Here is a 138,502-nt window from a genome sequence, read left to right on the forward strand (position 1 = left end):
TCAGCTGCTCTGCGAGGTCCACTGCATCTGCGTGTTCCAGACGTCCCCACGGGATGCTGCGGCCATCTGTGGACGCATCCCGGAGCTTGTGGCGAAAGCGCTTCAGCTGCTCCTGGCTTAGGTCCTCCAGTGCAGCCAGAAGCAGCTCACGGGCTAAAGCCACGTGGGGCTCCAGGCTGGGGATGAGAGGGCTGGTCACATGCATTGTCCCCAGGCTGTCTGCTGCCCTCCTGGGTGTTTGGTGCTGACCAGGGGCAGCTATCGTGATGCACCAAGGTCTTACAGAACAAACCTGGATTAGGGTAAGGTCTAGGAATCCACTGGGATGGGGTGATGCCTGTTTGTTCTCTCTTTGGGGTATCATGGTGTTCCAAGGCTTTACCTCAGACCCTTCACTACGTTTTCTGACCATTACTTATCTTCCCCCCTCTCTCTTTTCCTCTCTCTTTCCCTCCCTCTTATCTGGGTAGGCCTGGTAAACTCAAGATGGGGTCTCTTGGCTACCCTGTTTTTGCCTTTCTCTTTCTTCTGGGAGCCAGGAGCATAGTTCCTTAGCAAGGGGCAGACAGCCTAGGCTATTCTTGAACTTTCTACAAAGGCCTTTTCTAGGAACAGGCCCAATAAATGCCCTATGGGGGCATAGGATAGGCTTAGGAAAGGGGGTGTAAAGCCATGGGGAATGACCAGGACCAGGGAGGGCCCCAGAACGGATGTCAGCCCACTCCTAGTAATCACTGTGGGAGCTGGACTCACCTGGAGCAGGAGGCCCCTGTCTCCTCCATGGAGATTCAGTTCTTGGGTTTAGCACTCAGAGGCAGGGATCAGGGAGGTGACCTTTCCCAGGCTGACTTGGCCAAGTCCTGGTGGTGGAGTTGTTTAGCCCCATCCATTCCCATCCATTCCAGCTGGCCCTGAGTTGTTGGTTCAGTCACTATACTTTCAAGCTCAGGTTCTGTGGAAACTCCACACCCTTACCTTTAAATGTGGAGTATATGACCTTTGGCTTCCTTCTACTGTTATTCTCTTCCAGTTAACAGTGGGGCGTGGTATCCAGCTTGGCTGTGAACAAACTAACTGGTCACTCAGAGCTAATGGCTTGGCTGCCTTAGAATCAGGTCTCAGGGCTGGCAAATATGGCCTAGTGGCAAGAGTGCTTGCCTCGTATACATGAAGCCCTGGGTTCAATTCCCCAACACCACATATATAGAAAATGGCCAGAAGTGGTGCTGTGGCTCAAGTGGCAGAGTGCTAGCCTTGAGCACAAAGAAGCCAGGGACAGGGCTCAGGCCCTGAGTCCAAGGCCCAGGACTGGCCAAAAAAAAAAAAAAAAAAAAGATTCAGGTCTCAGCTAAGTCCTTAGCTGGGCTAAGTTCTGCAGCCAAGAAGAGGAAAAGTTCCCAGGGTACAAAAATGCCAAGAGTAAAGGAGGAATTGTGTGCAGGGTATTGGGAAAGAAAGGCATGCAGAAGAACTGGGATAGGATGAGCTCTGCAACTTCCCGCATCTGGCCCAAGCAGGCTGATGGGTGGGAGTTAGTCTATGAGTGGTGTTTGTGATGCTCCCCCTCCCTTAAGGCCCCAAGTGATTTTGTAGTAGTGTGGGCCCCCATTGCCTATGTGGAATGGCTGTATAGGGGCATGTGACTTCAGGGACACAACATTGTGTTGGTGTGACTGTATCTGTCCTAGGCTGATCAACAACTTCCAGAGATAACAGGTCAGAATCCCTGGAAGCTGGGGATGTCCCCTCCAAAACCAGAAGGGACCTTGTAGCTGTGACTAAATCTAGGAACTTGAGATGGAAGAGAGTTCTGGATTACCTAAGTGGACCCCAAATGTTCTAAGTGCCAGAAGATGGAGGCAGGGGGAGACTTGAATCGGGACATGGCAATGTGACATGGCTTTGATGATGGAGGAGGGGCTACAGGCCGAGAAACACGGAAGCTGGAAGTGTAGTAGAACAGGCCAAGGGAGAGATTTTCCTCGAAGCCTTAGGATAGAGTACAGCTGAGACAGTTTTTGGATTTCAGCCCAGCGAAACTGAATTTGGACTTCTGGCCTCCAAACTGAGAGAAGAAATGTGTTACTTAAGCCTCCACATTTGTCCTGGTTGTTACTGAGCAACAGGAAATGTAACTCAGTGGACCATCCTCTCTGGCCACAGGGTGCTCAATTCTCAATCCTGCTTCAATCAGGAGAGTCCTGGGTGAAGCCCTGGGTTCAATTCCTCAGCACCACATAAATAGAAAAGGCCAGAAGTGGCGCTGTGGCCCAAGTGGTAGAGTGCAAAAGGAAGCCAGGGACAGTGCTCAGACCCTGAGTTCAAGCATCAGGACTGGAAAAAAAACAACAACAACAAAAAACAATGTCAACAGGAGAGTCCTAGGAATCTGTCTATAGCCATGGTACACCCAGAGACAGAACCCAGAGATGGCCCATTTCTCCGGGTGAATGTTTTTTCTAATACAAATGAACCCCACCTTTCTCTGAGGGGGGCTCAGGCTGTGAAAGATGTGGCTCTCACTCAGTCCCACTTGCACCTGACCTTAGGCTTCATGCTGTGACTTTTCAGAATTCTGCATGGAGATGCCCTGTGGTAAGCCCTTGTCTTCCCAGTGCCACAGGACCCCGAGGGCTTGAGCATATCTCCTATGAATAGGAGGAAGGTGCTACACAGGACTCCACTTGGGGGGAAAGTGGCAGGAAAGCTCTCCAAAGGACCTTTATGACTATCAACATACTATCAAGAGCCCCCGGGGCCCATGGACCATGTATGGAAGCAGCCTCACTTGGGCAGATGCAGACGCAAGGCAAGGCATAGCTGTATCCAGCAAAGGGTGGAGGGACTCCTTGGAGTGGGAGTCCTGGGCACAAGCCCCAAACATATGTGGCCTGAGGCAAGAGGCTGACCTTGGCACCAGTGTGGATCTTGAACACATGAGGATAGTGAACTCCATGGGTACCTGGTCACAGAGGGAAGGGTGTCCATCTGGGGCCCCAGTCCTCTTGACATGTTGGCCTTGAACTTAGCTTTTTTGACGGACTGGGATTCTACAAAGTGAAGCAACAACCCTGAGACCAAATATACTCTCCAGTGTGGTGAGCATCACTAGGCGCCTAGGCCAGAGCCTCTCCTGGAGATGCTAGGGTACCTCTTACTGCCCCCTGTTGAGCCCAAGTCTCATCTGACACTCTCCCACACATTCACTCACTCCTCCAGGTGCAAACAGGACCCACACAAGCCTAGCTATGTTGCTCAATGAGCATCTAATTTTCTCTACAAACTCTTACAAACAAATGCTCTGTCTGTCTTCTGTTGTTTAAGGTAGAAGATTTGAAGTCAGATTACCAGAGATCTAGTCCTGGAGGTACTACCTAGTAGTTGTGTGGCTTGGACAAGTCACTTAACTTCTTTGTCCCCTCATTTTCCCATCTGTAAAATGAAACTGGGTGAGAGTTTTGCAGCTGGAGTGCACACAGCTGGTATGCCCTGGGCGTTTGCTGTCCTCAGCCCACTGTCACTGGAGAGCTGCAGACCCCCACTGCACAGTTTTTCAAAAGTTGTGTACCCTTGATCAGGAATGGACTCTAAACCCACCTCAGGTCTGATTCTTCCTCACCCCTCCATGACCTTTTCTATGAAATGTTCCTTCCCCATTGTGGGAGGGACTAAGATGGAGGTGCCAAGGCCAAGGACCAGCTGTGCTGGCTCCTGGACTTTCTGCTGTGGTGATGGGCTGGGCTGAGAGGCCTATGAGCTGGGAACACCAAGGTTGCAACAGCTTTCCTGTCCAACTAGAGGGACCTTGCCTCAAGTAGATTTAGTGCCCCACAAGCTCTTACTATTGGTTGATAATAGCCTCATAAAGTGGGTTGATAACAGAAACTTACTTTTCTGGGGTCTGTGGACACAGGTGGGGCGAGAGGAGGCTGGGAACAGAGGAGGAAATAAAATAAGTAATGCTGAGGGCTGGGGGTGGAGGGGTGTGAGCAGACAGGCTCGGGGAAGGGGGAAGGAAAGGGAGAGATGCCAGTCTGGGGCTAAGAATATGGCCTAGTGGAAGAGTGCTTGCCTCGTATACAGGAAGCCCTGGGTTTGATTCCCAGCACCATATATGTGGAAAAAGCCAGGAATGGCACTGTGGCTCAAATGGTAGAGTGCTAGCTTTGAGCAAAAAGAAGCCAGAGACAGTGCTCAGGGCCACAGCTGCTTAAGAGGCGAGGGGAACCTTTAGAGGACTTTGAAAACTGAAAGAACAGAGTCATAAAGTTTTATCAGGATCACAACCATTGCCAATCCTTGCCACACTCAGAGAGCAGGGGCCTGCCGGGCCCACCTCCACTTGGCCTGGGCTGAATAGAACCCTGAACCCTCTTCAAGGTTAAAATTAATCATTATCCCCAGTGTGGCACCCTCTACTAGCGCAGGAGGCATCCTCCTCTTGACTCTTGGCCAGGGGTCCAAGGATAAGCTCCTCCCTCAAAGGAGGATGGATTTGAAGCTTCTGGGGTCAGGTGCCACCTGCTTCTCTCATCAGAGTATCACCTTGAAAGAGTTCTGGGCCAGTCCTCTCATATCCAGGGCCAAGGGTGGGAGCAACAGCCTGGAGACACCCAAAGCAAAATGGTCTTCACAGCACCCAGAGCCTTCCTTGGAGGAGATTGCTCAGGAAGCTCTGTTACCCTGTAAGGGTATACTGGCTGCTGAGGCCATGGAGTGGTACCTTTGTTGCACTGGGAACCCCTTTCATGGCATGGGTTTACCCTCTTCCTCCGGGCCTCCTCTGGGCCATGGGGCCCAGGGACCCTGTCACCCATTCCTTGGGCTCCCAAGAGCCCAGCATCCCCCTCCCATCCCAGAAAGGCACACTGCTTGCTGCTTGTAATGAAGGATAGCTGTCCCTGCCAGCAGGCACCCTACTCCCCACTCTCCTGGCCTGTAGGTCCTTCACATGCATCTCTGGTGAGTATGCTGCCCACGTCCATCAGGCTGCACTTCTATCCCCGTCCTCTGCTTGCATCTCACCTCCTGGAAGCCTTTGACCACCTACTCAAAACCCTGGTGGCCCACATTACTCTTTTTAAGCACCTGCTCAGTGAGCAGCTGGACTGACTCTTGGCTTGGTCACTCATTGACCATCCTGTAACCCAGGCCATGCTCCTGGCCTACTTGGGCCTGAGCTTCATCTTCTGTGAGTGGGCAGTTCCTATTTTCTTAGGCAGTTGTGAGTTTGAATAATGAAACACTAAGGTTGTACCTGAATGAGTCTCGACTTTCTACCTCACACTATATTAATCAACTCAGATTAACTCAAAATGGACCAAAGACACATATCCAATAGCTAAATCTATAAAGCTCCTAATAAAAAAATTTTGTGATCTGCAACTTGACAATGAATTATTGGATATGGAATTCAAAGCATGAACTACAAAAGAAAAAAGATAAAGATAAAACTGTATTTCAGCAGGATTTTTTTTTTTTTGGCCAGTCCTGGGGCTTGAACTCAGGGCCTGAGCACTGTCCCTGGCTTCTTTTTTCTCAAGGTTAGCACTGTACCACTTGAGCCACAGTGCCACTCCTGGTTTTTTCTACATATGTGGTACTGAGGAATCGAACCCAAGGCTTCATGAATACGAGATGAGCACTTTACCATTAGACCATATTCCCAGCCCCATATTTCACCAGGATTAAGACCTTTTGTGCACCAAAAGATACTGTCAAGAGACTAGAAAAACAAGCATGGAATGGGAAAATATTTGTAAGTCATGTATTGATAAGGGATTTATATCTAGATTATAGAAAAAGCCCCTAAAACACAATAACAAAATACCCAAGCAACCAACTTTAAAAATAGATGAAAGGATTTTTGTGAGGAGATGAAGACTGACATGGAGCAGCAGTAGGTGTCTCAACACAGACCTGCAAGTCGGAGGCGCTTCTCTCTTCTTCCTGGTTAAAAATCATTGGAAACATTTATGGAACTTGGCTTATGTTAGATTTCTTTATTTATGTTAGATTTCTTTAACCTTTGGCTACATTTTTTTTAGCTTTGTGAGGAGCCAGATTATCATTCAATGCAATATCTAGCAGCGTCAGTGAGACAGAGCCTCACTCCGTGAACTGCTATGTGTCCATAGCAGGTGCTGGGAATCCCAGCACCTTGAGGTCAAGGAATCTGATGTGGAGATGCAGCTGATGCACACACTGGTGGAGGACTGATGTGGAGGCAATCTTCTCAAAGGAGGTCACAATTATGGTTTCTCTGTTCACAAGGGCTTTGCTTTGTCCAGCATGTTAGTGAGAGATGTGTCCGGTATGCTGTCACAGAAGAGCATGGCAGAATGATTTCTACCCAGGTTTAGATAATCTTGCACCAGAGCCCAAAGTGGACCAAGAATGAACTAAGGATGTTGGGCTCCTCACTTGACTTGGACCACATCTTTGAACAGGACTGTTAGGACAGGATACTCTGTTACCCAGAGTGCTGTCCGCCTCCTCCGGCTCCTGATTGAGCCCTAGCATCCTCTAAACCCCAGGCAGCATCAGGAAACACCCATGTAGAGACAAAAGTGCTTTGCATCTAAGAGTGGATGTGGGATCCTCTCCCAAGTCTGGAAAGCTGAAAGAAGAAGACAGGCCATTAAGAAGGAACTGACATCAATAAAACACAAAGTGGATTCTACTGAGAAGTAGAGGAACACTGAAAAGGAAGAAAACAAAACAGTAGAGATTACAAACAATCAATCAGAAGAGGAGCTTCAGATGAGACAAATGTGAAGCTGGAGTCAAGGGGGTGGTCAGGCCTGGGGGAGAGGGACTCTGGGATGACAATGGTAATGAAGATGGGTTAGTCAAGGATGATGAAAAAGAGGGTAAAAAGAAGAGGATAGCGGAGACTGCACCAATGACAAGGATGATACATTGTGTGGTTTAGAGCTCTTATCTCATTGTTTCTCTAGCTGGGTGCTTGTATAGGACAAAACTTTGAGCAGATCCTGTCTGCCAGTATCTTCAGCACACAATTATTGCTCTCCTGATCTTGTCTTTCTCATGTTCTTTATTCATATTTCCCTGTGTCTCACTCCATTTTCATTCCTTTAATGCTCCTTGTAGTTTTGTTAAGTCTTATCTTGTAAGTTTCACCCTTTTTATTTGACACCTTTTTCTGTCTTAACAATAAAAGGAATTAATGATCTTAAATAAATAAATACAAACAGACAAAAGTCTTGGCATTTCCCCTAAGAAGATGCCTAAATGATCAATAGCACACATGAAAATATGTCCAACATCATTAGCCATTAAGAAATGTAAAATAATCAGAGGACTGGTAGCTCACCCTGCAATCCTAGCTTTTCAGGAAGTTGAGATCTGAGGATTTTGGTTCAAAGCCAACCTGGGGAAGGAAAGTCTGGGAGACTCTTCAACTAATCACCCAAAAGCCAAAAGCAGAGCTGAGGCCTAAGTGGTAGAACACTAGCTTTGAGCAAAAAAAGCTAAGGGAGAGCATCCAGGCCTTGAGTTCAAGATCAAGGACTGGCACAAAAGTAAAGTGAGGTAGTATTTCACACATACTAGGATGGCTGCTGTTAAAAAAAACAAACAAACTACAAGCTGGGTCCTTGAGGCTCACACCTGCAACCTTAGCTATGAAAGAGACAAAGTCAGCCTGGCTAGGAAAATCTGCTAGACTCCACCTCCAAAATCACCAGCAGAAAGTAAGGCTGATGTGGCTCAAGAGATGGAGACCATCCAAGCAAACAAAGTCAAGTAAGACTGAGGGCGCTGAATTTCCATTCAGTGGGGAGGAGTTGCTGGAGAAGAAAGGGAAGGAGGAGGAGGGGAAGGTGGCAGACGGGGAGAGGAGGAGGAGTTGTTCATGCTCATAACCCTAACTACTCTGGAGGCAGAGATTGGGAGAACAGGAAGATTATTTGTCAAGGCAAACTTTAGCAAAAAGTGAGGCTTCACCTCAACAAAAAAGTGGGGTACACCTATTATGCCAGCAATGTAGGAAGTTTAGGTAGGAGAATGGGGGTTTGTGGCCAACCAGGACAAATATAGCATGAGATTCTATCTGAAAAATAACTAAAGCAAAAAGAGCTGGAGGCTCAAATGGTAGAGCCAAATACAGAGCCCTGAGTTCAAACCCCAGGATCACCAAGAGCAAACCAGAGTTAGAAAAGGGAAATGATGGTGGACTCTCCTGCTCTACTGTGGAAAAAATAATGTAGGCCCAGTGGAAGAGTTTGTTAGTTCTTCCTAAGACCAAAAGAAAATACAAACTCAGATACAGAGAGGGGGATAGACAGAGATGGCTTGACACCAGCACAGGTTTACTGGGGGAAACCTATGGAGGGGAGCTTCACTCTTTCTTACAGTCTGGCTCCAAGAACACAACAGTTTTCTGGTGGGATTGGTGTGAAAGTGACTAATGGCAAGTCACAGATAATGTGGGAACTAGGTCTTAGCTGGAGAAAGGAGAAAGGAGAGAGTACATTGGGTGTCAGTTCTGGTAAAAAGCCCTGGTCTATTGCCAGTCAAATGTTAGTTGGTCAAGGACAGAGGGTGAGGTAGGAGTGGTGGTAACTCAAGGCACCGATCTGGGGGCCTCAAGATAAAGACACCTGGCTATTTGGACTAATGCCCATGGTAGCCAAAATATGAAAAAACCCAAGTATCCATCAACTAGTGAATGAATATTGTTCAGCCACAAGAAAGAAGGAAATTCTGACACATGTTCACAGGACAGGACAAGCCTTGAGTGCATTGTACTAAGTGAAATAATCCAGGCATGGAGAACAAATGCTGTGTGAATCTACTTACAGAAGTACACAGAATAGGAAAATTCAACATGACAGGAAGTAGGTACAGGTCAGAGGGCCAGGTGTGTGTGTGTGTGTGTGTGTGTGTGTGCGCGCGCGCGTGCGAGTGTGCATGTGTGCATGCGTGCGAGTGTGCATGTGTGTGCATGTATCCATTTGGTGATTGTTGCATCCTTATTTTTCAGTGAAATATGTTTTATTATAAAATGGGAAACGCCGAGGTGATATAAAGGACACAGTTCTCGGTCCCATGGGATTACCAAGGAATGGGCCTCCCCACTTGCTGGGTGGAAAATACTCTGAGGAGCCACATGGCCAGGGTCCACCTCCTGCCCCAACAGGTTCAGCAGCAGCTCCCATGCTCAAGGCCGGAGTGAGGGAACAGAGGTAGAGCACATTTCCAGAAATGACCCTCAAGGCATCTTTCTTTGCACACTGTGCTCCTCTGAGCTCAGAGAAGACCTAATTCTATGATTCTGACACTGTTTAAAGAGGTTTGTGCAGCTTAAGAAAAGGCAAAATGAATTATGTAAACATGCCTATGCTTCAACATTAAGTCATCTTAATATAAAAGTCAAAGGAGTTATTACCTCCAGTAACTATAATTCTGTTAAGGTGGAGATGCTGACGCACTACACCTCACATGAATCACACTATCTTAACAGTGAATGGAAAAAAATAGGAACACATAGAAATTTTTGAAACCTGAAATTGGTCATATTTTTCCAGAGAAGAGAGAACCCAAATCTATATTCTGATTGCCATTCAACTTTTGTACATATATTGTTATCATACTTTTCTCACATGATTCCAAATCCAGGCACTTCAGTGTCAATCAAGTTGGCATTTAAAACTCAGACTTACAACAGTTTTAAAACCCTTCCACCTGAATTGTTCATTTTAATACACAGACTTCCAAGATAACTAACACAATCTGGACTATGTTATTGCACATCACAACGAAGTGCTCAGTTTTGGTAAAAGGCACTTGTACTATAACTTTATTTCTGTTTATTGTCAAAGTGAAATACAGAGGGGTTACAGTTTCATATGTAGGGCAGTGAGTACATTTCTTGTTCAACTTGTTACCTACTCCCTGATTTTTCCTCCACCTCCCCCCTTCCCCTCCCTCCCCATGAATTGCACAGTTGGTTTACACCAAATGGTTTTATGAGGATTGCTTTTGGAATCATTTGTCTTTTTATTCTTTGTCTCTTGATTTTGGTATTTCCTTTTCCTTCCCTAGTTCTAATACACATTTATACAGTATATTAACTTGAATTAATTCACATAGTTTCCAGTTTTTTCCCCATTCAAAGTTTTCTGATGGGGATTTTTTTTCCAGCTATTTTAAGCCTGGTCATGGGTATGGGAATATGGCCTAGTAGTAAAGTGCTCGTCTTGTATACATGAAGCCCTGGGTTCGATTCCTCAGCACCACATATATAGAAAAAGTCAGAAGTGGCACTGTGGCTCAAATGGCAGAGTGCTAGCCTTGAGCAAAAAGAAGCCAGGTACAGTGTTCAGGCCCTGAGTTCAAGCCTCAGGACTGGCAAAAAAACAAAATCAAACAAAAAAATCTGGTCATAATTTCCTTATTGTAATCCACCAGTACTGGAAATGCTACATCTTTGAATAAAAAGAATGTTTTTTCCACTCAAAATCTTCTTCAAAGTTATCAGAAGTTGGCTTAGCTGTTGTTCCATTGGGAATTCTTTTTGAGGCTGTATATTTTATTCTTTTGGTTGAATATTCAAATATTACCATGAATTCTTCAACTCATCATCAGATTCATCTATTAAGGACATGAAGGTATATCTTTGATTATTTGCTGATAGCTTCCACAAAAGCATTATATTGGGAATAAATGAAAAAACACACAAAAGCTCCAAAATGTACCACCAGCCCAGAGTTCAATTCAATCTGATTGACATTTTGCAGTTCTAAATTTCTTGGTTGTCGCCATCATAAGCACTATAGAAGCAAGCACAACAAAGATGAAGGTATTTATAAAGTATCTATCTAATAAAGATTTCACTGTGCTCTTTCTTAGCCTTAGGGAGAATATTCTGTTTGTTCACAGATGTAGCTTTTCCAGGATTGGTGGATTCAGATGAGAAAATTATGATAAGATCTGAAATAGCTGAAAAATATTCTCTTCAGAAAAGATAATATGATTAGAAACTGTGTTAATAAAAATAAATCTTTCTGGGCTGGGTGGCTTAGTAGTAGAGTGCTTGTCTAGCATACATGAAGCCCTCAGTACCACATAAACAGAGAAAGCCAGAAGTGGTGCGTGTTTCAAGTGGTAGAGTGCTAGCCTTCAGCAAGAGAAGCTCAGGGACAGCGCCTAGTCCCTAAGTTTAAGCCCCAGGACTGGCCAAAAGAATCTTTCTATATCTCTATCTATCTCTATGTATGTGTATAATGTTTTTTGGAAAACTTGATCTCAGTGTAGTTAACTATAGTTTTCCTAAATACCAAAGGTCCTGATTTGTCATTGACCATTTTGGTACGGAGCCCAAGCTCAGGGATGGTACACACGGCTGCTGGAATCCAGCACAGGAGACACAGGGCTGCGAGGTCCTTGTCAGGAGGTGGCGAGACCACAGGGCAGGAGGTTGCATAATACAGTCATTGCCACCGAACTGTACACTTAATGACAATATATGAGGGAAGAGAGACAAATATCCCAAATAAAAGAATTACAAGTAAATTATGGAGATATTCTTCATGCACAGAGGTATATAGCACAACCTCACATTCCTCAGGTGTGGGCTGTGTGTAATGAACTAACTTTTCAAAATGTATAACATGGAAAGGAGAGAGATCTGATAGACATACGTTGGCCAAGTGTTCAGGGTCAGCATTGGCAGTCCTAACACTCACAAATCACACTGACATTGGGGACCCTAGTTAGGTGACAGAGGACATTTGACCCTAGTTTTCCTCTCCCCACTACAACCCAGTATAACAATGAATAAAACAGTAGACACATTTTACAGAGGGCAAACTATCAACACAGTTGGCCAGTGCTGCTCACAACTCCTGCACTTCCACGACTGGACACAGGGTGGTGGTCTGTGCCCATGGGTGTCCACTCAGGCCTCCAGGGGGTCCTGTGGACTGAGGTGACCTTGCAGTTTTGCAAGAAGGTGTGCAGTGTGGTGGGTCACTGTCCTGCTCCCAGCATTAGGGATCAGCCAAGGCAGCCTCACAGGTGTAGGTGAGCTGAGTGTGCTTGAAGGAGAAAGGAGAGGACTTGGTCAGCAGGGCCACTCTGTTCACCAGACACTGGGATAAGTCAGGAAGGGCTGGTCCTGAGCCTTTTATAGTTCTTAGTTACTCCTGACTGCTACTATCTGAGCCATACTCTTGACTCCATCATTTCCCATTAGTAAAAGGCAGACCTGAGGGCAGAGGTCCCAGGCCCGGGGTGAGAGAGGGAGAGACTTTGGTGCCCACTGCCTCACAGGTTTGCTTTGAGCAAGCATGCTGACAAGGGTCCAACACTCTGCTGCAGGTCAGAGGCCAGAGAGCTTTATGAATGAGGTAGTAAGGGACATGTTGTGCACTAAAATTTCTGGAAGGTCAGAGAAGTTGGGAGGCCTAGGGGTAGGGTAGGATAGGGGTTGAAGGCCTGAAATGATGTGGTCATCTGGGCATGAGGGGAGACTGTGAAGTATTTCTCTTGGTGGTGGATCCTCCTTGTGTGGCCCTTCCAGTCTAGACCTTGCAGGGGCTCTTCCCACCAAGGCTGAACTGGGAGCTTGTTTGGAAGCCTGAGGAGGAGGAGGACAGTAGGCCATTTCTATTCTACAGGGTGAGGACAGAGTTGGAGGCCTCCTAGAGAGGCAGGCCTGGGGAGTGGCAGGCAGTAGGTCTTAGCTCTCTCCACTGCTCACTGAGAGTTTCTCTGAATAAACTGCTCAGGTGCACAGTCTTATCCAAAACTGGACCCCAAGGTTATAATTAAAGGTTCAGGCGGAAGGGATTATTACAGAGGTGGGGCCAATAAAGAGCCCCCCACAGCCTGAAGCAAGTCAGAGAGCCTGACCTACTGGAGATAACATTGAGATGTCCTTCCTCCTCCCCTGCTCCCCGCCCCCATAAGACTTCGGGGTGGAGAAGCTGGGGGAATGAGAAGGAGTATTGCTCTCAGGAAAAGTGGTTTCCAGGAAGAAGGTTAAGTGAGGTCATGTTCATAGTGGGATATATTCACATAATCAATTCATCATTTATAAACAAACTGGTAAAGGCACAATCATCCTCAATAAGAGTGGTAACGTTGGCCATATAGAGGACCCCCATCCTGAAACTGGGACCACATCAATATGGTGTGGAAACATTTGTGGCTATGGCTTTTGTCACTATCATGTCAGTTTCTTGGGGAATTCTGTTTTTGTTGTTTGTTTTTGGTGGTGGTTCTGGGGTTTGAGCTTGCTATGCAGGTACTCTACCATTTGAGCCATGCCCCCTGCTATTTGTGCTTTTAGTTATTTTTTTCAGGTAGGTTCTCATGCTTTTGCTTAGGCTGCCCTCAGATTGACATACTCCTACAGCCTCTCATGTAGCTGGTATTACAGGTGTGGCCACTCTCTACCCTACCTGATTTGTTGAGACAGGTATTACTATTCTTTTCTCTGGGCTGTTCTCAAAAACTCTGATTCTGTCTCTGATGCCTGAGTAGCTGGAATTATAAGGATAAGCCACCAATCCTGGCCCTATTTTGAGTCATTCTAATGGTGGATACCATCCCTATAAGTTTCTCTTATGTCTGGCTTAACTTTGTATCCCTCAAATCTAGCATGTGGCATACCATGTATACTTGACCCATCTTTATACATACCCGTCCAGTTGCCTATTCATCCCACCTATCCATCCATCCACTTACCTACCTCTACTTACTCCATCCATCCATTCACCCACCAACAACCCAACCTTCCAACATTGAAAATTTCACTAAGCCTCCTCTAGGTCCCAAAGATTTAGTGGTAAACACACCCTCATGGGGTTCTACTCTAGTGAGGGGAGCACACAATATACCAAAATACGTCTGAAACATTATTTAAACAAGGCTCAATGATCTGAATAAATGCATGAGAACATGAGGAAAAGGCTACCTAGGAAAAGGCACTGGTATGGGAGGGAATGGACTCTGTGGCACAAGTCTGGTGGCCAGATCTCTCAGGATTTGGGGATTCTGGAGAACGAAGTTTGTGAAGCCTGTTGGAGGGAATGGAGCAGAGGCATTGATGATCTGATTTAATTCCTGTTCAAGGACTGTCTGGCCTACAGGTTCTGGAGCTATAATAAAGATATTGAGGTTGGATAGGGTTGCGACATGGTGCTGTTGGTGAGATGAATGTGGGGTGTGAGCTCTAGAGAGAATGGAAGCTGCTGCTCAGACATGTGGGGCTGAAAAGGAAGGGGCACTGGAGGACTGACCATGAGGTAGGGATAGAGGTTAGGAGTTAGTAGATTCCCAGAGATCACGTCTGATAAGGCACAGCTGGTCCAGAGCCTGAGAAGGTAGGGGAGAAGGTGGGTGGAGAATAGGGTGTCTGGGGCCATTAGATGTCAGGAAGGGGATAGATGAAGTGGGAGGAGATGAGGGCTGGAGATGGTGCTTGATGCGGGGGAGGAGGAGGAGGGGGGAGTGGTGGTAAAGGAGGAAGCACAGATAGGCCCACAGGAAGGTTAGGGGGGTCTACATTGAGGGAAGCATGAGACAGTCTCCCAGAGATAAGAAAACTTAGGAGAGTCTGGGGGAATGCCAGAGCCCACACAGTAGCCGGTATGACAGGGCTGGATGGCTCTAGCATGTTTAGCCCTGGTGATTTGACCAGGGGACAGGACCTGCGTTTGTAAGAGACAATTCAAAAGATGCCTTTTCTAGGCCTGTGAATTAACTAAAAGCATAAACCAACTAAAATTAACTTGGCTGTCCCACTTTGCATCTGTGCTCTTTACTCTGAACCTTCATGAAGTTATCTTATAATTACCTTAGGATCCAGAAAGAACAAATTTCGCTGATAATCACCTTGAGGCAAGAGACAAACTGCCTGGCCCCCACCACCCAGACAGGCAATGCCTTGTCATGAAGAAAACCACCAAAATCTACAGACCATCTGCTAGGCCTCCAGAGACAAAGACTTGAGCTAATGGTCAACTGGGCTGTAAGGACTGTTGTAATTATTTCATACTTTTCAGTTTCCACTTCTATTTAACAGGAGTACAATGTATATACCTCTGAAGATGTTGGAAGATGTACTGAAATGTTACTTTCCCATGGCTACAATGTAATAAATCTCCTTTCTCTTTCACCATGTAGTTATTTCCTGTTAGGGTCAAGTAGCCAGACCTAACATGAGATTTCCGGAGTTTGGGCTTAGAGTCAGGTGTGGCTTCTGCCCACCGGAACTCATCAAGTATCTGCTGAGTTCCATTCCCTTTGTCCTGCAGTACAAGTGGAAGCCCACCAGAGGCAGATGGCTGTCTGGTGGGATAACCATGCAATGTGCCAAGCAGGCTCCTGGGACCACAACTGGTAGTGATCTGAGAAGGGGAAGGCTGCAGGTGGGCCAGGCATTCTACCTTGAAGAAACGTAGTGTAAGGCAGCTCTGTGGTAGTATAGTAGTATGGCTGACACTTTACTTTTTTTTTTTTGCCAGTCCTGGGGCTTGGACTCAGGGCCTGAGCATTGTCCCTGGCTTCTTTTTTTTGCTCAAGGCTAGCACTCTGCCACTTGAGCCACAGCGCCACTTCTGGTCGTTTTCTGTATATGTGGTACTGAGGAATCGAACCCAGGGCTTCATGTATACGAGACAAGCACTCTTCCACTAGGCCACATTCCCAGCCCCGTAAGGTTTACTTTTAATCTTGCCACCTTCTCCTCTTACATAGACTGCTTCATTGTTGAGGTCTTTGTTCACAATGAAGTGAACACCCTTTCCAGAAGAGGCTTGAGGTCCCTCAGGCAGTCTTCCCAGCAGGTATCCTTGCGACAGGAAGGGCTGGCTGCAGCTTCCTCCTCCAGCTACCTGGCTGAATGCAGGGAAGAGCCCTTCAGGACGATGCTAAGGTTGTCCCCAGTACTTCAGTTACTGCAGGTGATTTCCAAGGCCCATGTCTCTGCCATACCCGCCAGAACTCCCACTGTCCCTATAGTAAGTGTCCTCCAAGGCAGCAGTAGGCCTTCTTGAGGACTGGGCCCATTTCCTGGGTTTGGGGTTAACAGGAAAGTCCAAGAAGAGGTGACTTTGGTGTTCGGTGTCAGTGCCATGGCTGGAGAGGGATCCAGATGCCATTGCTTGCAGACTAGGTAACTCAAAGGGTCATAAAATGTAGAGTTGGCCTCTCCTTTCTCAGATCTCTGATATCTGGGCACAACCTGCTGTGATACAGAGGTAGAGTGGGGAGCAGTGGTCAGAGGACATAGAGCTGGGGGGTGGGGAGGAGAAGTGTCACAACTCTTTTTCAAAATACTGAAGTGGGGGTTGCAGAGCTCAGAGGGGGTATATAGCTGAGGAAGTGTAGAGCTCAGAATGACACAATAGAGCCAGTGTACACAGACTGGGAGATAAAGAGCTTAAAGGACAGAGAGCTGGTAGGGTATGAAACTCAGAGGGACACAGAGCTGAGAGAGCAAGATTTCATAGAACACAGGAGGCAGCACTGGGTGTGTGTTCAGAGCTGTGGGTGGGTGGCAGCACAAGTGGATATAGTTTTCTTGAGGAGGGCAAGGGCAGCTCACAGCTCAAAAGCAGTACAGAATCAGAGGTGGACAGTGTTGTTTCAGTCTCACCACTTGTTAAGGAAAGAGTGGGTTGCTTGGCGGGTCAGAGAACACAGGTAAAGACCCAAACAGTAACTAAACTGGTGGAGCTCAGGATTGTGCTGTCTTTATCTTATCAATAAAACAAAATCCAGAAGGTCATGTGCTCAAGATGTTGTAGTGAAGAATGAATCCAGACTAAGGTTCCTGTTCTAGGCCAAATCTGCTCTCAAATTCTAGGGATTAAACAGAAGACTAGTCTCTAGCTGGTGACCTAATTCAGCCTCAGAAGACCCTTTTCAGGAGGGAACTTCAGATGATTGTGCCTGGTTCTGAGTTTGGTTCCCCAAGTTCAGAAGTCACGCAGCACAGGAAGTCAGACCTTGTCCTCCCTGGCTTCTGAACAGAACTGTTCCAGAGATCTACCTGTTTACCTCAAAGGAACTTAGTTGCTATGCCATCCTGCATTGCACCCCAGCATACAGCCAGATAATGGAAAGTGAGGGCACACTTATGGCCTGCTGGCAGCCAGCTAGAATCTTGAGTCCTGGAGCCCAAGGCTATTCCTCCTACAAGGGACAGAGGCTAGGAAGCTGGCTAACACTGACAAGTGGAAGGCAGATGGCGACAACAGCTGGCTCATACCAGAAAAGGAGGCAGGGGCAGCCCTATCTAGCTGTGGAGGCTGCTGACACTGAGCTCCACATTGCAGGACTTTGTGGATTAGGACAGTCAAATTTCCTCTGGAAGTCAGGCTGGAAGCTTCTAATGGCCCAGGGGACTCATGTGTGCCTTTCTCTGTCAGGAACAAGCTGCTGGGATCTTGACCTTTTTTAGCTTCCTGATTCCTGCAGGCTGGGTCTTATCTCGCTTGGAAAGCTATAAGAAAGGCTCCACTAGCATGAAGGCTCTGCAGCCACACTGCACACAGCCCTCAGATTACAATAAACCCCTTCTCCCTATTGTTCACATTGATTCTTGTTTTTCCCTCTCAGCCTGGGTAGCCTGTGGACACACAACCCTTGCTCATGTCAACAGGGCACAATGGGATGCAAAAAGCCTGCTTGGAGGAGGCAAAGGTGACTAGGGTGTGATTGCCTGGACCTGTGAAGGCATGGAGTGGGCTGAAGAAAGAAGGGGATACTAACTATAGTGTCAGTACAATAAAGACAGGACTTGTTTCTTAGGTAACCGAGTACAGGGCTCTGCCCCAATTGCATGTGCGGTAATAAGAGAGGAGGTAGAATGAAGCCCTGAGCCCCTCTAGTTCTAGGGCAGGTTATCTTTAGGTACAGGGTTAGCCTGGAAGCTAACCCCAAGAAGAGAACTGTAGGCAGGACAAAGCAAAGGCATTTATTATCAGAACTTTTTTTTTTTTTGAGTTGTACTGGTAAAGATCAGGTAGGCAAGGGTGAAAAATACCAATTCCCATCTTGTCCTTTCTCATCACCTGAGCCCTGAAGGACCCTTCCACCACCCAGGCTACAGACCCACCTCACAAAGAGCCTTTGCCTGTGGCTGGGTCTGAATCAATGATGACACTCTGCTTTTAGAGGACCAGCAGGACCCCAGCCCCCAGTGCAACTGAACAGATAATATTCTCTGCTGCAAGTTTCATGGGCCACGGAAATGCCTCCTTGGGTGATGCAGGGCTGAAGCTTAGGGGGCCTAGGTGAGGATGTCCTGAGCCTGGTGCTCCACCAGCATCTCCATACTCTTCACATCAGTGCACCACAGCTCCAGCCGGTCCTTCATCCCTGTGATCTGAAGGCAAATCAGGACCACATCGTGTGTCAGGACATGTGCGGGTCACAGGCAACACAGGACAATCTTAAGTCTCCAGATCACTCTTGGGGCAGTGGTAAGAATGTCAGAGCTGGGGGTAGGGTTATGTGTGATATGATCACCCTTGTGATTCTTATCGCAAGGACATTATTAAAGAAAACAGGTACGAACAGAGGAAATCCGCAGGATTGAATTTCCAGCAAACATGAGTAAGAAGGATTTGAGCTCAAATCACAAAACCAGGAACACATTTGATCTAAGTACCAATTTTGAGATTACAAAGTATCATCAACACAACTGGCATGCTGTCATTCTAAGCTTCTAAATGCAGTGCTCAAACCCTAGGCACATTAAACTGACTTCCTAAAGTAGTAATCCCATCTCTAAACCTCATGTTGAACAGAGTGGGCTCCTTTTCCCTCCTTCCTAGATGGCTTGTGTCCACATGAGGCTAAGACTGTACAAGTACAGCCTCACCCTACAAAGGTGGAGAGATGTAGTCACCTCACCTGCTGTAGATCCAGCACTCGGGGCTGCACCCAGGTCATGTGCACCCGTTTGTCCACTTCATCAATGCTGCCTCTCACCAGCCCCACTGAGAGTGCCTTCATCACCAGCAACTCCACCTGTGTGAGGGCCTGTTTGAGAAACTCTGGGCACCCACAATACTGCTTCTGCTGTCGGGGGGACATGCAGGGGCACAGTGCTCACAGAGGTCACCACTTCTGCCTGGAAGATGCACATTCAGAGCTGCCTGAGCTCTTGAATAACCCAATTCAAGAACTGTACCTCATTCACTGTGATTTTAGCACTTTTGGCAATTTCTTCAAAAGTAAGCTGTCGGTGGTTGGCAGGCCGTGTGAAAGTCATCTGAAAAAAAAACAACTCAGCTATTGAAAACAATTGTTTTCAAATAAAAATGGTCAGACAACTGATTAGTAAGGATTTTTTTTGTCAAAACTTATTCTGAAAACAGATCACCTTCTAAGTATCCCACATACTGAAGTTTTCCTAATTGATGTAATGTGTTTTACTATGAACAAGGTATGTGTTTTACTATAAAGAAACACCAGTCAGGAAAGGTGGGAGGGGCCTTCAAGATCCAGATAGCCAGATAGTAGCCTAGACACATGGGCAGATTGCTTCCTGGGTGCTTCTTACCTCCATCAGGCACAACAACTGGATCTTCCTCAGAAGCTGGGCTTCATTGGCTGCTAAATCAGGCTGTGAAATGCAAAAAGACAGATGATATCTCTCGTGTTTGGGCCGGTCCGGGTGAGTGTGTATGTGTATGCATGCGCGAGCTGGTCCTGGGGCTTGAACTCAGGGCTTGGGCACTGTCCCTGAGCTTCCTTTGCTCAAGACTAGCACTCTACCAATTGAGCCATAGTGCCACTGCTGGCTTCTTGGATAGCTTAATGGAAATTAGAGTCTCACAGACTTTCCTCCCTGGGCTAGCTTTGAATTGTGATCCTCGTCCTCACATTTCAGCCTCCTGAGCAGCTAGGATTACAGGCATGAGCCACCAGTGCTAGGCTTAACCTAGGCTTTATAATGGTAGATTGAACAAAAAGAAACTGGGCAAATCCAAAATTTTATACTGTGGGTTGGTAAGATTCATTGACAGCTCCAAGTATCAATAACTTCCTTTAATGCAAGAAATAAGAGAGACTCTTATGAGCTGTTACTACAAACAAGGACTTTGTGAAACAAGATTTGTACCGATATCACAAACAGTGCCAGGCACCTCCAGCCTCCTGTGGCGTAGGCACCTCTATGAAAGGACTTGTCCTGTGTTCCTAGAGGCTCTGAGTGGCACTGCCTATCTATCAGCATGGTGCAGAACTCCTCTGAGGAGCCCCTGAGTTCTGGAACTTGTGCTGAATCAAATAACAAGTGACTGGTTTATAATGGAAAATCATATTCTAATACGAACTAGCACTCTTTTGTGAGGACTGTATAATCTCCCCTGCCAAGAGACCAAAAGGCTATTAGGTAAAGCACAGTAGTTGATTACTTAATTCAAATGTGTAATAACATCCTCTGCAGCAGGCAGTGGTTTGCAACTATAATCCTAGCCCTTTGGAGACTGAGGTGGGAGGACTGCCTGATTTACAAGTCAGCCTGAAAAACATAGTGAGATCCCATTTCAAAACAAGGAACAAAAATGAAAATATAGCCTTATACTCTCCCAAGGGCAGTCTCAGCAGGAGCATTTCCACCATAGTCATCGGTATAATGACCTTATTCTCCCCATAAACTGCTATAGGTAGTCAGTTGCTGTTTTTTTCCTCAGGGTGGGGTAGGGTGGGGGTGGCTACTGAGGTTTGAACTTAGCCTTATGTTTGCTACACAGGTTGTCTACCACCTATACCATACTCCCAACCTTTTGCTTTCTTTACTCTTCAGGTATGGGGACATCAGAGATGGATACATTGACACATCCACTCATCCATGGGCCTCAGACAGTAATCATCCTTCACAGGGCTTTCTGCACAGCTGGAGGCTTGTAACATGAAGACTGGCTTATTGAGATGGAATCTTGCTAACTTTTTTGCCTGGGCTGACCTCAAGCTATGATCTTACTATCTTTACTTCCGAAGTAGTTGGGATTATAGGTCTGAGCTACTGAACTCAGCTTTTTTTTTTGAAGCCAAGGTCTTCTAATGTTGCTCAAGCCAGTTTCCAAGTGTGAGGCTCAAGTGATTGTCTGCAGCTGGGACTATAGGCATGTGTCACTCTGCCAGCATTCTGAGTGCACAGTTTTGCAGAGTAGCCAGTACATAGACTACAGTTAAAGGCTGACTAAGTCTGGTACCTCTTGCCTTCTCAGGGACCCTTCACTCATACCCATTCTGCTTCATTATATATGAATCTTGCAAGTTTAAACATTTAGGAAATGAAAGTTTCAGGAAAATACATAATCAAGAATACAACCACAATTCCAATTACAGTTAACATTTCAGTAATTTTGCCACTAGTAATTTCATTAAAAAAGGCTTGGCTTATCACTAAGCAGTTCTTTCTAACTCCTACAACCACCAAGGCTCTTTGTGTGCTCACCCATTTTGTGGTCCCTGCTGCACTGCATTCCTGGAGAATGACTTCACCCTCCTTCCACATTCTCCTCTCTTTCTCAACACTAACCAACTGCCTGCTTATGTTGCTGCACAACCATGTTTACTCAGATTAGCAAACATACTAAGCATTTGATATTCCTATACTATTCCATATATGTTTCCCCTGGAAGCCTTGGTAACACCCTTTCATCCAGCACTGAAAGAGGTGTTAGTTCTGTTCTTCTAGTCCAAAGGTCAGTTCTTCCCTCAGGTGGTTGACACCTTTTCACCTGCGTCTTCAGTGCAGATCAGTGTGTACTGATCTTTTACATACCTTCTACTCTTTCTTTAGGGTTAAGCAGCAGTGACCATCTAATGCCTTGTTCTATGAGAATAAGACCTGTAGTGCTACTGTCTCCTCTATGCCCAGGCCCCATGGGTGCTAGGCATGTGTAGGGAAAAGGCTGGGTGAATACTTGTTGAGTAAGTGGACAAATATGGGAAAAAACAAGGGCCAGTGGCATATGGGATTTACCTGCTGACCCCAGGCAGTCTTAAGTGTCTGGAACCTGTCTACATCGCCGCTGTTGAAGGCATAAAGGGTATCAATCAGCCATTGCCGGTCAGTGGTCCTCAGTGACTCCAGCACAGGGTGCATGAGCTGTGGAGATGAGATATCAGCTGGCAGAAGTCAGCTTCCCCCTCCCCTGCTCCATCAAGGATTCTGTACCAGGTCAACTTACAAGTTCTCCAAAGTTAAAAACTCCCTCGCCGAGAAGTCCCGCGAGCCCCAGAGTGAAGGCTCTCTCCTGCTGCTCTGACACTATGACAATGACATACCAATCACATCCAAGTCCTGTTTGGCTTTGAAAAGCCAAAAAAGTAACAAAACATAACACAAGTAACAGAAGCCAGTCTTGGTACGAGTATGCCATCCAGCCTCTTCCTAAAGTGTTGAGTCAATCTGGGTCACAGTAGGAATCACATATAAATGAGGAGTTTTATGGATGGAGCATTCAGGTCATTCATTTATTATTTTTTCCTAAATGCAGGTAAATTTGTTCAACATTCAGTTTGTACTCCCTGGTAACGAGTTTCTTAGAACCATCCCTGTCCTGCTATGGAGAATAAAAGTGCCACTCAACTGTCCTCATGTCACCTCAGTCTACATTTCTTCAGACTAGAATGAGCCAGCTTCCTGTTCCCTTGACATCAAGCCCTTTATTCTCTGGGCAGCAGTATTGCTTTTCCAGAATATTTTTCTTGATCTGCAAAGCTGCATTAGCATGTTTTAGAGTTGCTGGCCCTTTAGCTTCACTAGCTTATTTTGAGATGTACCTAGACTATGCTGTTCTTTTTTTTGTGTGGGGGTGGGTGGGCTTGAACTCAGGGCCTTGGTGCTATCTTTGAGCTTCTTTTACTCAAGGCTAACACCACCCCTTGAGCCACAACTTCACTTCTGGCCTTCTAGGTAGTTTTAGTGGAGATAAGAGTCTTACCGACTTTCCTGACTGCCTGGTTTTGAACTGCGATTCTTAGAGTACAGGCACGAGCTACATACTTCCTATTCTTTCCCAAAGCTCTGGACAACTTTCTTTCTGCTTGTCAGATCCTTGAAAGACTCTAATCCAAAGCTTCACTTTCAGAAGCTCTCAGCTCTATGGAACCTCATGGGACCTCCATCTTGCAGGAGGTCAGGAGGTCCTTGTATCACATACTATACTTCCTGTAAGACCTCTGACTTAGGTAACAGTATGGACCTGGAGAAGAATGAAGGGATTAATAGGACTTAGTCTTGCTGTCATCCAAATGAAATACTGGAGACCAATATGATGCACAAGCATGTATAATCTTTCTACCTTTTGGTCAGAGGATGAACCTACCTGAATTAAGCTGAACCTACTTCCTCTAGCACCTCATAACTGCTGTGCTCAGCAATATGCTCCTGTGTGACATGCACTGTAAAGGATTTGTTACCTGGTAGATCTTTGATGTCAACGCAGCCCAGAAACCGCAGAGCATCCTTATAGTAGGATGCATGGTTTCCAATTGTTTGGTAGTATTTACTGGAAAGGTCATAGAAACGACTGTGAACGGATGTCACACCAGGGAGGCTGCTGAGCATCTCTTCGACATCTTCAATTGTCTCCTGTACACAGGGAGTATAATTGTCTTCCAACTTAAAGATCCAAAAATAACAAAACCAAAAAGCGTATACTACAAAGTGGGGCAATGATAAATGTGACATTAGAAAACCTCCAATAAATTTGCAAGAGTTCAATAATGTAAAAATATCAAGGAATAAAGGCAGGGACCATTAGGAGTTTGGGGGCTCACATGCCTCATACTGATATTTCTCTAGAAACATACTTGGGAGACTGTTCACATACATTGGAAACTAGGCCTAGAAATAATAAGTATGTATAGAAGCAACTTATAGGATACCATATTTAGAAGTTGTGAAATAATACATGGTAAAAAGAAAGCTTGGGTAAAAGCTGCCTACATTTATACATGATGGCTCTCAAACCAGAAGAGACTATGAGCTACACACATCTGCCTGGATAAGGAAGAGGCATTGAGAGGTCCCACTGAGGAGGAGCATGGGTCGAGAGCACAGTGGTCTTACTGCATAGGCTGCTCTGCTCCTGAGCGGGCTGGAACACAAGGGTGCCCTGTTACAGAATTCCTTAGTGTCTTACAGTGGCTATGTGTCTTAAATAAAAACAGTCTAACAAGTATGCCCAAGAGCCAGTACTAGGAAACAATAAATAAAAGACTTTTTTTAAAAAAAAAAAAAGGGAAAAATCCTACCCAACCATCTTATTTTCATTAATATCATGGTTACCAAAAAACAAAAACCAAACCAAACCAAACCAAAATACATGCAGTCTCTGGTTAATAAAATGGACTGATTAGCCAGGCACCTATAATCCTATGAATCAGTAGGCTGAGATCTGAGGATCAGGGTTCAAAGCCAGCTTGGGCAGGAAAGTCTGTAAGACTTTTATCTCGAATTAAACATCAAAGAACCTGGAGTGGAGCTGTGGCTCAAGTGGTAGTGCAAAAAAGCTCAGGGACAGTGCCCAGGCCCTGAGTTCAAGTCTTAGGACTAGTCCCCCTGCCCCCAAAAGGACTAACTATGTACTTTGGTCTCACTGTTAACTGTAATCTACGCTTGTCCCTCAAGCTCAACAAAGACAAAAGAAAGACAAGGCAGGAAACTTCAACAACAGTTCTTGAGGCAGAAAGAGGATGGAGGAGCACATGACCTGCCAGAACTGAGGAGGCTGCACCTGGCCAGCAAGAGCCCAGGAACTTCACCCAGCCAAGGCAAAGTGCAGATCTGATAGAATGGGACAGCTGTGGTCACACTGGCAGTGTTCTTTTGTTTAAGGGTAACAGCCTTCCCATAAACAACTCACTATTATGTATACACACAGACACACGATTAGGCAAAAGTGGCAAAATTTAGTCACTGGGGAATGTGGATTAGAAACATGAGGCTTAGCTGGGAATATGGCCTAGTGGCAAGAGTGCTTGCTTTATATACATGAAGCCCTGGGTTCAATTCCCTAGCACCACATATATAGAAAATGGCCAGAAGTGGCGCTGTGGCTCAAGTGGCAGAGTGCTAGCCTTGAGCAAAGAGAAGCCAAGGACAGTGCTCAGGCCCTGAGTCCAAGGCCCAGGACTGGAAAAAAAAAAAAAAAAAAAAAAAAAAGAAACATGAGGCTTAGCCCAGTTCAGGTCCTAGATACTCAGGAAGCTGAGATCTGAGGATTAAAGTTCAAAGCTAGTCTGAGCAGAAAAGTCTGAGACTCTTATCTATAATTAACCACCAAAAAGGCAGAAGTGATGCTATGACTCAAGTAGTAGAGCACCAGCCTTAAGCAAAGAAGCTAAGGGAGAGCACCCAACCCCAGAATTCAAAACCTAGTAGCAGCACAAAAAAGAAAGAAAGAAAAAGAAATATGAGTCTCTGCTATATTGCACCTTAAAAAAAAAAAACTTTTAAATCAACAGTTAAAGAGGAAGGGAAGTTTTTTTTTTTTTTAGTTTTAAACCACATAAATTGGTATTATGGTAATCTTACCTTTGTAGCCTGTAAGTCCCCAATGTTTAGTTTTAAGGCTCCAATCGCTGTTTTACACAGGATCACCGCCTCATCACTACTTTTTACCTAACAGTATCAAAAAACAAGAGAACCTCAGAGATGGGAGCAGCAAACTCACAAAGTAAGCCACTAACTGGGTCACTGATTTGACTTTCATGCCAGATTTAAGACTTCTAAAAATGAACAGAAATTACAAGTTACATTTATTTCCAAAAGTGCTGTTAAAACTTTACATTCACCTTCTCACGAGTCTTTTCCAGAAAAGTAAGAGCCACGTTAGGATCTAGAAGAGAAAAGAACAAAGTCAGGCTCACCAACAGCAGAGTTTCTTTTCTACCAGCCAATACACCTTTATGCTGGCAGGATAATCTTTAGGGTTAGACCAGAAGGTATAATAAAAATGTAACCCAGTCTAATTTTTTTTTCTCTCTTTCTTTCCTTGGAGGTATGAAGGATTGAGCTCAGGGCTTCATGATTGTCAGGCAGGTACTACTCTACCACTTGAGCCAACCTCCAGATCTTTTGGCTTTAGGTTATTTTTCAAGTAAGGTCTTGGACCTTTGCCTGGGGTTGTTTTGATGAGATAAATCCTATCTCATTAAATTTTTACTGGAACCATAATCCTTCAAATCCAACTACCCAATCTAGTAGTGTAAGTGTGTGCCAGTGAGGTTTTTTTTGTTGTTGTTGTTGTTTTTTGTTTGAGTGCTGGTCTTGGGGTTAAACTCAAGAGTCTCAGTGTTGTCCTGAGTTTTTTTGCTCAAGGCTAGCGCATTACCACTTGAACTACAGCTCTATTTCTGGCCCTTTTGGTATTTAACTAGAGATAAATCTCCAGACTTTTCTGCCCGGCTAACTTCAAACCACTACCTTCAGCTTTGAACTGCAACCCTCAGCTTACAGGCATGAGCTACCGGTGCCTGGCTTTTTTTTTTTGGCCAGTCCTGGGCCTTGGACTCAAGGCCTGAGCACTGTCCCTGGCTTCTTTTTGCTCAAGGCTAGTAGCACTCTGCCACTTGAGCCACAGTGCCACTTCTGGCCATTTTCTGTATATGTGATGCTGAGGAATTGAACCCAGGGCTTCATGTATAGGACGCAAGCACTCTTGCCGCTAGGCCATATTCCCAGCCCCTGGCTTTTCTTTTTTTAAGACAAGGTTTTACTACATAGCCTAGGCTATATTTGCACTTGTGATTCACCTACCTTAGCCTCCAAAATACAAGGATTCAGAGTGTGCACTCCCCCAGCCAATCTGATACTTTCTATCAAATTACATTTCCATTCAATTAAAAGCATATTTCTAAATCATTTTAACTGCCATTTGATCTGTTCTACTATGAAACAAAATGAGGCTTACCAGTCATCTGTCTAACCACGTGAAGGATTATTTCTACCAGGGACAAAGGGTTCACCCTGAAATAAAAACCAATAGCTTTTGAGTGTCAAAAAAAAAAAAAATCAATGTATCTATCTTCAGAGTAAAAAACTAATAAATGAGTTTTTACCTGTGTTCAAATTCACTAATGAAATTTTCATAAAGCTGTGAAACCAAAACAGGAAGAGTAAGTACAGGATGTCTTTCATTCTGCAAAATCAGATGTCAAACCATTATTTTTAGTTAAAGAAGCTGCACTGGTGTTATCAGTTCCTAAATTTGTAAACCATAGTGCCCATCATACAAAGCAGCCGAGGAGATGGCAGACATGAACAGATTGCACTAGTTTCTGAAGGGCAAAGTAGAAGGTGCTGGGGATTAGACTCGTCTCTAGGCCAGGATGAACTAGAATAAAACTAGGGACAGAGAAAAACACAAGAGAGAACACTGAGACTACTGGAAGCCAGAAGTCTGGGAGACAATGGAATAGAGTGTTGCTGAGGATACAAAGACATGCCAATAAGTTGGACCAGGCATGATCACATGTGGGCTGGGCACAGAGAAGGCAGGTTGACAGTGACCTCTGGGCTTGTGGCTAGGTAACTGGGGAAAGGAGTGTCCATGATGGGCAAAGAAGGGAGAGGAAACCTCCAGATAACTTCAACTTTGAAGAGAGTGTGAAGTTTCTCTGGAATATGAAAGCAGCAAGATGGAAATATCCCTATGTCAGTTATTTACATTTGGCATACAATCACCTAAATAAAATACAATCATCAATCTCCTGACAAGGGATTATTCCTCAGAAAGTTTGTGGATATCTCCTGAAATTGATGGAGTACATAAAGAAAAAAAAAAAAGGAATTCAAAATTACTTCTAGTGACTGTATTAATGAATACTTATTTATTTCTTTATTGTCAAAGTGATGTACAGGGGGGTTACAGTTTCATACGTAAGGCATTGTGTACATTTCTTATCCAACTTACCTCCTCCCTCATTCCCCCTCCACTACTCCCCCTCTTAACAACTTTTGAAGGTCCACTTATCTACAAAAAAGTAAACTCAAATCTGCTGGGTGTCATATTACTACATGAGGGCTGGGGAAACACTTTGCCATGTATAGAAAAAATAATTCAAAAATAAGAATGCAAAGGATAACAATTGTGAGTTATACTTCACTATGCTGTAGAACCTTGGGATACTTGTCTTAATGATCATTTTCCCATATAATTCAGAATGCAATGGTCAGCAAAATCTTTATGCTTACAGATGATTGCAAGTTCTTTTGGGTAGTAGAGTGCCAAAGTTATGGATATAAACCATAAAAAGAAAGTTTCCAGATTTAAGAGGTGGAGAGGTAAAGTGGTAAGCTTCATTATGTGCTATGTAAAATAATGCATTAAGTGTTGGTGGCTCACACCTGTAATCCTAGCTATTTAGTAGGCTAAGCTCTGAGGACTGAGGTTCAAAGCCAGCTCAGATTTTGAACCTCAAAGTCCATGAGACTCTCCTCTCCAACTAACTAGAAGTGCAAGTGTGGTTCAATTGCTAGAGCACTAGCCTTGAGCAAAAAAGCCAAGAGAAAGCACAAGACTTTGAGTTCAAGCCCCAGTACTGGCACATATACTCACACAAGCAAATAAATAAAATAATATATTCTAGAAAAATAATTCAAGTTACAATAATAGGTGAACTATTAGTAGAAATCTTTGATTCATTCAAAATCAGAGACTGATGTCAGAGAAGATCTCAAAAAGCTTATGAGGAGCAAAGGTATAGAGATCTGTCAGGGGATTCAGGGAAAGCTGGAAAGTTTTTTTCCTTTCCTGTTGACAAATCCTTAATCTATTACAAAGGCAGCATATTATTCTGTTGCTCCTTCAACCCTACTACCCTCAAGCTTCTACAGAACTAAAGTCAGAAGTGTTTGCACAGGAGAATGGTAAGGAAGGGGAGCAAGGGAGTGAGAATTATCTAAAAGGTTCCTAAGGCAATTTTTCTATCATCCTCTATCTTGAACTTTCTATTCCTCTGAACACTTTCCCTGAGGTAAAATACAATAGCAACTAAAAAAAAAGCCAGACAAAGTGGTGCAGGCCTGTAATCTCAGTTCTTGAGAAGCCTAAGGTAGGAGGATCAAAGTTCAACACTAGCCTGGCCTATGTGAAACTGAAAGAAATCTGTGAATGAAGATACCTAGAGTTTTATTTCATTAATCTATATCTATCTAGCTTCTTTGTATGTGTACTAGTCCTTGGGCCTTAATAAACTCGGGGCTTGGGCATTGTCCCTGAGCTTTTTTATTCAAGGCTAGTGCTCTACCACTTGAGCCACAACTCTACCTCCAGCTTTTAGTTTATTGGAGATAAGAGTCCCACAGATTTTCCTACATGGGTTGGCTTTGAACTGTAAATCTCAGATCTCAACCTCCTGAGTAGCTAAGATTACAGGTATGAGACACTAGTGCCTGGCCTTTTTTTTTTTAAAGTGCTAGTCCTGGGTATTGAAGTCAGGGCCTGGGTGCTGTCCTTGAGCTTTTATGCTCAAGACTAGTGCTCTACCACTTGAGCCATAGCCTCACTTCCAGCTTTTCTGGTGCTTTATTGGAGACAAGGTTCTCATGGACTTTCCTGCCTGGGCTGGCTTCAAACTATGATCTTCAGATCTCAGCCTCCTGAGTAGCTAGGATTACAGGCATGAGCCACCAGAGCCTGGCAATCTGGATTTTTTAAAAAAAAGACAGTTCTCACTTATTGCCTTGGTCCTTGAACTTAAGATCCTTTTGACTGAGTCTCCTGAGTAGCTGAGGTTATGTGCCATTTTGCTGTGTTTCTTTTGTTTAGGTGGTACTAAGGATGAAAGACAGGGCTGCATGATAGCTAGGCATAAACTGCAACTCAGCCTCATCCCCAATTATGTCTAGAATCATAGAAACAAGAATGGTAGGTTTCTTTTCTTTTGGTGATACTGGGGTTTGAACTCAGGGTCTTGTGAATATGAAGCAAACACTCTACCAATTGACCACACCCTAAGCCCTTTTTCACTAGTTATTTTTCAGACAGGGTCGACCACTGTTTGCCTGGGTTGGCCTCAAACAGTAATTCTCCGCCTATAACTACCATGCTGCTGGCATTAGAGCTGTGAGCCACCATGGTCAGCTGAGAGAATGTCTGCATCTGAAAACTCTTCTGTAATTTATACTCTTATATCTGCTTCTACAGAAAAAAAAGAACAAAAAAAGAATTAAAAGTAGTAGCTATTCCCCAACGTTATAAAAATATATAGAGAGTACTTACAACAGTCCCTGGCATAAAGTGATTTGATTTCTCATTGTGATCATCGCAAAGCATATCTATCACTTTAAAAAGTCCTTGAACATATTCATATAATCTGACTTAGCATGATAAATTATTTACCTTAATGAGACCATCTCCTTGGGCAAAGCACGGGTCTTGCACAAAATCAAGCACCTGAAGTGTCAGCTGATGCCACAACCTGAAAAACATTATGTCCTTTACAGCTGTAAACTAACATGAAGCCACAAATATCTTCAACCTTGACAGTCCTAGCAAACAAATACTAACCAGTTTCTTTATTCTTTATAGAGCACAGTGTAAAGAATGCTAAGGCTCTGCTACTAATGGTTATGTTACCTTGAGTTCACTTATCCTAAGTCTCAGTTTTCCCAGCTATGAAATGGAAAACATCTTTCTAGACTTCAAAGAGTTATTGTCTCAGCTGGAAACAATGTTGAAATTATGCAGCTCAATACTGAAATCCAAGTTCTCCTACTTAGCCAAGTATCTCAGGAGAGGCAAGAAAACAGCATCAGTTTTCTCATCTGCGGATGAAGGATGAAGTAAGCTAAAATATAAAATCTCTAAGACAGTGACATAGCACATTTCACATAAGATAATATTTAATATGCAGGTCAAATGCTTTGAAAAAATATACCTACTATTTGTCAAACACTAAGAACTGCTAATATCAGAAGCCTGCTCAATATTATTAAAACATGTTGTGGATATTTGGGGGAAAGGCTCTATGTTAAATGTCCATGGTCAGCAGCAAGGTTACTATAGGAGTTGTTTCTTCACAGGGCAGCTCTATCCCAATGCTATTTATTTACTTATTTGATGGGTGGGCTGTAATGGGGATTCATGAGCTAAAACCACAGGCCAGGCATGACCCCCTTCACTGGGACCAGAAGGAAGAGGAGTTCAGAAGCCTCACCCAGTCCTCCGGGCTGGAAAGCAACGACTCCTGGACTCCTCAATGATGGGATATCACTAAGCTCCCTGTCGCCCCTCTTTCTCTGGGGTCCCGACCTTTCAGTTCCTCATTCCCTCCAGCCCGCTCGTCCCCTTTCCCACGACCCCTCCTCGGGTCGCCTGCACTCAGGTCCCAGCGTTCCCAGGCTTAGTCCCGGCCGCCGGCCCTCGGTCGTGCCCGGCGCCGGGTCCCTCGGGTTCCGTGCTCACTTCTTTGTGTAGAGCTCTTCTAGTCGGTGCCACACGGCGGCCTGCCCAGGCCCGGAGCTCTGGCTCTGCTGCAGAAAGCCCGGCACGTCCTTCATGGTGGCAGGAAACTCTCGGGGTCCAGACACAGCCGAGACGGCGGCGCGGCGGGGACGGCGGCCGGAAGTGCTCATTCACTCCCGGAAGCGCTCCTCTCAGCGTCGCGTGGCGCGTGGCATGCTGGGAGCACACATCCACGGGCGGCGCGCCGGTTGTCAGGGTAACTTCCCCCCGCCCCCAGCTCCTGGGTCTGCTTCGGGCAAAATTCTCCCCAGTTCCTGCACACCCGTTAGTGCTCTTGGGGGTTTAAAATGTACAGGCGGGGCTGGGAATATGGCAAGAGTGCTGGCCTCATATACATGAAGCCCTGGGTTCGGTTCCCCAGCACCACATATACAGAAAATGGCCAGAAGGGCGCTGTGGCTCAAGTGGCAGAGTGCTAGCCTGGAGCATGGAGAAGCCAGGGACAGTGCTCAGGTCCCGAGTCCACGCCCCAGGACTGGCAAAAAGAAAAAAACAAAGACTCTGTGGCCGCAGCCTAGAGCCCTGAGGCACTCTGTGTGGGGCTGGTACTCGTCCCTTCCCACGCGAGGACTAGTGATGTAAGCCGTCTGAAAGCATCGCTTATCACCATCTTAGTTGGAAGAAGGTGCAGCTTCTAGGGTTGGCCTCCAGTGCTAAAGGTCCGCTGTCAATGGGCCGGGAGGGACTAGAGAGAGTGCGGGCCCGGCCGAGCCCCCCGGGGGCGGGGCCTAGTGCGGTCCACACGTGACGCCCCCGGGGGCGGGCCCTGCGTCCAGGCTGCAGGTGACGCCCCGAGGGCGGGCCCGCCTGGAAGCACGTGACCCGCCGCGCGCTGACGCACCCTGGAAAATCATGGCGCTGCGGGGTCAGCGGGCGCTCCTCGCGCTCCGATTGTGGGGCCTGGGAGGTGAGCGAGTCGGGCCCGGCCTGGGAAGTGTGAGGTACCGGTACTGTTCGCGGGGTTTACGGGGCGGGCAGCGTCCATGAGTGCGGGGCTGGAAGCAGTTGTGACGGCGAGAACTTGCCCGGTGCGTGCCTCCTAGGAGCTCCGTAGTGAAATCTTCATACTAGCCTCTGGAACTCCAGTGTATGTTTCATAGTTTATTTCACCATTTCCCTGCCCAAGTAGTTTATGATTTCTGGTTATTACAAATAGTGCTGTGGTGAATTCTGAGTAGACTGCTGAGTCTACTAAAGTTTAACGTTTTAATTGTTCTCCATAAAAGTCGTGCAGCTAAGACTGCCCCCAGCAAGCATCACTCTCTTCTGCACAATAATTGCACTTAATTTTTTCCCCCCGACTGACCTGTCCTTGACTCCAAGGCAGCTGTGTGCTGCAGATACACAGAGGAAAGAATGACTGGCCCCCTAACCAGAACAGGAAAGCAGACTTTAAATGAAAGCCAGCGATTTCTCCCTGGGGTTCATTTGGGGGTGCTATTTGACCTTGACCTTGATTGACCCTGGTAGGTTTGGGAATTCTCGGGTGGAGAAAGGGCTTTTTGAGGAATGTGCTGGATGAGAAAGTGCTATTTGGGAACTCTAGGGTTTAGGCATACACAGACAGGGAGGTGTTTTGTTTGGCTGAAACAAAGATTCAGAAGAGCAAGTAAAGGGGTTTAAATCTGCCACTGGAATGGTATGTACAGTACTGTAAGGATTCCACAGGATGCTAATAGTACAGAGAGCTTAGGGCTAGGGTGGCTGGATGTAAAGTAGATTGATGTGTGCAAATACTTCATACAAAAGACAAAAGAGAAAACACTATTAGGATCATCCTCAAGAACATAGATTCTGAATTGTCCTCCTATGTCTAAAGATGTACCTTTAGCATCTTCTGACATCCATGCATGACAAACAAAGGAAATACTCTTAGTTGCCTGTTTGTATGTCTTTAGCTTTCAATTCATTTATTTGAGGAGGGTGTCATAATTTTTTTCACTTCAGAAGGGAGAGATCTCTGTAATGTAGAGAGAAACACTGCCAAAGAGTCATCAAGGGACATCTGATGAAAGAGTAGACCAGTGGTTGCCAGCCCTTAGGTTATAAGAAAGATGCTCATGGCCCAACTCAAGGCAGGTTGCCAGGGTAATGGAGAGGCGTTGCACTTAATTAGATGTTAAGAGGGCCCAGGAGTCAAGCTCCAGGGTAGACCCAGGAAGTCTTCCAGAAAGAGCTGCATAAAGCAGCATTATCTGTTTTTCTGGCTGCAGACCTCAGTGGGGGTATTTTCAAGGTCTGCCATAGACTATTAATTGTATTTTTTTTTGTTTTCTTCTGTTAACTCTCCCAGATGTTGAGATTCTAAGGCCTTGTTAAAGCCTGTGACTTATTTGCTGTGTGTTATGTGCTCTTTTCCTCTCTAAGATGAATTTCAAACTCCAAACGTTGGTTCCTGGTTTCTGAAGGTGTCCCAAGAATCCCAGAGCCACGCAGGGAGAGCCCTGAGCTGTGGTATACACACTGCCTTGCCTGCTTTCTGACTTTGGCTGCTGAGTTGTGGCAACTACCCCTATTCAGTGGCAGTTGTAGCAGTCTAAACTTGGAACTGTCAGGTGTGGATGTTTCTTTCTGGAATAGTCACCAGAGCCTAGCTTTCCTCCCAATAATACATAAGTATGAAAGTTTTAATTTCCTTCAAATGTCACTGTATATCTGTCATATCCTGTGTACATTAATGTTCTCAGCTGAGAACATTCCCCTAGGCCCATAAGTGGTTTTGGCCTTGGTGTGAACTGTGGTATGCTTTTCATATTTAATTTCCATAATCCCCATTAACCAGTCTTTTTGCCCCCAAGTAAATTTTGATTTCTGATCCAAGACTGCTCTCTGCTAGTAGTTGTCTGTGGTGAGAAAAGTAGTTATTTTAGGGAGTCTGGGAAAAGTGACCATTCTATTATTATTATTTTTTTTTTTTTTTGGCCAGTCCTGGGCCTTGGACTCAGGGCCTGAGCACTGTCCCTGGCTTCTTCCCGCTCAAGGCTAGCACTCTGCCACTTGAGCCACAGCGCCGCTTCTGGCTGTTTTCTGTATATGTGGTGCTGGGGAATCGAACCTAGGGCCTCGTGTATCCGAGGCAGGCACTCTTGCCACTAGGCTATATCCCCAGCCCCATGAAAAGTGACCATTCTAGATGATGGAAAGGGTAGAATTACATGCATTCTTGCTAGCTTGAGACTGAGTGTTGTCTGCTGCCTTTCTGCTTTGCTCTTGCTGTCAGTGCTACAGGTGGAAGAAGGTCCATATCTCTTTCTGTGGGTGCTTCAGGCCTCTTTGGAAGTGGAGGCAACCACGAGAAGGAGAAGCTTTCCCTTCAGGATATTGCTGAGATGATTCGTGCCAGAGCCTGCCAGAGAGTCGTGGCCATGGTTGGGGCTGGCATTAGCACACCCAGTGGCATTCCAGACTTCAGGTACACTCAGTCCCCAGTGACATTGATGCCACTTCTCCACTCTTCTGAAGGTTTAGACCTCTTCCTTTTATCCCACAGATCTCCTGGGAGCGGCCTTTACAGCAACCTCCAGCAATACAACATCCCATATCCTGAGGCCATTTTTGAACTTGAATTTTTCTTTCACAACCCCAAGCCCTTTTTCACTTTGGCCAAGGAGCTGTACCCTGGGAACTATAGGCCCAATGTCACTCACTACTTCCTCCGACTGCTCCATGACAAGGGTCTGCTCCTGCGGCTCTATACACAAAACATCGATGGGCTTGAGAGAGGTGAGCCCTCCATCCCCCCTTGAACATTCTATGCCTGTTTTCAGGTAGGGCTGGGGCCTAGTGCTTATACCTCATCCTTGACATTGTTTAAAGCTAGCTGTATATGCCTTTGCATTCTCCCAGTGTCCAAACTACTATTGGGAGCCTCCCTTTTCCCACATAATTACTGGGCTGTAAGTTTGGGGAAGAACTAAAATTGACATTGTCTTATGAATCTAGTGTGATGATCTCCTTTTTGTCTTTTAAGAAATATGTTAGCCACCTGGCTCATGCCTGTAATCCTCACTACTCAGGAGGCTGAGATCTGAGGATTGAGTTTGAAGCCAGCTTGGGCAGGAAAGTCTGTGAGACTCTTAACTCTATTTAACCATGAAAAAGCCAGACATAGAGCTGTGGCCCAAGTGGTAGAATGCTAGCTTTGAGCAAAAAAAAAGTGCTCAAGCCCTGAGTTCAAGCCCCCAGACTGGCACAAAAAAAGAAAGAAAAGAAATATGCAAAAAAAAAAAAAAAGAGAGAAATATGTCAAGTAACCAGAAGTAAAGAGAACATTGCAAGGAACCCTCATGTCTTCTCCCTAAGTTTTCATTACTGACAACACATCAATCCTTGTTTGTCTGTGTTCTTCCTGAATTTCATTCATACCCCCTGCCCCTGATTTAATTTAGAAACAACCTGCAAATCAGTGGGCATCTTTGCAAGATATACTTTAAAACATAGATCATCACAGTTATTTAAAGCAACTGTTATCACACAAAAGAATCGCCTTCTATTCAGTGTTGTCTAGGTCAGTCTGTGATGATTTCTTGGTGAAATTGCTTGTCACAGCAGTGATGCACAGGGTGTGCTTGCCAGGCTAGTTGTCTTAGGGAAGCATTGTTAGGGTCTTGCCCAAGGTGCATTAGTACTGGTGCATTAGTGAGCAGCAGCTGCTCTGCTAATTTGCAGAAGTGCTGTCATCTGAGTGCTGTGCCAGGAGTACACTTCCTGTGAGAAGGAACCACAGAGGCCTTAGTGCTTGCCTCATGGAGCCATCTCTTCTCACAAGGAGCATCAGAGCAGACTTTGGAGGAAAGTGGATTTTCCTGACTAATGCTTTAGCACTGCAGTTAGGACATTGGTGGGAAGCTGCTTGCAGGTCCCTGCCTCAAGCCCTTCAGAACTAAACAGCAATAACATACTTTTTGAGAGAAATCTCCATCTCTTCCCTTTCTATTTTTGCTTAGAGACAAAGTCTTGCTTTGTTTGTCCAGGCTGATCTGGGACTCTTGCCTTAGACTCGTGAGTCCTGGTATCAGAGGTGTGCATCACTATACCTGGCTGAGAAGTTACTTTTTGGTCTATTCATTAGCCATTCAGTTTGCTTGAAATGTAGGCTTGCTGAGCCCAAACTTGTACTTGCACAGCTGTCTCAGAGCCTGTTAACACTGAACTTTGGTTTCAATTTCAGTATCTGGCATCCCTGCGGGAAAGCTGGTTGAAGCTCATGGAACTTTCGCCTCAGCTACCTGCATAGTCTGTCGAAGGTCCTTCCCAGGGGAGAACTGCTGGGTGAGTTTTTCTACTGATGAGGCTCCCTTCTTCATTTCTTTTTTCTTTTTCTTTTTTTTCCTTTTTTTTTTTCTTTTTTTGGCCAGTCCTGGGGCTTGGACTCAGGGCCTGAGCACTGTTCCTGGCTTCTTTTTGCTTAAGGCTAGCACCCTGTCACTTGAGCCACAGCACCACTTCTGGCCATTTTATATATATGTGGTGCTGGGGAACTCGAACCCAGGGCTTCATGTATGTGAGGCAAGCACTCTCGCCATATTCCCAGCCCCCCTTCTTCATTTCTTGAGGGGTGCTGTGAAAGTGGTAAGTGCTATGCTAAAAATGTGTATTGCTAGTACCAGTGATTTATTGCTGTCATCCTCGCAACTCAGGAGCCTGAGATCTGTGATTTGAAGCTAGTCTAGGCAGGAAAGTCTATGAGACTCTTACCTCCAATTAACCACCAAAGAGCTAGAAGTGGAGGTGTGGTTGAAGTGGTAGAATGCTAGCCTTGAGCAGAAAGGCTCAGACACAGTACAAATCCTGAATTCTGGCCTCAGGCCTCACCACCACCACCACCACCACCCCCCCCCCCAAGAAAAAAAACAAACCCAAAAAAGTGTTGTGTTGAGAGGAGAATAGAACAACAATAATTAAACATATATATGTATTTGTTTGGTACTGAGACTTGAACTCAGTGGCTGGTCACTGTTTGCTTAGCTTTTTTGCTAAAGGCTGGCACTTTACAATTTGAGCTACCTCCACTTTCAGCTTTTAGGTGGTTAATATGAAATACAAGTCTCAGATTCTTTCCTGCCCAAGCTGGCTTCTAACCATGGCCCCCAGATCTCAGCCTCCTGCGTAGCTAGGATTATAAGCTTGAGCCCCTGGCTCCTGGCTTTATTTTTTATTCAGAAAAGTACCACATGCTTTTAAAAAACTAAGGCAGGGCTGGGGCTATAGGTCAGTGGTAGAGAACTTTCCAGGTTTGCCTAAGTCCCTGGGTGTGCTTTCCAGCACCAAGTTGCATGGTGGGAAGATCAAAATTGGAAACAAAAACTGAGAATACAGAAATATTCAAGGAAAGTGAATTTCCCCTTAACCAGTCCCTCCTGCTTGCCTTTAACAATTTGCTGTATAATGTTTGAGGCCTTTAAAGAAAAATGGAAGTGTGTGTGTACATAGACATACACACTGTCTGTGCACACACACACATCTACACATTAACATTTTTCAGTGATGAGATCTTAACCTTCTGTGATCACTTTTCTTTGCAAAGTTTGCAGTAAATACCTATGACTACCCTTATGTATTTAGGATGGATTCCTTAAAGTAGGATATTAGGATAGAGTGGAAAACTCTTAAATAAAACTCAGAAATAATAATATGATTTTTTGTTGAGGGGAAATTCATAAAACAACTGTTTTAAACTATCCATTCATTGGTACTTTGTACGTTTGCAATGTGTGCAATGATCACCTCTGTCAAGTTCCAAGACACCCCCAAAGAAACATTAATTAGTCACCCCTTTTTTTACCCACAGTCCTTGGCAGTCTTCATCCTCTGTGTTAATTTCTGTAGCTTTCTCTGTTCTGGATATTTTATATAAATGGACTCATACAGTGTATGGCCTTTTGTGACTGGTTTCTTTCACTTGGCATAATATTTGAGTGTTACATTCAGTTGTAGCTTGTGTCAGTATTCCATTCCTTTTTATGGCTAAATAAAATCCCACTGCTGTATGGACTGCAATTCATACATTAATATATATTTGGGTTTTTGTTTCTTTTTACCCTTCTGAATAGTTCTGCTATGCAAGTATATTTGAATATATTCGAATTCCTGCCTTTAGTTTTTTGGGGAATATACCTAGAGTTGGATTGCTACATTGTAAGGTTGTTCTGTGTTTAACTTTTTGTTTTGTTTCTGGTAGGACTAGGGTTTGAACTCAGGGTCTTATGCTTATTAGGTAGGCGCTCTACCACTTAAGCAATTTTTTGCTTTAGTTATTTTTCAGGTAGGCCTAGTCTCATGTTTACCTGGACCAGCCTCAAACTTTGATCTTCCTACGTATGGCCTGCTTCTCTTGTAGTTGAGATACAGGTATACATCACCTTTGGTTCATTGATTTAAGATGAGGGTCTTGCTAGCGTTTTGCCTGGACTGGCTTCAAATCTTGATCCTCCTGAGCTCTACCTCCTGGGGTAGTTGGAATTATAGTCATCTTGCCTTTATCTCTCTCTCTCTCTCTCTCTCTCTCTCTCGGTCTCTCTGTGTGTATTACCACATTGTTTTTCCTAGTAACTATCATTTTACATTTCTACCTAGTATACATCCTGGAGGTCAGTAATTTGGCAATTTCTGGCAGTTTTTCCATAGCCTTGCCAACACATTTTTTTTTTTTTTTTTGGTGGTGCTGAAAATCCAAACTAGGGCCTTGCTCAATTTAGGCAAATGCATGCTTTACCATCAAGGCACACTCCTAGTCCTGTGTCCATTTCTTTGTTGCCTTTTCTTTTTTTTTTTTTTTGCCAGTCCTGGGCCTTGGACTAAGGGCCTGAGCACTGTCCCTGGCTTCTTTTTGCTCAAGGCTAGCACTCTGCCACTTGAGCCACAGAGCCACTTCTGGCCATTTTCTATATATATGGTGCTGGGGAAATCGAACCCAGGGCTTCATGTAGATGAGGCAAGCACTCTTGCCACTATGCCATATTCCCAGCCCCTGTTGCCTTTGTTGTTGTTGTTGTCAGTCCTAGGACTTGAACTCTGCGCTTGGGCTCTGTCCCTGAGCTCTTCAGCTCAAGACTAGCGCTCTACTACTTAAGGCACAGTGCCACTTCTGGTTTTCTGGTGGTTACTTGGAGATTAGAGTCTTATGGACTTTCCTGCCTGTGCCGGATTTGAACCATGATCCTCAGATCTCAGCCTCCTGAGTAGCTAGGATTGCAGGTGTGAGCCACTAGCGCCTGCCTTCTTTGTTGCCTTTTTGAGAAAAGGTCTTACTGTGTAGTCCATGTTGGCCAAGAACTTAAGATCCTTGATGGTACCTATTTTCCCTCTTTTCCTCTGTGTGTGTGTGTGTATGTGTGTGTGTGTGTGTGTGTGTGTGTGTGTGTGTGCAAGGCTGGTGCTCCACCACTTAATCCACACCTCCCAGTTTTTTGCTACTTAATTGGAAATGAGTCTCACAGATACGTTTGTCTGGGCTGGCTTCAAGCTGCAACACTTAGATTTTTGTTGTTGTTGTTGGATTATGGTGATCCTAATGGGTAAAAAGTAGGGTGCCTATGTTGGTTTTGATGTACATTTCCTCAGTGACTAATGATAATGATCATCTGGCTATGGCTCACTTATTACTTGTCTAAATAGAGATGGAGATACCTTGTTATTTAGTTTGAGTTAAAGGTCTTTGTGCATGCTAGAAACTAGATCCTTATCAGATATATGACTTGCAAATATGTTTCTTTTATTGTATAAGTTGGTTGCCTTTTTTACTTGCTTTATAATTTTATTTCTTTGCAGTGCCTAGGAGTTAACCCCATTGTTAATGGCTTTTGATATACAAAGGTTTATTTTTTCTTATTGTTTATGCTTTTGGTATCATATCCACAAATAAGATTGCTAATTTTATGTTCATAAAGCTTTATCCCTGTTTTCTTCTAAGAGTTTTGTAGTTTTCAGCTCTTGAATTTAGGTCTTTGATCTATTTTGAGTTAATTTTTATATAGTACAAATTAGAGGTCCAACCTCATTTTATTGCATGTGGATATCGAACAGCATTTTACTTGTCTATTGACCCTTAGTATATCTTTGAAGAATGCTTTTCCAAATCTTATGTCCATTTTTATGTTTTGTTGAGTTTCAGGCTTTAAAAAAAAATCTTCTGTAAACTAGAACATTGTCATATAGATGATCTGTTACTATTTTCATTCCCTCCAAGAATTGCCTTTTACACTGTTGATACTGTCTGTTACACACAGAGGTTTAACGTTTCAGTGTATTCCAGAGTATTTTGCTTTGGTTACTTGCTTTTGATATTGTAGAGAAGAAGTCATTACCAAAAAGCTGCAAAGCCTTTTTCCATGTTTTCTTCTGAGTGTTTTTTTTTCTCTTAACATTTTAGCTCTTTCATTGAGATTATTGATCTATTTTGAGTTAATTTTGTATATGGCATATATATTCCTATGTGGTATATATGGTCCAACTTATTGCGGAGATAAATCAACCTGGTTGAGAATAAGCTAGGCTTATTATTTGGGGCTTCTAGAGACACACATCTCAAGCAGTCTTGAGAATATATCATCCAGTGGTGGCTATTTTCTTACCTTATTTTGCTAAGAGCTTGTTAGTGTCATGTCCTATCTTTCCAGAATTATGACTATGTAGAGGTTGGACTGTGTCATAACCCAGGGGTGGATGGGTTCTGGAAGCCTCACATTGGTGCCATTCACAAGGTCAGCATGTGTCACGGCATGGACAGACAGTTTTGTCCATAGTCCAGCTGTAGACAGACCTGGCTATTTACTAGGCTAGTTCTTTCACTTAATGGCACACAAATAGTGTTGCTCAATTTTGAGTTTTTTCCATGACAAACTTCATTCCCCCTTCCCCCCACATGTATGTCTAGTTCTAGCACCACTTACTGGTGAAAGGATCCTTTACCACACCAAATAGTCTTGATACCCTTAAAAATAGATCCTTGACCGGTATGAAAGGATTTATTTCTAGGTTCTCTATTTTGTTCCACTGGTCAATATATCTATCTGTCTTTATGCCAGTAACACACTGCTCTGGTTACCCTAGCCTATAGAGAATTTCAAAATCAGAAAGTGTGAATTTTAGGATGTTTTTGTTAGCTGTTACCATAACAATTATCTGAGATAATGAGCTTTTTTTTTTTTTTTTTTCTTTGCCAGTCCTGGGGCTTGGACTCAGGGCCTGAGCCCTGTCCCTGGTTCCTTTTTGCTCAAGGCTAGCACTCTGCCACTTGAGCCACAGAGCCATTTCTGGCCATTTTCTATATATGTGGTGCTGAGGAATTGAACCTAGGGCTTCATGTATATGAGGCAAGCACTCTTGCCACTAGGCCATATTCCCAGCCCCAGATATTGAGCTTTTACAAGGAGAAAGTATACATCTTGGCTCATACTTTCAGAGGTTCTTCTCCTCGATCTACTTACCGGCCCTGTTGCTTTGGGCTTGTGGCAGTGAAGCAATATATAGGATGATGAGACATGTGGTAAAACAACATTGCTTGAGCTGGGGTCCCACTATTTGTCCTCTTTAAGGGCTTGCTCATAAAGACCTCAGACCTCCTACTAGGCCCTACTGGCCCAGGCTCATGTGCTACCACTTGATCACTATTCTACTTCCAGCTTTTTTTGTGGGTTAATTGGTGATACATGTCTTGGATTTGTCTGCCCATGCTGGCTTTGAACCTCAGTGCTCAGAGCTCAGAGAGCTCACCCTTCTGAGTAGCAAGGATTATAGATGTGAACTGCTGGCACCCAACTAGGCACAACTCTTAACAGTTTCATCACCTTCAGCAGTACCCATAGGGACCAAGGCCCTCCACACGTGACCTTTGAGGAACACTTGTCAAAACCATAGGAATGGATAAAGTATTTTCCCCCCCAGTGGACTTGGAGTTTTACACTCAAGATTGAGTAGAAAATATAGACAACTCCTATATACTCCTTGCCCCATACATGCAACAGCCTCCCCTCTCTCAAATTCTCCAATAGAGTGGGGTGTGCTCTGAACCTATGTTGACACATCATTATCACCCAGAGTAAAAACTACATTAGGGCTCATGCTTGATGATGTGTAGTCTGTGGGTTTGAACAGATGTGTAATGATGTATATCCACCATTATATGATAGTAGCATACAGAGTAGTTTCATTGTCCTAAAAATCTTCTGTACTCTACCTGTTTATGCCTCCTGCCCCTCACCATCCTGTCAGCCAGTTGTTTATTTTTTTCTTGCCAGTCCTGGTGTTGAACTCAGGGCCTGAGCACTGTTCCTGGTTTCTTTTTTTCAAGACTAGCACTCTATCACTTGAGCCACAAAACCACTTCTGGCTTTTTCTATATATGTGGTGCTGAGGAATCAAACCCAGGGCTTCATGTATGTGAGGCAAGCATTTTATCACTAGGCCATATTTCCAGCCCGTTTTTTTTTTTTTTAACTGCCTCCAGGTTTTACCTTTTCCAGAATGTCATAGAGTTGGAATCATATATAGTATGTGTTAGGAAAATGGAGGAGAAAAGAACAGGCTGGACTCCATCTCAACAGGTGAGGACTGTTTATTATAGCAGTGAGATGCAAGCAGCCTTTCCATGGGATGAAGGTTGTGTGAGGAGTTGGAGTTGGGGTCAGGCTTATATTGGTCTTAATGAGGAAAACAAAATTAAAAACATGCTGTGGTCTCTTGGGGGCCAAGGCGAGGCCCAGAATGAAATGCTCTGCCTGGGGTGAGGGAACTTTCAGCTAGGCCTAGGTTAGAATGACCTGCCTGTGGCTAAGCATGTGAACATGCCCCTGGTGGTTTGCTTGATTTGGGGAAATACATACAGCAGGGGTCAAGCCTTTATATTCAGTCTCTACATAGACAGGCAACTTGGACTAAGGCTAAAAGGGGAGGTTTAAGAAAGGATTGATGGTCATCCTTCTTAAGCTACTTCCTGCTGATGAGGGGTGACATTTAGCTGTTGGTTTCAGTAAGGTTGTGTGGTGGCCAGGGCTCCTCTTTATCCAGTGTCTTTTTTTTTTTTTTTTGCCAGTCTTGGGGCTTGAACTCAGGGCCTGAGCACTGTCCTTGGCTTCTTTTTGCTCAAGGCTAGCACTCTGCCACTTGAGCCATAGCGCCACTTCTGACCTTTTTCTATGTGGTGCTGAGGAATCGAACCCAGGGCTTCGTGTATACAAGGCAAGCACTCTTGCCAATAGGCCATATTCCCAGCCCCTCCACTGTCTCTTTTGTCCATGTCCATGGACATGAAGAACTTGGTCATGGGCTAGGAATGTGGCTTAGTGGTAGATTGCTTGCTTAGCATGCATGAAGCTCTGGGTTCAATTCCTCAGTACCACATATGCAGAAAAAGCCGTAAGTGGCGCTGTGGCTCAAGGGGTAGAGTGCTAGCCTTGAGCAAAAGAAGTTCAGGGACAGTGCCTACGCCCTGAGTTCAAGCCCATGACTGGCACTGAAAACAAAAACAAAAAATCCCAACAAACTTGATCATCCATTGGGATGTGAATGTTTACACGTGTTCCTGGAGGAAATTAGAAAGACATTTGACAACACAGGGGCCTACAAACATTGCCAGTATGATCAGGATAGTTGGGCCCACAAATGGCAGAAGGAAGGGTGGAAAAATAAAAAATTGGATGACTTGGCCTCCTGTCTCCTGTGTTCCAGGTGGTCCTGCAGTTTGTGGGTCATGTCTTTGACTACTCCTGCCTGACTAACACAGGTGACTGGGTAGGGGAGAGCATGGTAGACTGGTTAAGAACAACTAGTGAGAAGCTGGGGCTGTATTGGATTGGTTAAGGAACTGGTAGAAGGCCTTAATACTATGGAGTATGGATGGGAGACCCACTATAAATAGAAATAGCAGTTAATAGATAAAAGTTCCTGGCCAGTTAAAGAAAGACAAGTATGAACATTGGATAGGCATGCTTATTAACTATTTTCTTTTGATCTCTCAGCTCTGGTTAATTTTGAAAAGGCAAGCACAAAGTGACTACATGTAGGATCTGACATCATCTTCTCTTATCTGTAGTTTTTCCAACTGCCTGTGTATGGACTCTCAACACCAGGACAAGCTTTCTCCTGCGGGTGTCTGCTTCTTCCTGGGATAATGTCCCAGTTGGCATCTCTTTTGACAGTCTTGGGGCTTAAACTCAGGCCTGGATGCTGTCCCTGAGCTTTTTTGCTCAAGGCTGGTGCACTGCCACTGAGCCACAGCTCCACTTTGGGCCTTTTGGTGGTTAATGGAGAAGAGTCTCAGACATTCCTGCCCAGGCTGGCTTTGAACTGTGATCCTGAGATCTCAGCCTCCTAAGTGGCTAGGATTACAGGGGTGAGCTACTGATGTCTAGCTGTTTTTTTTTTTTTCCTTTTAATTTGAACATAATGCAGGGTTTTTTTTAAAAACTGTAGATTCTAGGTTGGATCTTTCTTTTGGCATTTGTTTTTACTTGTTCTTGCAGGATTCAGTCTGCTGACATCATGTTAGTCACAAAGCTTTGTCTTACAATGTAAGTGTCTTCTTCGTGTGTTTGTGTGTGTGTGTGTGTGTGTGTGTGTGTGTGTGTGTGTGTGTGTGTGTGTGTGTACTGGGGCTTGAACTCCAGGCCTAGGTGCTATCCCTGAGCTTTTTTGCTCGGGGCTAGTGCTCTACCACTTAAACCACAGCTCCATTTTAACTTTTTGGTGGTTAGTTTGAGATGAGTCTCATGGAATTTCCTTCCTTGGCTGTTTTTGAACCAGGATCCTCAGATCTTAAGTCTCTAGTAGCTAGGATTAGAGGCATGAGCCAGCAACACCTGGTTTGGATGTTTTCCTCCTACTTCCTCTTTTTCCACTTGGCACATTGGTCCAAGATATATTAATAGTCACCATCTATTTCATCTTGTCCTACAATGAAATGGTCTTTGGTAGCTGTTGTGACTCCTGACAGTGCCAGCCAATGAGTTACAGATGCCCTAAATGCCTTCTTCCCACACTGAAGCAATGCCCTGCTCCCTTCAGTTCAAACCAGGAACGGGTTCATGCTTTCTCACCATAGCCCAGATGCCCACAGAGCACTATTTGAGGACCATGGCTTGCCTCGGGTGCGGTTCAGGATTACCATGGGCTGCCTCAGATGTGGTTCAGGGTTAGCCATGCAGCCTGTGGGACAATGTGTAGGTGAAACTATGTGGTATCTAGGATTTTATTTTAAATGCTTTAGGACATTTATATGAAACATTCAGCAAAATATTGATGATTGCTAAAGCTGTATGCGTGCCAGTTCATTATACAACTCAGCTTTTGTGCATACTTGAGATTTTCTTGAAAAGTTGCCTGTTCCTCTTACAAGGCACCTTCTTTAGTCTTGCCCTCTGTCTCCCCAGGCTGAAGTGATGGCAGATAGGGTGCCCCGCTGCCCTGTCTGCACTGGTGTTGTGAAGCCTGACATTGTGTTCTTTGGGGAGCCGATGCCTCAGAGATTCTTGCTGCACCTGGCTGATTTCCCCTTGGCAGATCTGCTGCTCATCCTTGGTACCTCTCTGGAGGTTTGTCAATGTGGAGATGGGTGGTGGGTGGAGGTAGGTACTAAGGGGTTACCACAGAGTAATGGTGAATGATGCCATCTTTGCAGGTAAGTGGATCCAAAGCATTTCATGCTTCACTGGCCCTTTGGGAGGTGGGTAGGGGTTGGGTGAATGGGTACGGGAAGGGAGGAAGAGAAGGAGCAGCAGTGTGGTAGGTCTCCCAGACCAGGTTAGGAAGCCCATATTGTGCTAGAGTAGGCTCAAACCTGCAGTTGATCCAGGGCTGGCATTGTACCTTGGATGCCACTACAAGAGTGGACCCGTAGCCTGGGGAGGGAGGAGTGTAATGCTCGGTCTGCAGGGTTGGCTTTGCCAGTAAGGGATGATCTGGAGAGATGTTGAGTTGCACAGGGTTGTGGGGTGCCTAAGTGACACCCACTAGATGTATTCAAGAAGTTGATTTGCATATGGGTCTGATTGCTAGGAAATTTCTAAAAGGTGTGATAAGAGCAAGAGGTGAGACCATGAAAAAGTTCAGCTCACAGGCTCGGCATTGTTACTGTGTACAGTAATCCAGGTTTCACTGGTGTTTTGGACAAAGTGAGACATAAAGTTATGAGTACAGAGGTTTGTTAGAGGACAGTGTGTACTGTGGGAAAAATAGAGCAGACAATGAGTCAGGTTGGGTGGACGGTTGCAAAGTGAATATGGACACACATTGAAGGAGGTCTGTGCGTCCCTTGTCAGGAGGGACAGTGAGGTATATGTGTGCCTTCAAGAGAGATGAAGTTGCTGAGAGTTTCCATTGAGGCTCATTATGGCCAGCATCGAGAGCAGAGCCAAGATGCACTGATAGGCATGGAGAAGGCCAGCTCTATTCCTTTTGAGAGGGCTCTGGTGGTGCTGTGCCCTTGCAGGTGAGGTCTGATGGTGCTGGCTGGTACAGATAGACCTACAGGGATTAATACCTGTGGAAGTCTGGATGTACAACTAGGGGGATGATATGAATTCCTACACTACAGGGGATTGCCTGCATTTCCTGCATGTGGGTTTTGGACCACCCAGAGCTCAGCCTTTGTCACTGGGATTTGAGGCAGTGTGAGCTGGAAGTGAAGGGTGGAGCTCAGCAGAGATCTGCAGTAGGTCTGGGACAGAGGACAGACTGTGCAAGGCATTTGGAAGGGCTAAGGACCAGGTCTTAGAGGCCTGCAGTCAGTATGTGGTCTGAGCTTTATTGCCCAGGCTAGCCAGCAGCCATCTTTATTTTTGTTTTTTTTGCCAGTCTTAGGGCTTGAACTCAGAGCCTGAGCACTGTCCCTGGCTTCTTTTTGCTCAAGGCTAGCACTCTACCACTTGAGCCACAGTGCCACTTCCAGCTCTTTCTATATATGTGGTGCTAAGGAATCGAACCCAGGGCTTCATGCATATGAGGCAAACACCCTACCACTAGGCCATATTCCTAGCCCCATCCATCTTTATTTTTGAAGTCAAATAAAAACAGCCCTCCCCAGCTTTTTTCTACTTGTAAAAGTACCATATGCAGCTATGTAGCATGGCTTAAGTGGTAGAATGCTAGCTTTGAGTGAAAAAGCTAAGAGCTTGAAGTCCTGAGTTCAAGCCCCAGTACCTGCACACACACAATCATATAACTTTGTTTACAAATTAATTTATAAATTAGCTAACCAATTAAAAATAGTCACATCTGTGGTGATGGGAAGTTTAAAATGTTCTTAAATTACATAGTTTATGTAGATACTAATTAATAGTAATCAAATCTGTCACTTACCTTTGTCTAACTTCAGTTACCATACCTAGAAATTCCCTTCTCTTTGTGCATGAACTCATGGATTTTCATTCTTAGTGTATTTGAGACAGGATCTTCCTCTAGTTCAGGCTAGTCTTGAACCCACCATTCGATCTCTTAAAGTCCTGGGATTAGAGGGCTAGGTTTACAGAGCTAATGTGTGTTTACAGAGCTAATATCTGGCCAGAAGTCTTTTCTGTACATTTAGATCTATAATCTGTTGGAAACTTTTAAGGAAAGGCAAGAATTGAGCATTTACTTGATATCATCTATTTTATTTCTTCTAGTGTTATCTTGAAAGAGGATGTTGCTTGAAAGCCAATGCTGGTAATGTAGGCCTCTTCAGAACAGTGACTCAGCCAAGGGCAGGGGCCCTGTGCCTTTGTCAGCTAGGAAGATAGGTGTGGTAAGTGCTCAGAGCCCAGGCTGTGCTACAGCAGGCAGCTGAATGGAAGCTGCTCGTGGTACAGCTTGCAGATTGGCAAGATGGACAGAGACAGGGAATATGGGGGTTTCAAAAGAAAGGAGGCCTAGGAGGGGATGGTTATCCAGCCAGGTGGCAGGAAGTGATGCATGGTAGGGCTCCGTGCTGTGTCTGGTCTTCTGTTCTCAGGCCTCCATGGGAGTGGTGTGGAATACTCCTGAGCTGACAGGTGGTACACTGATGGGGTGATGAGGTGGGTACTGATGCTGCTCCTCATCCTTGGCCACTTTTCAGGTGGAACCTTTCGCCAGTTTGTCTGAGGCTGTACGAAGCTCAGTGCCACGACTGCTTATCAACCGAGAACTGGTGGGGCCCTTTGCTTGGCGTCCTCGTAGGAGGGATGTTGCCCAGCTGGGGGATGTGGTTCACAGTGTGGAAAAGCTGGTGGACCTTCTTGGTTGGACAGAAGAACTTCAGGATCTTGTTCAGCGGGAAACTAGAAAGGTATAGCCCACTGAGCTCTGGGGTTTGACCACCAGATTGGACTTTGAAGGCCTTTTCCTAGCCTGATTCCAGTTTCTGTACATAAGGAGATTTATGGATCTTGGGAGTGGCCTGACAGAACTTGGCTTGTTCCCTAGCACCACAGGGGTTTATAATATGATGCGGTGTGTTTTCACAGGCTTTTCTTAAGAATTACCACTCAAGGTTACTTCTCCAAAGCATTCTATTTTTGTTTGTACATGTGGGCATCAGCACAGAGTTCTTAAAATCCTTTGGGACAAGGCATTACATTTGGCCACCCTGTTCTACCAGGCCTGCTGGGATCTCTTGTTTACAAAGACAAGAGCTTCTGTTTTATACTTTGCTTGTCTTGAGTGATGTTTGAGGCAGGCCTGGATGAGCATGCAGTTAACTGGCACTCTTTCATCTTTGTACCAGCTGGATGGATGGGACAGATAGGGCAGTGCTTATCCTACAGGAGGAACTACCATACAGTAAAGATTCACATCCCATTTCTAGTGAGACAGCGTGCCTGAAGATGGCTTGGGCAGGTTCACAAATCTTGGCAAAAGCAGAATATAGCCTGAGCAGGAGTGAACATCTGAGGCTGCTGCTGGAATTTCTTCATGGGTAGAGTGTGTTTCACATCACACACATGGACAACAAAGAGCTGCTTACTTGCCTGTCTTCTTCGTCTAATTCTTCACTCTTCTGAAGCTTGTAACGTACAACACTGTCTGTTACTGGGGCTCTCGAACTAAGACTTACTGGATCCTGGAACAGGTGTATTTTATTGTACCCAGGCTGTCTGGAGGGCGGTTCAGCATGTCTGTCCCAAGACTCAGGTCTGAGCCTTGTCACCTTTGGCACCCTAGCAATGCACTAGGGTTGTCTAGCATGTCAATCTCTACAGTAGTTATTTTTAACCAGTAAATTTCTCACATGAAATAAATTCAATACAAAACCAATCATCCTTTTTGTCTTCTTAGTACAGCAAGTGTTGATGTTGATGTCATGGTGGAAAGTTGACTTTGTAACATGGTGTCCCTTTCTTGGAATAGGCAGGACTGAACTCACCTTGGATTCTTGGATTGTGAAAGTGGTCCAGGCCTTTCAGAGCAGGCCTCACCCATCAACTGCCAAGCAGTTCCTAACCTTCCTTTTACACCCCCCCCCCCAGGTTGTCTAGTTAGGGTACTAAAAACTTAAAACACAAGACACAGGCACCAGTCATTAGAAAATGTTACTGGCTCAGCTCTCAGACCATTACCCCCCACCCCTAGTTTGTACAGACACATACTGGGACTCCTGTTGTATACAGGACCTGTTTCCTGGCACGGCCCAGGTACAACTCTCAGGGCCTGAGCACTGTCCCTAGCTTCTTTTTGCTCAAGGTTAGCACTCTGCCACTTGAGCCACAGCGCCACTTCTGGCTGTTTTCTATATATGTGGTGCTGGGGAATCGAACCCAGGGCTTCATGTATGTGAGGCAAGCACTCTTGCCACTAGGCCATATTCCCAGCCCCCAGGTACAACTCTTAATGCCTGACCTCCTTATCTGCTACCCATATGTGCACCCTCCTTCCTGGTGCCATGAGGACCATTTTCTGGACAGAAGCACCTTCTGTCTAAGTTGTACCTGTGGAAGGGGGGGTGAGGGGGTGATGGGAAGTTAACAGATTCCGTGGAAGGTGGTTCTGTGACCCTACTCCTCAGTTAACAAGATGTGGCCATCTGGAGAAAGTGTTAGATTCTGAGAATAAAACTAGCTTATATTTTTACTTAGTATCACCATGTTTAACTATTTTACACAGATACTCACACACATGGTCCTGCCCCAAACTCATCTTTATTCCATACCCCTCAAGTACAAAGATTTCAGTTTATAGTTTCACGAGGGCATTTTCTTTCATGTGAGTTTTTAGTCTAAAATCAGTGGGTAGAGTTGATCTATTTGTCACAACCAATAGGGTGGCTGAGCCAGGACAGAAAGTACAGAAGAGGCCAACAGCCCTGGTGCTGAGTGGAGCAAGGGGTTGAGGAAGCAGGAACAATAGCACATGCCTTCCTCTGTTACTGAACACTAGCTATACAGTTCTAGCAGACCCTTTCCCCTGTATAAAACCTATCACATGCCCCCAACACATTAGCTCTAGGCCAACAAACCTCAGATGTTTTTGCATTTGAGTTCCCAGCTCAGTACCACCCTTCCCCACACATACTAGTCTGTGACATCTCTGACCAAGAAGCCCTGCCTTGCAGCAGCCTCTGCATTGACATGTGACAGAAAATACCTTTGCATGTGGAAAAGCTGGTTTCCCCACTTACAGCAGGACAAGACCATCACAGTCCTAGGCAAGAAACTGAACCAGAGGCAAATCACAAGACAGAACTTGGAGAATAGAAAGAAGGGGGGAGGGGTCCCCAGATACAGGAGTGTGTGGCTTCCCCAGGTGGCACTGAGGGTGTCTCTGGAAGCAGCACCAGTTCAGGAAGAGGCAGAGACACACTGTCGTCAGTCGGGGTCAGAGTCAGGGTCTGAGGAGAGGTGCTCCTCCATGGTTTCACACATCGCGTCCTGCAGGGATGTCAGGTGACCCCGGGGACTCATCCCCATGGGCTGGATGACTCTGTGCCTGCAGGGAAAGTATAGCAGGGCTGGGCAAAGGGACTCAAGTGCCAGGCAAGAGGCCTGCTTGCTCACCCCTGGTTACTACTGGGGCCTAGGGAATCTTGTGCTAATCTGGCCCAAATCTTAGTATTGAACAGATTTGAGATGTTGGGAAGTCCCCTATATTCTTGGCCTATTTTCATCACTGGTAATAAAGGGTACAATAAAGACCTCCTTCCCTTCTTGTCTGTGGGATTTCTTAGATGGCAAGTAGTAATTTGAAACAAAATTAATGCAGCCTTTCCAAGATCCCATTACTTCCTCTGGCTCCACTTCCTAGGGTTCATAAACGGTAGTCCATTCCCCCTTCTCCCAGCCACAGGCCCTTCATTTCAAACACACACACACACACCACCACCACCACCACCACCACCACCCCCTACCTGGAAAGCTTGTCAAACATGTTCACCAGCTTCATGGCCTCATGCTCCTTCTGCTCCTCTGTCATGCCCTCCATAGGGTTGGGAGGCTTCTCTTCCACCCTCCCGGTCACTGGGTTGATGCTGCTTCCCAGGGAATGAGCATGAGACATGTGTTAAGGTACTTTCTAAGACAAGTGGCGCTATCTGGGGCAGGTGGAGTCCCCATCTTCCTCATCAGGCCTGGTCTGACAAGAAATCCAGCTTTTTGGTGGTGATGGGAGAGGTTACTTCAGAAGATACTTCCAGGAACACTAATCGCCTCTGTCTCAGGCAACTCCTGGTTCCCCAGAGAGCCTACTCCATGCGCCTGAGCATGATGTCATCAGGACCTCCATCACTAGGAACAGGTGGCTGATTCTACAGTCTTACCCATTCCTCATCCCATCCTACCCACCACAGGAGTCTAGGCAGGGAGGGCAGAAACAGGGCCCGACAGGTCTGATGGTGAGTTAGAACACACCTGGACTTGGCTTCCTTGTACTCATCGGTGTCTGTGTCCTCATCCTCTGAGTACTGACCTTCGGGCCGGCCCCCTGCCATGAGGCCCCTGGCAGCCAAGAGGCCTGCAGCATTTCCATAGCCTGTATACTTGATGAACCGGGGCACTGCAGGCCAAGGCAGAAGTCAGTGTGTGCATGTGGCTAGGGTAGGGCAGACTTGGAAACTGGGCACACCTTACCACTCTCTGAGCACAGGACAAAGAGGAACTCAGCAGCTACTCGCTTCACATCTGTGTCCAAGTGTGTCATAAGGCGGACAAGCTTGTTCCGAAGCAGGTCCCCCACCTCAGGTCGGGTCCTTACATCCCGAAGAGGGGGCAGCACCTGGAAAGGCAGCTGTCCCTAAGGCCAGGGCTTGGAGCAGCCAGGATTATCGTAGAATTGAGCCAAACCTTGCCACCCCCCCCCCCACACACCCTCCTCACCCCCGAACACAAGCTTCTCTGCTGGGTACCTGGGCCTTCAGGAACTTCCTGACTGGACGGTGCATGCGGGCACACTCGGTCAGCACACTCAGTACAGGAGCCACACTCTCCTTGAGCCTGTGGGTCTGTAGAGGGGCCAGTCACCCCTGGGGTGGGGTGGAGGCCACACACAGGCAATGGTGCGTCCTGGCAGGAAGGCTTGTGAAGAGGCCATGCTGGAGGAAGTCAGTGGAGGGCCAGAGCTGGTGGTGGGTGTCTGTCAGCTTCAAAAGGGATGGGAACAGGACCTAACTCTGACACCTACTTAACAGCTTTGTGACCTGAGGCAAACCATTCAATTGCTTTTAGTTTAACTTGCTCAATTATAAACTAGGAGTGTGAGTAAAACACAAAGCATTTGAAGCTGTCAGCATACTTCTGGTATACACACTATCCTTAGGAAATGGTGGCAATGAGAAAAAAACAGACTCTTTACCCTGGAAACTTTCCTCGTAAAACAGCAAGCTGAGTTCCTATCCCTGCCCAGCCTCGTTATTTTTCTGGAGTCCAACACCAGCAGTTGTAGCAATAGGGACTAGTGGCTAAAGCCAAGGGGATTAGCCAGCTCCTCTGAGCTCAGAAGGCATCTCTACTGCAGAGGTTGTGGGCTCATCCACTCCTGATACACCACATACTTGCTTTTTTTTGCCAGTGCTGGGGCTTGGGACTCAGGAGGTCTAAGCACTGTCCCTGGCTTCTTTTTGCTCAAGGTTAGCACACTACTACTTGAGCCACAGCGCCCCTTCTGGCTTTTTCTATATATGTGGTGCTGAGGAATTGAACCCAGGGCTTCATGTATACGAGGAAAGCACCATATTCCCAGCCCCACACCACATACTTCTCAGAGACTTACCAAGTCTCAGTCTGCAGCCTTTTCCCTCACTAATGTCAGTGAATGAGAGGGAACCTCTAGTCAGAAGCTTCTTTGAGCGTCCTTAGGATCCCAAGGGAGAGCTGATGCTGCTAACCTAACCATGCTGTGCTAACCATGCACAGACACTAGGAGTCTGAAGGTCACAAGCAAGCACTAGGGGCTTCTCAAGACCATTCAGGAGGGACCCACAAAAAGATCTAAAAGATAACAAGCACCTCACTAAGCCCCAAGAAACTTGTTTCCTTATGGCAAACAACAGCAGAGAGGACTTAAACATGCAGGTGTCCACATGTTGAGGGAGACAGGGTCTGGCCTGGAGGTCTGGGCCAGACCACACAACATTTAACAGCTTTCCCTAAGGCCGAGCTTGGGGCAGCTGGGTAATCAGACCACCAAGATGACCTCCACATGCTAATGTGAGCAGTACAGAAACAGTGACCAGGAGCTGGGAATATGGCCTAGTGGCAAGAGTGCTTGCCTGGTATACATGAAACCCTGGGTTCGATTCCCCAGCACCACATATATATAAAATGGCCAGAAGTGGTGCTGTGGCTCAAGTGGTAGAGTGCTAGCCTTGAGCAAAAAGAAGCCAGGGACAGTGCTCAGGCCCTGAGTCCAAGGCCCAGGACTGGCAAAAAAAAAAAAAAAGAAAGAAAGAAACAGAAGCAGTGACCATAACTGTGTATGGACGCCAGGGCCAGAACCTCTGGGGATGTCCAGGTAAGTCCCTGTTTACCTGGTGCAGGCGCTTCTCTAGGAAAGCAAGGAGTGCACTGATCACATCCATGTTCACTCCCATGAACTCCAAGGAGCCCTCATGCAGCTCCAGGGTGAGAAGGATGTCTAAACACTTGAGGGGCAAGTTCCCCAGGAGATTCACTGTGTGCCTAGGGAAAGATGGAGAGAGTCCTTGACAGAGCTGGTCCCTCAGCACAGTTACAATTCGAAGGTTCCTCTTTTAGGAATACATGATGCAAATCAACATTTAAGGGCTTGAAGAATAGTATCAAGGACCACAGTCAAGAGCAAGGACTGGTTTCAGAGGTAGGGGGATGGGGGCTCCTGAGAGGCACCACCCTCTGCACACACTCCATCTGTCTCAACCTATCTGGGCTGAGGTACCACAGGATCTCTGGAAACCTAGGCCAGCCCAGGCACTGAGACACCAAAAACAGGAACAAAGAGACAGATTGCCCGGTTGCCTGGAAAAAAGTTAAGACACTATTGTACAACCTTGGCTCTCTCTCAAGGTGGTTCTGGTCCACAGGCAGGAATAGACACCACCATCTAGGTATTTGAGTATGCCCCCTCCCAAGCACAAGCCCTGCTCTCACCCATGGAACTCCTCTGTGCGGTCTCCAGCAGCAGCAACCATCACACAGTGTCGTAGAAGGGTCCCCAGGTACTGGTAAAGGGCATTATCTTCCTGACCAAAGACAGAAAGGGGTTCTTATGAGAGGGAGCATCACTTATTCCTGCTGCTGTACTCCAGGGCCTCCCAAGTGCATACTTGGTGACCTTGGCCAGGGCTGGGCTAAGACAACCATTGCTGCTTTCCCCAAAGGTCCTTGAGTTCATTGCCAAATGCTTTTTCCAGAGGACACTAGTGGAGCCCATGGGATGAAGTTACAGCATACCATGGAAATAGGCATTTCTCCTGTCCTCCCCTACTTTACAGCTGGGAACTTAAAGGTATCCTGGGAGACAAATCCATGAAATGGCCTAGCTGAGTAGACCCTCACCTATGTTTTCGGGCCATAACTCACCTCATCCACTTCCCTCTTTATGGACTCAAAGGTGATATTGAAGAGCACTTTGAGGATCTCCATTGCTCGCTCAGTCTCTTGGGGAGGAAGGAACTCGGGGGGCCTCACTTCAGGGGTCACTCCTAGCGTTAGCTCCAGCGTCTTGGTCAGCAGACGCACACCCTGCAGCTCCTGAAACAGCTGCTGGCGCACATCAGTGCGGAGCGCTGTTAGCAGGAAGAGGAGCCGCAGGTCAAAGAACTGGACATCATGGGGGAAGCTCATCTTTTGGTAAAGTCCCACACGCTCTGTGAGCCTCACCACCAGGTTGGCCTCTGCTGCCACCATCTGTGCCGCGGGGCTGCTGAGCACGAGGTTGCACAGGCACTTGAGGGCCTCAAGTGTGACACCCATGTCTGTGGACTCTGGGATAGGCCTCTCAGAGGCAGATATGTCAGCATAGCAAGCTAATGCATGTATGCTCTGGTGGCTGGCAAACGGCTCCAGGCAGCCGCGGTCCCGGGAAAGGATACGGACAGTCTGCAGCCAGGTGACACGGTGTGAGGGCGGCAAGCCCTGCTCCAGGACGCAGACCAGCAGCTTTGCGAGTCTCTGTGGACAGGAACAAGAGTGGCTCCATCACGCTCTCTTCCTGGGGCTTCCTTCCCTGCCCCGTTACCCCTTGAGACGGCACCCACCTTCCGGTCCTCCAGCTGGGCGTCATCAAAGGTGAAGCTCTGGGAGTGCTGCAGAGAGACCCGGTGGGCTCAGGTCTACGTATAGATCGGGCCTGTCTTCCTCGGCGAGGACAGCAGCCACCGCTCGGAACTGATGGCAGCCCACACTCGCCACCCACACACGGTCCTCCGAGGGGAGCACCCCGGAACTTTCTCCACCAGCAGCCTACCCCGGCCGCATCGCCCCCTGCCGCGCCCCCATTGCTCCCCCGGAACCCCTGCCACTCGCCCAGGGCCGCGCGAGAGCACAAGGTGTCCCTCCACGCGCGCTCTCGGCCGCGGTGCCACTCACCTCCCGGTTGTACGACCGCAGAGCTTCGAGAATCACGCCTTCCTCTCCTGTCTCCATAGCATCTGCAACCGCCCGGGGATCCATCGCCCCCGAGACGCCGCGCCCCGAACTCTGGCTGGGAAAAAGTCAGCAGACAAGCCCGACGGCTCCACCCGGGCCCGGAAGCCGCGCCCGGCGCGAGGGATGCCGGGACCCTACGTGCGCGGTGCCGCGGCCGGAGGAACCCGGACGTGGGTGGGGCCTCCGCGAGCCGCTTAAGGGGGAGCGGCCTGGAGGTGCCCGCCATGGCCGGGACTCAGACCCACTAGGCCACCAGCTGGTCCTGGGGGCTGCGTCTCCTGCCAGCCCAACAGCGATCCCTCTGCTGTGCCCTCGCCTCTGGAGACTCATCCACACACCCCGATAACCTCCGGCCGCAGCGGATAGGGCCGCGGGGAAGCCAGGGCAGGGGACTCTGCAGCTCCAGGACCACTTGGTCGGCCAGGCAGGAGTAGGACGGATGCTCATTGTAGGCTATACGCCCGTCCCTGCCTCTAGGAGATTCCCGTCCCAGAGGAAAAGACGGGAAAAACCGGCCAGACGACTTGAGGCGCTCAAAGTACTTATTTACAAACAACAACAACAAACAAGAAGCAAAATTTAAAAAGCGCTTGGTGGCTGCCAAAGGGTCCGAGGAAGTGCCATTTTTGTAGAGACCGACCTATATGGGGGCCAGGAAAAGATCCAAGCAGCAGCAGCAGCAAGCCAACGGTGGGTAACGAGATAGGCAAGGGATCGAGCCTGCGATATCTGTCTAGTTTAAACAGTGTCCTTCGCACAGCAGAAGTGAAGAAGGTGCCCACTTCGGTGGCTGTCCTGGGGATTAAATGACACGCACTACACTGAGTGCGAGGTAATTATGTATGCAGCCCACCTGCTCTGCGAACCGTTCGCCGACCAACTCCTGGGTCCCTGTTCGGGGGCTCCCGGGGCCCCCGGGGCCCCAGCGGTCCCTCCCTAAGCCTCCCGCCCGCGCTCGGAACCGCGGGAGTCCAGCCTTTACCCGACCTCCTCAAGTCCGGAAGGAGGCCCTGTGAACCAATCAGCGCGCAGCCAAGCAGCCAATCAGCGGTCCAGAGAGTTCTTTAGTGCGCCCCGAGATAAAAGCGTAATTTCCGTTCCAGTCCGGCCCTGGCGGAAGTTATCGGCCTGGAGGCGGAAGAGGCGGGGCCGGCGCACTGGTGCTGAAGCTCGCTGCTAGTACCGGTGCCACGTCTGCTGTGTCCGTGACGGGTGGCGGGGGTCGGAGCTGGACACGATGGCGGACTGGTCTCGGGGTGAGCACCGAGAGGGGGACCGAGGCTGTGGGGCTGGTCCAGGACCGCCGTCCTCTTTCGACGGGAGAACCCTGCACGGGGGCGGCGCCGGCGTCTTACTCTAGGCCGAGCCCTGCCGGGCTGCGGCCGGTGGCTCTCGGTGGGGGGGTGGAGGGGGGCAGGCAGGTGTCCCTCCCACCTGACAGGCGGCCCGCGCTTTGCACGGGGTCAGTGAGTCCGAACCTGGAGGGAGTTTGGCTGAGCCAGTAGCCAGGGATAGCAGAGAGAACAAGTAGGTGTCCACCGACTTGTGGGCTTGGACTCCTCAGTTTTCGCTCGGAAGCTGGGTTCTTCTAGTCAAAGATGGATAGGCTGTTGTGACAACTAACAGGATTAAGGAACATAAAATGCTTTATTTAGGGTGTGTACACGCTCATGATTCCTAGGGCTGCATCCCTTCCCTTAGGTGGGTCACCTCAAAGTGAGCTCACCCAGTTACACAGCCTGTCTCTTATGAACTTGGGATAGGGCTGACCTGCTCAAGCAGTCACAAGTGGGCCCTGTCTCTGTAGGTGTCTTACCAAACCAGATTCAACTGGAATGAGAAGGGTCAGTTCACTTCCCAGAAATTTTGATGCCAGTCCTCAGCCTCTATCTTTTCTCACAGCTCAGAGCTCAGGTGCTGTGGAGGAGATTCTAGACCGGGAGAACAAGCGGATGGCCGACAGTCTTGCCTCCAAGGTTACCAGGCTCAAATCGGTCAGTGATGGCCCTTTTCCCTTCTTTCCCCTCCACCTGCTGCCCTGGAGAGTTGGGGTAAGAAGTTAGGAAGAGTCTCAGAGGGGTATCAAGCTGCTTTCCATTTGCCTTGTCTTAGTTTGTGGCTGTGCTTACTTCAGTGCAACCCAAAGTGATACTTGAACCTTTCCCGTCTCTATTGGTACACTGGGTCTGGCAGAGAGATGGGTGAGTTTGGCTGGTCTTGATGGATGGATGGGTACTATGTTCTATGACCATATAATCTCTGTGTCCTCACCAGCTGGCCCTGGACATCGATAGGGATGCTGAAGACCAGAACCAGTACCTGGATGGCATGGTAAGGGTCTATAGTGTGTACAGGTTACAGTTGGCTCTCCCACTCCCACCTGCTCTGAAGTTTTTGCTCTTTGGTGCTGATGTGGGTGGTGGATTAGTCAAGGTGCCACCATATGTGATCCTGCTGGGTCCTTCCTTCAGGACTCGGATTTCACAAGCATGACTGGTCTGCTCACAGGGAGTGTGAAGCGCTTTTCCATGATGACACGGTCTGGGCGAGACAATCGGAAGCTTCTCTGTGGTATGGCCATTGTCCTGATTGTGGCCTTCTTCATCCTCTCCTACCTCTTGTCGAGGGCAAGGACGTGAGCCTGTGGGAGCCACAGGCAGCCAGGGTCTTCCTCACCTGGTATCTTGGGCTCCTGAGGATGTACTTCAGAAATATTCCTTTGCAATGATCATCATGGGCCATGCATTTTCTTCCTGTGTGGTGACGGTCACAATTGCCTCTGACCAGAGCATTTATGTTTTGGAGAAACCAAGGCCCAGCCCTCCAACAGGGCAGAATGAGCTAGATTTGGGCAGAGCAGCTGGGAGTCCTTGAATGTGTTCACTGTGGCCAGCAGCTGTTCGTTCACCCAGCCCTCAGGGCTCTGGTATTTTAATGCTCTTCTGTCCTGTCCTGTCCCTGTCCTGTCTATGCTTGGGTGAGGTTGTGTCTATGATCTGAGGAGCCTGTGACTAACAACAGAAAGAAGGGTCTGTGTCTGTGAACCTCACACAAGCCGTCTTGAGAGTCAGATATGGCAATTTGTGGATGTGGCAGTTCTCACCAAGGTAGCTGAGCAAGTGTTGATCTGCATGGGCCATGAGTCCCCATTTTAAAGCCTGTGCCCTCTGTCCTTGGACATAGGCCCCTAGAAAGAGCAAGACTGTGAATACTAGAATGAACTCTGGGCTTGGCTGGACATTGGTTGGATCACGTGGGCATGTGTATGTCTAGGAAAAGAGGAACGTTGTCTTCAGGACTTAGAATTGGATCATCCCATTGCCAAAGTTGTGTTTATCCCCAGGAGATTAAACACAGAAAATGTCTCATCTACCCTTTTAGAATCAAAGTGTGGGGTGGTCTTCCCTGTGAGGGTCCTCCTTGTAGGGCCTTACTCCACCTGAGAGTACAGCTACACTGTTTGTAGTAGGAACTTTTGCCCCCTGCCCTGCCTCCCACAGCCAATCTCCCCTCATTGTGGAGAGTCCTGAGCCACACTTCTTGTTCCCTACCTCTATAGACTCTCTACCCAACTATTTCTGGCCTTTACTGCCTATTTGACTAGTCCCTTGCTCATACAAATGGAAGTTTTGGGATGGAAGGGCCAGCGGCCTCCGAGAGCCCAGCATGTCTTTTTGTCTTCTTGTAAAAGACATTTTTTTTTCCATTTTTGTGTCAGTTCTGGGGCTAGAACTCAGGGTCTGGGCACTATCCCTTAGCTTTTTCGTTCAAGGCTAACATTCTACCACTTGAGCCACAGCTCCACTTCTGACTTTTTGGGTGCTTAATTGGTGTCTCGTATGCTTTCCTGGTTGGCTGGCTTTGAACCATGATCCTCAGATATCAACCTTCTGAGTAGCTAGGATCACAGGTGTGAGCCACCTGCTCCCAGCTTGTAAAAGACATCTTCAAGGAGTATATCTTGGGACTGGGGATGTGGCCTAGTGGCAAGAGTGCTTGCCTTGTATACATGAAGCCCTGGGTTCAATTCCCCAGCACCACATATATAGAAAACGGCCAGAAGTGGTGCTGTGGCTCAAGTGGTACAGTGCTAGCCTTGAGCAAAAAGAAGCCAGGGACAGTGCTCAGGCCCTGAGTCCAAGGCCCAGGACTGGCAAAAAAAAAAAAAAAGGGGGGGGGTATATATCTTGTAGTTCTGTGCTCTTCTGTCCTTATTCAGAACTGTGTTCCACTCCCCCACCCCTCAGCACTTATTGGCTACCTTGTGATCACACTGAGGTTTGTCCATGCAGAACTACCACCTCCAAGTTCTCGATTGATACAGCCTGTCCTCTCAGTGGGGCATCCCTGCCCTGCTCTAGTCTGCACCCCCAAGACTGTCCCCTACTTCCTTTGTCCAGCAACCCACCTTTCCTCCCACATGCTCACCATAGTCACCTTTTCTCACCTTTTGGCCCTTGTTGGGTCTGGCTGAGCCCATAAACCTCATGAAGGAGTCTACCTTCTGCTTTGACTTCCTCTGGCTCCAGCATAGCTTGCTTACTACCTCTCTCTGTGTCTTATTTCCCTGAAGCCCTGGGCTGGTAAAGCGTGTGCCACTTCCATGGGCATCCCTTTGCACCCTTACCTCTGGATGTCTTTGTGTACCAGAGGTTTTGGCTAGTCCTATGCCTGTCACCAAATGGCAGCAGCTTCCTGTGTTACTGGTCCCTGGTCCTCACTGGTCCCTGCAGGCACTTGGGCGCATCATGATTCACCTCTGCCTCTTCATCTCTCTGTGCAGCATACTGCTAACTCCCTGAGAACATGGCCAAGCTGTGAGACATAAACCAGATCCTGGGACAGTCTTGCCATGCATTGCACCCACAAGATGAGCTTTTGACTAGCACTTTGGGATGGGTTCCGTTGTAGTGGAAATTTTGCTGTCTCTAATAGACCCTCTGTAGCTATGTTCCCTGTGGGTATCCATCTCTGTTCCCTACCTTTTGGTCTCCAGAGCTGTTTGTAGTTCTCTAGCAGTTCTGTTACTTATTCTGTGTTACTCCTGTGAAGGGATGGCAGCCTCCCAGCCACTGGATCAGGCCACTTCCCTGGGTGCTTCTGTGCACCTGGCACTGGATCCAGGGGATAAGTGGGATTCCAGTTTTGTTCCTGACACCAGCAACCACCCCTCCCCCCCCACAAAAAAGACCTTAGAGGCCTGGTGTGAGAGGCCATGAGGACAAGCTGCATCCCATAATCCAAGAACTTGTCAGCAATAAAAACTTGAATAAACAGCTTTATGAAGAAGAAAAGAAAGTGACTTACCCTGTCTTCATTTCTCATATGAGGTACCTGTGTGAGATTCCCACGGAGCTTTGGATGCATTGTTTCCTCACAACACACATATGGGGGTGTCGGGCAATTACATCATATCTTATTATTGATGGTGGTCCAGATTCAAGAGAGGAAGGGGAACAGACCATAGCTCTCAGGAAAGGCCACAGTGTAGGTATAAGCACAGATGAGTCAGAGTTCTGAGGCTCTCAAGCCTCTTGTCATCCTCTGCAGACCCCTGGGGTCCCGAAAAGGCCAGGATGGGACCTCCTATATGGTGACACTGACAATCCATGGGGGAGTTCCTTCTAGGAAAATTTGGCGCTTCCCCAAGACAAACCCTTAAGAATGGAATCTGTGATTTATTTTATAATTTGGACACAGCAGGAAACAAGATTAGCAAATGGGAATACAGTGTAGAAAAAATAATTTGTTAAAACTGTCCAAATAAGTATGCTGTGCTTTGTAGAGCCAGTCCAGCAGTGGCCCAGTTGGTAGAGGATGCTTCCAGTCCATGGCCCAGCTGATCTCCTGTGGGGACCTCTTGTGTGGAACTGGTGGGGTGGGGCTATTCCACATCAACAACCAGGGGTGTCATATAATCCGAGTGCTTGATGCCAAAGGTAACAATGGGAGCACAGGGCTTGGTCAGGGTCACCTGTGAGAGAGAAGCTGTGAGCTGGCAGGGCTGGGCTGCCGTCCCTCCAGAACCTGGGGCCAAGGTGGCCAGGTGTGAAGAGCCTGCTGTGGAGCCTGAGCATGGAGTACTCCGCAATATTAACTGTCACAGTGACTGGAGAAGGGTTGGGGCTCTAGTTCCCACACCTGAAGAGTTGCTTCTGGTGAGTACAGCAATGCACAGGGCAGCCATGAAGGCCCTCCCCCTCCCCACATACCCAGAGTGTGGCCTGTCCTGACCCCCACCCAGCTTCTAGGCTTTGCTTCCTGGACCTTCTCAGGGCTGTGGGCTCCTGGTCCTGGCTTGACAGTCTTGTCCCCTGGGGGCTCCACCCGGGCAGCCATGGTATACTGTGGTGCCTTGAACTTGGTCACTTGTACATCAGTCTGGCGGTATGCTGCAGGACCTGGGGTCTGGGAGGTGAAAGATGACTCAGGTAAGCATGTGTTATCAGAGAGCAGGGGGCAAGTTTGGTAACCTGGTGTCACCAGGGGTGCTTTAGCCTGTCTTTCTCAGCCATAGGTACAATACCCACTGCCCATGAACACCTTTGTGGGATTTAGCTTTCAATTTCAGCACCACTAAGCAGTCACATCCCCAGTGTGCTGCAGTCCACCATACACCCCTTCTGTCAGGCTGTGTCAGTCCCCTTCTAGTTTGGGACACTGTCTTTTCTTGGCTATGAAGGCAATGACCTGGTTCTAGAGAAGCCAGACCCCCCCCCCCGCCCCCTAATTGCTCAGAGCTTACCTTTTCTTTCTGTGTTGTACCTAACACTGCTTTTTGCCCTCCAACCCCTCTGCTTGTTCTCAGCCACAGTAACATCTCCCAAGCTGGTGCCTGGCTCCTCCCCACCACGGCACTCAAAGGATGCAGGGAGCCCTCAGCAGGTGCGTCCTGCATCTCCAGAAGCCCTTGCCTTGTGCAGGTCATCACTGAAGCTGCCCAGTTTGCTGCGGCCTTTGATGGAGAAGGAGGGCTGGGAGACCTTGCCCACAGTGTGTGGCCCCATCACCACCGGGAGCATGTACGCAGCAGGGCCTGTGGGATGGAGGAGGAGCCTCAGTCCACAACAGGGCTCATGAGTGCCTTCTGGGGTTCCCCTCACCCTGCAGCAGTTCCACCATGTAATCTCTTCTACCCCTAGGACCCTCACTACAGTCAGCCATTTGACAGTTGGACCTGTGACAGACCTGGGGTGCTGTCCACTCGGAAGGTCTTGGTCCGTGCTGAGATGGAATGACTGGGTGCCGAGTCAAACACATGCTTGGTAGATTTCTCTGGAAAGTAGTCACCTGAGGGGGGAGAGGAGGTGCAGGAACAGCAAGCGTGCGAGTGCCCCCACTAGGGTACTCACAGAGGGCACCCCGACAACCCTTGAATGAGGCCTCTGGGCCTTCGCATCCTGGTGAGTGGGTTTGATCAGGATGCTGATGACAACACTGACTTGAGGACCGTCTTCAAGCAAAGGGAACAGGGTTTGTTGTGGGCAGGGCTCCTGAACTCTAGGTCAGAGTAGGACTGCAGGGTCTCGGGGTCTGATGCTCTGACCTAGTGCTTAGGTCCAGTGTGGAAGAGTCGGAGCTCTCCACGCTGACCTCCACATGCACACCTTGTTTAGGAGCCTCAAGAGAGGTTACTCACCCGGTCCTGGGGTCAGCACAGTCTTGGTGTGGTAGCGCCCAAGGATGGAGTAGGTGGGGCCAATGTCCTTGCCAGTCCTCAGTATTTTGGGGTTCACACTGTAGCGGGGCCCTGGGGAGCAGTTCTCTGCCAGGAGCATGGGAGCTCCACGGAAGCTGTAGGCAGGTGCCCGCAGCTTGGTAGGTGTGTGCTTCACAAAGCCTGTGAGCATGGTCTCTCTGAGCAGCTGGAGCCAGACATCCCTTCTCCCCATTGAAAGTCAGGGACTGTGCTCCAGACCCACCCCCAGCCTTCACACCCTGCTCCTGGCTCCTTCCTGTATCCTCCCCACCTACTCCGCCCCTAGGCTCTTACCCGTGGTGGGTGGAATCAGGTACTTGGGTCCAGGGCTGCTGTAGAGGGCCATGATGGGTCCCCGGGGGCGGTGGGGCCTCCAAGAGCCTACCCATATCTCTTCCGCCATGGCCGGCTCTGTCCACGGACAAGAGGGTGACCGGGTGCTGGGAGCCCTGGCCCATCTCATTCTGGCCCCCACATTCCTGTCCCTGGTCCTGCTGACGCTCAGGGCAGAGCTGCAGGCTGCAATCACCTCTGGGGGTCTCAAGCAGTTAGGGACTCTGTGAGCTTTCCATACCCTCCCTGGCTAGGAGGAGTTTCAGGCCCTGCAGCATTGTCCCCAAGATGTTGCCCACCCCCTGGCTCTAAGGAGGCCTTAGGCCCCAAAGGTAAGGTCTCTTCTACTTGGAGAACCCTGGGTATGCTTTGGCAGGGAGCTGGTAGGGGAGAGTGGGAGCTGCTTGGCTGGGCTCTGCTTTTGTGGGAAGGGGGCCAGTTGGGAAGCCTTACCTCCTCTGTGCAAGAGTAGACTCAGGACAGCCTGGGACCCAGCCTCTGCACAGGTGGGCTCGTCCCCCTGGCGTCAGTGCCAGGCAGTTCCCAAAAGCAGAGCATGAAAGAAAGGCCTCCCTCTCACCCCAGGGGCTTGGAGAATTGAAAGGGGTCCCTGCCCCTGAGCTCTAGAATGTGGCTGTATAGGACTGGGGGGGGGTTCTAGATCATAGTGTGTATGATGGAGACAATGGCCTCTGTCGAGGGCCCCTCATCAAGCTACACTCTCCAGGGACCTCCCCTAAAGGTACCCCTATCTTTTCCAGGCTTCATCCTCTCTGGAAACCCTCACTTTCTCCAAGACCACCCATCATTCCTATGGGTCTTCTATCTTCTTCAGGCTTCACCCTTCCAGAGACTCCCATGCTCTCCAGGAACCCTTTCCATCTCCAGGGACCCCCTATATTCTACAGATCACATACCCTCCAGATTCTAACTCTCTGTGCTTGGCTAGGATGGCGGGAAGCAACAGGGGAGGAACAGGGCAGAGAGTTCACAGGACCCAGAGCCGGGGGTAGGCAGGGAGTGAATGTAATGGTCCCATTCAGCCATGTCTTCATTAGAATCCAGAGATAATAGAGAAACAGATACAGGAAGTTCTGTCTGGTGGGGATTCTAGTGGTTTAGGATCTGTGTATGTGTGGAACAGGAGTCAGCATTGGGGAGGCTTTCTTCCTGTAGACCACCCTCAAACCCTGCTGGCTTTCAGTATCCCACTGGTTAAGCAAACCCCCCACCTCACATTTTGAGTGTCTTCTTAAACTTGTGGGCTTTCTTCTTGATGTTATTAGGGATTCTCTGGAGACTCAGCCTCAAGTTGGGGTCTCTTTCCTTGGCGATTCTTAAGGAGAGATTGTTCTTAAAGCTCTCGATACCTGTACATCTGCTGCCTGTACTGTTACATGCACTTCTGATGCATGTAACAGAATCATCAGCTCTCATAGGCAGCCCTCAGCACAGGTGGGGGTCCTATCCCTCCAGCCCTGCCCTGGCCATTTCCTCTGCTTGAGCTCCTGGCTCCTGCCCTGGTCTTAGGACTGCAAGTCTTCTTCCTCCTCCCTCCTCAGTGCCTTCCCATGTCCATATGGCTGCCTGTTCATCTTCTGTGCCCTACCCCTGCCTACTTGGGGTCTGCTGGGTCCAGTCTCCTGTTGGGTGTGCTCACTCCTGTGTGTCCCTCTTGGTGGGGTTCCTCCTACATTCTGCTCATTGGTGAATGGTGTGTGTCCTTGGGTGTGTTCTTACATGTCCCTTTTATTTGGGAGACACAGGAATCGTGGCCCAGGCTGCAGGAGGCTTTATTGATTCATGTTGAAGGATGAATTTGCTTGTGGGTAAGCAGCAGAGGGGCAATGTGTCCATGGCTGCTTGTATGGCTGGTCCTGTGCCTATTGGGAACCAGGTCTGTGATCCACTTAGGCACCATCCTCACTGCCCAGCACTTGAACCTGGAAGGCAGATACATGTGATTCAGGAGAGTTAGTATTTGGCAGAAAGCCACAGCTCTGGTAAACATAGTCCTGGGCCCATCTCAGGGGTGTGTTTGTGTGAGAAGACAGTTCTGGGCTATCTTTGTGTGTGTGTGTGTGTGTGTGTGTGAGAGAGAGAGAGAGAGAGAGAGAGAGAGAGAGAGAGAGAGAGACCTGGCCCATCTCAGGGGTGTGTGTGAGAGAGAAGATAGTAGTCTTGGGCCATCTCAGGGGTATATGGGAGAAGACAGGCTGGGGCACACTGCAGCCCATCCACTTCTAGCATTGGGAGGTTGTGCACATGCATGCTACATGAGTGCATTGAGTGTGCATGTGTGTGCGCATGTCTGCAGGACATAGTTCACGAACTAGGGGGATTGGGTCTAAGGGGTCTAGTTTTCTGGCCTGGCTGAAGCACGTCAGAGGGTTGGACTGGGCTCTAGGGTTCTGCCTAGGGACAATGTTCAGGAACCATGCACAGGTGGGTTTAGGAAGGAGTACAGGCCCTGAGGGAATGGAAGCCCAGGCCCCAGTACCAAAAGCTTGACTAGTTCCGCCTTATGCATGGGCTGCAGGCCATCAATGCAGGACTTGAGCTCTGCCAGTGCTTCCTTGGCATCCTCGTTGACATTGTACTTTCCCAAGGGCCCCTCATAGAGCTCCTCTGGGGATCCCACCAGCAAAGTTTGCAGGAAGTCCATGAAAAACTCATTGTCGTCCTCCCCTGTGGCCAGCCCTATATTACAAGGGGAGATGACACCAGGGAAGGGCTATGCACACTCCAAGCCTCCCCCCAAACCTCCCTGAAAGACCCAGCGTCTCATCTCTGCAGATCCCTCCATCATCACTCTAGTTCCAGTTGCTCTGGTTTCCAGTGGTCTTTTCCCTTCCCTGATCTCACTGGCAAAGAAAAGTCAAGCCCCAACACAGCATCATTTCTTCCTGATGTGGAGCTGAAATAAGCTTAGAGGAAGGGGTTGGGTCAGGCTGGATTGATTGAGTTGCAGTAGGTGACATTGGGTTCAGTGGGGATGCTAGGCTGAGCTTAGCTGGGCTTTGGGACTGAGGTAGGCTGGGGTAAGGATTAGGGTCAGCAGAATCCATGTACTTCCAGCTTGCTATTTTTCCTCTTCTTCAATCCCACTGCCTCAGCGGAACATACAGTATTTGTTCTGTGGCCTGTCCCACACACTGTCACATACAGAATCTCCCCTGGTGTCTCATCAGCAGTGCTGAACATTGGAGAGTCTCTGCTTTCTGTGTCTGTGCAAAGACTTACGCATTTCAGTTTCCTAGTGCCCCCCCCCCCCTTCTGATTGTGCTGAAAACACAGCCTCAACTCACCTAAGACGCAGAGCAGGGCAAGGGCCACCAGCAGGAGAGCACCACTCCTCTTCATGGCTAGTCTCAGTAGCTGCTTAGAGGACCCTGGGCTTTTATGTATTAGTTGGTGGCAGCTTGCCCAGGGGCTGGGCTTGACCTGTCCATCAAGACCTGTCAGGCAAGCTGGGTAGACACGTCTAGCTTTTGGTAAAGGAGGTGAGCAGAGTTAACTGAATCAGGATAAACCTAGGGAAGGGAGCCTCTGGGCCTGGTTGGTGAGTAGAATGGAGGGGCAAGAACCAGCCTCTGCAGCCCTGAGGCTGCAGTGAGGGTTTTATGGTGGACCTTTCTCTGTTTACTGTGTTAGATGGCCTTGGGCAGTGTTTGGGGTAGGTCAGGTGTGAGGCCTTCCCACTAGGATGGAATGTCAGTCTGGAGTGGGGCCTGGGCATATGGATGGGAGGGACAGGGCTTCCTAGAATGAGGACCCAGGGTCACTGGAGGCCTGAACTAGGCCACAGCGCCCAGAGAGAACCTGTGAGGCTCTGAGAGGTGACTGGTGGGTTTTGATAGCATACTTGGCTTGCCCCGGTGGCCTAGGCCTTATCCTGTCCTTTGCTGCCCTCTGGTGGCTGATGTCTCTGTGGGAAGACAGTCCTCCTACAAAAGTACTTGTTCCACACTGCCCAGTCCCTGGATATGTTTCCTTCCACACTCAGGTCCACACACTCCTACTGTTAGTGAGTCCCACCATCCCCGCATCCTCATTCAGGACTGTTGCAGCATGGCTCTTGGCATTCCACCACTCGCTTGCCTCCAGCTGGCCCTTAGTATCTCCTGGCCAGACTGTCCAGACCCTGGCTCAGGTGACATTCTAGTCCTGTTCTTGATGACAGTGTTTCAGACTCCCACTTTGATGAATCTTCTCTAACCTCCTTTGCTAGCATAAAATTAATTCCATAGATAATTTTGTGCAGAACTCCAAAACTGAAGAAGATATGTGTAATGAAGTTATCTACAGCAAAATACTGTGGGTGAGGTGTGATCAGGGCAGAGCTGGTCTCACCCATCTTGTGCTGGAGCCTGTCTTGGTAGGTCTATGAGTGCTGGCCTAAGTCTAGATTGATGGTGCAGTATCCCTTGAGGCTGGGTCCAGGCATCTGTGCTTCTGAAACTTTCCGATATATGGAGTTGGCTCTACTAGAGATTGGCCCAGCATTTACACTTTCCATTGTCCTCTACAAGGCACCCTTTGGCATCTGTTAGTGGTATCCAGTTTGCCATTTTTCCTCTTCTTCAATCATACTAGCTCAGCTGAACATCCATTGTTCTATGGCCTGTCCCATGCATTGTCAGCTATAGAATCTCTGCTGGTGTCTCAGCAGTGTGGAGCACTGAAGAATCCCTCTGCTACCTGTGTCTGATTACTCCTCCAGTCTCACTTTTGGTGACATTCCTGTCACACAGCCGAACAATCTCATGCTGTGAACGTTCTTCCCTAATACTTCCCCTCCTGAGAGCTTTTCCTTGCACAATGCTGACACTCTCTCCAAATTCTGTTTTCAGGTACCCAGTCACTTTATGGTTTGCCTGATTGAGTTGTTTGGGATCACTCTTCCTTGACTATGTTATTTCTGGATGCTCAAATTTGTTGGACTACCATTATAATAACCCCTCAGCTTGTTCATACCACTTCTGTGCCCCCTTATTCTGAAAACAAAAAACACCCAACCCCCAAACAAAAACAAACAAAAGACCTAAGGACAACACTAGCTGCCTCTATGGAATTTGACTGGAAACCATCTGGCAATCTCATGTCGTTATTACTTGGGTCCTGCATTACCTTTGCAGATTTCCACAACATGTCCTCACACTCTAAAGATGGCTTCTTATCACACTGCCTATCTATTCTTAGTCTTTGTACTTTGCCTCACTTTTCAAAGCTACAGAAGTTATCAGAAAAAACCTTGCAAACCCACTGTAGCTTTATGATTTTCTTTTTGCCTTCCTATATTAGAAGCATGTTTCCCATTTCCTCAAATCATAAGACATGAACTCCCTTTGTGTATAGGGATTGCCAGTCCTTTTTTCCCCTCTCATCACATTTTTTTCAGTACAAAAATAAAAATTTGAGCCCAGGATAAATGATGAATGATAGACAAGCACTCTAGAACTTGAACCACATCCCGAGCCTTTTTGCTTTTGTATTATTATTAATTATTACTAGAAATAGGGCCTTGCTAACTTTGTCTGGACTGGTCTTGAAATTGTAGTTTTCTTTGACTGCTTCTGGTGTAGCTGGTATTGTCTTCAAACAGAATCATGCCTGGCCTTGTCACCACATTTTATTTCTCCCTAAACAATGCCCTTGTCCCATCTTCTTCCATGTGAATGTTTTTTTGCTTGTGCATTAACAGGGGTGCCTAAAAACCTTCTCATCAACATGTACTTATGCTTCCATACACTCAAGTTCAAGTAAAACAAAAGCCCTCTGTTGACATGGTACTGGGGAGATGACACTTGGAGTTCCTGAAACGTCTGGGTTCAGGGTTTGACTAATAAGTAGCAAAAGGCAGATCAGAGGAAGGAGCTGATATATTTGGGCTCTATTGATTTAAACAAGCTGGGACAACAGTGGCGTGGCTTCTTTTCTCCCAGAAACACAAAACATTAAGTATTATTAACTGAACTCCTCTGATGATATCACATCTAAAAATGCACTAGCAGTTGTTGACAGCTAAGCTCCACATTTCCACTAAATAGGTTATGTCTATCTTCACTAGTTCTATGTAAACTGTCAGAATGAATCAAATAGTGAAAAATTGGAGATTCACTAAAACAAATGAAGGAAATAGCATAGTGTCTTAGGGTAATGGCTCTATTTTCCCTCTCATAGTAGTTTTGCCAACACCAAGTCCAACCTTTAAACCACTTCTATTGGCAATAAAATTCAGCATTGTGGGTACAGTTCAGAGCTAATAGTTTCATTGACAATTAAAATACATTTCTTCTTTCAAATCTCCATCAAATTGTGTGTGTGTGTGTGTGTGTGTGTGTTGTTTGTGATTTGTGTGATTTGAAAGAATTGGTATGTTATAAAAAAAAAAACAACACTGCACTTATCTCATTGCAATGAGAAGGGTTTTGGGAATTGTGTTATATGAGTTGTCTTCTATTTTATTAACCAATTCCTGAGCTGAGCTGTGTTGTACCTGAGCTAGTTTTCTTTTTTCTCTTCTCTTTTCTTCTCTTCCTCTTCCTTTTCCTTCTTTCTTTCCTTCCTTCTTTCCTTCTTTCTTCCTTCCTTCCTTCCTTCCTTCCTTCCTTCCTTCCTTCCTTCCTTCCTTCCTTCCTTCCTTTTCTTCTTTCCTTCCTTCCTTCCTTTCTTCCAGTCCTAGGGCTTGAACTCAGGGCTTGAGCACTGTCCCTGGCTTCTTTTTGCTAACACTATACCTTTTTTGCGGACTTAGTGCCTAGGCCCTATCCCTGAGCTTTATTACTCAAGGCTAGCACTCTACTACTTTGAGCTACAGCAGCACTTCTGGTTTTCTGGTGGTTAATTGGCGATAAGAGTCTCTTTGGACTTTTCCTGCCCATGGCTGGCTTTGAACCACAGTCCTCAGATCTCAGCCTATTGATTAGCTAGTATTACAGGCATGAGCCACCAGACCCTGGCTACCTGAACTATTTTCTATGCCACAGATAACCCAATATTTTCAAACAGTGGCTTTGATGATTCAAGACTTTCAGGCAGACTTCCACAGACATCTCAGTAAGAGTCTAATGGACTTTCTTGCCTGAGCTGGCTTTGAACTGCAATCCTCAGCTCTCAGCCTCCTGATTAGCTAGTATTATAGGCATGAGCCACCAGCACTCAGCATGAGCCACCAGCACTCAGCTTTTAATTTTTTTGGTGTTTGGTCTCAGCAACCTAAAGTTCTGCTGTATAGAAAGGCTGAAGTGCTGTTTATATATGAAATATTGAAAATCTGTTCCTGTCAACTTTTTTTTTCAGTTGTGAACTCAGGGCCTAGGCACTGTCCCTGAACCTCTCTGTGTTCAAGACTAGCTCTCTACCACTTGAGCCACAGCACCGATTCTGGCTCTTTCTGTGATTAATTGAAGATAAGAGTCTCACAGTCTTTTCCTGCCTGGGTTGGCTTTGAACTTTGATCCTCAGATCTCAGCTTCCTGAGTAGCTAAGATTACAGGTGTGAGCCACTGGTGCCCAGATTCCTGTGAACCTTTTTTTTTTTTTTTTTTGGCCATTCCTGGGGCTTGGACTCAGGGCCTGAGCTTCTTCCCGCTCAAGGCTAGCACTCTGCCACCTGAGCCACAGCGCCACTTCTGGCTATTTTCTGTATATGTGGTGCTGGGGAATCGAACCCAGGGCCTCATGTATACGAGGCGAGCACTCTTGCCACTAGGCCATATCCCCAGCCCCTCCTGTGAACCTTTAAGCTTAACATTTCTTTTAAAGATTTCATTACATGTGAAGTCCAGCCTCCATGGAGGGACTAGAAAGGAGCTACAGCTCTTTTGAAGCTTCTTTCCCAAATAATCTTCATTCTTTGTCCTATCTTGTGGTACCATGGAAGACACACAGACAAGGATGTTTATTTTGGATCTGGATCAGTGTGAAAACTTTCTGCCAGGGCTGTCAAGGAGATTGTTTGTTGAAATAAATCACAGGTAAATGTATTACTTTGTACTTCCTGGAGTTAAGGATAAGGTTGCGACATGGGTTGCAGTTTAGGTTAGGGGTTTGGATTATGGGTTGGGGCTGAGTTAAGGGTTAGAGTTGAGTACAGTGGTTAGGAATTTGGGTTCAGATTTATTTTAGAAAAAGAAGAACCAGTGGAATAGTAGGGATGGTGCAGGAGTAAGGAAGCTGGGTGGAGGGGCCAGAGCTTGTGGGCCTGGAAACCCTTGTGGAGATGGGGCTTTGGCCCAGGTCAGTCAGAAGCCTTCTAAGATTTGGGAAGGGAATTTGCACTGGTTAAGATGCTCTCACAGGCCCACTGAGGGAATGCCAGTTTGTCCCAGAGGCAGATCCTTCCAGGGAAGAAGGTCTTCCATCCACTCTGCTGCTTGTGCCATACTTGTGGCAAAGAAACGTGCATGGAGAACTAGGCTTGAGACTTCTCCATTGTTTGTGGTGTGTGTGTGTGTGTGTGTGTGTGTGTGTGTGTGTGTGTGTGTGTGTGTGTGCTGGTCCTGGAGCCAGGGGTCATCCTTGAGCTTTTTTGTGTGTGTTGATCATGGGGCTTGAACTCAGGGCCTGGGTGATTTCCCTGAGCTCTTTTGCTCAAGGCTAGTGCCCTACCACTTCCAGCTACAGTACCACTTCTGGTTTTCTGGTGATTAATTGGAGATAAGAATCTCATGGATTTTCTTGTGTGGGATGGCTTTGAACTGCAATCCTCAGCTCTCAGCCTCCTGATTAGCTAGTATTACTGGCATGAGCCACCAGTACTCAGCTTTTAAATTTTATTTTTTATTGTTACTATAAAGATGATGTACAAAGAGGTTACAGTTGCATAAGGCAGGCAAAGACACCTCTGTCTGCTAACTGCCACACCACAGCCTCAGTATAAGCAGGTCATTACTGAAGTCTTATAGTGAGAAAGTGGAGAGGGGATTCATGCACCTAGGGAAGGACAAGCTGGCTCTCAGAGGTGAACCAGGTCTTGAGCCATTAAGAAAAAGCAGGAAGGAAACCTTTTCCTTCTGACACACCTGTGGATGAATAATGGGTTGGACTAGTCCATTATTCTATTTCTCTGAGAGCTTCCTATACCACCATCTACCCTGTCTGCCTCATCTAAAAGATGTCTCAAATTCACTCCTACCTCTTTCCTTGGGACATTCTTGAATTCAAGAATACCACTACCAAGGGCCTGCATTATGAGCTAGCCTGCCCCTCCCTCAGGGCCATGCCTTCACACCCTGCCGAAGCCTGTCCACAGCCTAAATAGTGACAGTGTCTATGCACACCATCTGTTTTTTCTGGTTATATACCTGTTTTATTTGATGGGTGTGGCTTCTGTCATGTGAAGGGGCAGGAACAGCCCAAGCCAAGTTTGCCCTTGCCCAGGGACACTTGGGCAGGCATGTGGGCTGGGTCATGGCACTAGCCACTATCTTGGCATCATTTACAGTACACACTTGGAGATTTGCCTCCTGCTATGTCCCATTTACCTCTTCCTCATCCCACCACACTGACCTGCCTCTTGGGCAGCTGGAAGGGCCTTTTCTCCTCTAATGTTCATTTTTCTCAGCACAAGAAAGTTAGGTATGAGGAGCAGGCTCTGCAGAACAAGCTGACACTGGTGTTTGTTTTCTTTCCAGCTCCTTGCGGGGCCAACAAGATAGAGCAGTGGTCCAAAATTACTAGGGGCACACACCATCCCTGGGATGAATCAGACTCTGGTCACTGAGTTCCTCATCCTGGGATTCTCAGAAACACCTCACCTGCAACCATTGTTCTTTATTGGTTTCCTCAGCCTTTATGCTGCTGCCCTCTTGAGAAACCTGCTCATCCTGGTGCTCATCAGGGCCAACCCAGCCCTGCAGTGAACATTCTCTGCACCTCTACCATCCTGCCCAAGCTGTATGGATACATGGTGGTCAGGAGGACCATCTCCTATGGAGGATGTATGGCCCAGCTGTTCTTCTTCACATGGTCCATGGGGGCAGAGCTGCTACTCCTCTCTGCTATGGCCCATGACTGCTATGTGGCTATCTGCTGGCCATGTGCATTACAGCACATGGATGAGTCCCCAAGCATGTACACTTCTGGCTGCTGCTGTGTGGGCCACCAGCCTGACCAACACCTGTGTTAACACATGATGTGCCTCATGAGATGCCTGCTATTATGTGGCTCCAGTAGGGTTGAGCACTTCTTCTGTGAGATCCCCCCACTCCTGAAACTCTCCTGTGCTCCCACAGGCCTCAGTGAGGCCATGGCCTTCACTGCAGATGTGACCTTGGCTGTGGGAAACTTCTCTGTGACAGTACTCTCCTGTGGCTTCCTTGTTGCTATCATCCTGTGTATCTGCTCCACAGAGGGCAAGCAGCATGACTTTCTCCACATGCTCAGCTCACCACTGTCATCGACACTTACATCTGTCCTGCATCCAGCTATTCACTGCACAAGGACAAAGTGGTATCTACACCTCTGTGACACCCACCCTGAATGCCCTCATCTACACTCTGAGGAACAAAGACGTCCAAGTTGCACTCAGGAGACTTCTGTCCTGCAGCTGAGCCTACATAGCACCAGCTCCCCTGTTCTGCTGCACTGGGGGCTCTGTGCTGGCAGAAGCAGGTCCTGCTCCAGAGAACACATTCTGTTTAGGGACAGCCATGACATTGCAGATCCTCACTGTGGCAAAGCTCCTTTTATCCCAGGCCATTTAACCCTGTGACCGGGGAATGTCCTGTAGGATCAATAGTGATCCATGAGCCTGAACTCCCAGGGCTACATGAATACTAGATATTATCCAATGTAGGACATCCCTTTCCACAGCCCCCTGCTCTCTGTCTTCCCACAACCCAGGGTTTGTGGCAATAGAGGCCATTGTTTGAATTATAGCCCTCTGCTCTGTCTTTCCTTAACCCAGGGCTTATAGCCATTGGGGCTTTTGCTTGAATTACAGCTGGCAGATGGGCTTGAAGGCTGAGGGAGCGGGAGACCAGGGTTTCAGGAGGACAGATATTTCTGTAAGCACAGTCTCTAAGAATGGTTTGTTTCCAGATTGTGGTGCATTGAAGGTGACATTTTAACATACCTTCACAAATCTACTATGGAGGCATGCTATAGGCATGTGATATGACGAGGGGCTACTTCTTTCTTCCATTCTGTCTAGTGTACAACAGCAGTGCTGACTGGCCACTTCCTGACTACTTGTGGCTCTGGGTGTGTGAAATTAGGCTCTTTGAAATTTCCTCTGATCAGGAATGATCTTGCTATAAAAGCAGAAAATGGCCCTAGGCGAGAAGTGTGGGCCTGTCTTACCTTGAACATAGGTACAAAAGTCCACAATAATTCATTAATTAGGGGCTGGGGATATGGCCTAGTGGCAAGAGTGCTTGCCTTGTATACATGAGGCCCTGGGTTCGATTCCCCAGCACCATATATACAGAAAACGGCCAGAAGTGGCGCTGTGGCTCAAAAAGAAGCCAGGGACAGTGCTCAGGTCCTGAGTTCAAGGCCCAGGACTGGCCAAAAAATAAATAAATAAATGAAATAATTCATTAACTAACCAAACACAACTGTTAGGCTGGTGCTTTCTTGGGATACAAGTTGACCAATATATGAAAAAGGCAGTGGCATATCTAAATTCAGTTTATTCTGGTATTTCAAAACGTTTAACATTGGGGAATGTATAAATGTTATTCACCATGCTCACAACTTAAAGGAAAAATATAAATTCTCTACAACTTTGAGAAGTTATCATCATTAATAGAATTTAACATCAACTGCAAACAAAATTCTTAGTAAATTAGAAATAAAAGAGGACTTATCTAACCTTCAAAAGAATATATCTTCTTGAGTTAGTTGCAGAAAATTATATTTTTGTTGTAAAGACTCCACAACAAATTTCAGTCTATTAGGAAAAATGTAAAAACATTTCATTAAAATAGAAACCAAAGCAACAGTGTGCTGACTGGTATTTATACAGTAAAACAAAAAAAATACATTACTAGGATAAATTGTGGAAAACACAAGATAAAACTCAGGGTTGTCTCAGGATTGTCGACTGACAAACCTTAAAAGAAACCACATAGAAATTATTAGAAATAAGTTTAGTAAGAAACAGCCCCTGGGTCTGTAAACCAAAACCATTTATATTACTATATACAAGTAATAAATATTTGTGAAAATGTAATTCATAAAAAAGTCTGGAAGAAAACCCACTTCTCTAAGAGTAAATATAGATATTGAAAATTGTAAAATGTATTGAAAAGAGTTAAATGGCTTAAATAAATGGCTATGGATACATACCATAGATAAAAGGAGGAATATTTAAAGGTATTTACTTTGAGTCTATGCAACTCCAAATCAAAATCCCAAAAGTGATTTTGAGGAAATTTGTCTTGAAATGTATATGTAACAACAAAGGGCCAGGGCACTTCCAAAAAAATATATGGTGGTAGAACTTGCCATGTTCAATTTCAAGACTTATTATAAATCTTCGTTAATAAAACAGCATGTCATGGGCCCAAGGACTGACTGACTTCTGACAGATTTCCTGTAGGGAAACTTCATCTGTGCATAAGGAGGAACTGAGGACCCTGGATGAGGTATTGGGACATTCATATCTACATAATTATATACACATTATATATATTACATGAAGATCAATTCTACATGGATTCTGGAAATAAATGTAACAAGCAGATAGGCAACTATCTTTCTAATCTTCCTAGGGTACAGAGGAATTGTCAAATTCCCCTCAAAGAGCATGAAACCCATAGTTTAGGCTGGATATTTAGGAATATTTGTTTGAAAGGAAGGAAAGAAGGAAAGAGGGAAGGAAGAAAGGAAGTAGGGAGAGAGGGAGGGAAGGAAGGAAAGAACTTCGGGAGGGAAAGAAGGAAGGAAAGGAGGGAAGGAATGGAAGGAAGGAAAGAACTTAGAGAGGGATGGAAGGGTATAGAAAGATAACCCAAAAGTGGAAAAACTTGTTCATACAAAACTCGGCAGAGGTTATTAGCCAGAATGTACAAAGCATCCCTTAAAATAGAGATTCTCTTCTTTGTTCATAATCAGAGAAATTGAACATAGAACATACTTAAATACTCACTGGATGAAATGTGTAAATACCAAGTGCCGGCGAGGTGGTGGCTTAGTAGGACTTGCTGATACGTGTGCAGATAGCTTGGAATACTTGGGAAATGGAACAGAACGCAAGTATAAGACTTCTAGTTGCTCTCTGAACCAGAGATAGCCTTGCATAGTGCCTTGAGAAGCATGTGTAACAACATTCCCAGAACACTCTTCAATGACAAACATTCAGGACTAGTTTTACAGGGAATGAATAAACATTTATAACTGCAAAACACTGATGTCAGGGGTAGGGAAATGGGAAGGGGGAAGGTAGGGGAAAATGAGGGAAGAGGTAACAAGTTGGATAAGAAATGTACTCACTGCCTTATGTATGAAACTGTATCCCCTCTGTACATCACTCTGACAACAAAGCAATATATATATACCCCACTGATTTCAGTAAACCAGAGCTACATATCTTATCCTGGATACATCTTGAAAAGGTAATAACAGGAAAATGTGCTTCTTTTGGAATGCAAATGTCACAAGATTAATACTGTAAAGAAAGAAGAGCACGTGGAAGATTAGGAACACATTTCAGAATAACCATCAGCTCTGGATGTGATGTTGCTGGATACTGGGCAGCAGATGCTGTTGGAATGTCAATGTTGGGTTAGGAATAGGTTAGGGTTATATTAACATTATGACTTACATGGAAGTCCCATGTCACTCAATACTAAAGACTTAAGGCAGTTGTCCCAAGTTTTTCTCTCATGCTTCCTGCTCTTGGTAGTCAAGCATCCCTGATGTGATGCTTTGCATTTCCCTTTCTCGATGAGTTGAAGCCTATTCAGTGCCTAGGAGGCTGCTTTGTCCATTCTGTATGGCAATTCTTGGCACTGCTTGTAGGAAAACAATGTTGTTTGCTCCCAGAATGTTACACAGTAGCTCAGACTTGGAGGAAGAACTAACTGGCAGATAAGAGAATACGTCACAGAATTTTCAATTCTTTGATGTAGAAAACTTTGTCCCTAGTTCAAACTAGCTAATCCTTTGGATACTGATTTTGTATATTTCATGCTTTTGTTATACTTGGAAAGATTTTGGCTCTGTGAAGGCCACTATTTATAATAAATAATAGTTTTGAGCATTAGATACTGGTTCAATAAATGTTTGGTCTGGATCCTTCTTGTTTCATTAGAAATAGGAGAGTTTACCAAGGCTAAACAAACTCATTTTACCATACAAAGCAAGAAAATATTCCTAGAGGAGAGTCCTCAAATCAAATATTCTGAGCTGTTTTCAACACTACCCTGTTCTACTCTGTTTTTACTCTGAAGCCTTCTAGATGCCCAGAAGCTTAATATTCTTGTACCATCCATCCTAACTAAGGAGTTATGGCTGTTGAGTATCATCTTAGAGAACTTCTGGAATATTTCATACTTCCTTCTTGTGAGTATGAAGGAAGGGAGACATTTGATCTGCCTTTAAGAGAACTTGACTGTGTGGAAGAGGCCAAGGGGGTAGGAAAATGGATATTTCACATATGTCTCTTTGTGTAGCTTGTCCTGTCCCCATGAAATCTGGTTTTGAGTGTAGAAGAGTCACAGTCTCTCTCTCTCTCTCCTTTTTTTTTTTTTTTTTGCCAGTCCTGGGCCTTGGACTCAGGGCCTGAGCACTGTCCCTGGCTTCTTTTTGCTCAGGGCTAGCACTCTGCCACTTGAGCCACAGCGCCACTTCTGGCCGTTTTCTGTATATGTGGTGCTGGGAAATTGAACCCAGGTCCTCATGTATAGGAGGCAAGCACTCTTGCCACTAGGCCATATCCCCAGCCCTTAAGTGTAGAAGAGTCTACTTACCTGGGAAAGGCATCCAAGTCAGACAAGATATGATGTAAACGACAAAGACAAAATACCAGTAAAGCACAAATAATCACTTGACTATAAATATTAATGTTGTTGTAAAATATAGTTAACAAAGTAAAAAAATATTTGGACAAATTTATAACTGTTATTCTGAAACTGAAAATCTCTTCCTATTCAACAGAAACTATTCATTCCAGTTAAATAAGAACATAAATAATTAGAACTTATATATTGTCCAATTGCACAGTAGTTACTGATAGATTAATAGGAGTCATTATAATTCCAAAACATCAAGAAAGAAAAGAAACAAATAAAATATAATCAAGCCAGCAAAAGGCAGGGAAGAAAATGTGCTCAGAGACTCACATACACACACACACACACACACACAAACACACACACACAGTGCCAGTTTTACTAGGGATCATGATAATGATAAGCATGCTTAGTTCTCCTGTTAAAAGGAAAAACTTGGGGCTGGGAATGTGGCCTAGTGGCGAGAGTGCTTGCCTCATATACATGAAGGTTCTATTCCCCAGAACCACATATACAGAAAATGGCCAGAAGAGCACTGTGGCTCAAGTGGCAGAGTGCTAGCCTTGAGCAAAAAGAAGCCAGGGACAGTGCTCAGGCCCTGAGTCCAAGCCCCAGGACTGGCCAAAAAAAAAAAAAAAAAAAGAAAGAAAGAAAAAGAAAAAAGAAATGAAGAAGGGAGCCTCATCAGTAGAAAAACTCACCCAGCAGTTCTCCCCTGGGAAAGACCTTTGACAGACTATGCAGGTAGCTGAGGCGAAAGTTCCATGAGCTTCAACCAGCTTTCCCGCAGGGATGCCAGATACTGAAATTGAAACCAAAGTTCAGTGTTAACAGGCTCTGAGACAGCTGTGCAAGTACAAGTTTGGGCTCAGCAAGCCTACATTTCAAGCAAACTGAATGGCTAATGAATAGACCAAAAAGTAACTTCTCAGCCAGGTATAGTGATGCAAGCCACAGGACTGGCAAAAATTAAAAAAAAAAAGGAAAAACTTTCCAATTATATCAAAGCTATGGATACTTATCAAGAAAACATAATATAAGGATCCTTCTAAGTGCTAGAATAAACCAAGATACACCAGAAAAGTACTAGAAACAGACAATGCTTGTGACTGTAATGATCAGAGGTGATGACTTGTGCCTGTAATGACCAGAGGTGACAACTTGTGGCTGTAGTGACCAGCGATGATGACTCGTGGCTGTAGTGATCAGCGGTGATGGCTTGTGACTGTAGTGTCCAGTGGTGACCAGCAGTGACAGCATGTGGCTGTAGTGACCAGTGGTTACTAGTGGTGATGATTTGTGTCTGTAGTGACTAGCAGTGATGACTTGTGGCTGTAATGACTAGAGGGAATGATGTGTGCCTCTAGTGATCGGTGGTAATGACCTGTGTTGTAGTGACCAGTGGTAACCACACGGCCGATGTCACTTTTCATACTTTTGCAGATAGGATAGGCCATGCTAAAACCAATATTTTATTTTATTTTATTTTATTTTTTTGGCCAGTCCTGGGGCTTGGACTCAGGGCCTGAGCACTGTCCCTGGCTTCTTTTTGCTCAAGGCTAACACTCTGCCACTTGAGCCACAGCGCCACTTCTGGCCATTTTCTGTATATGTGGTGCTGGGGAATTGAACCCAGGGCCTCATGTATACGAGGCAAGTACTCTTGCCACTAGGCCATATCCCCATCCCCTAAAACCAATATTTTAAAAAGCTCAGTTTTTAAAATAAGTTTCCTTGGAAGTACTCTCATTTTTCTGATGCAAAGGACAGGCAAGAAGAGTCCTTCCAGAAAGGCAGAAGAAGCAGCTCTGGAGTCTCTTCCTCTAGAAGGGAAATGGGAACATTAGCAATATTTTTAACATTAAAAACAAATCTTAGAACAGAACATCAGAGATCTGTAAGTCATCAATAATATCCAATCCAAGGAAAAGAGAAAAGAAGAAAATAGAATAAGTATTTAAAAAGTAGTGGCTGACCACAACAGAAAAACGGATTGAGAAAATGTGATACACCGCCCACCCCCCCAGACATATGTATGTATATGTGTGTGAAGTAAGTCAGGCTCAGAGAGACAAAAGGCACACGGAAGTTATAAATTATACACAGATATGAAAACGTATATAGTTCCATATGCATATATACATAAACATATTGTCTAAAGTATGGCATTGCAGAGAAAAATTGCAATGGTGTAACTCCCTGGAACTACTAACTGATGGTTTAACAAAATAAAATATGTGTCATCAGGAAGGGGAAAGTCAAAGTGTGGGATGACAGAATAGACAGAGGTAAGATGGACAAATATAGTCATAATATTAAATGTGCATATGTGAAAATGGAACCATGTAACTTGGGGGGATGGATGGGGCTGGAAAAGATAGAAGAGAAATGTGGCAGGGGTGACATTGGCTAAGTTGCTTTGTACTCGTACTCTGGTGTGTTGAATTTAAATCCCACTGTACATTACTTTTAGTTAATTTTTTAAAAAATTTAAATAAGAAATAGTGACTGAAACTTCCCACATTTGATAGCAATCATTGATCTATATGTCCAAGAACATTATCAAACTCTACATAGAAATGGTAAAGAAGTTCTTTAGGTCAAAACAAAGGGCACTGGACAATAATTCAAACTACTTGATATACAGAATGAAATTACAAAAAATATTTTAGAAGGCATGAAATAAAATTCAAAATGATAAGAGAACTAGTAGCATGCTTTCTTTTCTGTTTCTTGTTGGGCTTGAACTCTGGTCCTGGGCACTGTCCCTGAGCTCTTTAGCTCAAGGCTAGTGCTCTATCACTTTGAGTCACAGCTCCACTTCTGGTTTTCTGGTGGTTAATTGGAGATAAGAGTCTTGTGTACTTTCCTGCCCAGGCTGACTTTAAACTGTAATCCTCAGATCTCAGCCTCCTGAGTAGCTGGGATTATAGGCATGAGCCAATGGCCTGGCTGCTTTCTTTCTTAATGGAGTTTAAAATATGGAAGCTACCTCTGTGAGGTGAGCTTGGGACTCACTTTGTGCTTATCCATTTTAGTATTGTTTGGGTTTTACTTTCCCAATTAAGCATATCTTTCTAGAGAGGCACAGTGGCTTACACCTGTAACTCTGACTACTCAGGAGGCAGAGACCAGGAGGATCATAATTCAGAGCCAGCTGCGGAAAATGTTAGTGAGACTCCCATCTCAACCAAGCCAACAGATGTGTGTAATGGCACATACTTGTCAGCCCAGCTGTATGGGGAGCAAAAATAGGAGGACTGATGTCTATTCCAATCAGGATAAAACTAGACACACTCTCCCCCAAACAGATAAACCTGAAAGGACTTGTGGCATGGCTCAGAGATAAATTAACTTTACAGCTTGGGGGGAGGGGAGGCAGGAGGGAGGGAAAATGGGAGAAAATGATGGGGGGTGGTAACACTGTTCAACAAGAAATATACTCATTACCTGACTTAGGCAACTGTAAGCCCTCTGTGCATCACTTTTGCAATAAAATAAAATAAAATTAAATTAAAAAAAGAAAAAGTGATCATGTAAAATAATTTCCACTTAATTCTCTACAACAAAAATTATGCCCTATACAAGTTGTATTGCTGCACCAGATCCTGGGTTTGATCCTTAGCACTATATACACTTCCCGTCCATATGTAGCTAGAGATACATAATATGTACATGCATATATTCAGCAAAAGGCACATAATATATATATATATATATTTGTGTGCCTTTGTAAACTAGAGAGTAACTCTAAAAATTAGTCAACTCTTTCTTTGCTTTTTTTTAAATTGAATTTTCTAGTTGATTTGCCAAAGTGGGATAGGGTTCAGGAGTTAATTTTATCTCCTCAATAATTTCCAAGTGGTGATCCAAGTCTACTGGGAGGGCTAAGGCAATCCTCCTGATTAGAGGTTAAAAAATGTTTGTACTACTTAGATTCCTGCCTGCCGGGAATGGTCAACACATGGCTGGTGTTACATTACATGAACCCTACCCCAAACAAACTTATGCAAGCATAATCTGAATGCCCTTACTTTGTAAAGAGAGAAGGCAATCTCCTACCCCCAGGACTGGCCTATGGATTGGCGAATGGTGTGTTTACTGGCAATGTGGCAAATATAGCAACCAGAGTATTGACAAACCCAGCCTCACCCTTGCCAGATCACTAGATGCAACTTCTAAAAGGCAACTACCATAGGGATTACTCTTTGAAGTGTTGCTCAAGGGCAGCTAATAATAGGCCAATATGTGGTGCCAAGGGAAAGAGAAGGTGGCATTGGTTGGTGGGTCACCCTCCTTCTCAACAATACATTATAAAAGCTTTGCTTTTCCCCCAGATCATCCCTACAAGTTAGCTGGGGACCCCAGATGCACCATGGCTGCTCTCGGCATCACCATTGCTCTGCTGGTGTGGATTGTCACCCTCCTGCTCATTTCTATCATGAAGCAGATACACAGCAACTGGAACCTTCCCCCAGGGCCTTTCCCACTTCCCATTTTTGGGAATTTCTTCAATTTGGATTTGAAGGATGTTCCTAAATCCTTAACCAAGGTAAGAGAAATATTCTTATTTTAGGGACAATGTGTTGGGGATTATATCTTATATGAGGGTTTTAAATTGTTACCCAATACCAGCCTGTTATGAAGTAACTGAATTAATAGTAATATCCAAGAGTACATCTTGGGCATGGAGCACTCAGAATAGCCTTGCCCCTCAAGGACCATGTAGTTGGAATGACTGTGGGATGCTGATGTAGCTGGTGTTGCTATGGGCTACTAGTGATGTTATGTCAGATGCACCTTGTCTGGTGTCAAACCATAAGATGCCAGATAAAAGAGAACAGGTAAGTGACATTTCACCAGAACCTCAGCACCTGAGTCCTGGCACTGGACACTTGCTTTAGGGGCATTGTTAAGCACTGCACAGTGGGTACAGGCTGTGGGACCACATGCTCTAGGTCAGCTGGCAGCATCCAGGGGTCTATTGCTTTGATTTCAGAAGTAAACAATAGGGTGATAAGCACAAGTGCGGGCAAAATGGCCACAGGGAAGAGACATGAGAAGCCAATGTGCTTAGGTTTGGTGTCTAGGTAAGAAGAGGGTGTCCCTGCAAATAATGCAGCCTCTTGTGGGGAGTGTCCCCACATCAGGCTAGACAAAGACAACCTTTTCCCCAATCCCTTGCCAACCAATAGTCATAATCATCTCTGGAAGTCTAGAGAAAGCTGCCTTTGTTTTTCCTGACAACTCTGAGTGCTGATCCCCACAGCTGGCAGAGCGCTTCGGGCCAGTCTTCACTCTGCACCTGGGTTTCCAGCGTGTTGTGGTCCTGCATGGCTATAAGGCTGTGAAGGAGGGGCTGTTGAATCACAAGAATGAGTTCTCTGGCCGAGCTGAGATACCTGCTTTCCAGGAGTATCAGAACAAGGGTGAGTCTCTACTTCCTAGGTAGCAGTGTGGGCAAGCCCATTAGATACAGTGATGTGTCCCTCCCAAGTCCTACACAAGCAATAATGGTGACAGCAGTGACAATATAAAGTCAGAAAGACAAAACTAGGGTTAGGAGCATGGATCAGTTGGTAGAGTGCTAGTCAATGAGTGGAAGTGTCAGGTATTAACTCTGCAGCCCAGTGTCAGACCTTTAAAATAAAAGAAAGACAAAAAGACCCTGAGATCATGTGGTGATAGCTTGTGCTTGTATGAAAGCTGCTATGCTATGAAGTTTGCATTGAGTAGGCACTGTGACTTGTTTATCCCAGAATTCCAGAGCCCAGCAAGTATCTTATATACAGCAGGCATCCAAATGTATTTGCTGGAGAAAAGGTCATGGGTAAATTAAGGGAAGGAAGGAGGTAGGTAGAGAGGAAAGGACAGGGGCCTCTGGAAGCATAAGGTAGCAAGAGGTTCTGCTTGGCAGGAATTGAGTGAGTTGTGGCAGGCCTTGGACTGCTTAAACTGGTTTCAAGGGACATAAGTATATTAACACTTTCAATGGAAAAATAATCTAGCTTTACATCAGTTGATGCCAAATGTTCGCATGCTCTGGAGAGTCCAGCAGGCTTTCTGGAGGAGAGAAAGGCAGAGTGTGATTTGAGCACCAGGAGGCTTGGGGAGGGGGAAGTACTTAGTCTTCCAGGCTTAAAGTGCCTATGATAGAGAGTCCTGAGGCCTTCAGATCTGAGTGAAAGATATTGCTGAGAAGCCACAGCACAGTGCTTTAAGTTGAGACATTTATAGCTTGATGGTTAAAATGCATGGAAACAGAAAGGCTACACAAGAATTTTGTCAATAGGCAGGAAAGTGGTTAGTTCTTTCTTGATGAGGCTGTTTATGGTTTTATTTAGCATGGAAAAGATTAGTGGCAAGCGTAAAAGCAAAGAAAATAAACTGCTGCTATTGTGAAGACACCCTGGGGGAGTTGAATGTGCCAGAGAAAGTGGCATGCCCCTTCCCTTATTGGGGACTGGTTCTACATTTACACATCACAGCCAGTACCCTAAGGCTGTGATGAGGTCATTCCCCATTTTCCCTTTCTTCAAAAATTGGGAAATTGGAGTTTTCTGCTGATTCCTCTTTTTTCAGGGATTATTTTCAACAATTCACACACCTGGAGAGATGTCCGAAGGTTTGCCCTGAGCATCCTCCGAGACTATGGGATGGGGAAACAGGGCAATGAGGAGCGCATCCAGAGAGAGGCTCGCTTCCTAGTGGAGGAGCTCAGGAAGACCCAGGGTGAGTGTTCTCAGGCAGAGAGGGGGGTGGGGTGGGGGGTGGGGCGCTGTCTTGGACAGGCCCCTAGAAGGCACTGAACAACCTGGAACCAGCCACTCTAGGAGAGATTGATAATGATTCTCAGGCACTGCTTTCTTATTACCAGTTCTAATTTCTAATGGAGCAGGAGTGACCACCAAGTGTGACTGCTGTACTCTAGATATCCTTGAGAAGTAAAGACAATTTAGAAGGCCCTGTTCTCACAGGGATTGGTGGGACTCAAGGGAGCCTGAGTTGTTAGCTAGGCCATGGTTCGTGTGCTCACCCCAACATGGACTGTAACATCTCATTTGTTTTCCAGGCCAGCCCTTTGACCCTACTTTTCTCATTGGCTGTGCACCCTGCAATGTCATAGCAGATATCCTCTTCAACAGGCGTTTTGAATATAATGACAAGACATGTCAAAGGCTCCTGAATTTGTTCAATGAGGACTTCTACTTGCTAAGCACCCCTTGGATCCAGGTAGTTATTTTCTTCCTTTTTCATTAGTCTTTGGTGTGCAGTTTACATTAGAGATAGAGGGACAATTTAGGTCATATGGGATAGAAAGGCCTAGAAAAGCCTGAGAACAAGAGCATGTCAGAAAGTGTTGGACTAGATAGTTCCAGTAGCCCTTTTAGAGATATCTGTGGGTCCCTAAGCAACTAACCTAGGCATGCTTTTCTTTTCAAAAGTCAGCATATTTTCACCACAGAAGGTATAGTGCCTGGGAGAAGGATTACCCCTTACTTCAAAGACATTGTTGCACAAAATATCCTAAATTGTATGGCGATCTCAGCCTTAAATTTATGTTTGGAGGTTACTTGCCAGCACAGATAATCATGTGGCATCCTGAAAAATAATACAGTAACATATTCTTGTTATTTTTATTTTTTTTGTTTTCTTTCATTTCACTTCCTTTTTTATTTTTTCAAATTTTTATTATCAAACTGATGTACAGAGAGGTTACAGTTTCATATGTTAGGCATTGGATACATTTCTTGTACTGTTTGTTACCTTGTCCCTCATACCCCCCTCCAACCTCCCCCTTTCCCTTCCCTCCCCTTGTTATTTTTAGATTTATAACAATTTATCAGAATATGTACGCTTCCTGCCTGGAAGCCACAGAAAATTGCTTAAGAATGTGTCTGAAATAAAACAGTACACGCTTGAGAAAGCCAAGGAACATCTTCAGTCAGTGGATTTCAACCGTCCCCGGGATGTGACTGACTGCCTGCTGGGGGAAATGGAGAAGGTATCTGCCATGGGACATATGGGTGGATGTGGTGGGACACAAGCATTTTTCAGGTTGATGCTAAGACCCACTCGTGGGTGTCTAGACTGTCCACCTTGGTTGCTTTGGATACTCTCAGATTTATACATTTTGGCTCAGTTTGACAACTGAACTCTTCTCCCTGCTCATGGGAGGCAAGAAGACGGGTAGTTGGGCTGGTGGATTCCTTCCTTTCAGTTCTTTCCAGGCTGGATAGGGATGTAGCCCTTTCAGAATCCCTCACTAATCCTGTTGGCACTTATTCCTCAATAGTCCTCAAGTTCTAGAGGTTCTGGCCTGCCGCAGCTCTATGGTTTTGTAACTCAAGGACCACACTGGCTCAGATTGGTGAAGCCTCTAATACACTTTTTTTTACAGCATATAAAGTCTTGCTAATTCCTCATGGATGGCTTCTGATGCTGAGAATTCCTTTCCTTGGCTCAACCTCCCTCCGGCAGAGGCTGGAAGAAGACTTGCCAGCCCATGCAGCTGGAGGGTAATTAGCAGAAGCCATGTTGCCTCAGTTTCTCCAGGACAGCCCTAGCTCTGTTGATGGGATAGCTCTGTGTCCTTGGTGAGGAGCCTTGTCCTCCTCTTAGCTTGTTTTCTCAGGTCCTCTGCCTAGCTGAGAGGCAGAGATGATCAAATCTTGGTTGAACCAGAAGATCCTGTCATACCTCTGGTTTTGCTCTGCTGAAGGGCAGAAGACATTACTTTTCAGCACCTGCAGACATCATTTCACCCAGTACCTGTCTGTCTCCTACTTCACAGGAAAAACATAGCAAAGAGCCAGTGTACACAATGGAAAATGTTGCTGTGACCTTGGCAGACCTGTTCTTTGCAGGGACAGAAACTACCAGTACCACTCTGAGATATGGGCTCCTGATTCTAATGAAATACCCAGAGATTGAAGGTATGCGCATAACAAACAAGAAGCTTATGTGTCAGGTTGAGTGTCTGCATGGCTAGTCTTATGCATTTAGGCCTCAGCTGTCAGCCTACAGCTGCTTGTTAACTTTCTCAGGATCAAAAAATGAATTCCCTTGAGGGGAGATGTCCCTGAAGTGTCCTTAAACACTGCTTATCCCATGCCCTACCAGAGCCTCTGGTTACAAAAAAAGAACAGCTCACCATTGACGTGGGGAGAGGCTGTCGGCCTGCATTCTGCCTTATTAATAACCTATTTATGACAGTGACAACAATGCTCCAACTGCCTCCAAGGGAACCTGGGCCTAGGCAGAGCTGGTTTCAGGGACAAGGCTGGAGCTGTCCTGAATCCATCAGGATCTGAAGGTGGAACCGAGAGAGAAGCCACCCAAAGCTTCCTCAGAACCACATCATTCCACAGACTTCCCAACCGTACATAGGCAGGTAGGACTCCCAGTCTGGAGCAGGCATGGTGCAGGCATGGAGGCCTGGGCTTGGTGTACAGAGAGTCATGCACCCACCTGGGCACCCAAGTGGAGGCAATGTGAGGGCACTTCAATGTAAACAGCTCGTTGGGGTGGCTAACCCCCAAGTAAAGAGAACATGAGGGGAATGGTGGCCTGGGGTGAGGTACCCATCAATCTGGAGCTCTGTCACTCTTTAGCCTTGGTGCAATCTCTGCAGAGCACTGCACCAGGGCCACACTTGCTGCTGACAGGAACTGGTCTAAATGACAGCAAAGGTCAGTCCTTCAGTGTGCTGTGCTTTTCCAGGTCATCAGTACTTGAGAACCAATGTGGAATGTGAAGCAATTTCTCTCAAGGAAGTAGGTGCATGACAGGCCCAGGGTCAGGCCCTGGTCTCTGGTCTTCCTGCCAGAAAAGTTTTTCTTTTTCATCACACAGAAATGTGAAGGAACTAGAAGTCCAGAGAGGGAAACATCATATGGATCTGCAACATTTATAAGCATATATATTGCGATAGGGGATTAGAACGTGGGGCTTTGTGTAAGTTAAGGAAGCAGTCTACCACCTGAGTCATGCTTCATGAGCATAGAATAACTTTTAGCCACTGCTATGAGAACCAACTTTGGACCACTATACTATGAGAATCATAAATTAAAAACTGTTTAAATGATTAACTATGAGGGATTTCCAACAGAGACATAAAGTAAATATGACAACTCCCCAACAGCCATTGCCAAATTTAACGTGCACATGTTACAGAGTTAGCCAAAGTCCCACCAACTCATACTTCCCTGCCTTCCTGCCTGCCTGCATGCCCAGAGATGGCAGTGTTTCAGGGCTGCTATGTATTTTCTCTCAATACATTTACAATTAACTAAATACCATCTCATATTTTTGCTGTCTACATCTTAATAGTTTACCTGGTTCCCATACTATAAATGACATTTTGAAATTTAATTTTTCATCTAGTATCTTATAAACTCCCTTGGGAAATTTCAAACAGAAAAAGATGGAGAATTTTCCACTGGTTGGGTTATCTTTAGTAGAAAGGGACTTTCAGACTTTAAGTAGTCTTTGGCTAGGTATAATGGGACACACCTGTAATTCAAGCTACTCTGTAGGTGGTGGCCAGCCTAAGCAAAACATAGTGGTGAAACTCAGCCTTAAAACAAAATATAAAGCTAGGGACTGGTGGTTTATGCCTGTAATACTAGCTACACAGGAGACTAAAACCTGAAAATTGCCTTTCAAAGCCAGCCATGGCAAGAAAGTCCATGAGACTATCTCCAATTAACTAGCAAAATGCTGAAAGTGGAGCAGTGGCTCAAGTTGTAGTGCTAGCTGTGAGCATCAAACCTCAGGAGCAATGTCCAGGTGCTGGGTTCAAGCCCCAGGTTCAGTGTGCGCGTGCACACACACAGACAGACAAGCTGGAGCATAGTTTGAGTGGCAAAATGTTTGTGATCATGCTGAAGGCTCAGCCCCCACAGCATAACCAAAGAAAGGGAGTATGCATGTGTACTTTCATTATGTTACCCCTCCATATAAATTTGAAGGATAGAGTAAAGCAACCAGGGGGTGATAATGACACGTTATTTTTCTACAAGGAAAAACTTCCAACACCTTTTTATTGTTATTTTTTGACAATAATAATAACTGTATAAACCATCATTAGATAAGGTAATGGATAACCTTTTTCTTAACTGTGAATAATCTCATATCCCAGAATGTGATACCTTAGGTCTGGTTGACATTTGTGGGGGAAATTATCCAAATTTTGAATTAAGTGGGGTACCAAATTTAAGATGCACCATAAATGTGACACATTGTAAGCTTTGTAGATGGACAAGAGGGTAGTTGGGTAAATGTGTGGATGGATGAGTGATGCATAGAGGGATTAAGTATATAACAGATGTGTGGGTAGATGAGTAGGTGGATAAGTGAGTGGATGCCAGTAGAGGAATGGGAAGAATGGAAACATGAGTAGGCAGATGGAAAAGTGATTAGATACATGGAAGGATGGTGGGTGGGAAATCAATGACTAATTCATCAATTCTCACATCTTTATTAACATTAATTGTACCAAGGGGTTTCTTTTAGACATGTCCATATAGGCATGTAATTTGCTTTGATCAGGATCAGCTCTTTAAATTGATCTCATTCATATCTTGGCAGAGAAACTTCATGAAGAAATTGACAGGGTTATTGGGCCCAGTCGCATCCCTGCTGTCAAAGACAGGCTGGAGATGCCCTACATGGATGCTGTGGTGCATGAGATTCAGAGATTCATCAATCTTATACCTTCCAACTTTCCCCATGAAGCAACTCGGGACACCATGTTCCGAGGATACCGGATTCCCAAGGTCAGACATGAGATGAAATGCCTCCTGTGAGCAGAGTCCTGATGACTGGTTCACCCCTTTACTTGGTGAGGGCCAGACAGGAATTCAAGGACTTCTTTCTCTCTAGTAGGGTTACTGAATGGTGGGTCCAGGTCAGCAATCCCATCCTGCAGAGTGCCACTGCCTTGGAAATTCTTGCATGACTTGGTAACTAGAGAAATGGACATACTAGGAGGGAAGAGTACATCCTGAAGTGAGGCCTAGAATTTGTAGCACATTCTACCACCAGGAGTCAGAATCAGCAACAGTCAAGACCTGGGTTCTATCCTGTGAATAGTTTACAGTTTTTGTTTCATTTAGACTTGAGCTCTGGTTGTTTTCCATCTAGTTCTTAACTAACCAAATTTCCCAACTAGATCTTTTTAATCATGCATAATGAAATTTAAACAACCTTCTTTTTTTCACCAGAGCTTCCAGGTGAAAAACCATATTTTGTTAACTTGACTGACAGAAGCATCTTTGCTTTTTCTAGGGCACAGTTATAATTCCAGCTCTAGATTCACTTTTGTATGACAATCAAGAATTTCCAGATCCAGATAAATTTAAGCCAGAGCACTTTTTGAATGAAAATGGGAAGTTCAAGTACAGCGACTATTTTAAACCATTTTCTGCAGGTAAGAAGGGTCCCAGTGTAGTACCTTCTTGGGTCATTACCTCCATTCCTCATTTCTACTCCTTGTCTGTTATGCCATCATCCTAGACATGGACCACCCCCAGTCCTGTCAAGTCCCTGTTTGTATTTAGAACATGATCTGTGCTTGTTCCTCCCTATTCAGAGAAGTTAGATTATATCATTTATCAATTCAATGTTTTGGCTGAAAAAAAGTTAAATATTCATCGTTAAACTATTTCTACTTTACCAGGACTTAGTAACAATATCTCAAAACTATGTTTCCTAACTCCTCATTTTAAATAAGGATTACTAAGAATAAAACATGACAGCCCAGTAGCCTCTGATTACCTAGTCTCTTAGGAGTAAAAAGGCCTTCTCTGATATGACTCTGTAGCTTTTGCTCCCTTCCCAGTACTTCACCAGAGTTCTGGTGAAGGAAGATCCTACAACCAACTTGATAACTTTAACAACTAATTTTTGAATGGGCTTCTAATCTCATTTCACTTTCTTTCCTGAAGAGTATCACATGTTCCCTTCTTCACTGATTGGAGGCCATTTCCCCAACCTAATACTAGTTTTAAAAATTTTGATTCAATGATTATTTGCTGATTTATTATTCTATCTAGTGATATTTATTCTAACACTAGTTTTTGCAGATGAGTTCTGCATGGTTGTAGTATACAAACTGTTCTCTGAATAAGTCAGTGTTACTAATATTCTTGGGTTTCGTAAATATGTTTTCTGATTGTCATTGGGCTGGGAGGGTGTCTTCTGCTTTTGCTAGTAGTTTGCCTATAGTTTCCTCTTGTTCTCTCCTTGAGGCCTTACTATTAATAGTGTTAATAATCTTTTGAAGCTCCCTCCTTGTCTCATCAGTATTGTTATTTCTAGGGAAGCGAGTGTGTGTTGGAGAAGGCCTGGCTCGCATGGAATTGTTTCTGCTTTTGTCCGCTGTCCTACAACATTTTAATCTGAAGTCCCTGGTTGACCCAAAGGATATCGACCTTAGCCCGATTGCAATTGGTTTAGGCAACGTTCCACCGCGCTACAAACTGTGTGTCATTCCTCGATCATGAATGTGAATAAATGTGTACCAGAGACCACTGTCTGGACTACTGGGTCAGAAAGATGCTTTCTATTGTCAAGTGGAGGGGCTGCAAAGGGACCAATTAGGTCAAAGGAAATGCTTTTGAAAGCCAGATGTCATTAAATCAAATTATGAATCCACTCAAGGCTGTGTTGAAGTCCTAGAATCAAGTAGTTAAGACTGTCACTGTAAGTTAAACTCAGTTTTTTGGACAAAGTAAGTCTATTTTATTCACCACAGTAAAAAAAAAATCCCCCTCTTTCCCTCCCCCCACCCCCCCAGAACATGAGACAATGGCAAATAGCTAATTCCCCTCTAGAGAACAGGGAGCAACAGCAAACCAACTGCTTTTCTCTAAAGCACTGGGAGAGAGAAAAATCAATGTTTTTAACCATTTCAGTGGCTTTAATCAAAGGTGTATTCTGCATTTCAGCCGGTGGGATACCAGCAGCACAAGCTCAACAGCAGGCTCTCCAACATTAGAAACTTAAAATCCACTAATAGCAAGTAGAGTTTGAGGATTTGTTTAGCTTTTTCATTAGTAATGATCCCTTAGTGTTAACTCTGCAAGAATGTGGTGGAAATTGAGTTATATACTCTGTAGAAGACGTGTCTTGGGCATTTTCAGTGTCAGCACTGCTTTGGCTCACTGTAGCACACCATTCGTGATGGATGGTGACTGGACCTGGAGTGCTGGGGAGGAAGTATGGTTCACCTCTAATCTGGCCACAAATCCACAGGAGGTGGATTGTTGTTGTTGGTTTCATCTCTCTCCTTGGGGAGAAAGCACAGTCCGTGCTCCCTGCATCTGGTCTATCACATTACTGTGATACATGGATACTAAGCCACAAAGGATTGCTGGTGGTAGAGGGAGATTTCAATTTTGGAGGATGAGTTGGAGGTAGATTTCAAATCATGGATGATGGCCTCCAAGAACACAGTATGTCTGCAGTCAGAACATGAGTCAATCTGGCCTTAGATGTTACATTTTCTATTGCAAATAGCCCTTTCTGAGTGGATCTGAAGCATGTCTCAGATATTAAGTACCAGGACCTTGCACAATGAGCATTTATAAAATAGTATGTTCATGGCAATGAGTGTTTTGGTTCTATATTTTGTGTCTATGGTAACTTAGAATACATAAACCTCAAATCACATTATGTTTCCCTCCCTCCGTTCCCCCTTCCCCTTTCCCCCTTCCCCTCCCTCCCTCTCGTCTTCCCTCCCTCCCTCTCCATCTTCCCTCCCTCCCTCCCTTTCCTTCCTTCCTTCCTTCCTTCCTTCCTTCCTTCCTTCCTTCCTTCCTTCCATCTTTCCTTCTCTCCTTCCTTTTCTTTGTGTGGGTATATGTGTATCACCTTGAAGTTGAACTCAGGCTGTCCCTGAGCTTTTGTGTTCAAGGCTAGCACTCTTATCTCTTAAGCTACCATTTTACTTCTAGTTTATTTTTAATTTTTTTAGTTGTCAAAGTAATGTACAGAAGAGTTACAGTTACATACATAAGGCCGTGAATACATTTCTTATCACACTTATTACTTCCTCCTTCGTTCTTCTCCTAACTTTCCCCCTTTCCCTCCCCACCCTCCCCGCAGTTGTACAGTTGGTTTACAGCATACTGTCTTATAAGTATTGCTGTTGCAATGGTTTGTCTTTTACTCTTTGTCTCTCCATTTTGGTGTTCCTCTTCCCTAGTTCCGATAAATGTTCATACAATAGTTATTTTCAATGTACCATGTGAAATTACGCCTTTTTCTTTTGTTTTTCTTCCCCATGGTTTTGTCCCTGATGTCACTGTAACTAACTTTACTTCTAGTTTTTTGATGGTTAATTGGAGATGAGACTCACAGTCTTTTTTTTTAATATATATATTTTTTATTACTAATTGAACATAAATTTTTTTACAAGGTGTTGTGCAAAGAGGGTGAAGTTACATAGTAGGGCAGTGTGTACATTTCTTGTGATATCTTACAACCTGTTTTTCCATCCCTTGTCTAGGTCAGGCAGACCCATATGTAATATACAATGTATCAAGCACATATACAGTGTTCACAGACTTGGTCTCTACTGTCTCTCCGTCTCCCTTTGTTAACAGTCATATATCAGGGAGATCATGCCCCTTTGTTTTCTGTGTTCTAGGCTTGTCTCACTCAACATTATTTGTTCGAGTTCTGACCATTTCCCTGCGGAGACTCACAGTCTTGCATGGGTTGGCTTTGATCCTCAGATCTCAACCTCTTGAGGGGAGAGATTAGCACCAGGCCACATTACTTTTTTTTTTTTTTTTTTGCCAGTCCTGAAGCTTGAACTCAGGGCCTGAGCACTGTCCCTGGCTTCTTTTTGCTCAAGGCTAGCACTCTGCCACTTGAGCCACAGCGCCACTTCTGGCCGTTTTCTGTATATGTGGTGCCGGGGAACTGAACCCTGGGCTTCATGTATAGGAGGCAAGCACTCTTGCCACTAGGCCATATTCCCAGCCCACATTACTTTTTCTTAATGAGAGTGATTTTGTAGTAGGGAACTCACTGGCTTTGAATCATAGCTGATTTATCTTCACTTTTTGAGCATTTGAGGTATCTAGGTCTACAAGAAGGTATTAAATTATCAAATGGTGGGTTTCAGATCTTCTCAGCCTTTTAAGAAGGTCCAAGTTTGTATCCTCCTGCCTGGGCTCCCACCCCCACCCTTCCACCTAGCACAGACTCAGCAGAGATAGATTGTACCAATTTTTTTTTTTTTTATTTCATGTCACCCCATGAGATGAGATTGGGTGGGATGTGTCTTCATGGTTTCATGGTTTAGGAGGGTATCAGGCCCTGCTTGGTTAATGGCTCCTGGCCTTTCTCCTCACAGACTTCAAGAGATTTAGGACTGGCCTGTGGAAGGTCAGGGTCTAGGGTAGGTTTTCTTACATGTGTGCCCACAGCTATCCCTTCCCACCCTTCTCTGACCATCAACATTATGTATTCAGTCCAGATCTTTGCCTTGGCTGTGTCCTCTGCTGGAATGTTCTTGCTCAAGATCATACTCTTAGAACCCCAGTATCCTTATTGCTGCCTTCCCTAGCACCCCCCCCCCCCAATCAAGAAGTATCTGCTCCTGGCTACCTAATGCCAGGACTCACCGCCTTTTGTGAGGTGGCCCCTTCTTGCATGCTTTGGACTTGATCAAGGATCTGAGGCCCATGCCTTTCCAAGTCCTCCTTCAGCCTAGTTAGGAGGGTGTAAGAAGAGGGGAAGGGATGCCAAGAGGAACAGAAGAGGAGAGGGAGGGAGGGAAAGAGAGAGGGAGAGAGAGACAAAGAGAGAGAGAGAGAGAGAGAGAGAGAGAGAGAGAGAGAGAGAGAGAGAGAGGAGGATTAAAGTAGAGAGGGGAGAAGACATCCCTCACCCTCCTTCCTGGGGTGGGGGTGGACACAGGGTTCCATGCCCACCTCTGCCGCTTCTGCTGCAGATGCTGGCACCTCTGCTGCAGTTGGTGGTGATTCTGAGCTGCAGCCTCCAGGAGCTCCTCAGCTTTCCGGTTCTCCTCTTTAAACATTTCCCTGAGGGTAGGGTGAGGTTAGCATTAGCCACTCCCTCCTCCTGCTCTCCCTTTGCTTACACATCTTACACAGCTGCTGCTGCCTCCTGGCTTCGGAGGAAGAGCCCTTCAGTGAGGGTGGAGGGCCACTGAGGACCACACAGAGAGAACAGCGGATGCTTCACGTCCTCCAGCTTCACCTCAACCAGCTTCTCTACAGAAGGAAGGGGAGGTGAACAGTGAGGGCAGGCAATGGCGGGGCAGGGCTGGGTCACCTTCCTGCCCTGGCCTTACCTTCCTTTAGCAGTTGCTCCTTGTTGCTTTCTAGGACACAAATCTCCCCTGCTAGCTGCTCCGGATTCTGAGGAGGACAAAACCAACCTCTGTCTATACCTCCTAGCTTCCCCATACCTCAGAGAAACCTGCCTGGATCTAGTCATTGAACCCTTCACATCTTATTTCCCAGTACCCTGGCTCCTCTGTGTCCACCAACCAAAGCCCATCTTTAGGGTCGTTTTAATGACCATTCCTACCTACCCTCAATGAACCTCTCATGTGAGAAATAGCTGCTGTGGCAGCTACAATTCTGGGCTGTTACCTGGAGATTCCTTCACTAGCATGGCACTGTAGCTCCTCTCTTCCTCCCTCCCTGTGGTGGCCTACTCACTAATCCTCTTCCCCACTGACAGTGATTCTGTTTCTTTTTTTTTTTTTTTCCAGTCCTGGGAACTGAACTCAGGGCCTGGGCACTGTCCTTGAGCTATTTTTGCTGAAGACTAGTGCTCTACCACTTGAGCCATAGTGCCACTTCCGGCTTTTCCTGTGTATGTGGTACCGAGGAATCGAACCCAAGGATTCGTGCATGCTAGGCAAGCATTCTACCACTAGGCCAAACTCCTGGCTCTGATTCTCTGTTTCATTAGTGACTGAAAGTTCCCAAGGCAAACACTGGCCACGTGTTCCCTGCCATTTCCTGTGCCTATGACAGTTCCATCACATCCATGAATGTTCTAGATAGGTGGCTCCAACCTTGGTGTTGTCAGGGTTCCTCCTGACCACTGAATGGACACACAGGGCCACAGGGGTGAGTGTTCAGATCAACAATGAGGACACAAAACAGGGTAATGAATTCAGGGTGATAGTGATGATAGATAACTAAGGCTTGCAAATGGACAAGATATGGCAGATAAGACAATATGGGAGTTAGGAAGCATGAATTTGAATGACTCACATGAAATTCCCAGAGGTCCTTGTGTTGGTCCATCAAAGTCTCCAGCTGTTGCTCAAAGTCTAACCTGGGGGACAGTCACACAGGCAGGAGGGCTATGAACTGACCACCTGGCCTGCGCAGAGCATCTTCACGTACAGCTCTTGAGGACCTTACTCATACTGTTTGCTCCATGTGAAGCACCTTTACTCCCTTGACCCTCCAAGACTCCACTGTACTAGCTTCTTTAATATATCCTCAGTATTATTTGCAGCCCTAGCCTCATGTACTGGAGTTTACCTCAGCTGTCTCTGTTTGTTCTTCTCTTCCTCAATCTGGGAGTTCAGAGAAGAAATCTTCTCCTTGCACTCTTGCAACAGGGTGTGCTTCCTGGGAAGATAGGCAGTACTCAGCCATTCTCTGACTGACTCTCTTGGAAAGCAGCTAGTGGTTTCTTTTCTATACCTCTCTATTTAGATCCATATGTGTAACATGGTGGGAGGGGTGATAGGAGGATCTATTCCTATGTTGTGAGGATTTGGGAGACTAATGTGGGCATAGTCTCTTACCTCTGGGTCTCATTTTCCTTTCCTTGGCAATGCAGCTGATAGACTTTCAGTGAATCTACAGAGAGATCAATAGTGTCCTATAAGTGCCTGACAAGACATCCAGTTTGAGGAGACAGATCAGATTGTGGACCTCTGTCTGGTCTCTGACATTTTCCTGGTATAAACCATGGAAGGGATGTAACTTCAGGAGATTACAAGGCCTTTCTCAACTATAGAAAGAGAGACTTTCTACAGGATGGAATAGGCAACAGCCTGAAGATGGAAGCTCAAAATACCTTGCTTTCCGCTGAAGATCTTATTTAGTCGTACTTTCTCTTCATGCACTGAAAAACATGGTGAATATTTAGTTATCAGAGATCACCCAGGCCCTGTCAGGAGAATAAGTACAGCCTGGACCCTAACTCAAACGTAGACCCCTCTAGGTGAGCCTCCTTCTCTCGATGCTCATACTCCTTTGTAAACACGAAGGACCTTTACATTTGTAGAATGTGTGTGAGGATCCTGTGTGATGCCTAGTAGGGCTTGAAAGCACTAGATCCATCAGAAAGTGCCCTATGGCCAGGCAGGGGAAGGATGAGTGGGGAAGGCATCTATGAGAGGGGGATATTGAAGCTCAGAGATAGATGGTGGTATGAGAAAAGAGAAATGTGTTATGTAAGAGAACACAAAGAGTAGGAGTATACTTGGAGGCCATTTCCAGAACACCATCACAAAGAGAGGCAGAGATGGGGAGAACAGGAGGCTGGGGCGATGGCAGGGCCCTTGACCATGATGAAGATGCTCAGTATTTGGAATATTGGATTAGGAAAGGCTTGAGACAATGTGGGGACCTCTGGTGAGCCCCACTTCACTTACATGAGTCCAGTTCCTTCTGCAGAGCATCCCAGACAGTCCCAACTGCTCCCAGCTCTTCACTGGCTTTCTTTTTTGCTTATCAAAGAGTAGAACAGACATTGTGTGAGTGAATTCTCCAGATGCATTATTCCCTTTCAGAAATTATATTTCACATTTTTCTTCAAGTAAACCCAGAGAGGCTCAGAGTCCCAAAATCTTGCTGTTGGGTTCAAGTGGTAGCAAGGCCAGGTTCATAGACATAATACTATAGTGGTACTTTCATGCAAAATGGCCCCATACTTATATTTTGTGGCCTGCTATTGCTATTCTGTAATTTTGAGCATATTTTTGACCAAAGGCTCCTGTATTTTCACTTTGTATTGGAACAAAAAGCAAAAGCACACACATGGTCCTAAATAGCAACCAAAGTCCCAGAGCTCACCTTGCTGAACTTCATTAATTCGGTTAATCAGGACCTCGATCTGTGGCTCTAGAGTTTGAACTGTAGAAAGCAAAAGAGGTTGAAATGGCAATATAACAGTCCATATCTCTGAAGCTATCACTCCACACAAATCTCCTGTGTACAGCATCTCCTGTGTACAGGTGCTACATACAGGGTTCACACTGGGGACTAAGAAATAATGAGTCAAGTTGTGGTAACTTCATTCAAGAGGAATAAGGTGGGGCACATGTTTGAAGAGTGAAGGAGTAGGAACTGATTCTTGGATATGGGAAAGTGTCTTGTAAGTCCCACATCAAGTGGAATGCAGGCTCTGAAGCTCACTGGATGAAAGTGGGTGACAATCAGTACAGAGGCCTGCCCTGGGCTAGTATCTAAGAATGCTGTGCAAACCAAGTGGGGTGCTCAGTAAGGGGCTTGGGACAGGATTTTGGGGAAATATTTTTCTTCTATCTGCTTATACTTCTGTAATTTTTAATCAACACTATTTTTAGTTAAAGTAATTAATTTAAAAGAAAGTGAGGGGGCTGGGGATATGGCCTAGTGGCAAGAGTGCCTGCCTCATATACATGAGGCCCTGGGTTCGATTCCCCAGCACCCACATATACAGAAAATGGCCAGAAATGGCGCTGTGGCTCATGTGGCAGAGTGCTAGCCTTGAGCAAAAGGAAGCCAGGGACAGTGCTCAGGCCCTGAGTCCAAGCCCCAGGACTGGCCAAAAAAAAAAACAACAAAAAAAAAATAAAAAAAATAAAAGAAAGTGAGGGCTGGGAATATGGCCTAGTGGCAAGAGTGCCTGACTTGTATACATGAAGCCCTGGGTTCGATTCCCCAGCACCACATATATAGAAAATAGCCAGAAGTGGTGCTGTGGCTCAAGTGGCAGAGTGCTAGCCTTGAGCAAAGAGAAGCCAGGGACAGTGCTCAGGCCCTGAGTCCAAGGCCCAGGACTGGCAAAAAAAATAAAAAATAAAAAATAAAGTGAAAGCTAAGGGGGTAGTTTCTTGAGTTTCTGACTTGTGGGGGCTGGAATTGAACTTATACCTGCCTGACCCCAAATCTCAGCAAGCCTCATATACAGAGGAGACACAAGACCTTTCTGCAACTTTTTCACCATTTCTATCAAAAGTCTTCAATTTTCTGTGTGTACATGTCTTGGTCTGTGGAACAAAACCAAACATTTCAAAACCCAATAGGGTAAAATACCAGGGGAAGGATTCAACATCCCTGCCTGGGATGGAGGTGAGGTGAAGGCATTATTCTATTGAGAGTAGTGCCTTTAATCTTTGTCCTCAGGCAAATAATGTATGAGATGAGTTTGACCCCTCCCTGGTCAACCCTTCCCTATGTTGTACAATGCCACCACAGATATGCCCTTCATGAAACGCAAGGCAATGGCAGGTGTTGTGGTCAAAGTGGAATCAGCATTTACAAAGTGATAATCGATAAAAAAAAAAAAAAGGAGGGGCTGGGGATATGGCCTAGTGGCAAGAGAGCTTGCCTCATATACATGAGGCCCTGGGTTCAATTCCCCAGCACCACATATACAGAAAACGGCCAGAAGTGGCGCTGTGGATCAAGTGGCAGAGTGCTAGCCTTGAGCAAAAGGAAGCCAGGGACAGTGCTCAGGCCCTGAGTCCAAGGCCCAGGACTGGCCAAAAAAAAAAAAAAAAAAAGAAAGAAAAAAAAGAAGTTGCTGGATATGGTGGTGCTTTCCCTTAAGCCTTCAATCCCAGCTCTCAGGACACTAAGGCAAGAGGACTGAGAGGACCAGGAAGAGCCAGTCTAAAAAAAACTAATGGTTTGAGGTGTAGTTCGGCAAAGCACAGTCCTTGCCTAGCATGTGTAAAACCCTAGGTTCAATCAACTAGCATGGAAAGAAAAAAGAGAGTATTAAACAGAAAACCTGAAAGTGAGTTGAAAGTCACTGTACTGGCAGGTAACATTACCAATTAGGAAGCTCTACAAAGTCCACAAAAGCTCTACAAAGGCACAAGAACTAGTGATAAAATATTATCAACTGGGCTGGGGATATGGCCTAGTGGCAAGAGAGCTTGCCTCGTATACATGAGGCCCTGGGTTCAATTCCCCAGCACCACATATACAGAAAACGGCCAGAAGTGGCGCTGTGGCTCAAGTGGCAGAGTGCTATAGCGCCTTGAGCAAAAAAAAAAAGGAAGCCAGGGACAGTGCTCAGGCCCTGAGTTCAAGGCCCAGGACTGGCCAAAAAAAAAAATTATTATCAACTGTGGTTAATTAACACAAATAGCTTTCCTAGGTATAACCAATGCTAACTATGAAGCTTCCACTTAAGATATTTCATAGTAATATTCTGTAGTCTCCACATGCACCTATTTTAACACACTCATGAATTAATAGCTGTAGGAAAGTACTTATTGTAAGGTCCTCTCCCAGAGGGCTACATGCGGATACCCCCACCTGATTGTCTCCAACCGGTTACCTATGTAACCCACATACCTGGAGGCGGTTGCCTCCCCCTTCCTTGAGGTCACATCTTGGCCACACCTCCCCATCCCTGCCCTACATAAGGGATCCCCCTGAAGTGACTGGCTCTGGATCTCTTGCCTGCCTCCTGCACTTTGAACTTGGGGGCAGGTCAGCAGAATAAACTTTTCTCTCCTACCTGAATACGGCCTGGCATTCTCCTTTACTGGCTACCTACTTTAGGAACCTAACACTTGGGCTGGGAATATGGCCCAGTGGCAAGAGTGCTTGCCTCACATACATGAAGCCCTGGGTTTGATTCCCCAGCACCACATATATAGAAAACGGTCAGAAGGCCAGAAGTGACGCTGTGGCTCAAGAGGTAGAATGCTAGCCTTGAGCAAAAAGAAGCCAGGGACAGTGCTCAGGCCCTGAGTCCAAGGCCCAGGACTGGCAAAAAAAAACAGCAACAAACAAACCTAACACTTATGATATTAACATTATAATAATGATAACAAGGCATTATAAGCCACTTGATATAAGAAGACATTATCACTGGGTGCTAGCATCTCACACTTGTAATCCTAGCTACTCAGGAGGCTGAGATCTGAGGATTGCAATTCAAAGCCAGCCTGGGCAAAAATGTCCATGAGACTCTTATCTCTAATTAACCAGCAAAAGGCAGAAGTGGATCTGTGGCTCAAGTAGAGGAGTGCTGGCTTTAGCACAAAGCCGCAGCCCAGTCCAAGTTCAAGCCCCAGGACTGGCACCAAAAAAGAAAAGAAAAGACACTATCACTTATTACAAACTTGTTGAAAATGATATGGATATTTATTAAAGCTTATGGTCTAAATTCAGGGTTATATTCAGGGTTAGAACAATATAGAGAATGGCACATGAGGGTGTATTTACCAACATCAAGACTGAGAAATCACATAGGAAAAACACTAACAAATAAATTTGAAGTGGAAAGGAAGGGAGAAAAGAAAGTACCCAAAGGAAAAAGGCACCTTAGGAGATACAAGCACTCTCTGCAAATGGGTTTTAAAACTTACTGTCCTAATCAATAAAATTTGTAAATTGACTAGATATTTGGTGAAATAAGGAAATTATTACTGCTATTATATAAACGTGGGCATGGTACCAGTTTTCTGAAGAGAACTCACCTTTAGAGACATAAATGGAAATATGTAAGGACAATTATGTGGTGTGAAATGCTTTATAATGAAATAGAGGAGAGTGGATGGTAAAGAATAAAAAGATTTGTCAATCGTTGAGAGTTGTGAAAACTGGGCCTCTATAGCTTGTTCTCCACTTTGTATATAGGTAAATACTTGGAAAGCCCCTTGTCAACAGAGAGGAGGTAAATAACCTTCCTACAAAACAGAGAACAGCGTGCTGCTGGCTGACCACCCAGGGTGCAGGGTGCAGGGTGCATGCAAAGCTGCGGGGGGCCGGGGGGGCAGGACCTCCGCAGCTCTGGCTCTCTGTTGCCTTGCGTGGCTGAAGCTGAAGCGGGGCCCCTTCCTTCGGGATGGGGGGTGGGGGGAGGGGAGGGTCTTTCCCCCTGCGGGGCTTTGATCTTGGATTCTTCTGGGGGGGGGGGGGTCTCCTTCACTATGGGACTCTGACCCTTGGTGGCTCTCCCCAGAGTCTTTCCTGAAGGACTGACTGACCCCCCAGGAGTCTCCTCCCCGCCCACCACACACGGCCAAGAGACCTGGGGACGAAACCCCCGGCTGCCTCACGCCGGCCTTAACATGGCGGGGCCTCGGGCCCAGGTCCCCGCAGCGGCTACCTCCGATCACCTCGGGCCCCTCAGGGTGCTCTGCAGCTCCTGTGAGCTCTCCACTAGCCACGCTGACCCGGGCTGCCATGCCTCCTCCACGCTCACACCTACTGCAGCCGGGACCGCTGATTGGCCGTTAGCTGGGGGCGGAGGGGGGGGGGCAGGGGTTAGGGGCCCTATGCAGCTACTGCGCATGTGCAAAGCTAACAACTGCTAATCTGGGTTGGAGGTAGGGCCCTATGCAGCTTTCTTTTTTTTTTTTTTTTTGGCCAGTCCTGGGCCTTGGACTCAGGGCCTGAGCACTGTCCCTGGCTTCTTTTTGCTCAAAGCTAGCACTCTGCCACTTAAGCCACAGCACCACTACTGGCCGTTTTCTGTATATGTGGTGCTGGGGAATCGAACCCAGGGCCTCATGTATAGGAGGCAGGCACTCTTGCCATTAGGCCATATCCCCAGCCCCTGTGCAGCTTTCTTGCCCCAGCCACTGTGCAGCAGTCATCTGCGCCTGCGTAAAGGCCTCTGGCTGAGTTGGACTCACGTTTCACAAATGGGTTGTCGTGAGTGTGTGCTTGCTGTGGCAGTTTGAGTCCTTCCCTGCGATACCTTTTAAACAAACTAGGTCCATTTCGTAACATTAGGGTTGTTAGCATTAGGAGTTTAGAATTCAATGCTAGACAGAATAACAAATAGCAGCATACTCACTACCATGGTAATGGTTGGGAATTGAGAAGTCCTTGCATTATAGCCCTTGAGTGTACAAGGCCTAGAGACTTGACTTGCAGACCCAGAGACTGTTAGCTCCAAACCCTGATAGCTAAGGGTACCACTGTTTAGAAAACAGGCTTGGGGCTGTAAGTACTCAGGTTGGAGCTTATTGTTCTGGATATTAACTACTAGTGGCCCAGAACTTGACAGCTACTGTAGCCCCCAATTTGCAGCAACAGTAGGCGGCAGTAGCAGCGAGCAATAAGTATCTTCTGTTGTTATTATAGGTCTGGTACAAGCCTTGGGTGCTAAGCCCACAGGCAAGTTTCCAGATCTTAGGTTTAGAGTGTTTGAGGCTTAGTCCTTAAGCCTTGGCAACTCTGTGATCAAGACCCACAGCCCTTGTTTCCATCAGATTTCTGTAATTCTTCAGCTGGAGACTTCTAGAACTTTTCTCGTTGCTATCACTATTGTTGGGTCAGCTGCAGCTCTGCAGCTGCTTCTGTCATCTTTTCACATTACTGGTACAGTCCATTCTATTAATGATTACAAGAAGTCAGAAAGACCAGGAGATAGAGAAATCTTTTGGAGGGTTCCTAACGTTTCAACACCTGGAAACAGGGACCTAGGTGATTTAAAATGTAAGCTAAATAGCTTGTTTGTATAGATAGAAATGGAGTGTGGACCCCTTTCTGGCCTGGGAGGCAATGGTTGCATTTCCATAAATAAATAGGATTATTTCCATATGATCCATCCTAATACTTTATCCTAACCACAATCCCAACCTGAACCCTAAGCCCTAACTTCTAGCCACTAGCCCCTAACCTTAATTCTAAACCCTAACTTTACTACTTAAACCAATTAATTCTAAGAATTAAAATCATTGGAAATTTTACTATGAAAATTTATGCTTGTATCTCTTTTTAGAAAGAGAAAACAATAAAAATATACCCTTTTTGTTGAATATTTCAGGTCTGCCACTTACAAAATAGGGAGATTACTTGCACAGGGAAGCATAAAGTTTGTGCTCAATAATTGCTCACTGATGAGTGGATGAGCGACTGAGCAGCCCTGACAGGGAAAGGGTAAGAGAACTGATAGATCAAATGCCCTTCATGTAATCTCGGTGCCACAAGGCAGGCATCCTTCTGGGGCATCCAAATGGCTGTCCTCCTCCTATATGCCTTTATGGCCACCAGGTACTGGTAGCAGTTCAGGGAGATGACACTGTGGCCAACTGTTTCAGATGTCCAAGCTCTGCCGCACTTGGGTGCAGTCCTGGAGGCCAGGGCAGGGTCAGAGGTAGGTCCCCCAAGCCCTTTCTTCCTCTACCTGCTGACGGCCCAGCTGCCTTGGCCAGATGCTGATCCTTGTCCTCACTTGTTTTCCTGGCTGCCCTCAGTAGCCAAGGGCCTTCCAGAAGTGGACATCTGGCTGGGCATATGTCCCTTTGCCCAGTAGAAGATGGCTGGAATGAGAAGGCGCTAGCTAGCAGGTTTTTAAAGGGAGAAAGTGGCATCTCAGAGAGGGAAAGTGACCAGTGGCATCACACGGTTCCCCAAGACACAGAGAGAGTGATTGGGACACACATCCAAAGATCCCATCTTGTAAGACTAGAGAAGATCCAGTCAGAGTGGGGCTCTATGGCGCTGTCCCAAGTGCTAGGGCGCCCTCTGCTGTTCACTTGGGAAATGACAGGTGTGACTTGTAAACGTGTGTGGAACAGTGGTTTTTTTCTCCCTTCCTTCCTTCCTTCCTTCCTTCCTTCCTTCCTTCCTTCCTTCCTTCCTTCCTTCTTCCTTTCTTTCTTTCTTTCTTTCTTTCTTTCTTTCTTTCTTTCTTTCGTTCTTTCTTAATTCTGTGTGTGGGTGCTTTTAATAGTGATTGAACTTAGGACTTGGGTGCTCTTCTTTATCTTTTCTACTTAAGATTGTGCTGCACTGCTTGAGCCACAGCCCGTCTTCTGGCTTCATTTTGTCTAAGTGTGTGTGTGTGCGTGTGTGTGTGTGTGTATTTTGTATTTTGTCTCTGTTTTCCAGCATGAATTTCATCTCTTTAGATCTCCTTACTCTGTTTCTAGAGTATTATTTGGGCTAGCAGAGAGATGAGGTCAGAGCGAGGGAAGAAAGGAGGCAGGGAGGGAGAGGGAAACTACAGGTTTTTCATTCGTTTTTGCAGTTTATGAGGGAGCATGAAGCTCCAAATAAACTAATCTTGGATGGAAGCTTTTTGTGAAGATAGTGCTTGTTGTCTATGAATTCCTGGCCGTTGTATTCCGTGGCTGTTTGCCTGCCTCTCTGCTTTAAATTTTTGAAAAAAAAATATTGGTTGACGAAGTCAGGAGAAGATTGAATGTTTTAATTTAAATTCATCCTTCATAAACTAGGTTGCTGTAAAGGTCTAACAGAGACCCACGTGATAACAAAGGTATTTCCTCCTTCTACTTGGAAAACAGAATAATGAATAAGCATCAATAAAAACCCAGCCTGTTTATTCTTGTTTTGTTTTGCTCTCTGGCCTGGTCTGTCCTCCTACCTGTTCTCCCTCCCCTCCCCCCCTCATCTGCCAAGCCTAACTTTGACAGTAATCTGGGATGCATGGATGTGTCCATGTGATGCCCCTAGTCGCCTTCTCTAAAAAGCGTCCACGAAGCTCCAGGCCTGCTTGTGCCAGTGGGTTCGACAGTTCTAGGTGCAGCAGAGACCCTTAAGGCCTTTATAAAATACTCCATTTTCTAACTGGTAATTACAGTAAGACTTAAAATGTTTAGACTGGGATATAGTCTTATTTTCTGTTTTTCACTACACACGAGCCACCATCTTCTGAAGTCCATAGGTTTCACTTATCTCAAAAGAGACATAAGGTCCTCATTTCCATAGATTATAATCTCAGGGAAACAATAGAATTTGGACATAAAATATACCAGAGATAAGACATAAATATTAACCATCTGCAGCAGATTCAAGAGCTCTTTAGTAGCAACAGAAGCCAGGGATGAGCAATAAACTGTGCCATAGGAAGTTGTTTTCATTTAAAGCTTTAACCCACATGGCAAAAACTTCATAAAATCCAGTTTCATTAGACTCTAGTCAATAGTGCTTTAACTATAAACACAGAACTAGTACTTTATGAACTATGTAGTATGACAACTACGATTTTTTTTTAAAAATTGTGAATAAATGACTTTGTAAAACAGCAAAATATCTTTTTAAAACTAGTTTTAAACCAGGTGCCAGTGCCTTATGCCTGTGATCCTAGCTTCCTAGTGAGGTGCCAGACTTTGAAGTCAGGCCCCACCACGTGAACCCCATTTTAGAATCGAACCCTGAGCCAATCAGATTTGTACCTGTGTTCTAATCTTGCTTGCACAGCTGATTGTTGTAACCTTGTTCTTTGCCTTTATAAGCCCTGTGTAATCATAGCTCGAGGCTTCCTCCTAACCTCCGCTGTGTCGGTGGGTAGGACGAGGCCCGAGTTGGCAGCTCGTTAAATAAAGCCTTGCCTTGCTTTTGCATTTCGAAGTGTCTGAATCTCGGTGGTCTTCTTGGGGGTGGTCTTACGACTTGGCACAACATTTGGGGTTTCGTCCGGGATAGCCCCAGAGACCCCGAGATCCCAGACTCCGAAGGTAAGAAAACAGCGCTGTTCATTTGTCTTGTCCTGTAATTTGTCTGTCTGTTTTGCTTTTGCTTATACTTGTAGGGCGCGAGTCAGTTTGGTTTTTGGCCGGAACTGACCAGGAGGGCCTCCTAAATGAGACTCAACCCGCCCACTTTGTACTTGGGTCTGCTCCTTCTGCTTATCTGGCAGGAGGTTGTGGGCCAACTCGGGTCCACTCCTTCTGCACCCTTGCAGGAGGTTGTGGGCCAACTCGGGTCCACTCCTTCTTGCAGGAGGTTGTGGGCCAACTCGGGTCCATTCCTTCTGCACCCTTGTAGGAGGTTGTGGGCCAGCTTGGGAGATCTCCAACTCATAGCTTTTCTTAGGCCTGTGTGTTTTCCTCCTTTTGTATTAATTGTTTTGTTTTTGTAGCCTTTTGGAAGAAATTTGGAAGTAAAATTGTCCTAAATAATTATTGCAAAGTGAGAAAAGGAGAATTATGGCTACCAAAATGTTTAATTGCCATTCCAGCTTCTTTATAGGTTTTTTTCTAACAGTTTCCAGCAGGCCCACAGAGAAGCACAGGTGATTCCTACAAGTTTGTCAAGATCTAATACTGACCCTTAAGTTCCAGGTAAGAGAGCATGCTTAAAAACTACTTCTGTGTGGACCACCTTGTTGCTTATAATTGGAGTAAAGTGGCCCCTTATAAGACTCATTGATCTGAATCTGCGGTTCGAAGCCAGCCCGGGCAAAGAAAGGTCCCTGTGAGAGACTTGTCTGTAATCAGCCAACAGAGTGCTGGGAACGGAGTGGTGTGGAGCTCAAAAGTGGTACGGTGCTAGTCTTGAGCTGGAGAGCTGAGGGACAGCACTCAGGCCCTGAGTCCAAGTCGAAAGTCACTCCTCCTGGGACAAAAGTGATGGAGCATCCAGAGGCAGTAAGCCACTGCTTGGATGGCAGAGATGGTGTCAGATCCTAGAGTCACTACTGTTGGCCTTTCAAAAGTTAAAGCTGGGAAGTCCTAGAAGAATAGTTCATAAGCATGCCTTTCCAATGCCCATGTCTGTCTACTGGGCAGGAATTTGCCAGTCATCTGTGATAGTGGTTAGTAAGGGTAAGTTTGTCAAATGAGAGGATAGATTAAAATCTCACCCCCCGCATTTACTCAAAGCCCTGACTGGCAGTGAGAATTTTAAGCTCATACATCTGTTTAGTAAAGAAAGCTTGTAGACCTGAGATTGTGTCCTCATTGAGATCTGTTAAAGGCCTGTCAGCTTGCCAATGCCCCCAATCAACAGATTACTAAAGGAGCTCGCCTCTGTGGGAATAGGCCAGGTGTGTATTGGGAAGTAGATTTCACAGAAATTACAAATATTTGCTAGTTTTTGTAGACACCTTTTCAGGATGGGTTGAAGCCTATCCAACAAAGCATGAGACTGCGAATGTAGTGGCTAAGAAGATCCTGGAAGAAATCCTACCCAGGTATGGCTTCCCATCCACCATTGGGTCAGACAACGGACAGGCTTTCGTCTCAAAAGTAAGTCAGGGAATAGCTGCAGCACTGGGGACGGATTGGAAATTGCATTGTGCTTATAGACCCCAGAGTGCAGGACAGGTAGAGAAAATGAATTGGACTCTAAAAGATGTGATTCTGCTTCTGTCCCTACCCCCCATTTATTCAGACCAGGGGAATGAAATCCTAAGAACCACGGTGGAAGGAACCCTAGACAGCATCGCCACTTGGGTTCATTGCTTCCACGCCAGGCCAGCTGACCCCTTTGCCCTGGATGACAACTACCGTGGTGGAACATGGGAGGTCTCCAAGCACCCAACTCAGCCGCTTCGCCTTCGCCTCAAGAAAAGAAAGTTAGACTGAATATTGTTATAATTTTCTTTTTGCCTTCTTTCCTTACTACCCTGGCTAGTGTTAATGTTATTTTGGCAGCTCACACCAAAGTGAGGTGAATCCTGCAGTCCCTTGGTAAAGTAGACTAAGGTTATAGGTTCCTGGCTAGGTAAGGTCAACGCCCCTGAGTCAGCCTGAAGAAATTACAGAAGATGGATGATCTTCACCCATCAGCCCCCCTTTAAAACCGAGGGACCAGAGTTATTTTCGGATACTACTTTTGGCCCTACTGGCCCATGCCTTACCTCTATATCATCCCCTAGACATGCAAGCCATTGAAATGGACAGAATGGAGCCATGATTGGCTCCCAAGGTACCAAAAAGAAAAAGGGGGAAATGAGGTGCCAGACTTTGAAGTCAGGCCCCACCACGTGAACCCCATTTTAGAATCGAACCCTGAGCCAATCAGATTTGTACCTGTGTTCTAATCTTGCTTGCACAGCTGATTGTTGTAACCTTGTTCTTTGCCTTTATAAGCCCTGTGTAATCATAGCTCGAGGCGTCCTCCTAACCTCCGCTGTGTCGGTGGGTAGGATGAGGCCCGAGTTGGCAGCTCGTTAAATAAAACCTTGCCGGGGCTGGGGATATAGCCTAGTGGCAAGAGTGCCTGCCTCGGATACATGAGGCCCTAGGTTCGATTCCCCAGCACCACATATACAGAAAACGGCCAGAAGCGGCGCTGTGGCTCAAGTCGCGGAGTGCTAGCCTTGAGCGGGAAGAAGCCAGGGACAGTGCTCAGGCACTGAGCACTCAGCTCAGGCTGAGTCCAAGGCCCAGGACTGGCCAAAAATAAATAAATAATAAAGCCTTGCCTTGCTTTTGCATTTCGGAGTGTCTAAATCTCGGTGGTCTTCTTGGGGGTGGTCTTGCGACATGGCACAACACTAGGAAGCTGAGATCTGAATATCCTGGTTCAACGTCAGCCAGAACAGGAAAGTCTGTGAGACTTTTATCTCCAACAAACTACCAAAAAGCTGGATGTAGAGCTGTGATTCAGGTGATAGAGTGCACAAAAGGTCAAGGGACTGGGATCAAGTCCCAGAACTGGTAACACACACACACACACACACACACACACACACACACAAAATCTGCAACTTTGTCAGTCCTGGGCCTTTGACTCAGGGCTTGAGCACTGTCTCCCGCTTCTTTTTGCTCAAGGCTAGCTCTCTGCCTCTTGATCCACAGCACCACTTCTGGCCATTTTCTATATATATATATGTGGTGCTGAGTAATCAAGCCCAGAGCTTCATGTATACGAGGCAAGCACTCTTGCCACTAGGCCATATTCTCAGCCCCAAACCCTACAACTTTATAATGTAGTTTTTTTCTAATTTAATATAGTCATAAATTTATATAGCTAAATTGTGCCCTAAAATTCTAATTTTTGTGTACAAATATTGAATCACTTGTTAAAATGTAGGGGACTTAACTATTATAACACCATGGAATCTACATTTTAATAGACTATAGATGAAGATCCAGAAATGGGCACACATGTAAGTAGCCCGAAGTTTTCATTGTAGTTCTTCATTTTCATACTATAAAAACTTCAGTGACTCGTTCTACTGACAGTTGTTGGGAGGAAAGATATTCCCTTAAAGCAAGAGATAACTGTAGGGAGTAGCTGACTCCATCTTGATTAGGGAAACTCTTGGGGAGACGTGGAATCTTCTTCCTCCAACCCCATAACAATAACAACCTCAGACTGTTGTTGATGGCTCATACTCAGCTGATAAAGAGGCAAGTAGAGGCTGGGGGGCTGGTGACTCATCTATAATCCTAGCTACTCAGGAAAATGAGATTCGAGGATTGTGGTTTGAGGCCAGCCAGGGCAGGAAAGCCCGTGAGACCCTTCTCCAATAAACTACTCACAAAACTCCAGATGTGGAGCTGTGGCTCAAGTGGTCAATAGCCTTGAGCAAAAGAAGCTCAGCGACAGAACCCAAGCCTTGAGTTCAAGCCAAAGGATAGGCTTGGAGGAGGAGGAGGAGGAGGAGGAAGAGTGGGGAACAAAGTGCAAACAAAAGAATTAAGAAAAACTGGAGCTGTGGCTGGTGGGTCCCACCTGTAATCCTAGCTACTCAGGAGGCTGATATCTGAGAACCACAGTTCAAAGCCAGCTCTGGTAGGAAAGTCCTGGAGATTATCTCCAATTAACCACCAGAAAGCCGGAAGTTTCATTGTGGCTTAAGTGGTAGAGCACTAGCCTTGAGCTGAAGAGTTTAGGGACAGCATCCAAGGCCAGAGTTCAAGTGCAGTGACCAAAAAGAAAAAGGAAAAGAAAAATTGGAATCACTGTCAAATCAAATAATAATTTGACAATAATAGTCACAGTGCTTGATAATCCATAAGAGCAATGAATTCCACAGAAAGAGGATCAGAGTGACTACTATCTAATTAAACAGTGAGCTAGTTTCCTCAGCTGTAAACAGAAATAATATCTCTGCTCACTGTACAGGGCTGCTAAAATGCAATTCCTCTTGTATGTAGTGCCTTACACTGCACTTCCAGTGTAAGTCTAGTGCTGGTGGCTCACGCCTATAATCTTGGTTACTCAATAGGCTGAGATCTGAGGATCCTGGTTAGAAGCCAGCTTGGTGAAGAATAGCCCCCTGATATTCTTTGTTTTGTTTTGCTAGTCCTGGGGCTTGAACTCAGGGCCTGAGCACTGTCCCTGGCTTCTTTTTGCTCAAGGCTAGCACTCTACCCCTTGAGCCACAGTGCCACTTCCAGCTTTTTCTATATATGTGGTGCTGAGGAATCCAACCCAGGGCTTCATGTATACGAGGCGAGCACTTTACCACTAGCCATATTCCCAGCCCCACCCCTGATATTCTTATCTCCAATAAACTACTCAGAAAAATCCAGAAGTGGTGCTGTGGCTCAAGTGTAGAAGGCTAGCCTTGAGCACCAAGAGACTCAGGGACTGTGACCAGGGCCTGAGTTTGAGCCCCACAACCAACAAAAAACAAAGCCCAAGGACCTAGAGGGGGCGGGGCAGACCAGTGTACACTTCATGCTATATTATCAAAATGTTTTTGTTTTATTTTTACTTTTAGAGTTTAAAGAGCTATTTTATACTCCCATTAATCATGTTGTTACTTAATCCGGTATACTTTTTTTTTTTTTTTTGCCAGTCCTGGGCCTTGGACTCAGGGCCTGAGCACTGTCCCTGGCTTCTTTTTGCTCAAGGCTAGCACTCTGCCACTTGAGCCACAGCGCCACTTCTGGCCATTTTCTATATATGTGGTGCTGGGGAATTGAACCCAGGGCTTCATGTATACGAGGCAAGCACTCTTGCCACTAGGCCATATCCCCAGCCCCAATCCGGTATACTTTTGCTATTGAAAGTTCTAGATAATATTCGAAGTACTGGAATATGTTAAATTTTACTGTGTGTGGGGGGGGGCTGGGAATATGGCCTAGTGGCAAGAGTGCTTGCCTTGTATACATGAGGCCCTGGGTTCGATTCCCCAGCACCACGTATACAGAAAATGGCCAGAAGTGGCGCTGTGGCTCAAGTGGCAGAGTGCTAGCCTTGAGCAAAAAGAAGCCAGGGACAGGGCTCAGGCCTTGAGTCCACAGCCTAGGAGTGGCAAAAAAAAAAAAAAAAAAAAAAAAAAAAAAAAAAATTTACTGTGGGGAAGAGTATGAAATTTATATCCTCAAACGTTTTCAGGGAATTACTTCTAGCAAACTGGAATTAAATGTAGGTGTCAAAGAATAATTAGCACTTTGTCCCAGACCAGGGCTTTTTATTAGGCAGCAGGCCTTCAACAAAGTCACTCAACTGAGTCTTCTCAGCATCTCTTAGGCTCACTATCATAGTGTATGCAGCTTTAGTACAGGATAGTTAACATAATCACTTATAGTTAACAAAACTGTAGTCTTGTTTTTTTGTCCAGTCCTGGGCCTTGGACTCAAGGCCTGAGCACTGTCCCTGGCTTCCTTTTGCTCAAGGCTAGCACTCTGCCACTTGAGCCACAGCGCCACTTCTGGCCATTTTCTGTATATGTGGTGCTGGGGAATCGAACCCAGGGCCTCATATATACGAGGCAAGCTCTCTTGCCACTAGGCCATATCCCCAGCCCCCAAAACTGTAGTCTTATATAAGAACACTTCTATGTCATCAAACACTGGAACTTGTGGATAACTTACAAGGCATGTTTTACAATGAAAGCATGAAAGTTTTGGAAAAATAATTTTAAAAGTAAGCCATGAAAGAGCTGGTGCCCTGAGGAGGGGCCTTTAATCCTAGCTACTCAGGAGACTGGGATCTGAGGATTGTGGTTCAAAGCCAGCCCCAGCAGGAAAGCCAATGAGAATCTTAGCTCCAATTAATCACCAAAAGGTGGGGAGGGAGCTGTTGCTCAAGCGGTAGAGTGCTAGCCTTGAGCAGAGAAGCTCAGAGACAGTGTCTAGGACCTGAGTATAAGCCTCAGGACTGGCACACAACACACACACACACAGGACAGAAACTTTCTGGGCAGAGTTTTGGGGCTCAACAAATTGGCAATGAGATTGCATCAAACTAAAAAGTTTCTGCACAGCAAAAGACATAGTTACTAAGCTAAAAAGGCAGCCTACAGCATGGGAGATCTTTACCTTTTGTTAACAGCCTAATATCCGGAATATACAAGGAGCTAGCCCCCCCCATTAATTAACCAAGAATAATGGGGAAAAGGGCTAAATAGAGACTTATAGAAGAAAAAGTAAGAATGGCCTCAACATATGAGAAAATGTTCAACATCCCTAACCATAAAGAAAATGCAAATCAAAACTGTATTTAGTGGGCTGGGGATATAGCCTAGTGGCAAGAGTGCCTGCCTCGGATACACGAGGCCCTAGGTTCGATACCCCAGCACCACATATACAGAAAACGGCCAGAAGCGGCGCTGTGGCTCAAGAGGCAGAGTGCTAGCCTTGAGCAGGAAGAAGCCAGGGACAGTGCTCAGGCCCTGAGTCCAAGGCCCAGGACTGGCCAAAAAAAAAAACAAAAAAAAAAAAAAAAACTGTATTTAGTGGGGAAGAAATGAAGAGGGAGTAACACTGTTCGACAAGAAATGTAATCATTGAAAGCATAGGTATCAGCCATCCCAGAAGACCATGCGGAGATAATCAGACAGGAGAAGAAGGTTCATAAGGAGGTTTATTAGTGGGGCCATAGTTCCCATGGGAGAGGGGGCTACATGGAGTCTGCACCTTATCCAGGTGGTAGCTTCTCTCTCTGGGGGTAAAGGGGAAGTAGTTAGGTAGTGAGTAGGAGGGGCTCATTAGGTATGGGTGGGTCTGGGGTCTAGTGGGAGGAGCTGAGGATCTGAGGCTAGGGAAATGCTAACATTCCCCCATTTGTTGTTTATTAATAACAGAGGAGGGGTACCAGGCTGTGAGTATGGGCGGAGGTTGTTTCTTCTGGAGCTACTTCCTGCTGAAAAGGGGCGAAGTAGTAAGGGATCCCTGATTTGGGCTGGTACTGTCCAGTTTGGTTGGTAAAAGTCCTCATCATTTCCACGAGAATGGTTATCAGGGCCAATGGGTGTCATGGTCTCCTCTGGCTACCTCCTGCAGCTTGGGCACATCAAGGAGTCCCTGGGGCTGGGGTCTTCAGGGTCCAGATCTGCACTGGGCACAGCAGTGTAGTAAGAGGATGGCCTTGAACTGCAAGTTCCCAGGTGGCGTCCTAGGCGAGGGATGTTGTCCTGTTAAAAGAGACTTGAAAAGGGTCAGGAAAAAGGCTGACAACATGAACGACATGGGAGAACACACCCTGGGCACAAGCCAGAAAAGTTCCATTTGGAACATAAACCCAATTGTGGCCCATTACAAGGAAGGAGGAATAACTGGACTGGGGGCAGGAAGGAAGTGTTTAGGGATAGTGGACTGGTTGGGAGTAACCAGTCAGAGGCTATGTAGATATACAAATAGCAAGTAACAAAGGCAAGAATGCAGGTTTCTGTCCAGATGGAAAATGGACAGGTATGGACATTAGGTGGGTAAACAACTATTCCTCTTGATCTCCCGGCTCTGATTAATTTTGGAAGGGCAAGTTTAAATTGACTCCACTTAAGATCAGACTTCATCTCCTCTTACTCCTCTCCATGGTTCCTCGTTGTCAGGATTGACCTCATCCTGAAGGTCTAGGTGCTCATTGCTTGGATCTGAGTTGGCATTCACGGGGTTTGAACTCAAGGCCTGGGGCACTGTCCCTGAGCACTTCTGCTCGAGGCTAGTGCTCTACCACTTGAACCACGGTGTCCCTTTCAGCATTTGACTGGTTCTCTTGAGCCAAGCTTCCAGTCTGGCTCTTTGTTGGTTAGTTGGGAGATGGAGTTTAAGAGGGATTTTTTTGTTCTCTGCCCGGGCTGGCTTCGAACTGCAATCCAAGGAGCCTTAGCCATAAAAGCCCTTTTTATTTCCAATTAAAGCAACAGGAGAACAATAGGAGTAGAGCTTACCTGTAACTTGTTGAGAATTGACCAACAAATACTTGCCAGAGTTCTGATGTAACACTTAGAGAACAGCAGACTGAATGAGATCCATGTGCCATCAAATCAAATCATCTTTTAACCTTACTGGCAGGTGGAAGAGAGCACAAATGAATTAATAATCAAGAGGGCAAAGGGTTAAGACAATGTAAAAGTCTCAGCTTCAGCAGTGGCTGTTTTCCATCCTGGATCAGCAGGCTTCATTAGTCATGCGTGATGGAGGCAGGCAGGAGAGATGGGTTGGATCTGGGCCAGGCTGTAGTGGCATCTCTCAGAATCTGGATAGATTGTCACACCTCCTGCTGGGTTGCCTGCAAAATTCTACACAGACTGGTTAAAGACATTTAAAATCTCCCAATATTTCCTGGTTGCTTACTCTGAGTACTCTGGCTTTTGTAGGCTGGTGCCCTACTGGTTTAAGCAGGGTGACAACTTTAAAAGATTGTAGAAGGCTTGGGCCTTTAACCATCTCCCTAGTCACAAAATCCTCACAGTCCAAAGACCAACCAAGTCTGCTCTCTGCAGCAGCCATGACAGTTTCTGAGACATGGAGGGAGGCGGAAGACACCAATGCTACCCCAATGCAACCCTGTGGCCACCAAACACAACTCGGATGTTTTTAACCTTGGAGTAAGTCTCCGTTGCAACTCTGTCATCATAGGCCTGCTATAAACCCAACTCTAACCTGGGGGGAGGGGGTAAGAGCCAGGGCAGGAGCACTCTGGGCCTGTCAAAATCTTCACAGGAAGATCACCAGTGACTCCTAGATTCCCTGAGCAGTTTTGCAAGAGAGAGAGAATAAGGAATCACTAGTAGTGAAACCAGGGAGTTTGGGAGCAGACTGTGGAGGCAGCTTCCTGTAGCCATGGTCTGCCACAGCCCACTCAGCTAGCACACATGTCGTCCTGCATCCTATAAAGCAAAATACCAATCCTGGGTCAGGAAAATCAAGGTTAGCAATACATTTGCACATGCATTCTAAATTGACTCTGGTCCCTTGATCTTAAAGAGTTTATGAGGGGCTGGGGATATGGCCTAGTGGCAAGAGTGCTTGCCTCGTATACATGAGGCCCTGGGTTCGATTCCCCAGCACCACATATACAGAAAACGGCCAGAAGTGGCGCTGTGGCTCAAGTGGCAGAGTGCTAGCCTTGAGCGGGAAGAAGCCAGGGACAGTGCTCAGGCCCTGAGTCCAAGGCCCAGAACTGGCCAAAAAAAAAAAAAAAAAAAAAAAAAGAATAGTATTTAAAGAGTTTATGAGAGCACAGGAGAGAAAAAATGGAGAAGCAAAATCTTAGTCTATACCAAAGAATTGTCAGGATCAGATGTACACTTGACTTTTAGCGTAGATGGACATAAAGAATAACACACTGGTTTTACATCTTAGACACATTTGCTTGCACCTGTTTGCTTGTATCAGTTTGGGTTTAAAATCTGTTTTTTTCTTTTCTTTTGGCTTGGAGTCTGGTGATAAGAGTCAGGACTGCCTCCAGGCTGTTCACTGTGACTCCACCTGTAAGGTCCTCTCCCTGAGGGGCTACATGCAGATGCCCCCACCTGATTATCTCCACCCTTACCTAGATAAACCCCATACCTGGAGGTGATTGCCTCCCCCTTCCCTGAGGTCACATCCTGGCCACACCTCCCCATCCTTGCCCTACATAAGGCATCCTCCCCGCCCCCATGGCTCTCTCTCTTGCCTACCTCCTGCACCTTGAACTTGGGAGCAGGTCAGTAGAATAAACTTTCTCTCCTGCCTAAAGACTGCGTGGTGTTCTCCTTTACCGGCTACCTACTTAAAAAACCTAACACCAACCACAGGCTGCAAAGAACAGTTTAACACAAGAATTAAAGTAAGTTAAAATAGTAGTCACAAAGCAAGTAATTTTGAAACCATGATGCCATATTATACATGTTTTACCAACAGACAGACAGACAGACATACAGACACTTGTGCACAAGCTTTGAGGAGCGCTTAGAATTTTTTTTAATTGGCCATGTAAGTTTTCTGGAATTCCAGTGGCAAAATTATATTATTTTGCCCATATTTTAGAACCACGTGGTCGTTAGAAAACAAAAAAAAACTTTTCCTAGGAAACAAAAATTTTCACAGATTATCTGGCGAGGAAATGAAGAAGCCACATTTTGAGAAACCAGTTTAGCATTTGAATTGCAAGGCCACAGTTACAGAATTTAGGGTGGGGGGGCAGGGTTACCAGGAGCTTGAGTCTCCCAAGTCCCTGCCCTGCCTCCAGGAATTCGAGGAATTTTGCATGCCCATTACCTGGGGGATGGGTGGGCTCCACCTCCAAGAGTTTTTGGAACTTTGATGGAACCAATATGGTGCTTGCTAAAAAAAATTCTATTGTCCACATGGTCAATGCTAGAGAAAACAGTATTTAATCAACAACAAGCAGAATTTAACCAAATCTCCAAGCTTAACAAACATCCATCAAAGCAGATGTTAAACAAATACTGGTACCTTTGGAAGCTAGTACCAGCCCATCACAGGCAGACAGGCAGAGTTTAGAGAGACAGAGAGACAGACAGAGAGAGAGAGAGAGAGAGAGAGAGAGAGAGAGAGAGAGAGAGAGAGAACTCCATCTGCCCGAGCACTCATAGAAGTTATGTAAGTCCAAATTTGTAAGATTGGGCTCAAACTTGAGCAGCTTTAGACTGTTCTCCACTTGATGAGTGACCAGCAGAGCTGAACTAGAGAACAGTTGACTCCAAGCACCCACAATTGCTGATTCCCGTGACCTAGCCCAGTGGCTTAAGGTCAGCGGCCCAGTGGCCTTCCCTGGGAGTGGGGCTCAGAACTTGGAGCCAAGATTTATGGTGGCCCAGTGGCCTTATGGAAAAATCCAAGCTCCCAGCTACAATTTCTGATCCCCTTGACCTAGCCCAGTGGCTTAAGGTTGGCAGCCCAGTGGCCTTCCCTGGGAGTGGGGCTTGGAACTTGGAGCCAAGATTTTCCCTTGACCTAGCCCAGTGGCTTAAGGTCAGCGGCCCAGTGGCCTTATGGAAAATCTGATCCAAGCCCCTGGTAATGGTCACTCACCCTGGTTGGAGGTTCAAATCTGTCGTCGTGGTGAGGTGCCAGACTTTGAAGTCAGGCCCCACCACGTGAACCCCATTTTAGAATCGAACCCTGAGCCAATCAGATTTGTACCTGTGTTCTAATCTTGCTTGCACAGCTGATTGTTGTAACCTTGTTCTTTGCCTTTATAAGCCCTGTGTAATCACAGCTCGAGGCTTCCTCCTAACCTCCGCTGTGTCGGTGGGTAGGACGAGGCCCGAGTTGGCAGCTCGTTAAATAAAGCCTTGCCTTGCTTTTGCATTTCGAAGTGTCTGAATCTCAGTGGTCTTCTTGGGGGTGGTCTTGCGACTTGGCACAACATTTGGGGTTTCGTCCGGGATAGCCCCAGAGACCCCGAGATCCCAGACTCCGAAGGTAAGAAAACAGCGCTGTCTTGTCTGTTTTGCTTTTGCTTATACTTGTAGGGCGCGAGTCAGTTTGGTTTTTGGCTGGAACTGACCAGGAGGGCCTCCTAAATGAGACTCAACCCGCCCACCTTGTACTTGGGTCTGCTCCTTCTGCTTATCTGGCAGGAGGTTGTGGGCCAACTCGGGTCCACTCCTTCTGCACCCTTGCAGGAGGTTGTGGGCCAACTCGGGTCCACTCCTTCTTGCAGGAGGTTGTGGGCCAACTCGGGTCCATTCCTTCTGCACCCTTGTAGGAGGTTGTGGGCCAGCTTGGGAGATCTCCAACTCGTAGCTTTTCTTAGGCCTGTGTGTTTTCCTCCTTTTGTATTAATTGTTTGTTTTCTGTAGCCTTTTGGACTGAACATCTGTTCAGAGCTATGGATAACGTTCTATCTTGAGGACCTCCATCTAGCCCCCTAGACTTGATCCAAGCTCACTGGAGGGAGGTTAAGAAGGTAGCTCATTTTTGTGTGTTTCTTTCTTGCACTGTGCCTGACAAACGGATGATGGGGAACGTTCCTTCCCACTCCCCTGGACTTGACTTTAGCTCATTGCAAAGATGTACAGGCAATGGTTCACAGAGTGTGTCCACAAAAAGAACTCTGGGGGGACCCCCACCCAGGCTTCTTAAGCAGAAAATTGTTTGGTGCGCTAAAATGTTTTACTAAGACTAAAAATGTTTTACTAAAACTATCAAGCCCTGGAAAATGAGGCTGGAGAATGCTAAAATCATTTGTTAAAAGGTTTTTGTCTTAAAATGTACGGCCGATGCTTATTCAGTGCACTTTAAGATCTTTTGAAAATGTATGTGTGTGTGCATGTGAGTGTGAACATGTTCAAGACTGCAGTATGGTGCAAAACTAAGTTTAAATTCAAAGGTCTTCATGCCATGCAGTAACTGGGACTGAAGAAAAAAAAAAGAGGCTCTTTTGAAACAAGCAGCCTGTAAGCAAAGGGCGGCACCTGGTTTCAGAATGCCTGTGAGCTTCAGTTTTTCTGATGCAGATAAAAGCTAAAGTGTTGTGTTAGTGTTAAAAAGGCTTTGGAAATCAAGAATACATTTCTAGATAAGAAATTTGGAAGTAAAATTGTCCTAAATAATTATTGCAAAGTGAGAAAAGGAGAATTATGGCTACCAAAATGTTTAATTGCCAGTCCAGCTTCTTTGTAGGTTTTTTTGTAACAGTTTCCAGCAGGCCCACAGAGAAGCACAGGTGATTCTTACAAGTTTGTCAAGATCTAATACTGACCCTTAATAAGTTCCAGGTAAGAGAGCATGCTTAAAAACTACTTCTGTGTGGACCACCTTGTTGCTTATAATTGGAGTAAAGTGGCCCCTTATAAGACTCATTGATCTGAATCTGCGGTTCGAAGCCAGCCCGGGCAAAGAAAGGTCCCTGTGAGAGACTTGTCTGTAATCAGCCAGCAGAGTGCTGGGAACGGAGTGGTGTGGAGCTCAAAAGTGGTACGGTGCTAGTCTTGAGCTGGAGAGCTGAGGGACAGCACTCAGGCCCTGAGTCCAAGTCGAAAGTCACTCCTCCTGGGACAAAAGTGATGGAGCATCCAGAGGCAGTAAGCCACTGCTTGGATGGCAGAGATGGTGTCAGATCCTAGAGTCACTACTGTTGGCCTTTCAAAAGTTAAAGCTGGGAAGTCCTAGAAGAATAGTTCATAAGCATGCCTTTCCAATGCCCATGTCTGTCTACTGGGCAGGAATTTGCCAGTCATCTGTGATAGTGGTTAGTAAGGGTAAGTTTGTCAAATGAGAGGATAGATTAAAATCTCACCCCCCGCATTTACTCAAAGCCCTTACTGGCAGTGAGAATTTTAAGCTCATCTGTTTAGTAAAGAAAGCTTGTAGACCTGAGATTATGTCCTTATTGAGATCTGTTAAAGGCCTGTCAGCTTGCCAATGCCCCCAATCAACAGATTACTAAAGGAGCTCGCCTCTGTGGGAATAGGCCAGGTGTGTATTGGGAAGTAGATTTCACAGAAATTACAAATATTTGCTAGTTTTTGTAGACACCTTTTCAGGATGGGTTGAAGTCTAGCCAACAAAGCATGAGAATGCGAATGTAGTGGCTAAGAAGATCCTGAAAGAAATCCTACCCAGGAGACTGAACTCCTTAGAACCACGGTGGAAGGGACCCTAGACGGCATCGCCACTTGGGTTCATTGCTTCTATGCCAGGCCAGCTGACCCCTTTGCCCTGGATGACAACTACCGTGATGGAACATGGGAGGTCTCCAAGCACCCAACTCAGCCGCTTTGCCTTCGCCTCAAGAAAAGAAAGTTAGACTGAGACTAAGGTTATAGGTTCCTGGCTAGGTAAGGTCTAGGCCCCTGAGTCAGCCTGAAGAAGTTACAGAAGATGGATTATCTTCACCCATCAGCCCCCCTTTAAAATCAAGGGACCAGAGTTGTTTTTGGGAAGATGAGGCAGGATAAACTAGAGACATGCAAAACAGAGGTACAGAGACTATTCTTGTAAGAAATGGTGACAGGCCCTTTGGTTACTACATTGGGCCCTACTGGCCCATGCCTTACCTCTATATCATCCCCTAGGCATGCAAGCCATTGAAATGGACAGAATGGAGCCATGATTGGCTCCCAAGGTACCAAAAAGAAAAAGGGGGAAATGAGGTGCCAGACTTTGAAGTCAGGCCCCACCACGTGAACCCCATTTTAGAATCGAACCCTGAGCCAATCAGATTTGTACCTGTGTTCTAATCTTGCTTGCACAGCTGATTGTTGTAACCTTGTTCTTTGCCTTTATAAGCCCCGTGTAATCACAGCTCGGGGCTTCCTCCTAACCTCCGCTGTGTCGGTGGGTAGGACGAGGCCCGAGTTGGCAGCTCGTTAAATAAAGCCTTGCCTTGCTTTTGCATTTCGAAGTGTCTGAATCTCGGTGGTCTTCTTGGGGGTGGTCTTGCGACTTGGCACAACAGTGGTGGATGGAAGTAGAGCGCTCGGTCAGGAAAAGTTATCTTGGTGGTCATCTGGGTGGGCTTGGGACAACAGAATAGGTCCTGGAGGCAGCTTGGACCCCCCAGAAATGGGGGAGCAAATCTACCAGGGAACCTATCCCGGATTTTGGCACCAGTGAAAGCATAGGTATCAGCCATCCCAGAGGACCATGCAGAGATAAACATAGATAGGAGAAGAAGGTTCATAAGGAGGTTTATTAGTGGGGCCATAGTTCCCATGGGAGAGGGAGCTATTAGGAGTCTGCTCCTTATCTGGGTGGCAGCTTCTCTCTGGGGGTAAAGGGGAAGTAGTTAGGTAGTGAGTAGGAGTGGCTCATTAGGTATGGGTGGATCTGGGGGCTAGTGGGAGGAGCTGAGGACCCGAGGCTAGGGAAATGCTAACAATCATTACCCTATGTAACTGTAACCCCTCTGTACATCACCTTTACAATAAAATTTAATTAAATAAAAAATATTTAGATTTTATCTCACCCCACTTAGATTGGGCAGCATAGACAAAATGAGCACTAAAAAATCTTGGTGGGGATTCTGGGGGGAAAAGGAGCCCTGGTGGGGCTGGGGATATGGCCTAGTGGCAAGAGTGCTTGCCTTGTATACATGAGGCCCTGGGTTCGATTCCCCAGCACCACATATACAGAAAACGGCCAGAAGTGGTGCTGTGGCTCAAGTGGCAGAGTGCTAGCCTTGAGCAAAAAGAAGCCAGGGACAGTGCTCAGGCCCTGAGTTCAAGGCCCAGGACTGGCCAAAAAAAAAAAAAAAAAAAAAGCCCTGGTGCACTGTTGGAGGGGATATAAACTAGTGAAACCACACTGGAAGGCACTTTTTTTTTTTTTTTTTTTTTGCCAGTCCTGGGGCTTGGACTCAGGGCCTGAGCACTGTCCCTGGCTTCTTTTTGCTCAAGGCTAGCACTCTGCCACTTGAGCCACAGCACCACTTCTGGCCGTTTTCTGTATATGTGGTGCTGGGGAATCGAACCCAGGGCCTCATGTATGCGAGGCAAGCACTCTTGCCACTAGGCCATATCCCCAGCCCCTGGAAGGCACTTTGAAGATTACTCAAAACACTAAATATAGAACTTCCCAATGACCTAATGATAGCACTTTGGGGCATCTACCTAGAACATTGCAAGTCAGGATATGGTAAAGACACTTGAACATGCATCCTCCTTATGGCACTATTCATGACAGCCAAGGCATGAAACTAGACCAGATGCCTTATAATGGAACAATGAGTCAAGAAAAGAAGATATTTGGATACAGATAGATAGATACAAATTTTACTAATCTGCTAGAAAGAAAAATGTTATAACATTTGTAGGGAAACAGATAGACCTAGAAAAATTATGGTAAGTGAAGTAAGTCAGCTTCAGAGAGACAAACATCATTTTTATTGTTGTTGTTGGTGGTCATGGGTCTTGAACTCAGGGCCTGGGCACTGTCCCTGAGCTTTTTCACTCAAGGCTAGTGTTCTACCACATGAGCCACATCACTACTTCTTGTTTTCTAGTAGTTAATTGGAGATGAGAGTCTTATAAAAGCCGAGTCAAGTTTTAAAGAAGTGTTTGTGAAAATATTAAAGAATAAAGTCAGTAATGCAAAACAATGCAATGCCCAAACAAAAAGACTTGTGTGTACTGTTAAAAAGAAATCAGTTAATGTACTCTTACATGACTTATGCAAATGGAACCCCTCTACACATCACTTTTATAATAACAATAAAAATACAGTTTCCATTGGTGCATATACAGGAGCAGTTATTTGTAGCTTTTCATTGTAATACTAAGTATCCTCTCAGTGTAAGCATTCTTTTGTTCTGGTTTATTCATATAGGTTTGTGTTTTGGTTTTGAAACCTTGTACTGCTCATCAAGTTGGAATATTTTTGACATTAGACATTTAAAACATGAAAAATATGAATAAATTGTTGCAGCAGGGTCTTGATAATTTAAAGGAAAGATCCTTCCCAGCTTTACCACAGTTGTTCTGTGAATGAATTTCTAGTACTGCTTCTTGGAATTTTCCTGAAACAGAATCTCTCAGTGCAAGGGGATTGTCCTTGGGAATGTAGTTGTGTGCCTGGGTGATATGTTATTATTTTATGTGGTAGCAGCTGTCTTGAAGGGTCTGGAGTTGGGTAAACAACTGTAAAACAAAACAAAAGAAAAAACAACTGTAGAAAACGGCTAGGTTCAGCTGACAGCTCTTAAACAGAAGTAACCTAATTGTTTTTCCTTTTTATACACATTACCAATGAAAAAGGATTTCTACAGCTCAGATGGTTTTGTGGAAAGACTTAAAGAGATCATTTGAAACCATTAACAGTTCGAGAACTAACAGTCACACTTCCCCCTAAGATTTCCCACCACCAATGTACTGAGCAGCATGGAGAGACGCTGTGGATGTTTCTAAACTAGAAATGTCTTCTGAAAGCCAAGCCTTCCTATAGTTGGAAGAGCAATGCCTGACTGACACTTTCTCGGTTCTCACTGAAAATGGAAAGAGATTTTGCTCTCCACGGTGATTCTTATTTCTTTCTCTGTTACAAACCCATCTTCTTCACCACGGGTATTAATATTTGTTTTCATCTGTTTTGCATAAAAGGTAGGGCAAAGGTACTGTGGGGTAATCAATGCACCGTTCACTGTAGTAAGGTCCTCCCCCGGAGGGCTACATGCTACCCCACCTGTCCGTCTCCGCCTGGTTACCTAGGTGACCCGCACACCTGGGGGCGGTGGCCTCCCCCGCCCCTGAGGTCACATCCGGGCCCCACCTCCCCATCCGGGCCCTACCTCCATAAGGCCTCGCCCGGGGGCGGCTGCTCTCAATCCCGCTGCGTGCGCCGCTGTGAGCGTGGGCGCCGGTCAGCGGAACGAGCTCTCCTCTCCTGCCCGAGACCGCGTGGCGTCCTCCTTTCCGGCTCCTGCTCCACACACCCGGCAGCCATCAGGTAAGGAGTGCGCCGCGACGGAAGGCGGAGGTTCTCATCCTCCTTAGAGGGGTCTGGAACTTTCCGGCGGTTCGTGTCTGGGGCGCTGGAGTGAACTTGGAGCAGTTTCACCGAGGCTCTGAACTCCAGGTGGGAAGTCCACGCGGAGCCGCCGCGGCTTCTCCCGCGTTGTCCACGGGTGTTTACCCGCCGCCTCGCCCGCCTGGATTCTTCTTTATGACCCGCATTTGCACTGCGGGCGCCACCGGGCGGGGCGCGGGGACCCGGGTCTGGAAGGGGCGACCCCCGCCCCCATCGCCACCCGGACCCGGGGAGATCTGCCCTCCCCTCGCCTTGCTTCCAGCCCCCGCTTCCGGCTCCCGGCGGCCGCGCGTCCCGAGCCGTCGGCCCGGACCTGTGGGTCGGCGCGCGCCGCACCGAGTCCGGGTCCTCCCGGTTCCGGGGCGCAGGCTCGGGGTGCTGGCCCTGCCCACCCGGAACGCCCGCCTGAGATTCGGGCAGACGCGGGAGCGGACGGTGCCGACCCCGCTCGGGGCCAGGCGGCGCCGGGCCGAGGGCGCACGGCCCCGGGACTGGAGGCCCCTGGGCGCCGAGCGCCGCCCCTCCCCGCCCTGGGCCCGGCAGGTGCGCGCGCGCCTCTTCCACCCCGCAGCCCCGAGCCGCGCTCCTCTGCCTCCAGCGCCGGCCGCAGCTCTCCTCCCTTCTGCCCGCACAGCAGGCGGCCCTGGCCTGGCGCGGGGGTCCCGGCGCCAACCCGGAGGCAGCACCGCGGTACCACGGGCGGGCCGGGGAGGAGCTGAGGCGCCCGAAGGACTCCCGGCCCTCAGTGTGCTTGGAAGATGGAGAATGAGACGAAAGGGGGTGAACTGGAAGTCTGCTTTTGGTGAGTCAACACGCTGCCTAATAGCACATGCTGTTGAAAATGAACTTTGGCAAGATAGGCGATATTTGGGTTAAGCTTCAGGCGTAGGGTTTGGTGTTAATGGTAGGATTAAAATTTGATTATGGTAACCAAACCCTAATCCATACCCTAAGCCACTCAGGAATCCTATGCCTTACTTGAAACTTTTCATTAACTAAACCCACACAATAACTATGCCCAACACAGCAACCCTAACCCAGTCCTCAAAGCTGGGAGAGAGAATTGGTTTGCTGGTCTGGTTTTTGTTCTTTCCTCCCTCTGGCCTGTTTCCAGACAGTGTGGAGGGTCTGTGTGGGCTGCAGGCCTTTGTAACAGCTGGCTGCCTGCACACTGCTAATGCTATGATAAATACTCCAAGATTCCATCCTTTAGTATGTGGCTTCTCAGATAATTTACACATATCTAACAATATGACTGGGGTTAGGGGTCGGTTGTTGATGTCACTAAGGACTGGTGGTAGTAGGGCTACTCAGAGTGAGTGTTAGCACAAATATTTAGTTATGTTTTGGAAATAGATTAGGCAGGTGTTGGGTTTTCCATTAACCTTACAGAGCAGGTTAGAGTTAGGGACTAAGTTAGGGTTATGCTCACTATTACAGAAAGATAGTAAATGATGGTTGAGGAATGGGTCAGGCTTAGGGAGTGGGTTAGGGAAGGGAATAGGGAATGTGGTAGACAAAGGATGAGGTTGGGGAGCCTGTTAGGGAAGATTTTAGGATAGGGTTTAGGAAGGGTTGAGGGTTAGGGAGTGGGTGAGAATTAACTTTGTGGAATCAGTTTGAGTTATGGAGTGGTTTACACTCCATAACAGGTAAGGATTAAGAATGTGTTAAGGAAGGGGCTAGGGTAAGAGTTAGGCAATGTGTTCAATATGAATGTGTTAGGTACACAATTGTATGGATTTTGGTTATTAAATGGCTTAGGGTGAGGCATAAGGTTGGTGAGTAGCTTACGGTGTAGGTTGGGGTTGGAGCATGTTAGGGTGTGAGTACTGGCTAGAGTTAGTGTGCACAATGGGGGTAGGAGTAGGGGTCGGGGTAGGGTTGGGTTGAAGCTTTATTATAATTAGGGTACATGTGAGTGTAGGGTTATGGTTATGGTTAGGACACGTGTTTTGGTATGGGGTAGGAGATAGGGTAGGGGTTAGAGTCTTTGAGTGGCCTCAAGATCCTCCCCAGTTTTGGTTTACTAGCCCTGCTCTTTGCCATGCTCTCCTATCTGGTGTCCCAGGGATTTTCTTCCCCCTGTATCTGAATTTGTCTTCCCACTTTTGTGTCTCCCACTTATTATGCAAAAAAAGTTCATTTCCTCTCACTGGAAGGCCTACTTTTGAGGACTTTTGTGTAAGCATACAATTTAAAGCTTAAGACAAGGGTCCTAGCTTTGAACAAAGCCCATCTGTACTCTCAGAAATACCTCAGAAGAACCTAGATAGGTGAGGATGAAGCTGTGAGGATAGGTTGTGGTTTCCCCTGGACTGTGTCATCCTGTTTAAAGGCCCTGTACTCTTCCCTACGGTAATATGGCACCTGCTAGGCTGACCCAGACCCTTGGGTGGTCTGGTTCTCTATGGTTCACGTCTCAGGAGCAGTACAGTGATGGAGGGTTATGTCTGTGGAGAATAGTTGGTGGAGTTGTTGGTACCCCGAAGAACCAGTTTCCTTTTTGTGGCAGGGCCTTATGTGCCTCCACAGAAAGATCCCGACTTTGTTTCCTGTCCTGTGTGTATACTGGCATAGGTATCCACTGTCTGTTGTAGCTTCTACAAGGCTGTGGGCAGCTCTCCATCTGGTGTCTTCCTTGTCTTTGGGACCTGTCAATGTCTGCACCCAGGTACAGACTACTGAGCTAGGGCTGGGGATCATAGAGGGACTTGAAGGTACTCCAGTTCCTGGACTGAGACCAGGCTGACATCTTGTGAGGGATATAGAGTCTTGTGGGTATTGGTGACACTTGAGCAGTGGATTTGGACATGAAAAGAGCTTCCTAGAGAAAAGCAGGCTGCTGTTGTCAGAGTTGGTCCTATCATGCTGCCCCAATCCTTACCTGCACCCTGTCATCTGCTTCATGCCTGGGCAGGGGCTAATAGATCCTCTCTACAGCCTGGCAGGGACACCTGGCCAGGAACCTGGGAGGCCATCACACTGCTTACCTATAGCCAGTGCACCCCTGACAGTCCTCTGGCCTGGATGAGGAGGAAGGCACTGGGCCTGCCCATCCAGGAGTTCCTGAGCTCCAGGGATGAAGTGTTGGCAGCAGAGGGCAGGTATGGTGGTGGGGGGGTGCAGGGGAGGTGGGAAACTCTCTGTCTGCCTGCCCCAGGAGGACTGGATCGCTTTCTCCCACCAGGCTGGCTCCTCCAGAGTCAGAGGGAGGCAGCAGTGACTATTGCATTTCAGGCTGCTGTGGTGAGTTCCGTCTGTCTGTGTTCCACATGGAGAACGCCAGGCCCATTCCAGGCCTGTGGTCTTTCCTATATCCAGCAGAGCCCAGATACCCAGCAAAGGGCTACTTGTGAGGAATCTGGCTACAGTCAGAGGTGCAGACTGCTTTGAGGACTCAAAGCATATTTTGCTGTCTCCCAGTCTGGGCAGGCAGCAGGCTCTCCTGAAAGTTCCAGAACTCTGACCTGGCCAGCTGCTTCATGTCCACATTGAGGTGTTGGTGGGTCTGGGCTTCCTGAGAAGGATAACTTGCATACTGTACGGAAGCCCTTTTGTTGATGGAGTAGGAGCCCCTCATCAATTCGCAGTTTCGTGGGGAAGGGTCCCTACCCCTAACATCCTGACACCCAGCCTCTTTCCTCCCTTTCTCCCTTCTGATTTTGTCTCTTCTCTGAGGAGAGTGTAAATACACATCCTGTTCTTTGCTTCCCCCATTAAAGGCCCAGCCCAGGCTCGGTGGACACAGGTGAGATGCCATGACCAGGTGGAACAGCCTCTTCATGCATCTTCCTGAGTCATATTCCCAACTGAGTTTACAAGGGATGTCTTGGCTCTTCCAAAGTGTAGATGACAAAGCTCTGGGTCCTGTTGACGCAGCATCATCAGGGTAGAGGCTCACCAGATTCAGAAAGTTATACCTATTACTTGTCTTAATTTTCCCACTGCCCCTGAGATTGAGAGCTGTGCCAGGGATGGCAGACAGACTGAAACGACCTCCTGGCATTAGCCATGGCCTGTGAAGGGCCCTGCTTCCCACAAAACCATATTGGGTGATCTTGAGGGAGGCACCCATGGTCTGGAGAGAGTATAAAAAGAACAGGACATTTATGTGTTATTTCCCTAGGGTTGCTATGACATGGCACTGCCCACTGGCAGCTCTGGAGATCTTTCACAGGTCTGAAGTCCAGCAGTGTGGAAGCAAGGTGTATTATAGGCCACATTCCCTTGTGAGGTGCAAGGGCATGGTGTGTTACAGGTCTTGTCCTGGTTTCTAAACTTGTGAGGGAATAGGGTAGTTTCTGGAGTAATTCCTTTGTGTGTATTTCTGTTACTGAGTTTCCACCTTTTTTTTTTTTTTTTTTTTTTCCAGTCATAGGCCTTGAAACTCAGAGCCTGAGCACTGTCCCTGGCTTCTTTTTTGCTCAAGGCTAGCACACTGCCACTTGAGCCACAGCACCACTTCTGGCTGTTTTCTATATATGTGGTGGTGAGGAATTGAACTCAGGGCTTCATGTATATGAGGCAAGCACTCTTGCCACTAGGCCAAACTCCCAGCCTGTTTCCACCTTTTTTTTTTTTTTTGCCAGTCCTTGGCCTTGGACTGAGGGCCTGAGCACTGTCCCTAGCTTCTTTTTGCTCAAGGCTAGCACTCTGCCACTTGAGCCACAGCGCCCCTTCTGGCCATTGTCTATATATGTGTTGCTGGGGAATTGAACCCTGGCCTTCATGTATATGAGGCAAGCACTCTTGCCACTAGGCCATACTCCCAGCCTCAGTATCCACCTTTTAAGAGGCTATGCAATTACAGGATCAGGGGTCAGTTCACCTGGACTTGATCTTCCCTTCTACACGTGGGATTAAACACACATAGTGGGTTGTTGTGAGGTTTTCATTTTTTTGAGCAGGACACTTGCCCATGGTTGGTGCTGAGAGAACACTGTTTTCCATTTATTGAGAGATGACAACCATCAGAAACCATTCTGAAGTTGTCATCACTGTAGGTCAGGGACACTGAGCACTGTAATCACAGTCATCTGAGGAGGCATCAGGGAGAAGGTGACACAAGGACCTGGTATGAAAAGATGGTCACTGGGTTTAGGTTAGGAGCTGAGTAAACAAGGTGACTGGGACATAAAAACACCTACTCTGACTGGCCATGCTCCAGGTAGCACTGGGCTGTGGAGGGAATTGGAAGCTATGCTGAGGAGGCACCATGGTGTCACCAGGTAAATGACTTCTTAACTTCCAGGAGTTATCCTGTGTTAGCTCATGCTCTGTTTCAGACACCTAGGCAGCCACACAGACACCTGTGGCCTCCTTTGCTCCCATGAGGCAGGATGCAGAAGGAGATGTGGCAACACGCATTTTAGCCATAAAGGATGCCACGTGGACTGGCTGTTAACTCATTTCCTGAAAAAAGTTATGAATGATCTTACTCAGTTAAAATGTCTCTTTTGACCTTAGTCTTAAAAGGACCCCATCTCTTAGATGAGAAATTGGGGCTCTGTTTCTCCCACAGATTTTCCCGATTTTCTGGCTGAAGTATAAATTCTCCATCACTGCATTAGCTCTTGGTTTTGTTATTGGTTGCATAATTTGTAGAGGGAGAAAGAATCTAATTTGTGTCAGATATGAGTAACAATGGGAAGTGAATTCATCCTAAGAGTATTCTGGGAACACAATCTTTTCAAAGATTGAAGTAAAGTTCACGATACAGAAGGACTTGAATACTTTAGTGTGATGCACAGTGCCCATGTTGAGTGTCCATTTGTCCTAGATACTTGGCTTGTTTCCATCGAATTGCTGTTGTGCATAATGCTGCTAAACATTTATCTATTCACACATTTCTGTGTGAATGTTTTCACTTGTGTCAGTATATGTAGGAATAGAATTGCTGGATCCTATGGAAATTCAAGTGTTCGCTTTTGTTTCACATGTGCCCAACTGTTTTCCGCAGCTGCCGCACATTTTTGCATTTCTGTGAACAATATCTACTTCTTTATTTTTGGTCACCAATACTTAATCATTTTTACATGTTTTTTTCTGTTGCTGAAGTGATGTCTTGTGGTTTTGATTCTTATTTCCCTCGTGGGTAATGATGTTAAACAAGTTTTTTCTTTTGGTTTTTTGGGGGGAGGGTTTCACTGTGTGGCCTTGAACTCATGACCTTCACACCAGATGGCTGCAATCAACCAACAGAGCATGGGGCAACTTGTTTGTGTAGTCTTGCTCACCTGTGGGGTTGCTAGGGTATATGAAGGCATGTATGAAGTCACTGGGGTTGGAGGGTGACTAAATCTGCCGCGAGAGGCTCGCCATGTCCATCCCAGGAGACATGGAGGTGCAGGCTCACAGTATCTGGCTCTAAGGAGATGCTGTCCATCTGGAGCACAACCTGCATAAGGGCGTCCATAATTGTGTAGCCTCTACCGGTACCCACTGAGCACTGAAGCTTCAGAGGCCAAACAGAAGAGGTCAGGAAAGGCCACTGTGATGGATGTTGGGGCTGGACAAAGCTGAAGTGTGGATATTAGTAGTCCACTAGCCATCAAAGAGAAGTCTGATAAATTGAACTTCCTCCAAGGAAATCAGTACAAACCTCCTAAGATTTCCAAGACAAGCTGCCAAAATCTCCAAAGCACCCAAGATAGGCTGCCAAACTCTCCAGAGACAAAGCACCCGTTAATCCCTAAGTATGGAGATTCAATAAATTTATAATAAACCACTGAATGACCTGGGAGACACACAATCCAAAGATGTGAACAAGGAAAGAAATGTAACTGATTGTTGAATCTCCATAGTGTATTTTAGGCATTAGTAAGGAAACTGCACAGTAGTTCTGAGTTCATCTACCATTTCTACGTTCTAAACTACATTTTAGGGTTGGCTATTGAATCCTGGCCACTCACACGTGCTAGCCAAGTCTTCTTGAATGGCTTTTAGTTTCTTTCCACATTCTCAGTCCAAAATTTGGAAAGCCATTGTAGAATGAAAACAGATGTCTTATGCTGTGACCCATTCGTTCTACCTTCAGGTATTTCCCCAATCGTTGGACTCTGCCCTATGCTCAGTGACTCCCTTCAGTGTCCATACAGAGTGTGAGTGGGGCTCTATGGTTCTGTCCCAAGTGCTAGGGCGCCCTCTGGTGTTTACTTGGGAAATGACAGGTGTGACATGTAAACGTGTGGAACATTGTTTTTTTTTTTTTTTTTTTTCTTTATTTCTGTGTGGGTGATGTTGATAGGGATTGAATTATGACTTGGGTGCTGTTTTTTAGTTTTTTCACATAAGATTGTGCTGCACTGCTTGAGCTAATGAGAAGGCACCCACGAGAAGATATCAGTAGGAACCTTTGGAAATTGTCCATACAGAGTCAGAGTGGGGCTCTATGGCACTGTCCCAAGTGCTATGATGCACTCTGCTGTTTACTTGGGAAATGACAGGTGTGACATGTAAATGTGTGAAACAGTGGTTTTATTTCCTTAATTCTGTGTGTGTGTGTGTGTGTGTGTGTGTGTGTGTGTGTGTGCTGTTGCTAGGGATTGAATTTAGGACTTGGGTGCTGTTCTTTAGCTTTTCTACTTAAGATTGTGCTGCACTGCTTGAGCCACAGCCCATCTTCTGGCTTCATTTTGTCTAAGAGTGTGTGTGTGTGTGTGTGTGTGTGTGTATTTGTTATTTTGTCTCTGTTTTCCAGCATGAATTTCACCTTTAAAGATCTCCTTACTCTGTTTCTAGAGTATTATTTGTGCAAGCAGGGATGAGGTCAGAGTGAGGGCAGGAAGAAGGCAGGGAGGGAGAGGGAGAGTACAGGTTTTTCATTTGTTTTTGTTTATGAGGGAGCATGGAGCTCCACATAAACTAATCTTGGATGGAAACTTTTGTGAAGATAGCGCTTGTTGCCTATGAATTCCTGGCCATTGTTTTCCATGGCTGTTTGCCTGTCTCCCTGTTTTAAATTTTTGAAAGAAATACTGGTTGATGAAGTCAGGAGAAGATTGAATGTTTTAATTTAAAATCATCCTTGACCAAGTAGATTGCTGTAAAGGTCTATCTGAGACCCATGTGATAAAAAAGGTATTTCCCCCTTCTAACTGGAAAACGGAAAAATGCATAAACAGCAATAAAAACCTAGCTTGCTTATTCTTGTTTTGTTTTGCTCTGTGGTCTTGTCTGTCTTCCTCTTTGTTCTTCCTCCCCTGGCCCCCTCATCTGCCAAGTCTGATTGTGACAGCAATCTGTGATGAATGGAAGTGGCCATGTGATGCCCCTAGCCGCCGCCCCAGCAGGTGTCCCCTTAAGCCTGCTTGTGCCAGTGGGTTCGATAGTTCTAGGGTTTGGAGAGACCCTGAAGGCTTGTGGACTGTCCTGCACCATGACCTGGGTTGGAGCAAAGGCCTTCTGCTAGGCAGGCAGGACAGCGGGTCCGCAGGTGGGGCCTCAGGAAGCTAGAGGTGCAGGGGCAGGGCTTATGGGGCTTCAGAGCACAAGAGAGGTGGGGCAAGAGCCAGGAAGCTAGAGGTGCAGGCCTGGAGCTTATGGGGGCATCACAGCTGGAGAGGGGAGGGGCAAGGGCAAGGAAGCTAGAGGTGTAGGGGCGGGACTTATGGGGCCTTACAGCACAAGAGGAGCGGAGAAAGCGGGAGGAGGTGAGAAGTCAAGGGCTGTGGCCCTGGCCCTGGACTGGTTTAGATTGGTTCTGCCTGGGACTGGCAGTCCTGCCAGTCGCCCCCATCTTTTGGTTTGGGCCTACAAAGCTGGTCAGGCTTAGTGTGGTTTGGTGGTGGGTCTGGGCATGGTCTGCTTGTCTGTGGGGAAACCTGGAGGAATGCTGACCCTGCACAGATGCGGCTTGTGTGTGGAGAAGGCTGGACCCAGGTGCACCAGCTGACTTTGAGGCAACTCTGGAAGACAAGCAGAGCCAAGCGGAGCTTCCTGGCAGGTGGGGACCAGGGCATGGGTGTGGGGTGGCTGTGAAAGTGTGTGGAGAAGCATGGCCTGTCTCTCCCGTTTCCTTGTTTGTGCCCTTCCTGATGTGGCTTTGGTGAGGCTAGGCCTCAAACTAGGCCTCTGGAGCTGGCTTGGAGTCAGTGCAGAGCTTTTAGCCTTGTTCTTTTAGTCTTGTCCGGCCCAGGCCACGGTTGTTGGGTGGGTGTGAGAGTGTGTGGAGAATCACGGCCTGCCTCTCCCCTTTGCTTGTTTGTGTCCTTCCTGAAGTGGCTTAGGTGGTGTGGCTAGGCCTCAAACCATGCCTTTAAAGCAGGCTTCCAGTCAGTGTAGAGTTGTTAGTTTGTGCTTTCAGTCTTGGCAGTCCCAGACCATGGTTGAGGGGTGGCTTATGGTGTTGAGCTTATGGGGCGTCACAGCAGGAGACAGGTGGGGCAAAAGCAAGGAAAGTAGAGGTCAAGGGGTGCTGCTTATTGGGCTTCAATGCAGGAGAGGGGAGGGGCAAGGGCCAGGAAGTGATAGGTGCAGGGGTGGGGCATATTAGGCATCACAGCAGGACAGGGGTGGGGAAACCGGGAGGAAGTGAGCGGTCAAGGGGCGTGGCCCTGGCACTGGATTGGTTTAAGTCGGTTCTGCCTGGGACAAGCCAGTCACTCAGCTCCTTTCTGTGAGGTCCCATGTTTGGGTTTCGGCCTACAAAGCTGGCCAGGCTCAGCGTGGTTTGATGGTGGGTCTGGGCTTTCGTACACCTGTCTCATGATGCAGCAGTCGATTTTCTGTGTGGGGAAGCCTGGAGGAATGCTGCACAGATGGTGCTTGTTTGTGGAGAAGGCCAGACCCGGATTCACCGAGCTGACCTTGAGGCAACTTTGGAAGACAAGCAGAGCTTAGCGGAGCTTCCTGCCAGGTGGGGCCCAGGGCATAGGTGTGGGGTTGCTGTGAAAGCATGTGGAGAAGCGTGTTCTGCCCCTCCTGTTCGCTTGTTTGTGTCCTTCCTGAAGTGGCTTAGGTGAGGCTAGGTCTTAAACCAGGCCTCAAGAGCTGGCTTCCTCAGTGCCAAGCCTTTAGCTGGGGCAGGCCCTGACGGAGGTTGTGGGGTGGGGGTGAATGTGTGGAGGAGCGCGGCCTGCCTCTCGTGTTTGCTCATTTGTGCCCTTCCTGAAGTGACTTTGTTGAGGCTGGCCTCAAACCAGGCCTTCGGAGCCTTTAGCTTTAGCTTGTGCTTGTGCTTTCAGCCTTGGCATCCCCAGGCAATATTGGGTTGTGGTTGGCTGTGAATGTGTGTGGAGGAGTGGGGCCTGAGGTGCAGGGGGGGGGGGGCTTGTGGGGCATCACAGCAGGAGAGGGGAGGGGTAAGGGTGTGTAAGTGTGAGGTGCTGGGGCAGAAGGAGCATCTAGGGGGCGGGGAGGTGGAGCAAGAACCTGGAAGCTTGAGGTGCATGGGCGGTGCTTATGGGGCATCACAACGTGAGAGGGGAGGGCCAAGGGCAAGGAAGTGAGAGGTGAAGGGACAGTGCTTATGGTGTGACACAGAACAAGAGGGGAGGGGAAGTCAGAGGTCAAGGGGCGTAGCTTGGGCGCTGGACTGGTTTAGGTTGCTCTGCCTTGAACCAGCAGACCTGCCAGGTGGCTAAGGAAGAGCTCCTTTCTCTGAGGGTCCTCTAGTTGTGTTCGGGCCTACAAAGCTGGTCAGGCTCACTGTGGTTTGGTGGTGGGTCTGGGCTTCCATACACCCGTCCCACCAGGCAGCAGCCACTTTTCCATGTTGGGAAGCCTGGAGGACTGTGCGCAGATGCAGCTTGTTTGTGGAGAAGGCTGGACCCAGGTGTACCGAGCTGACCTTGAGGCAACTCCGGAAGACAAGCAGAGCTAAGCCGAGCTTCCTGCCAGGTGGGGCCCAGGGAATGAGTGTGGGGTGTTTGTGAAAGTGTGTGGAGAAGTGCAGCCTGCCTCCCCTGTTTGCTCTTTTGGGCCCTTCCTGATGTGGCTTTGGTGAGGCTAGGCCTCAAACCAGGCTTCTGGAGCTGGGTTCGTCAATGCCGATCCTTTTAGCTATGGCTTTGTCTTTGCAGGCCCATGCCACGGTTGTAGGGTGGCTGTGGAAGTGTGTGGAGGAGTGGGGGGACCTGAGATGCAGGGGTGGGGCTTTTGTGGCATCACAGCACAGAGGGGCGGGGCAAGAGCCTGGAAGCTAGAGCTAAAGGGGCCTGGTTTATGGGGTATCACAGCATGAGAGGGGAGGGGCACGGGGGTGGAAGTGAGAGCTGCAGGGGTGGGGCTTATGCAGCATCAGCTTGAAAGAGGTGGAGCATGAGACAGGAAGTGAGGTGAAGGGGCAGGGCTTATAGGACATCACAGATCAAGAGGGGAGGGGCAAAGAGGAAGTGCTAGGTCAAGGCGCACTGGACTGGTTTAGGTCAGTTCTGCCTGGAACACGCAGACTTGCCACTGAGGCTAGGAAGCAGCTCCTTTCTCTGAGGGTCCTCTAGTTGTGTTCGGGCCTACAAAGCTAGTCAGGCTCACTGTGGCTCGGTGGTGGGCCTGGGCTTCTGTACACCCGTTCCACCAGGCAGCAGCCGCTTGTCTGTGTGGGGAAGCCTGGAGGAATGCTGACCATGCGCAGGTGTAGCCTGTTTGTGGAGAACGCCTAACCCAGGTGCACCGAGCTGACCTTGAGGCAAGTACAGAAGACAGAGCTAAGCTGAGCCTCCTGGCAGGTGTGGCCCAGGGCATGGGTGTGGGGTGCTTGTGAATGTGTGTGGAGAAGCATGGCCTGCCTCTCCTGTTTGCTCCATTGGGCCCTTCCTGAAGTGGCTTTTGTGAGGCTAACAACTCAAAACAGGCCTCCAGAGCTGGCTTCCCCAGTCAGTGCTGAGCATTTAGCGGGCTTTCAGTTTTGGCAGGCCCAGGCCATGGTTGTGGGGTGTTTGTGAAAGTGTGGAGGAGTGGGGCCTGCCTCTCCTGTTTGCTTGTTTGTGCCCTTCCTGAGTGGCTTCGGTGAGGCTAGGCCTCAAACCACGCCTCCAGAGCTGGCTCCCAGTCACTGCAGAGCCAGTGCTTTCAGTTTGGAAGGCCCATGGCATGGGTGTGGGTTTGTATTACCTGCCTTCCTGCCTCTCTCTGTTGGTTTGTGTCCTTCCTGAAGTGGCTTTGGTCAGGCCAGTCCCCAAACCAGGCTTCTAGAGCTGGCTTTTAGTTGGCACTTTCAGTCTAGGCAGGCCCAGGGCATGGATACAGGTGAGGGACAGTGTGGAGAAATACCATCTGCTTCTCCTAAAGTGGCTTGGGCGAGGCCAGTCCCCAAACCAGGCGTCCATAGCCGGACTCAGTCATTGTCAAACTTTTAGCTGGCACTTTCAGGCCCAGAACATGGGTGTGGGGTGTTTGTGATTGTGTGTGCAGAAGTGTGGCCTTCCTCTCTTGTTTGTTCGTTTGTGGCCTTCCTGTAGTGGCTTCAGGGTGGCTAAGCCCTGAAGTAAGGAGGTCAGGTCTCTCCGGTGCCATCTTGGCCACATGTTGAATTGTAGGGTCTG

General features: G+C 46.5%; 8 protein-coding genes and 1 long non-coding RNA gene across 16 annotated transcripts in view; 3 read left to right on the top strand and 6 right to left on the bottom strand.

Moving 5' to 3' along the window:
- The window catches only part of Nlrp6 (NLR family pyrin domain containing 6), a 7,263-nt gene extending 6,388 nt beyond the window's left edge, over window positions 1-875 (bottom strand). The window contains exons 1-2 of one of the 2 annotated variants that reach the window (XM_048359621.1): window positions 754-875; window positions 1-176 (exon numbers count right to left, since the gene is read on the bottom strand). The exon at window positions 1-176 is cut by the window's left edge and continues 105 nt beyond it. In XM_048359621.1, coding sequence (XP_048215578.1) covers window positions 1-176; window positions 754-782 — 205 coding nt within the window. In that variant the 5' untranslated portion in view covers window positions 783-875. Of the gene's footprint in view, window positions 413-753 lie in introns of those variants that run through there. The other variant, XM_048359620.1, reaches the window with a different exon arrangement.
- A 110-nt stretch (window positions 876-985) lies between these two features.
- Window positions 986-1,754, top strand: LOC125361272. Its single transcript, XR_007212924.1, has 2 exons — window positions 986-1,115; window positions 1,342-1,754. It is a non-coding gene; the product is annotated as an uncharacterized LOC125361272 (long non-coding RNA).
- Window positions 1,755-17,934: 16,180 nt separating this feature from the next.
- Window positions 17,935-31,583, bottom strand: Psmd13 (proteasome 26S subunit, non-ATPase 13). Its single transcript, XM_048360991.1, has 13 exons — window positions 31,416-31,583; window positions 30,351-30,429; window positions 27,067-27,101; window positions 26,919-26,974; window positions 25,801-25,844; window positions 25,541-25,627; window positions 23,422-23,593; window positions 22,188-22,267; window positions 21,980-22,105; window positions 19,547-19,609; window positions 19,175-19,255; window positions 18,895-19,011; window positions 17,935-18,364 (listed from the first exon to the last, which is right to left on the bottom strand). Exons 1-13 carry the CDS (start codon window positions 31,508-31,510, stop codon window positions 18,269-18,271), a joined length of 1,131 nt encoding a protein of 376 aa, XP_048216948.1. The 5' UTR covers window positions 31,511-31,583; the 3' UTR covers window positions 17,935-18,268.
- A 708-nt stretch (window positions 31,584-32,291) lies between these two features.
- Sirt3 (sirtuin 3) lies at window positions 32,292-49,685 on the top strand. 6 transcript variants are annotated; one of them, XM_048360993.1, is made up of 7 exons: window positions 32,292-32,382; window positions 34,704-34,887; window positions 34,966-35,198; window positions 36,646-36,746; window positions 45,842-46,003; window positions 48,505-48,714; window positions 49,234-49,685. In XM_048360993.1, the coding sequence occupies exons 1-7, from the start codon at window positions 32,328-32,330 to the stop codon at window positions 49,234-49,236; spliced, it is 948 nt and encodes a 315-aa protein (XP_048216950.1). In that variant the 5' UTR covers window positions 32,292-32,327; the 3' UTR covers window positions 49,237-49,685. The 6 variants fall into 6 exon arrangements, with proteins under 6 accessions (XP_048216950.1, XP_048216949.1, XP_048216954.1 ...); XM_048360992.1 differs by having other exon boundaries at window positions 48,505-49,685; XM_048360995.1 differs by having other exon boundaries at window positions 32,312-32,382; window positions 34,696-34,887; window positions 48,505-49,685.
- A 780-nt stretch (window positions 49,686-50,465) lies between these two features.
- Ric8a (RIC8 guanine nucleotide exchange factor A) lies at window positions 50,466-56,944 on the bottom strand. Of its 2 annotated transcripts, XM_048360988.1 has the most exons (10): window positions 56,420-56,604; window positions 56,089-56,136; window positions 55,412-56,002; window positions 54,980-55,071; window positions 54,382-54,532; window positions 52,762-52,857; window positions 52,487-52,631; window positions 52,268-52,412; window positions 51,769-51,888; window positions 50,466-51,350 (listed from the first exon to the last, which is right to left on the bottom strand). In XM_048360988.1, exons 1-10 carry the CDS (start codon window positions 56,501-56,503, stop codon window positions 51,230-51,232), a joined length of 1,593 nt encoding a protein of 530 aa, XP_048216945.1. In that variant the 5' UTR covers window positions 56,504-56,604; the 3' UTR covers window positions 50,466-51,229. The 2 variants fall into 2 exon arrangements, with proteins under 2 accessions (XP_048216945.1, XP_048216947.1); XM_048360990.1 differs by lacking the exon at window positions 56,089-56,136 and having other exon boundaries at window positions 55,412-55,617; window positions 56,420-56,944.
- A 668-nt stretch (window positions 56,945-57,612) lies between these two features.
- Window positions 57,613-93,006, top strand: Bet1l (Bet1 golgi vesicular membrane trafficking protein like). The gene is made up of 13 exons (XM_048360987.1): window positions 57,613-57,735; window positions 58,382-58,473; window positions 58,754-58,810; window positions 58,951-59,050; window positions 83,812-84,026; window positions 84,744-84,903; window positions 86,057-86,206; window positions 86,547-86,707; window positions 87,303-87,479; window positions 88,269-88,410; window positions 91,067-91,254; window positions 91,766-91,907; window positions 92,798-93,006. Exons 1-13 carry the CDS (start codon window positions 57,717-57,719, stop codon window positions 92,980-92,982), a joined length of 1,788 nt encoding a protein of 595 aa, XP_048216944.1. The 5' UTR covers window positions 57,613-57,716; the 3' UTR covers window positions 92,983-93,006.
- Window positions 61,822-65,890, bottom strand: Odf3 (outer dense fiber of sperm tails 3). Its single transcript, XM_048361000.1, has 6 exons — window positions 64,473-65,890; window positions 64,119-64,319; window positions 63,668-63,769; window positions 63,388-63,515; window positions 62,747-62,887; window positions 61,822-62,453 (listed from the first exon to the last, which is right to left on the bottom strand). Exons 1-6 carry the CDS (start codon window positions 64,639-64,641, stop codon window positions 62,364-62,366), a joined length of 831 nt encoding a protein of 276 aa, XP_048216957.1. The 5' UTR covers window positions 64,642-65,890; the 3' UTR covers window positions 61,822-62,363.
- Scgb1c1 (secretoglobin family 1C member 1) lies at window positions 66,288-67,994 on the bottom strand. Its single transcript, XM_048360998.1, has 3 exons — window positions 67,820-67,994; window positions 67,012-67,211; window positions 66,288-66,454 (listed from the first exon to the last, which is right to left on the bottom strand). The coding sequence occupies exons 1-3, from the start codon at window positions 67,872-67,874 to the stop codon at window positions 66,422-66,424; spliced, it is 288 nt and encodes a 95-aa protein (XP_048216955.1). The 5' UTR covers window positions 67,875-67,994; the 3' UTR covers window positions 66,288-66,421.
- Window positions 93,007-95,497: 2,491 nt separating the features above from the next.
- LOC125362259 (synaptonemal complex central element protein 1-like) lies at window positions 95,498-103,946 on the bottom strand. The gene is made up of 12 exons (XM_048361019.1): window positions 103,826-103,946; window positions 99,565-99,624; window positions 99,144-99,218; window positions 98,564-98,611; window positions 98,289-98,343; window positions 98,020-98,109; window positions 97,744-97,807; window positions 96,807-96,873; window positions 96,603-96,726; window positions 96,424-96,534; window positions 96,115-96,199; window positions 95,498-95,866 (listed from the first exon to the last, which is right to left on the bottom strand). The coding sequence occupies exons 1-12, from the start codon at window positions 103,902-103,904 to the stop codon at window positions 95,789-95,791; spliced, it is 936 nt and encodes a 311-aa protein (XP_048216976.1). The 5' UTR covers window positions 103,905-103,946; the 3' UTR covers window positions 95,498-95,788.
- Window positions 103,947-138,502: the final 34,556 nt, after the last annotated feature.

Source organism: Perognathus longimembris, chromosome 13 (assembly GCF_023159225.1).
Source record: "Perognathus longimembris pacificus isolate PPM17 chromosome 13, ASM2315922v1, whole genome shotgun sequence".
NCBI classification, from domain to species: Eukaryota; Metazoa; Chordata; class Mammalia; order Rodentia; family Heteromyidae; genus Perognathus; species Perognathus longimembris.

What these genes read in the sequence shown, in the direction of transcription:
- Scgb1c1 (XM_048360998.1), bottom strand. Translation starts at nt 67,874, where the DNA reads ATGAAGAGGAGTGGTGCTCTCCTGCTGGTGGCCCTTGCCCTGCTCTGC. An exon ending in TGCCCTGCTCTGCGTCTTAG is followed by an intron (nt 67,212 to 67,819) that starts GTGAGTTGAGGC and finishes CTTGTAATATAG; the next exon opens with GGCTGGCCACAGGGGAGGAC. An exon ending in CGGAACTAGTCAAGCTTTTG is followed by an intron (nt 66,455 to 67,011) that starts GTACTGGGGCCT and finishes TCTGCCTTCCAG; the next exon opens with GTTCAAGTGCTGGGCAGTGA.
- Psmd13 (XM_048360991.1), bottom strand. Translation starts at nt 31,510, where the DNA reads ATGAAGGACGTGCCGGGCTTTCTGCAGCAGAGCCAGAGCTCCGGGCCT. An exon ending in TGACATCAAAGATCTACCAG is followed by an intron (nt 22,268 to 23,421) that starts GTAACAAATCCT and finishes TCATTGTCATAG; the next exon opens with TGTCAGAGCAGCAGGAGAGA. An exon ending in GAGTGCTGGATCTACAGCAG is followed by an intron (nt 18,365 to 18,894) that starts GTGAGGTGACTA and finishes ATTTGCCTTCAG; the next exon opens with ATCACAGGGATGAAGGACCG.
- Ric8a (XM_048360988.1), bottom strand. Translation starts at nt 56,503, where the DNA reads ATGGATCCCCGGGCGGTTGCAGATGCTATGGAGACAGGAGAGGAAGGC. An exon ending in TGCGGTCGTACAACCGGGAG is followed by an intron (nt 56,137 to 56,419) that starts GTGAGTGGCACC and finishes GTCTCTCTGCAG; the next exon opens with CACTCCCAGAGCTTCACCTT. An exon ending in TAAAGAGGGAAGTGGATGAG is followed by an intron (nt 55,072 to 55,411) that starts GTGAGTTATGGC and finishes GTCTTTGGTCAG; the next exon opens with GAAGATAATGCCCTTTACCA.
- LOC125362259 (XM_048361019.1), bottom strand. Translation starts at nt 103,904, where the DNA reads ATGGCAGCCCGGGTCAGCGTGGCTAGTGGAGAGCTCACAGGAGCTGCA. An exon ending in AGGACCTCTGGGAATTTCAT is followed by an intron (nt 96,874 to 97,743) that starts GTGAGTCATTCA and finishes TGTCCTCCTCAG; the next exon opens with AATCCGGAGCAGCTAGCAGG. An exon ending in GGAGCAACTGCTAAAGGAAG is followed by an intron (nt 96,727 to 96,806) that starts GTAAGGCCAGGG and finishes TTCCTTCTGTAG; the next exon opens with AGAAGCTGGTTGAGGTGAAG.
- Bet1l (XM_048360987.1), top strand. An exon ending in ACCAGTACCTGGATGGCATG is followed by an intron (nt 58,811 to 58,950) that starts GTAAGGGTCTAT and finishes TCCTTCCTTCAG; the next exon opens with GACTCGGATTTCACAAGCAT. An exon ending in TTCCTAAATCCTTAACCAAG is followed by an intron (nt 84,027 to 84,743) that starts GTAAGAGAAATA and finishes TGATCCCCACAG; the next exon opens with CTGGCAGAGCGCTTCGGGCC.
- Odf3 (XM_048361000.1), bottom strand. Translation starts at nt 64,641, where the DNA reads ATGAGATGGGCCAGGGCTCCCAGCACCCGGTCACCCTCTTGTCCGTGG. An exon ending in ATGACCTGCACAAGGCAAGG is followed by an intron (nt 62,888 to 63,387) that starts GCTTCTGGAGAT and finishes TTCACCTCCCAG; the next exon opens with ACCCCAGGTCCTGCAGCATA. An exon ending in GAGCCCACAGCCCTGAGAAG is followed by an intron (nt 62,454 to 62,746) that starts GTCCAGGAAGCA and finishes TCTCTCTCACAG; the next exon opens with GTGACCCTGACCAAGCCCTG.
- Sirt3 (XM_048360992.1), top strand. Translation starts at nt 32,328, where the DNA reads ATGGCGCTGCGGGGTCAGCGGGCGCTCCTCGCGCTCCGATTGTGGGGC. An exon ending in CCGATTGTGGGGCCTGGGAG is followed by an intron (nt 32,383 to 34,703) that starts GTGAGCGAGTCG and finishes TCAGTGCTACAG; the next exon opens with GTGGAAGAAGGTCCATATCT. An exon ending in CATCGATGGGCTTGAGAGAG is followed by an intron (nt 35,199 to 36,645) that starts GTGAGCCCTCCA and finishes TTTCAATTTCAG; the next exon opens with TATCTGGCATCCCTGCGGGA.